This window comes from Lepisosteus platostomus, chromosome 3 (assembly GCF_059453375.1).
Source record: "Lepisosteus platostomus isolate fLepPlt1 chromosome 3, fLepPlt1.hap1, whole genome shotgun sequence".
Lineage (NCBI taxonomy): Eukaryota > Metazoa > Chordata > Actinopteri > Semionotiformes > Lepisosteidae > Lepisosteus > Lepisosteus platostomus.
Window position 1 is genome coordinate 5277088 of NC_142613.1, and position 135605 is coordinate 5412692.

At 40.7% G+C, this 135605-nt stretch overlaps 3 protein-coding genes and 1 long non-coding RNA gene across 9 annotated transcripts; all 4 read right to left on the reverse strand.

Moving 5' to 3' along the window:
* Nucleotides 1-9235: 9235 nt before the first annotated feature.
* On the reverse strand, nucleotides 9236-19455 carry LOC148674167 (uncharacterized). Of its 6 annotated transcripts, none has more exons than XM_088624029.1 (12): nucleotides 19183-19455; nucleotides 19025-19089; nucleotides 18801-18891; nucleotides 18461-18555; nucleotides 17246-17399; nucleotides 16196-16316; nucleotides 15498-15601; nucleotides 15061-15158; nucleotides 14014-14134; nucleotides 12565-12721; nucleotides 10612-10930; nucleotides 9236-10281 (listed from the first exon to the last, which is right to left on the reverse strand). In XM_088624029.1, exons 1-12 carry the CDS (start codon nucleotides 19235-19237, stop codon nucleotides 9922-9924), a joined length of 1740 nt encoding a protein of 579 aa, XP_088480155.1. In that variant the 5' UTR covers nucleotides 19238-19455; the 3' UTR covers nucleotides 9236-9921. The 6 variants fall into 6 exon arrangements, 4 of the variants coding, with proteins under 4 accessions (XP_088480155.1, XP_088480156.1, XP_088480154.1 ...); XM_088624030.1 differs by having other exon boundaries at nucleotides 10621-10930; nucleotides 19183-19454; XR_015935128.1 differs by having other exon boundaries at nucleotides 10144-10281; nucleotides 14014-14121.
* A 1210-nt stretch (nucleotides 19456-20665) lies between these two features.
* atp6v1b2 (ATPase H+ transporting V1 subunit B2) lies at nucleotides 20666-37027 on the reverse strand. Its single transcript, XM_088624037.1, has 14 exons — nucleotides 36808-37027; nucleotides 32902-32957; nucleotides 32456-32554; nucleotides 31274-31367; nucleotides 30098-30175; nucleotides 28292-28431; nucleotides 27793-27894; nucleotides 27174-27271; nucleotides 26588-26711; nucleotides 25444-25594; nucleotides 24923-25005; nucleotides 23989-24093; nucleotides 23333-23462; nucleotides 20666-23007 (listed from the first exon to the last, which is right to left on the reverse strand). Exons 1-14 carry the CDS (start codon nucleotides 36944-36946, stop codon nucleotides 22871-22873), a joined length of 1536 nt encoding a protein of 511 aa, XP_088480163.1. The 5' UTR covers nucleotides 36947-37027; the 3' UTR covers nucleotides 20666-22870.
* A 4993-nt stretch (nucleotides 37028-42020) lies between these two features.
* LOC148674169 (bone morphogenetic protein 1-like) lies at nucleotides 42021-121278 on the reverse strand. Its single transcript, XM_088624039.1, has 20 exons — nucleotides 120790-121278; nucleotides 83314-83424; nucleotides 79838-79981; nucleotides 74137-74254; nucleotides 72590-72768; nucleotides 71743-71848; nucleotides 62887-63011; nucleotides 56923-57038; nucleotides 55384-55486; nucleotides 53784-53900; nucleotides 53347-53492; nucleotides 52138-52333; nucleotides 50941-51066; nucleotides 49847-50007; nucleotides 49214-49394; nucleotides 48041-48166; nucleotides 47788-47915; nucleotides 46888-47101; nucleotides 45935-46185; nucleotides 42021-45320 (listed from the first exon to the last, which is right to left on the reverse strand). The coding sequence occupies exons 1-20, from the start codon at nucleotides 120932-120934 to the stop codon at nucleotides 45186-45188; spliced, it is 2928 nt and encodes a 975-aa protein (XP_088480165.1). The 5' UTR covers nucleotides 120935-121278; the 3' UTR covers nucleotides 42021-45185.
* Nucleotides 121279-130882: 9604 nt separating this feature from the next.
* LOC148674170 (uncharacterized) lies at nucleotides 130883-131411 on the reverse strand. The gene is made up of 2 exons (XR_015935576.1): nucleotides 131216-131411; nucleotides 130883-131014 (listed from the first exon to the last, which is right to left on the reverse strand). It is a non-coding gene; the product is annotated as an uncharacterized LOC148674170 (long non-coding RNA).
* Nucleotides 131412-135605: the final 4194 nt, after the last annotated feature.

The window sequence follows — 135605 nt, forward strand, 5'->3', positions numbered from 1 at the left end:
CTGATATTTCTCAGACGGCCCAGCTCAGAGAGAAACGGCTGTGCGTTATCAACACATTTTGGTATTTTAATTAGTTGTGCAAACGAACTTAATGCACTGGGAGCTGCTGCTTAATGGATCACACTGTATAAAAGGTATTGTAATGATTTATTCAACTAAACAAACAGATTCTGATGGCCGTGATGCCCATAGAGAACAGAGGAAAAGTCCCCTCCATCCTTGATAACATGTATTGCTGAGAAGGGGGAATACATTAGCACACTGTCTCTCTAGGAAGGTAAGGGCATCCACAGATGCCATTAAAGCTTCAGTTTTGACACATAAAAGAAAGGTCTTCTCATCTTTCATCTTTTCCACAGGATGAGGGTTTTATCAGGGTGTATCAGTTAAACGTGCTCTCTGTGGATATTTTGCTACTGCTGCAGTTATCTTCACGAGGAACTTCAAATCAGGTGGAAATTGCCCCTTGAATTCTCAAAGGCAGCTTGGCAAAAAAATAAAATTTAGAAAAGACACATTAAGGAGTCCTTCAACAGTATTGCATCTACCTCTGAAAATATGGCTGCATGCAATCTATCCACCTGAGAGGTACTAAATAATTGTTTTGCTGTTATTTTCTTGTGCTTTTCTTTGGGGTATTGTAGCTGGGAATAATTAAAATTCCATTCCCCATCTTAATTAGCTGCTGTGTCCTTTTGCGTGACTGTTGGCTGTTTCTGAACTTCTTTTTAATAAGATTCCTGTCCTTTTCAGAAACACACCACTGGGTAGAAAGTGAGAAGACCTAGAGTTACCCAGGATTAACCCAGACGACCCTGCGTCCTTTTCTGTATAACATACAATGCACTGCTCTGCTTCACCAACATGCTCTCAGTACAGGTTATTATTAAGACCTTTAGTAGAACATTGATTGTGATTCCATACATAAATTCATACATAAGTCATTAAACAAAGTCAAATATTGATTCCTGCGTGCAGCAGGTGCCTAAAGACTGCAGCTACGAGGACAAGTGCACGCTTTCAGCGTACTGGAAGGAAACAGGATCTTTTCCAAACCGATTGGCGCCCCCTTTTGGCATGCCTGTTGCAGTACGACCAGCTGCCCTCGGGATGGAAGTAAACACACGTGTAACCCAGGCTCGTGAAAACCGTGCACAGACTTACAGTACAACCATCCGCTGCGCTAGATCAGAATCTGAAATACGGACGTATAAAAAGGGAAACTTTGTCGCTCGGCTGCAACATGGCTCTCTCGACAGCTAGGTGAGCGAGAAAAGATGTGCCTTGGAGCAAGACAGCTTGAAAACGATCGTGGATAAAAGTTTCGGCCGCCAAAATATTTCAGTGTGGCTGTACATTAGGAGCTACCAAACAAGAACCCCTATAGAGATGCAGAACCTACTTTTCTTGTTGATAAATGGACTGCTGAATCCACTACTCCTATTTTCATTAATTCAGTGACGCGCCTTCTATCGCAAATCGTCTGCAGTAAAGAGATTAAATGACAGATATTACAGTGATTACACTGGAAATCAACATCAGATATTTGACTAATAATAATTAGACGTACTACAGTACATTTCCGCAGCAGCAAATGAGTGTCATGTTCTAATACCACGGTCTGCTTGCCTCGAGTGGGGAATGGCAATTAACCGACACAGCCAGGCTTTACAAAAGCAGTATGAAACGGTTTGAAATACAGTATTCTGCTGTGCAGAGGTTCCCACAACCTCCGCGTTCTTGAAGATGCATTTAACGGCGGTTTAAAAAAAAAACAGATTGGATGCCTTTGCATTTCGGAAACAATGACAATACTAGCATAATCATAGAGTCGGAATCTGCTGATCTGCGTGTTCTCTCGGGGTTCCCATGCAGTGCTGTTGATGAGTTATTTCGACAACAGCTGCGGACAGCGATAAAGCAAAAATACACCCACGGTGCCCGTTATATGCCGTGTGCGCCCGGGATGGACCATAAAGGCACATTATGAGTCCATCTGAGTGCACCATTAATGCAATCAGCCAGCAGGAGGCCTGGTCGTGGAGTATATCTAGCGACATTCCTGCAGGAGTTCGCTGGAATAATGACTACAGTCATTCTCATCAGTGTAGTGAGCATCCCTCCCTCGTCATCCCATCAAGTATTTTAACTGCGCTTTTAGGAAGTTGCCCTTTATTGTCAGCTGTCAGTTGCCTGCGCGCACACACCAAGTGTGCAGCTTTTAACACGAAGTTAAAATCAGTGGATCCATCTGTCCCGCCAACATCAACTGTGAGCTCCAATATGCGGAAATTCTGGGTGCTTGAGCAAACTGTACTTGGCACTACTTAAGGAAGAGGAGAGATGACCAGTATTAGGAAATAAAACATTACAGTCATCAAAAATCCCCCAAGGGAAACGTTTTCCATTGTAAAATGTATCTAGCGCATCGCTTTTCCTTCCTGCGAAGAGGCAAAAAAAAAATTGAGGTTCAGCTTTCAAATCACGTTACTCGAACTTTCCTTTTATAAAACAATGTTTGTTGCTGCAAGAAAAGGAAAAAAAAGGGACTGAAGCACGGGGAGCCGCCACTGCAGTCCCTGCCGTCTCTGCATTTATTTTGTTGAATGCTGATAACGCATTATAAAACGCGGACAAAGTCAGCGAGCGAGTGACCCCCGTGCCACGGGCCTTAACACGCGTGTCCCCAGGGAGGCTGCCCGTGTCCCGGGTGCCGTGGAGGTCGGCAGATATTTTGTAGCAGTATGATATTCATATCCGAACGACTTTAAATAAAACCACCTCACTAAGACCCCGTCAGCACAATTTCGCGAATGCCACTGGCGTTTCTGCTCAAATTGCAAATTTAGGCCAGCGCATACATTTGACGGCGACAGCAGGGTTTTGTGTGTGTGTGTGTGTTAAAAATATAATCCTCTTTTTTTTTTTGAGGGAACCTAATTGTGTTTTCAGAAAAAGGGTCTATCTCCCTTACCGAGGCGGTGCTGGAATCAGTTTGACAACCACGGGCATCGGAGAAGGGCTTTACTCAGCCTCCGAAAATTGACATTTGTAAAAAAAGATTAGATTTTATGCCGCTTTTATTATATCAGGATTATTTATGTTTTAAATGGAAAATGGTGTGTTCAGATTCAGTATAATAAATGTCTCTTATTAAGCTACCTCTCACATGAATTTCCCCCTTGGGGGATGAATGAAGTATTTGGAATTGAATTACATCAGGAGTTCACTACTGAGCCGAACATCCCCCTATAGTTCATCATTTGGACTCTTCGAGACAGCATTAAGTATCACTTCCAAAGATGTCAGTATAGGAAGTTACCATGCTAAGTCAACTCAGGGGTGCCAACTAGGAAAAGCTTATGACCTGGCGGAGACATATCTTGGTTCAACCACGCTGAGCCAAATTCAGCCCCCACAGTATCAGAATCAGGGTCATTTATATTTGCAATGGTGCAGCTCATCGAAATCAAGAGGATCAAAGAGAACAGGTTTCCTTTTTATTCTCCTCTCCCCTTTGTTTTAGTGTTTGTGCGAAGTTTAACGATGAAAATCTCAGGTATTACAAGATAAGAAGCAAGTTCCAAAACTACACTCACTCCTTTATATCTATATGTCTACAGTAGTAGTGCTACTGGTAGGTGAATGGTCTGTTTTTGCCTAAGCTTAAAACAATGTTTTCCTAACGGTATAACCTTCCCCCCCATTCGTTTTCTGCCAGTTTTAGGTGTGTCAGCGACATCTTGTGGTCAAATTCCGAATCGCACCAGACAGTTTTCTACAGAGTGCCCCCAAAGGAACACGTTGTTTGAAAATTTAAGAAATTAATGACCGTAAAAAGAGCAAACGTGTAGGATGGTTGTGTATAGCATTTGAAATGTCAACTAATCTTTGCACACAATGTTTTTGTGAAAATATTGGCCTTTCTTCACAAAAGAGCTTATATGTGCTGTTAACGTTAATTACAGTGCAGCGCCTCATTATACATTATAAAGCAGTCAGAATTTAGCTCTACGCAATGATAAATAAATTTAATAATAAATCATTCATGATTGGTGTCCTAATGGTTGAATTCCGTGCAACAGTAAGGAGGTGTTAATAAAAATCCACGAGCTGTTGAAGTTAAACTAACCAAAAGGTATTGATTATCTTTGAAGGGGTAAATGTGTTCTTGTAAAAAGACAAGTGGTACTTATTCATCTTGTTGAGGTTCTGACAGTACAGACTGGATTTATGGATTTAACTCACTACAGTGCATTTTTCAGAATCAATGTTACTGGCAAATGAAGATACATTGACAACACATAACTTTCTTGAGTACCCACTTTAAAAGAGGTGTAGATATATGAATTAAAATGTCCAGAAACTTGGTCTATGGGTGCCAGCAGCCATATCACCCTGCAGCTCTCAACTGGCTATCTACTGAAGCTAAGCAGGTGTGAGCCTGGTCAGTACCTCCTGGCACCCTGTCCAGAGTGTACCCTGCCTCGCACTCGTTGCTTGCTGGGTAGTCTCCGGCTTCTCGCAATACTGTATGGTATAAAGTGGTTAGGTAAATAACATGACATGACATGGTCTACAACACTGCAACACCAATTCCACTAGTCTGTGAAGACACTAGCTTCCACATGTCTGTGAAGACATGGAACGACTCATCTAACAGACCCTCATGCAATTCTTTTTTTTTAATTCCACCAAGGCTTTGTGAACCCCCTGGAGCTGTCTGAATGGATGCATTAGCCAGGTCTGCTGTTGCTTTCAACAATGAATCAATGTCACTAGCCATCTTCCCATACCACAGCATTTTGAAAAAAAGGCTCTGATACAGTTATCAGGAATCAATCTGCACTTTTCATACCATTAAATCCCAAACTGCTTAATGACACACAGATACCATTATGCACCAGTATTATGCAACAAACCAGGTGCATACATGAGAAATTGTTTCACTAGTTGAATAAAGGGGGCATTCAAGAGGTTAGATTGTAGCCCAAAGTGGAATTTAGCTGACACAATGGAGTCAAGACACTAACCTATGAACAGTGCCATGGAATCTTTAATGATCATGTAGTCCTCACCTCAGTTTAACATTTAATCTCAAGGATATATAATTTAACATTCCATGTGAAACAAAATAGTCCAGTCATTCCTACACTGTCAGAATCCGTCAGTCATTAAAGCTGGACAAACGCAGCTACAGTTCATTTCAGTATAATGGAGATGGCGATACAAATCTTTCTTCTAACAGTGCAACATGTAAATTAACGTCGTTAAATTTGTCGAAGAATGACATTTCGGTGTTACGTGTACAGCTCTGATTTGCAACGGTGTCATTTCCTTACATTTGATCAATCACGTACTTGATATAGTATTTGATCTTACCCTGCGACGTTCGTAGCTTTAAGAGAATGAAGTGCGAGCTTGTAATATAACAAAATGTAATCTTCTGCGAAATATTTCCATACGTTTGTCTAATAACTTTGTCGATGTTTTCCAGCAAGAGACTCCCTTACTACTCAAAGGGAGCTGGGCAGTTAAACGTAAAGTCACCGTAATACTGTATTTGGATGATCTCAAGCATTTTAGTTTGTAGAAATGCGTAGGCTTTGCTAATAAGAATAGGTTAGATCGAAATGGCCTTTTCGAGAGATTTATAAAAAAACAATTTCGTACCGTGCAGATTATATTGTGTTGGAATACTGTACGTATCCCAAAACGCCTTACACGCTATAATTAAAAAACGAAAATTTTACTTTTGGACGAAACGAAAAGCATACATGATTTACATAGTCGTTTGCACATCAATATGTACAGTATAGTGCCCAATCCACGGTAGTGGTTTGAGAAAATATGCAATAAATTATTTTGTGTCCAAGAATAAACCATTATCTGGTGTATTACAGTCCTTATTCAGGACCAATGAATTAGCGTTTCGAGAGAAACCACGTGTGTTCCTTGTTTATCACCGGTAAATGAAATTTTCAACTTAAATCAAACGGATTTTGAACGGATTTTGTGCCACTTCCAAAACTGATGTATCCCCAGGCAAACTGATTTAGATTCCCAGCTTTCGATGCTTCTTTAAAATGTTCTTTCAGCGTTGAGAAGAGTCTGAAATTTGGTTGAGCTGAAAGGTCAGCGAAAAACACGAACACCGTTTGTGAGAAGCGTCTGATGCGTAATTCGCCCCTGTGTCTGATCCTCATAAACTGATCACCCGTTAAAATCGTCTTAAGTCAGAAAAAGGGGAGCTATTTTTAATCATTAATTTGAGAAGAGTCTGTATAAAGTTCCATGTTCTAGTGTGCTCAAGTTGTTTCATATACTTTGACTAGGCAATTTTGAAACCAAGAACAGTGCAAAAAAAATCTAAACAAGCAAGCTTATCAATTACAGTACATGCATCAATTAGCACTAGGGATTAAGGGTCCTGTTGGAGTGTAAACCAGCAGAATCGGAGGTAAAGGACCTATTTGAAGTCATTTTGAATTGGCCGGCTGTTCCATTGGTTGAAACTAGTAGCAAATGATTTACAATTCTTAAACAGAAGCATCTTTTTGCATTTAAGGATTGATGAGAATCATAGTTCTTTAGTCTAAGGACACCGTTTAAATGATTGTATAGTGTTCTTAAAGAACATACCATTAGTAATTGAGCTTTCTTGCAATTTGGGACCAAGATGCTATAGCACACACCTGCTGGATAGCTACTGTACGGTTCCTCTCACATACAGATTAGTTTAATACTCCATGCTATTATATTATCACTCCACACTTAGCCCTCTATTCTTCTATTGCAGATCACCCTAGCTTTTTTTAATTCATCCATACCACGATGATTACTTGATAAAGGTAATGTCCTGGAATTTACAAGGTCTATGAAAACTGAGATGAAACCACTTCGAAACTGGACTATTTGTACACTCCATTAACTTGAGGTCGCCTGTGTATACTTTGGAATGAGACACCGCTATGCGTGTTCATCAGCGCTCCTAGTAATCCACTATCACACAAACCATGAACAGGAGATCATCCATCTTCTAATCTGCTTATCCAGTGGAGGCCAGGGCCGGATTTCCCATTAGGGAGTGTAAGCACAGTGCCTAGGCAGGCTGACGTGACTAATGAAAAACGAGTTGAAACAACATGCCTGCGATCGACTCTAGGTGCTCCAAATCAATCATACGCTATCCAGCAGCTGTTCTAGAAACTAGAACTCACTCCATCAATCACGTGGTTTTGCATTAGAATAGTTTAAAGTGCATCGTGTCACCCGAGGCAATTCAATTTGCGTTTTCCCCTCTTTTTGCACACTTAGGAGTGAAAGTGCCTTGGGCCTACAGACACCAAAATCATGGCCTGGTGGTGGGTTGCAAGGGAAACTGGAGAACTGGAGCCTTACCAGGCAAGCAATGGGCACTAGCAATAGGTAAAACTGCACCCAAGCCCAGATCTAAGGGGGGCAAGTTGCTAACTCAAATTACAGCTTTTTTTTTTGGAGAAAAGACCATCCGTAAAATAAATGAACGAAAGTTCATAGGTCAGGGGCGGGGAACGCAGTGTATTCTCAATATCAGTCTGGCATATTTTAAAATAAAACAACGATCGATGGGGAAAACACGGCTGTGCGGATGATTTGCAATTGGTCATTGGCGCATTCACTCCAAAAGATGTAGAATTGGATGACGTGACCTGTTCCCCTGCAAGACTAAGCAACAGACAAGCTTACACTGAGCTAAGAAAAGTTCGTTAGTGTGTAACATGAAAGCGGGTAGCGAGAAACGCAAACAGAAAAGACCATTGGAAAACGTTTCCAAACACAGTGGTTGCATGTCAAGTGTTTTTAACAAGTCCAGTTGCGGTCGCCAGTGCTGGACGCTCATTTAACAAACTGAATTTGATCAAAAAAGGTCCACCCTGTCACAGAAAAGACTGTCGGCTCCAGCTTTGCCATCTATAGAGAACAGCACTGCAGGGCAGGTGGATTTCAGGGATATCGTTGCCAAGTTTGCTGCTACGAGTCAAGTTGTGAGGTAGGCCCATGTTTTTCCACTTTTAAATAAGTTACCAAGTATCAAGTTCAATATGTTAGTCCATTGTAATTCTGCTCTCTTGCTCCGTGTGCACTGGCGGAGGGAGAAGGAAGCCGGGGAAGGGGGGAGGCTTTTGTATTTACTTGCACCCGGGCCCAAGTATGGGTTGTGCCTGCCCTGCCTACCAGCATGTTTTCAGTCTTGCAGAGCACCTGGAGGACAACCATGCAAAAACCAGGAGAACATCTCCTTAAATCTTCACTCCTGAGCCATGGTGACAAGAGATCTTTAAAAGATGAGGACATCCGTTTCAAGCCCACTTAGGGAACATCGATGTGGTAGAAATCATTAACACATGGCTCATTCATTTTTATTTCTGACAAAATACCATCCCTGGATCTTTTCCTTTCCTTTACCCGGCTACACATTGCACATTTCCATGTCTCCAGCAGGCCATCTAGAGGCGGTGGTACCATTTCAACAAGTTCTACTACAATAACCTTTTTGCAAGGCTCATCAGTTTGTCCTTCTCAGTTTGCTAATGCACCTTCTTTTTACACTACATTAACCTTAATGGGAAGTTTACTGGGCAGACGTAATTGACATTTGAGCAATGAGCTTTATATACCAATAATCTGTTCAGCAAGGAAATGCCACTTAGCTTTTAATCACCCATTTTTTATCCTGTTTATCCAATACAGGGTCACAGGGGAGACGGAGCCTCCCAGTAACCAACGGGCACAAAGCAGAACACACTCTGGACAAGACACCAGTCCATCACAGGGCACACACTCACTCACACCAGGCCCCATTTTCCAGGAAGCCAAATAGCCTACCAATTATGTCTTTGGACGGTGGGAGCACCCAGAGGAAATGCATACAAACACAGGGAGAACATACAAACTCCACACAGATAGCACCCCAGAAATGAACCCAGTGCCCCAGCACTGTGAAGCAGCAATGCAATTTATCCAAGTAATGTCTAGACTGCGTGTACAGAAAGGCCACAGGGGTGTGTAGAATCTGGGCAGATTTAAACCCCAAACTGAAAATGAAACAAGGCTTCACTGACCAATTCTTGAATGAGTTGCTGCTCTTGTACCAGCGTCAAGATTTATTATAGCGCATTTCATATTACATTTAGAACTTATCCTTAACCAACACCTCACTAGGTTATACCCGAGACACAAACAGGAAACATGATTTAGTTAACTGAATATTTATTCTCACACCCTTCTGTAAACATTTATGCAGCAAAAATCATTTTACTTGTTAAATTATTCCCATGGCTATACTCATGTCACATACAAAAAGTAAAATATTTTTGAAAAGTGCACTTTTCAAGTCACACTTCAAAAATAACTGTACATGCTGTGAAAAGACTAAAGCATGCAATGCAAGTTGTATATCTCCAAAGGTCATCCACACTGCCAGAGAAACAAGTTTTTTAAAATTCTAAATGACCTAGTTTTTTAGTCAAATCAAGTACTTTAAATTGAGAAGAGAAATGTTCCATCATGCTCTACATTTAGTACATGATCACTGTTCATACTGATTTGACAGGATCACTAATTTACCATACATTTTAGGTCTACGTTCTCTGTGCTTATGTTACACAATTTATTCATTTCACAACAATATCAACAATTTCAAATAACGCCTCATTTAATATTTTATTCAAAGCAAACTTGTCAATTAAAACCGCAAATGCACCAAGGAAAACATACTTCCATGAAACTGAATACTGGATTAAAAAAACTGAAGGTTTCCAACCCTCTCTATTTAATAAAACAAAATATGCTGAACAATGCAATCAAAAGTAAAATACAATGGCCAATTTATGCACTACATAGGTCAACATAGATCAATTACAAACTCTGACAGGATCCTTAGCAAAAGAACACAGGTATGTCCGAGTCAGTGGAATCTCTCTCATCTTCAAGAGCTGGAAGGAGATCAGTGCCTGGCAGATAACAGTGAGGTGAGTCACATGGTCTCTTCACATTCTGGATTTTCACATGAGCAGGAAGGGTGGTTTGCTGAGGAGAACCCACATCTCCTTGACCTACAACAAAGCCGGCCCTTTCTTTAAGAGGCTGGTGATCTCTGGGCACCAGGCTTGCTTCTTGTGCACTATCTACACTCTCCTCTAGGAAGTCTCCTTTCAATACCTTTGCAGTGTCAGAAGAGATACAACCTTGATCATGCTGTCCACTAGATCGTGCTGGAGGAGCCATCAGTGCACCATTCTGTAAGAGAAAAGGGGTGATGTGTTTATCTAGGTCTACTAGATCAGCTTCCTTCAAAGACACCACATCTCCATCTTCTAAAGCCTTTGGAAGGGTTTGCTTGGCGTCTTCCACACTGATTTCATTTAATACATCTAGTTGACCATTGTTCTGGTTGTTTTTGATATTATGGCATTCAAGGTGTTCATCAGGGTCTACTGTTTTCCTAAAGCAAAGGTCGGATCTGGATATAAGCACCGCTTCCAGGTTCACATCAGTCCATTCTTCCTCATTCATGTCTTGTGGTTCTTGGCTTTGCTCAGGAAGTTCTGGAGACACATGGGGATTTGCCTTACTTACAGTATCCGTGTCATCCTGATCCTTTAAAGCAGTCCCATCGTCTGAAAGATCCTGGTTCTTCAAGGCAGTCATCAAATCGCTAAGAATCGCTCCAAGGATGACATGATCCTCTGTCTCAGGGTCCATATTACTGGGGTCCATTGAAGCCACATCTTCGAACCATGGTTCAGCATGGCCTTCTGGATCAGGAGGACAGGAGAGATCATCCACTTGACCAACGTCCAGTGGAGATGTGACAGGGAGGGTGCTGCTGGTGCTGCCCTCATCTCCAGCCTCACTGTTGGATTCAAGATGCTTTCCCACCGATTCCCTGCAAAGATCAACACCAGCACTTACACCAGGGATCTCAAACAATCCCTGGAGATTCTACAGTCGTCTGGTTTTTGTTTTAGTCACGTTTGTTCTAGTTGTATTTATTTATTCTCAGTTACATAGCTACTCTAAATATTTAATTAGCTGCATAACTATAATGCTTTTAACTAGGCACCAAGGTGAATAGGTAACCATAACATTAACCAACTGCACAACTTGTATGATCAACTGTAAAAGTCGAGAGAACAATCTTATATGTCAACCTAATTTTCCAAATTAAATCACATTGGAACAGAACCAGAATACAAAAGGACGTCCGGGAATGGCGTGCAAGACCCCCCGATTTACAGGGATAAAAGACCTGATACTCAAACACCAAACTTGTGTATGGTTGTGGTCCTAGTTATGAACCATAGTTCTACCAGAAATACAAAACATTCATCAGAGAATATCAGATGTCATGCAGTTCTCAGAACAAAGTATCTAACACTGCTTTGAAGTACAGCTGTAGGAGACCGGCTACAGCTATAAACCGCTAGGGGGATGCAGAGATAAAGAGTGGCATCAGGATTTATTTTACCATTATATGGCTCTGACATCTATAGGCACATAAATTCTCTTGGCTAAATTAAACTAACATATAAATAACAGTGATTTCAGTTTTCTCTTTGCTTGTTGGCGACACTGTAGAATTTGACAAAAATAAAGCTACCGTGATGGCCAAGGCAGTGCAGCACTCCCTGAAGTGGAGAACACAATCTATGGGCTGCTGGAAATGGGAAAATTCACTAACTCTGCATCCTTTTTTGCTATTATCACTCTAAAAAAGGCTATATTCTGCCAAAATAAAAGATCCAACAGCTAATATTCCATTTAATCTCTGGCTTTTCTTTGGAGCTGGAGGGGTGAATGCTGATCCTATGCAAGTAAATTTCAAAAGATCATCCTTATTGCTTTAAAAAGTGCAGCTAGGCTAGCTCGCTTTCTGTAACTGGCAGATTCTGTGCTAGTGTATGAAAAGCAGACTCTTTTGATTCATCTGTAAAGATTAATCATCCATCCTTTGGTTGAGATGTTAAACTGAAGTGAGGAGTACTTGATCATTCAAAATCCAAAGCCACTCTTAGCAAGAACAGACGTGTCTGCTGGACTGCAAATTTAGCCCCCAAATGAATCCCCAATTAAACTAGCCTGGCAAATTCACACTTTTCTTTCTGATCTGTTGGAACAAAATAGCTGCTATGAATTAAACAAGTAGATGCTACACTGATGGACAAAGTTGTTTTGTATTCTTTGGGATGAAAAATGCTATGTATAGGAACTGGTCTAGAGGTAATTGGAGAATTAATGTCTGTTCTAAATGCCTAGGCCAAGAAGCATGCTTCTTACATAGTGACTACCCCAATTATACAGATAAACAAAAGCTCCATCAGTGATCAAGTCCACAACATATCACAAGCTACATGCAGATGTAGACAATATTGCTGCCCCACTTCTTGCATTTCATACCTGCAACATTTTGCAACTCAGAATTCAATATCATTTTGAAGGGAATTAAGTGCATGATCCCAGACATCTGTAGCTCATGTAACAGGCTGGGATAGTGAGCCTTATGTTCAACACTGTTCTTACCTCCACGAGTTCCCATGTTCCTGGCTCTCCGCCTGATCCTGGCAGACGTAGCCAGGGTTCTCTTTTCCAGGATTCTTCCTGACTTGGGAGCTATTGGCCGGCATGTCCAGCCTGTGCTGACCGGTGTCCTCTGCAGAATCCTCTTCAAAAGAGCCATCTGCCCATAAATCAGTATGCTAATGAGGACGGTGACTTTCAAAGCGGCAACACTGCAGCAAGACCGACTGTTCAAAAGAAAGTCTCACCAATTTTAACACTGAAACACACCAAGGGGCATAAAAGAACTATGAAGTGTTTCAAAAAGAATAGAAAGCATATCCTTAAGCAAGGAGTTGTGGGTGCATGCAAAAGGACATCCAGCCATGTTTCTGATTCCCTGGCTTCTGTCAAGAAACACCTGAATGAGATCCTTGGATCAATTAGCTCCTAGCTTCCAAATGAACAGCATTCTCTGGCATGTCACCTCTTACATACCCTAAAGTAACACTACTGCAGGTCTTCCATTCAAACAAAGAGGATGTTTAAAGAAGTAATGGTTTCAAACCTTTTTAAAAAAGTATTTAGATTCTAAAAAATTTGACACTTTCCAATCGCAAACTGTAACACCAAATCCAGTTTCTGATGATGGCTTTCCATTGGTTTTGGGCAAAAAAATCTCTCGAAAGCTGCTAGCAAAGGAAAACAGGAAAATGCCATCAAATGCATAGGTTTGGTCTTAGCTGTTGATAGGAGGGTGTAAATTCTGGTTTAATTTGAGCCTCAAAGTCAGATTAGGCTACATTAACACACAGGCATCTTTAGCAGACTAAACAATAAGCTCATCTCTCTAATAGTATCATCCAGACAATGGCACCCATAACATCACAACATGAGGTATGGTTATGTTACAATACAGTTTTCACGCATCTTACATCCACTCACTTAAGTTTCTTCAATTTAATCCACAGCAACTAATGCTGTTTCGTAAGGGGAGATTAATGAGGGTTTGCAGACATGCTTCTACAGGTCCTTCATGTGCCCCTGCCATGACACCAGCCACACATCCTTACAGGAAGCCCAGCACAGCCCTCATCAAGACCTGACAAGTCATAGGAGCTGCTGTTTTGCCAAGGGACCTAGCTAACTAAAACCCGCTGCTGACAGTGACAGCCTGCCCATTGTGCGCCACATGGGGAATCCCAGTCTCAGTCGGCTAGTGACCCAGCGCTAAGACACTTGGGGGCCCGCAATCTGAGTGGAGGAGAAGGGGAACTGAGCTCCAGCCATGCAAAAGAAAAATCTGGAATTCTGGCAATTCGAAGGCTGACCAAGACCAAGTTAGAAACACAATGAAAATAAAAAGAGTAAAAGAATGAAGAACAATTGACGCCCTAAACACACAGACTGAATTTTGGGATAGCAACACCAACATGGTCTTCTTAAATCACAGTAAATCAATCTCAAATTTACCTGAGATAAAGTGATCCACACTTTCTTTTCTCCTTTTAAGGATGGTTTCAAGTTCAGGCTCTGCGGAGCTGCTGCTGACTTCCAGCTGCTCCTCTTGGTCACAGACGTCTTTGAAAGTCCCCTCAAAAATGGCACAAAGAGAGAGGTAAGGTCATTGCAGGCCCCAGGCAACAAGTTAAATGGCTCCCAGTCCCTTTTCATTTTCTTTAAGCAGACATCAAGCCAATATAAAAGCACAGAGCCAAATGAACACAGAAGTGGTTTTTTAGCATCCCTGCCAACAATGCCCAAGACTAGCTTCAAATGAAAATCTAGCACAGAATGTCCTCATTGGGCAATCCGCCAACCGAGCACCAGGCAGTTACAAAACAGCTGGGGCTCAGTATGCCTCTCCTCGGCTCTTGCAAATTTGAGTTGGTAAATTCATCGCATTTAAAAAAGTAGCCAGTTAACTGGATGAATACTGAATCTCACAATATTCTCCTGCTACCATCTCCTAAAGCAAAGCAACCCTAGTTTTACTGGAGGGGAAAAAAATGCAGATGTTTTGGTCAGGTGCACATCTTTAAGGCCCCAGGGCTCTACATTTATGCAACTTGATTAAAACAAATTCGGAGCAGGAAAGGCACGTTGCTCTACATCATAAGGTCAATGTCTTTTGGTTAAGAAGATAAAGTTATCTGGCTCACAACCAATACAGCATCAGAGCTTTGGAAAATCCTGGGCAGTAGATTTTTGGATGGGGATGGGAGATTGGATCTCAATGGCATTTAAAAAGCTGGGATCAGCTACTTTCAATAAAAATGGGTATAACCTATATTTTAAGACTGGCATTTCAGAAAGTACACAAAATACAGGCCTCTACTGGTAGATAGGAGTACTGCATACATCCCAGTCCGTATACAGTATGATCAGCACTGCCTACTGATCTTCTAAAGGGCATTTTCCTTTTATAAAAGTAGCATGCCAGCTTTATAAAGGTGCCACTATGAAGCTGCATGAACACAAATGTGAAAAATATTCACATAATTCATGATTTGGTCTTACCTTTTGTACCTGTATAACACGTCTTAAGGAAACCCCATTTCTGATCATTTCCAGGACCTCGTTCATGCCAGGGCATTGATGGTTGGTAGAGACGTCATCTACAAGAGAACAGCCAGATCATCTGGGTTTATAGTAAAACTCGGACTTCAGATTTTAATGCTTTTAATATGAAAAAGTGTTTTTTACTTTGAAGAGAATGGGTTCACTGGCTCTATTCAGGACAAAGCTAAGATGTACTGTAGTCACTCAGGTGACTGTTTATAAAACATCAGTAAATCTATGAATCAGAAAAGTTCTAAAATGTACACAGCCAAAATGGCAGATGAAATCTACCTATTTAAAAGTAGCATTTCACATTTTTGTCTACAACAAGATTTCAAAGTGATAACATTTCATCAAACAGATCTTGACACTGAGATATCCAGCTGTTTACACACTTGTAGCTCTTTCAGGCGAGGCTGGTGAGTAGTTTTCTTGCTGTGTGCAAGATGGGTCTTGCTCTTTAGAGTCCTTCTTTTTTTGGATGATTGACAATAAGGATCTGCAACAGACAAAAGTACTTAAGGAATTGAGCATTTCAGCACCACAGTCACAAGTGAAGCAGACAAGCTTCACCATTTTTTTAAAAAGAAAAGTTACTTCAAGTCTGTCTAGAAAAACAAAACTTCACTCTTTATGCGAAATTCTGACTTCTGACAGTCCTCACTGTTTAAACTTTTATGGTAAATTACTCTGTATAAGTGGAACAAAGGGGTGGCTGTATTGAAACTAACAAAAGGCACTTTACACAAAGGGATGTGGGAGTTTGGAACAGCCACAAGGAAATGCCAACAAACAGCTGGATAAGATTTTCAGATCAATTAGCTAGTAGTAAGCAAATAAACCAAATGGGGCAAATTGGTCTTTTGTGCATACACATGTTTTGTGACAGACACAATCCAGTTGTCCAGACGAACTCAAAATCTTCATAGTTTTAATTTACCAAGCAGCAGCCTGCATTATACAAAAGTGGTGAGTGACAGAAATGATGTGTGAATGTTACCTGGAGACTGTAACATTCTTTACAAAAGGACACCTGTCAGGAGGAGAGTTTTCCCCAAGCTCTGGGTTTATGACCCAGTCAAAGCTGTCTCACCTGAGGGGGTGGAGAAGAGGAGGAGAAGGAGTGGGCAGAGGGGGTGGGGTGGGCGGTCTGGGAGGCGACAGGGTGTGTGGTGGGTTCTCCACCAGCTGGAGACGTTTCTGTAAAACAGCAACTAAAAGGAGAGAATGGCAAGCTTGAGTGACACAGCCAGAGAGCAGACTGTAGCTTCAAAAACACGACACTATGGAAGGTCTCCATGGAAAGGTGCCGTGGCGGGGGCAGTTGGGCATTAGGGCAGCACAGTGGTGCAGGGGTTCAGATTGCTGCCTCACAGCATTGGGGCCTGAGCGCCCCAGGAACTGATCCCTTCTGTTTTCCCCGTGTCTATGTGTGCTTCCTCCAGTTCTCTGGTTTGTTCCTACAGTCCAAAGGCATGCTGGTATTTTCATTGGCTTCTGGGAACTGTATGTGTCTGCGTGTCTGCCCAGGTGTACCCCGTCTTGCGCCCACTGCCTGCCAGGATAGGCTCCGGCACCCTTGTGACCCCGAACTGGATAAAGCAGTTAGTAAAGGGATGAATGGATGGAGGAAGGGGGGCGGGGTGTTAATATTGTTTTAAAAAAACTCAGTGATATGATCTAGACTAACAGGATGACCATATTTATATTCAGGCCCCTCTTTTGACTGACTGCATAGTTCCAGTAGTCACAATTTCAGGCCCCACCTGGTACATGTCCTTACGGGCGCTAGGGATGAAAAAGAGACAAAGGAGGTACTGTAGGAAAGTGTATTCTAGAGACAGTCCTGAGGAATTTTATTTGTTCTAGTTTGCATCATGCATGTAGTGAAAGCACTGTAACTGCAAACAAGTCATTAGCTTAAACAAGAATCATTCAAGATTAAAAGTTTTAGACTTCTAGACAGTTTAATAGCACAGCCAGAACAAAAGGGTGGGAGAGTGTCCCTTTCGTAGTGTCAGGAGATACTGCACTTGGGAGGGTTTAATATCTGATCGTTTGCCGACGATTCATTTAATTCCAGGGTTATGTCCTAGAATGTGGGTCTGAAGCCCCTCATCATAAAAAAAAAAAAAAAACTTACCCTCGTGTTTGAGGTCCCGGACACTCTGGTTAGCCTGGTGCACCTGTTTTTCCAGCTCGCGTTTCTCCCTCTCTGCCACTGCCAGCTGCTGTTTGATCAGCCTGTAGCCTCGGTTTTCTTCTGAGCTGAGCACTGCTGGTCCAGCTGCGCCGCTCTGCAGAGGAAGAGAGGGTGGAAAGAGACGCCTTTCAGAATGTCACATAGTCCTTTGTCCCCTCTGCAATAAAACTACTCAATGAAGGTATTAAAATGTATTCCTCCCCCATCTATCCATCCAACTATTTACACATCACATACTGTTGTTGTGATTTCATGTGACCCCAATATTTTGCTTGAATGTTTTGTACTTCTGTGGGAGAAGCCAAAGACAAATTTCCACAGCAGTGGACAATAAAGTATCAATCTACAGCTGAGCGTCCCAGGGCCTTCCCCCTCAGCCACCTGAAAAACAGCTCCACTCAAAATCATCTGAAACCCTACCAGTGTCAAGTCCAGCCAAACCTTTCCTACATCAAAAAGCCGTTAAACATGAAGATGGTTTTGAGCTGGTCAGTATGCAGTGTATTCAAGGGGGAAGATGTTCACTACATCAGCTTTAGTTCAAACTTTAGGTGCCTCCTTGTACGAACAGCAGGGATTCCAAAAACTGGGGACCCACAAGCCTCCTGGCTTTCCCTCTTACATAGTTCGCCCTTAACTAACCTAATAGGATTAACTGGAAGTGTTTAATCAAAATAGCTCTGTAATGATACAGCAGGGGGGTGTCTGTTCCGCACAGCATTTCCCATTTGAAAATTCCTTATTTGTAAAACGAAAGCATACAGAGCTGATCACAGGCACAGAAAAGGCGTAGTATTGTATGAAGGTGTGACGCTTTGCAGTCAGCAGGGTTTTTTCCACGAGTTACTGGCGTTACATGGAAAACCTTCAAACACACCAAGTGCAGTACATCAAGAGTGATGTACTGTGCACATACCACCTGCATGGCCTTTACTTTGAAATCGCATATTTGCCTTTACACAGTACAGAAGATCACAGCTTTTGAACACATCCTTCAGAAGAAAAAGATGAGCAAGGTTATCTCTGCCCAGGGTGGGATGCCTGTTTCACACTATAAACTGCTCTTTTGCCTAGTTCTAGGATTCTGCAAACTCACAGGGAAAAAAAAGCGTGTGAAGGAGCTGGACTCATACTGGAGCCCCAGAACACCTTTACCTGTCCCGGGAAACCCAGCACCCCTCGCTCTCCAGCCTCGCTCACGGCCACTTCATCCTGTTGGTGTTCGGTGGACTCCAGACGCCCTCGCGAATCTAAAAAAAAAAACAATAAGGCGTCAAAGGAGAGAACAATCCTGCGTTATTGATGTAGGTTAAAATTCAAAAGGTTTATAACTTTTTAAACAAACGGAGGGGCGGTGGGATATGGAACCGAAGCCCTCGATGCCTGTTTAAACTGATCGTCGATGGCGTCGACATTAAACCACTTTTGCGAACGCGTTAAGTATTAAATGTGAAAGAATCAGTAACGCAATGGCACACCACTGCAGGACGGCTACCTTCTTGGCTAGACAAGCTTTCCTTCTGATCAAACACCGCGGACAGATAGCCAATATTCACGTGCGCAACTTGATGAACAACCGGATCGCGCTGAAAAGGGAGAAAAAAAGAGAGAGAAATCTTCTCTGACTCGGAAAGCTCTCTTTATGGCCACACGCAATATTTGACTTGGCATTGGTAAAAACATCTCTGATTCAGAACACATTGGAAGATTCAGCCTTACTTCAGTATTCTCGACCTTTCGTAGCGTTTCGTTGTTTTTCTTTCCCACCGCCTGCTGTTGGCCATCTGGGGAGGTTTGCAAAAGGCCTTGGATAAGCAAATATGAGAGCAAAACAACAGGACATAAAATATATGTCGAATTAAATTTACAATCCAAACCTTTGTCCTGGCCTTTCTGACAGCAACACAAAGCCGTCCAAATGTTTCCGGACATGCCGAGACGCACACCTTACCTAACTCTGTACGACTGAACCTGATCAACAGCTATTTAAAAACTCTCACAATCGCAAGTATCAATTAACTCGCTCAATCAGCCTGTCGGTACCCAAGCGCCTGTTCCAGTCTTAAAAGAAATTTGTCTTTCAAAGCGCATGCAAAATTTCGAACGCGCTGGAACGAACTTATCTCGGTGTCCCGTGGCTCATGTGAGCATGACAGCACGGAGTTTTTTTTAGGACTAATTTAATTCCTGTTTTTTTTTTTATTCCAATAATGAGCAACTTAAAAAAAAAAACAGCTCACCAAACAAGCCCTAAAAGGGTCAAGAGTTGTTAAGCGTCGGTTCAACTCAGAACCCCATCAGATTCAGTCAGGATTTTCACAAATGCGCTGGGAACACATTTCGTTTTGGTTGACACAAAGTGACCCGCTTCATTCACACAGCCGGGCTGCTGGTGACAACTAGAACCGGGCATGAAGACGAGAGCAGCTGTTCATAGAGAAAATAGTGTGATGGCTAGAACTATGGAAAATGCCTAAAGTTTTGTCTTTGAAAAGTGTCGTAATTCGTGTTTAAAATTTCTCTAGGTCTAAGTACTTGGCGAACCTTAACGGTTTCTATTGAAGACCGCTATATTCGCGCCAGATCTTTATTGGTTAACTGAAGTAAAACCTGAAAATTAAAGGTCTGTGCAGTCATCAGTTCTAATTTATCCACCTTCCAGCTACAGACTGACAACTGTGTTCTAACCAAACTTGAATGCTATCAGAATAGGTTCCCTTATAATAATGTCCCGGTTTAGCAGAAACATTGTTAATACGGTAAGAAGCAACAAGACCACTTTGCGCTAGAGATGACCTGTTAGTCGCGTAGTACTGTTGTAATAACGTACTGAAGCACAGGTTGTTCAGTGCAGGCAAATAAGTAATCTGTGACTAATAAGTGCCTTAATAATGTAATATGTAGGATGTTTATTAGCTACAAAAGGTTAAAAAAAACAGCTAGCTATCCTTTATACTGTGGTTGATCAGACTTTCATACTATCTCATTCATAAACGAACACCTTGTATTTCCAATATTGTCAATGTGGAATTAATTTTGTTCATGTCCAGTGCATGACTGATTTTTACTCCAGCCGCACATAGACCTAACTAATCGTGAAAATACCTGTATTCCAAGGTTGAACACATTATTGCAAAGTTATCGACTCTTTATCATGTGGACCAAAGTGATAGAGGATGGCATATTCCAGCTAATAAAAACCAATCTGATAATCATTGTGTGGCAGTTAAACTGATTGATGTATGTAAGCCAAAACCACTTGACTGTGCTCTTTTGTATTACCAGCTTTGTAAAAAGTGAGACAATTAATTTGTATATATACTTATGATATGTTGGGGAACACAAAATGAAAAAACAACATTTTTTAACAGTAACTATATTTATTCACCAAATCTATTCCAAGTACAGATGACAGTTTTATAGACAAATTGAATTACATGCGTTATTGCAACAGTGGGGCAAATATTAAATAAATATATAAGTTCATATATATATATCTGGAAGTCTCATGGAATGCACTGGTGACCAAATAAAACATACCGTAACAGCACCTAATGCTAATACAATGTTCAGACTTACCAATGGCAACAATGAATTGAAATACAACACACTTAGCAAAAAAACCTAAAATAGTTTATCAAAATTCCAACAAAAAAAGCCATGTCTGCGTTTTTGTATAGCACAGAAGAGTTTTATCAGAGTGTGTTATTCAGGGATCACAGTCAACTGTTAACAGATATGCTAAAAGACATGTTTTTGTCTAAAATTAACAAAGTTTAAAATATCCATTCTTTCTCTTACTGTGTATATATAAATGTACTGGCTTCAAAGTACATTCCTTTGATGCATAGAAAATAATTATAGATCACTAGCAATATAGTATTGGTTTCAGTGAGTGTATTGAGGACTATCCATTTTACAGTACTAAATGTAGATTAATCCATCTTTGTATATCTGAATAGATTATCATTATAAAGCAGATGCAGTGAATATACAGTATAATATCCAAAGGGACAGGTAATGGTATTATTCCATGCAGAAAATAAAAGAAAGGAAACACAACGTTTTCACTGTGAAGCCTTCTCTTTTCTTTTCAGCATGGAATAAACCTGTTACCTGTTCCTTTGCAGCCTACTGTATGCATGCTGACGCAGCTCCCTACTTGAACTACTACAGCATAATATACTGTATATTGTACTTACGTAGCTGCAATGATACTAAAAACAAAGAAATCAAAATTGTGTTTAATACCACACCAGTTAAACTAAACAATTGTAATGCCTTGTAGGAATACGGAACTCCACATTCAACAGCATCCAGTTTCTTGGGCAGGAGGTCAGAAGTAATGAGAACATGCCGTCATGTCTGGGTTAAGTAACAGAAGCAGCAATATTATAATGCTAAAAACAATGTTCTTTACAAAACTGATCATTTCTTGAATTACCTCAACCAATTTGTACTAACAACAACATAAGATTCACACAGACGAGAACATTCAGCTTGTTGCTAGCTGTCCACCTAAGACTTCTTGGTTTTAAGTAATCTTGAGATGTGAATTTCAAGCCCAGAGTAATATTTCTCAAAATAGTTGAAAGAAACTTTAGGACAATATTTCATTCAGAAAAATGGATTTGCTGAAAAAGTACGCTTCACTGAATTACAGTCCTGGTGAACTCTTGTATAATTACTTACTGAAAAGCATTCTGAAATATCTAAGGCTTTCATAAATGTCCCACAGTGCACTGCATTCAGAAAGTTCTGAATGTCCATTCAGAAACACCTCCTCAGCTGAAACCACAGAAACATATCCAGAAATTGACTGTGCGGAATGGTACAGTAGCAATTGAGACTGTAGTGTATTGAACACAAAATAATTTAATCTATTCCCAGAAAGACACAAAAGATAACCAAAAAATGCAGACAAGCTCCACCTGAAAAATAACTTATTGAGCTGTAAAGCAAAGTGGAAAACTACAAATGGCACTACCCTTTGAGCGCTCCCAATAACATCCACTCAGATTTGTAATTTTAGAGAGAATTTAGCACTAGCATGTCTAACGTTTTTTTTGGCATTTTTAAATGACTAAGATGCACATTACCTAAACAAGATATGTGATGGCCTACTTTAATATCATTGTTTGGCACTATACGTGGCTTTGTTGATATCCCTAGAAGATTTTCCAATTCCATTACTGTATGTCCATATTGTACCAAATCTCTTTGTACCAGATAAAGTGAAAGACCGGTCATTGTAGTGGCACTGCAATCATGGATACAGAAAGGTGTCCAATAGCAGCATGATGAAGTCATTTGCCTTTGTTGCGCCAGTACCTAATTATTTTATTCTACAGGAAATGGCTATACTTTCCAATCATTTAACTCACAAGCCCCGACTTCCAAAAGGGTTGTAGATATTTTAAACTCTGTAAGGTGTAATTATACAGCAACACTGAAGCTTCCACAATATGTTCATCTGGCTTAAATAACGAGCAACAGACAACAGCACAAACAGAAAGAGGGGAGGACACGGCAGGAGATTGATCTGCGAGGGGAAGTCGAACGGAGCTAGTGTTTGGAGTCTCTGGGGTAGAACTCGGCCAGAGTGCTCTGCGGGATTCTCTTCAGCATCTCCTTGGGGAAGATTCGCATCAGCTGCCAGCCAATGTCCAGGGTTTCATAAACACTGCGGTTCTCATAGGCACCTGCAGACACGAGGCATTGGAAGAAATTCAGACAGCAGCTTGGGTGGTGGGGCGCTATTACAAATGGCCACAAGGTGGCGCCCGCAGCATTGTCAAAGATCATGAGGATATTTTAGGAATTGAGGAGCCTTCTGCACATGGGCCAAAACGTCTCAGAATTCAAGTCAATTTTATTGCTTATAGCGCCGTTCACGGCAAGCTGTCACACTGCGCTTTCACAGACTACACAAACAGATGTGTGCAATATAATCAATTGTATTAAAGGGCAATTTGTGTAACTGAAAGTAGTATATCATCAGACACGATCAGAAGTCAGCATTCTTACCCTGAGAAATAAAGTTCTTTTCAAACTTCTGCAGGAACTCCAGATACAGCAAGTCATCTGCGGTCAGAGCCTCCTCACCCACTACCGCCCTCATAGCCTGGACATCTTTGCCTATGGCGTAGCAAGCGTACTGCAGGGAAGAGAGTGGGCTTTAAAATAGCATCGGAATCCCCAGTCATGAATAGTTCTTTCAGCACTTACAGGTATAGGAAAAAGGGATTCTACTTTCTAAAGCCTTTTTGTGCTTTTTCCCCCTGGTGCTATGAATCAGACACAAAGCCTTGACCTAAAAAAATGAAACAAAATCCTATACAAAGAGAAGCCTGAAAACTGGCACACTGACAACGGCATCAAAATAAATTCCCTTGTCCCAAATCTACTGTCTTGATAGCTGTTCAAGCCATCTGAAAGCTTTGAAAACCATCCTGTGTGAGAGTTATGGCTCACTAAAAGCCAATAAAAAAAAAAGTCAGTAGCACTTAAGTGAATTGAAATGACTTTTCTGATTGTGAAGCTTTTTTTTCCCAAGCCAGCAAGGCATTTAGGAGAACCTTTGTGTGTTCGCACATGAAACTTTGCTGGTTGGGGTCACAAGGTATGAAATCAGGTGATGGACATGTACGCAGCATCTGGAGATTAGACCACTCAGTACTGACCAGCTGATTGGACACATCCGCGTGGTCCTTCCGAGTCATTCCCTCTCCGATGGCGGATTTCATCAGTCGGGACAGGGAGGGCAGTACGTTGATCGGGGGGTAGATCTGCAGGGAGACGAGAGTATCAGCTGCTCGTCTGTTCTCACTGTCTCATTCTGTCAGACCACTTCAACTGAACGATATGGAATGACGGCTTTTGATAATCACAGGGTTAACAGCAAGGGCAGGTTTAATAAATGCATTCATTATGTAGCGGGAATGGTATGCCTTTCATCCAGATTTGTTTTACCAAACAATAGTGGAAAATCTGTGAAATATGGAGGCATTTTGGCTGCTTAACCGCGTTTCAATAAGGTACAGGCGGTTCAAAAAGGTAGGACTTTGTAGCCTCCTTGGCCATATTTCCTCATTCTTGAACTTCAGGGTTTTCCTATGAATAAATCGATCAGCTTTGGCTTTTTGTTTCACTCTTCCATTTGTCTTCATTTTTTAAATCACGTCTGGGTTTTAATTAAGTCATAAAACACCCGAGGAAGTGAAAAATGAAGCTCGAGTTTAGCTTTCAAGTTACACGTCTGCCAAACAAAGCCCATTTCTAGAATATTATCATGGAAAGACTAAAAATATACCAGATCACAGTTCTGGTAGAATGAAAGGTAAAGACCCTTCATTTTGACCTTTATCTCAAACAATATTGGGTATGAAAAAATGGGAGGGGATAACATCATAAACTTTAATTCCATGGTGTCAAAAATTAGACACCAAGCCCTGACCTAACAAATCAAAGAAGTGAATGCAGGTCATTAACTCTATATAGTTATCAATATTAAAATTAACACAGCTGTATTGCCATAAACACTCGAACAAGAACTTAATGAACATGCCTTGAAACAGAACCTCCAAGCTGCACATCACTGTGACCACATCCACTCACCTGCCTATTATGCAGTTGTCTGTCTACATAGATCTGACCCTCTGTGATGTAGCCAGTCAAGTCAGGGATAGGATGAGTAATATCTGAAAAAGAAAAGCTGCATATGAAACCACGAACAGGAGGGCCCTATGAGCACAATCATTAGATACTTTTTAAAAAGGGCCTTACTTTAATGCAAGTAGTCAGGGCCCTGATTTAATGTGTCAACTTCTACAGCACAATGTCTCTGGTCACCTCACTGGGACTGGAAATTGTGATCCAAAGAGAAGAGTGTCTCCTACTAGTTCAGCAATACCATTTGTAGCAGATAGCGGGTTTTTCAAAGTGGTCTCCATCTACGTCTTTAAATTTGTAACACTGCTGCCACACAAGTTAACATGCGGCTCTATTCATCAGATTGTGTCATTTTAAAAAGGTGTTTTAGTTGCGACTTCCACAACAGTTGTCCTTCCTGTCCACACGGCCCCCGGACAACCGAATCGAACGGTGGTTCTGCGCGGTTGAAACGGCCCAGCGCTTACCGTCATTGGGCATGGTGAGAATGGGGATCTGCGTGATGGACCCATTCCTGCCTTCCACTCGGCCAGCTCTCTCGTAAATGGTGGCCAAGTCTGTGTACATGTATCCAGGGAAACCCCGCCGGCCAGGCACCTCCTCTCTGGCCGCAGACACCTGGGAACGACAACAGCAAAACCTCAAGCCACGCTGGGAGCTCCTGATGAATCAAACAAGAAACGTATTCAATTTAGAGAACGGAGGTCCTTCAGGGATGAAGATTACTTAGATTTTAGTCCTAAATACCCAGCAGCAATACCACCCTACTACTCACAACTGGCAGCCCACTGAAGCTCAGGAGGTGGGAGCCTGGTCAGGACCTGGATGGGAGACCTCCTGGGAAAAACCAAGGTTGCTGCTGGAACCTAACGTTGCAGTAAAGTGATGGGGACACTATACTGTAAAAAGGCGCTGTCCTTCGGATGAGATGTTAAACCGAAGTCCTGACTCTCTGTGGTCGTTAGAAATCCCAGGGTGTTTCTCGAAAAGAGTAGGGGGTGTTACCCCAGTGTCCCGGCCAAATTTCCCCTTGCCCTTTACCTGGGGAGACCTGGCCGGGACACTGGCCTCCTAATAATCCCCATCCATGAACTGGATTCATCACTGAGAGCTGGTGTAGGGGAGCATACTGGTGCACTATGGCTGCCGTCACATCATCCAGGTGGGGCTACACATTGGTAGTGGTGGAGGCGATCCCCAATACCTGTAGCGCTTTGAGTGGAGTGTCCAGAAAAGTGCTATATAAGTGTAAAGAAGTATTATTATAAATTATCTCTAAATTGTTCAGGTGATCACTGATCACAGCAGAACTGCTCCATGTCTTTAGAAACTGGGGTGGCCTAATGGTGACCTGCTGGATTGCGGCTCTCCAGGACCAGATCTGGTGATCTCTGCTGTAGTAGATTCCAAATTCCCCTAACTAAAGGTGTAACAGTATCAGATCGATGGATTTCTAAAAAAAACAGTCCCGAGAACCCGGCTTACCACTTCCATCATTTAACAGGCATCTTCGCATTTTCCTAAATTTTACAATGAGATGGAAGGCCTCTGTTATGTATTACTTTGGCATAGGTGCTAAAATGTAAAAAAACGGCGAGTCAGACGAAATACCTCTCTCAGAGCTTCAGCGTAGGAGCTCATGTCCGTCAGGATGACCAGCACGTGTTTCTCACATTGGTAGGCCAGGAATTCGGCTGTGGTCAGAGCCAACCGTGGAGTGATGATGCGCTCAATTCTATAAGGACGCCGGACCAAGCGATTAATCAAAACCCCAAAAACACATGAACTGCAACAATCCTCTTTCTCCTGTTATGACATTTTAATTCTCTGCACCTAAATATTTTTAGATACACATTATACATTCAGGTTTGTATAGTAAAATTATCCAAAACTGTCTTAAATGAGAAAATAAAACAATGTCCGTCATGAATTCAGCAGCTACACTACGACCTAGACATTGTTTGGCCCAATTTGCTGATCCATTAATAATGAGTTTTATTTTATACCTGATGTTGAATGAATTTGCTATAGTTTTCAGATACAGTAGGTATAACATTGAGTGGGCAAAAAAAAGAGATTTGCTTGTCTTATTCTTATCAATGACATCTTACGCTGCATACTAATCAGACCACACCAATAAATATTAATCTCCCTCAAACTTTCCTAAACAGACAACAGAAAGCAAGGAGAGACATACGTGGGATCATTAGCCAAGTTCAGGAAGAGACACACGTTGTCCATAGAGCCATTCTCTTCAAAGTCCGATTTGAAGAACCTTGCGGTTTCCATATTCACCTGAGGTAACAACATTTCAACATCATCAATATGTACTAAGTTTTGCGTGAAAAATCCACATAGTTATTTTTTTTAAACCAAGTTTACGTAAGCATAATTTAAAAGTACATTGTCTGAAATGTTTTTAATCATCCTAAATTAGCATTTCACATGCACGACACTCATGGCATTATGGGAAAAACGAAGTGAAAATATATATTATTCCAAAGACACAGTGTGCAAGTGGAACATTGTGGTACCACTATATATTTTTATCAACATATTCAAATGACAAAGAATCCCCTGCACCACAAACCCTAACAGAAAAATCTGCATAAATAGTAATAGAACATTACTAGTCCTCCATGCTGTTTGAATCATGCACTTTTTTCTCTTTTAAAAAATGATCTGGGGCACCTATAAAATTCCTAGCATGGTTTAATTAATTAAACCAAACCAAAGAGAACTTTAATAATAAAAAAAAAAGATTAATTAAAAAGAAATTAACTGAGTGAAGATAAATACGAAGATAAAATGCTTACACCCATGGCCGCAAAAACAATGGCAAAGTTTTCTTCACTGTAATCCATCACATCTTTGGACTTCTTGACGAGACCAGCTTGGCGGCAGATCTGGGCAGCAATCTGAATCAAGAGTCAAGTTAGCAAAGGTCTTCAGTCTTTTGTGCACAAGACACCTCACTGCATTGGAAACCAACAGGCTGCTTAAAATTTGCTGTACTGGTCAAGCATGCTCAGTTTAGTAGTTCAGGTGGGGAGCTGCGTCAGCACGTGTAGGCTGCAAAGGAACAAGTAATAGGTTTATTCCATGCTGAAAAAAAGAAGAAAGAAAACGTTTCAGCTGTGGAGCCTTCTTCAGGTGTGAGGTTCCTCACACCTGCTGTGGAGCCTGCTGTGGAGGTTCCTCACACCTGAAGAAGGCTCCACGGCTGAAACGTTGTGTTTTCTTTCTTCTTTTTTTCAGCATGGAATAAACCTATTACTTGTTCCCATGTTCAGTTTAGGTCAGGTTTTTCCCCACCTCGTTGTGTGGCAAGCCAGCAGCGGAGAAGATGGGGATCTTCTGGCCTCTGGCTATGCTGTTCATCCCATCGATGGCAGAGATGCCAGTCTGGATCATCTCCTCAGGGTAGATACGGCACTGGGGGTTAATGGGCTGGCCTGCAACACATCATCGGGGCAACTTAGAGGGCCTGATATGAGCGCACCTATTTGGAATGAAGGTATTATGGATTATTGAAAATGGTAAAAAAGACAGTGGTGATAGGGAGGTCATAAATATATTCTTATCTTTACAAAAGGAAATGATAACTTTTTCATATTTATTTTAATAACATGTTTAGTGTACATCCCATTCACTGTTGACCCCCTAACAATGGATTTTGCGATACACAGGCAAAATAAAACCAAAATACTGATAGTAGGGTTGTACTGTAAATGACTTGTATCATTACCCTTTTCTGTTAAATTTGATCAAAACACTGTGCCTAAACACAGAGGAAAGCATAGAGTGCGTGGTAATTTAAGAGTCTTGTATTCATTTCTTTTCAATATTTCTGAAGTCTGTAACAATGTACAGTATTAAAAGTCATTCTAAGCATGCTGTCCAGCTTTCACACCAGACTAGAACATTAGAATGGTTACATAACAGAACATAAAAGGGGAGCCCATTCGGTCTACATAGTCTGGTAATTAGTAGCTAATTGATGCAAGGATTGTCGCATCCAACTGATTCCGATATTGGGTACTGGCTCCTACATCATAGCTGGGTAGCTTTTTCCACACTTCTACAACCCTTTGCATACAGAAATGTACTCACTTTTAATCACACTTAAGCAGTTTCTATTGGTACTCTCTCTCACCTTTCACAGACCCCGATGTCTTATCCCACCCCAAAAAGTCTAGCCTGCATCTGATTTGTCACACTGTGATCTGCTTCTTTGTAACTGGCACGGCCAGGCAGCAATGAGGATCACACGGTTGCATTTTGTACTAACAGGAAACTGTTCATGCAGTTATCTAGATAATAAAATGCATAAAATAATCCAATATCATTCATCTATAGTCAATTCAGCAAATTATTCATCTAAGGTTTAACTGAATTATGCATTTCTAAAACACGGGGCGCTTAAAATGGGACTAGCTGTATGTGACGCAATTAACCAATTCATTTAATTAAGCAATATTCAATGAAGTATGGTCAACTGTACTTTCCAGTGCTGCCCTTTTCCAGTTTCAGTTGCCATAAGAGGGGCGGCACAGTGGCACAGTGGTTAGCATTGCTACCTCGCAGCACTAGGGCCCTGGGTTCAATTCCTGAAGTGCTGTGTTCATGGGGTTGGCCAATGTTTTGCTTGGCTTTGCTCTGGGTGCTCCAGTTTCCTCCCACAGTCCATAGACATACCGGTAGGTTAATTGGCTCTGGTGTGTGCATGCTCAGCGGCGATGGACTGGGGTCCCATCCAGGGTGTACCCTGCCTTGCACCCAGTATTTTTGCCAAGATGGGCTCCGGCTGTCCCGTGACCATGAATTTGACAAAGTTGTTACAAAATAGATGGGTGGCTGGAGATGCCACAGGAACTCTTCTTTGAAGCCATGTTGTCAGGATATGTTAAGCGTGCACAGTTTGTAACTTGGGAACCGATGTGTGTAGTGCAAAACACATACGGTAATATATCAGTAAGAACAAGTAAACAACTACCCTTCCTGCACACCGCAATTCAACCAGAGACTCAGAGACAGGAGTCCGGCACACTTGTAAGCCTCAGCTCATACAGGCCGTTCACCTGTACGTGGCATTTCTGTCTGACAGAGCTCAGACCATACCCATAATGTCCAGATAGTCTTCTGCCATTACGGTGGGGCCTCTGTCAATTGGTTTTCCTGATCCGTTGAAAACACGCCCTAGAAAGAAAACAAGATTCCCGTTCAGTATGGAAACACATAATCAAAATGAAGTTCCTCAACTCATAAAATACTCCACGCAAAGGAGTTTATACCACTGTATTATCAATTAGAACATAAAAAAGGTCACAAATGAGAAAAGATCATTTAGCCCATCGAGCTTGTTTGCTCTTTAGTATCCAATTGATCCGAGGACCTAATCCTTCTTTCTCTTCTCGAGTGCCAACTTCAAGAGCACAGCTGGGTACCTTGTTCTGTATCACATTATAAAAGAGCTTCTCCGGTTCTCAGGTTTAAAAGCGCTTCCCAGTAGTTTCCTTTGTGGTCTCTGGTTCGTGTTTCACTGTTGATTCTGAGGCGACTTTGTTTATGTCTTTGAGGAATCTGAACCTTGCAATCTGGTCCCTTTATAGTCTCTTCTCTGTTCAAGACTAAAGCAAATTGGTTCTTTTAGCCTGGAAGTAATGTCCTACACGTACATTAGGAATGTATCTGGTTGTTCATCTCAGGAATGATTCCAGATCAGCAATATATTTTTTGCATTATAGTGACCAAAATTGCACAGAATATTCTAGAGGTCTTACTATTGTATTGTTAAATTTGAGCATAACAGTCTGTGATTTGAATTCTACTCCTTTAACTCTATATCCCATCTGTCTCCCTTTTGGATCGCTTTCCTAAAATGACTAGAAGATGAAAATTTTATTTATCCTCTTATTGCACTGAGCTAAGCGGACAAAAGCAGTGTTGACTCAGAACCTGTACTGTTATATTAGGCCCTATGCAGAGCTCACTTTACATCTGGAGAATTTCTGTCTAGTGTATCAGTGGTAAAAAAAAACAACATTTTTTTGATGCTGTAACAATGTAATCTATAAAGATTTCAGTGTGTAAGGACAGATCATGTCTTGAAATACAAAAAACAAAACTTTCCTGTAATGTATGGTTAGGACAATAGTGTCCAACTATGAAAATGTGATTGTGTGCTCTTGATTCAAATATGTCCTAAATAATGTTCTGTAAATAATACACTTTGAAACTTTGCCTTATTTAGCCTGGCAACACGGTATCAAATGTACTTCATGCATGTGTACATACCCAGCATGTCTTCTGACACAGGTGTGCGCAGAATATCTCCTGTAAATTCACAGCTCGTCTTTTTGGCATCAATCCCAGACGTCCCTTCAAACACCTGGGAGTACAAATTCAATTCCATATTGTTATATAGTCCCCTTCACAGCAATCGGTCACAGAGCGCTTTCACAGTTATTTACACAGACTATGCAGACAGGGTTGTACAGTTCAATAAATTAAAAGGAAACTTGAGTAAGTGGATGTAAAGTAGTTTAGTGTATCATCGGGTATCACTGTAATCATCAGGCATGGAGGAAAGACAAAACAAAAACTCCAAAAAGGGAAGAGGAAATCTCTGGGGGTCCAAGGTCTAATAGTTTTTCGCCTCTCCAGGCACGAGCTGTGTGTAGGGAGGCAGTACATGTGTGCACAAGTTCTTGTAGTACAGGAACAGACTTCATTCACTACACTATAATAACAAAAAGGTGAAGCATTTTGTTAATTCTATGCCTTAAGCTGCTATTAACAAAATCATGCTGTTCATCTGCCCTATTCTTAACTGAACATAAAAATTAAAAGTAGCAGTGAATTTCAACTGTCCTTTAATTGACAATGTTTGCTTGTGAGAATCAACCACTACCCAGAATTAGACTGTCCTGGGCAGACATGATTCTTATTAAAACCTGCAGACTATTACAAGTGGATTTCTGCATACCTGGTAAAAGTGATGTTTTACTGTTTAGCTACCACCCAAATTTCAGCAGAACCAATTTAAATAACTTCCATCTACTTATATCTAGCATTTCTGTCTGCTTTATTAATTAATTGACCATAAAGGCGAATGACATAACTTCATGTTAAATTTGCCACCTACATTGGCAATGAATGTTCAGACTATGCACTGCAGCTTAGGGGCTTCGCTGTTCGTCAAGCACTCTTGTTCACATCTTTGCTCTGCCATAACGCTTAATACTCAAGTGTGCTGCTCTAGAACCCTGCATGTTGTTGCCCATGATTTATTCTGTGTGGTATTTTTGCTTCACTGTGTAAGTCACTAGATCTGTAGCTTGATGATACATCTTGTAAAACGCAAGACCATTCAACTTACCACACTTCTTCATGACAGCTGCAGTATCTGCAAGTCACATTATGCAACACAAACAGTACATTCCAACAGATAAAGGAGCTATCCAAGAGTAATCTGACCTGCACGACTGCTTTAGATCCACTGACTTCCAGCACTTGTCCACTTCTTCTGGTGCCATCAGGAAGAGTCAGATGCACAATCTCTGCATACCGTGGAAACTGGAAAAGAGAGGAATAATACACTGTATTTACATCTACAGTGTTTATCCTGCTACTTCTACACCACCTCGTTTTATTCAGTGTTCTGGACTGCTTGACTGCATAATATTAATGTGGACAATTATAATTAGTAACACAACACTACCACATTGACAGCTGTATTACTGGAAGTCAAGCATGGTCACTAAGCTTGAGACACCCTGTGAAATTAAAGCATTCTATTAAAGTGAAAACTCAGAAAGCCAAGTGTGCCACAACTAGATCAAAAGTTAGAACCTGAAGTCACAATGAAAAACATGTTTTTGTTGAGTTTTAAGAAAACTATCTTTGTAGAAACCTTTTCTTACCTTCACCTGATCCAAAATGACCAGAGGTCCATTGACTCCAGACACAGTTTTATAAGCTGTTGAGAAATCAAAAGGCATCAGCTATGATATATACAGTATAGTGTTCTATAATGGTCCCTGCCATATAAATCAGCTCAGAATTATTTCAAACACACATTTACCTTTACAGGCACAAATTGTTTGAAACAGTGTATCAGATATAAGTTGTTTAAAATCTGGGCATTGATTGCAATTCTAGGCTATTTGGTTTCGTGTGTCATGATTTTCCTTGAGGCTGATATGACTAAAGGTTCCCATTTGTCATGAAATGTCATGTGCCGTTTTGGGATTAAAGCTAATTTTAATTGCAAAGGAGTATCAGGTATGGGATCTGCTTGAGCTTCACTCAAGCAGTCTGACTGATTTAAACGTAAAGCCATTTAGACACAGACACAGAAGGCAATATATTGGCCAGAAGGATAGATCATCATTGGTTTACTTTAAAAACACACTATGTTTTTTTTTTGTCCATGTGACCAACTTGTTTCAGTCTTGCATGATTGAGACCATTGAGACCGACAGAGCATGTGAGACAGAACAGACTTTTATGGCACCAAACACAGAACTAGTCGTTCATTCTGCGAGTGCTCTGGGGCTCAAGCACCTCCTGGGAAACCACAAGGAAAACAGAAAAATGTACAAGGCTCTGTGGTTAATGATTGACTAAAAGTGTTTCTGAAGTATTGCCTAAGCGCATGCAGTACAATTCAAGGTTTATGGGTACAGCCCAACTTACAGTACATATAGTTTATCGTTTATACTCTGCTAACTCTCTCGTATTGTTTTCTCTCTGGACAGCACCTTCTTAAAATTTAGAAGTGTGTTTTTTCCTCTCTTTGGACTTTCTACTCACTAACTCTTCCACCATGAGCCACACAAAGCACCCATGGCAACCACCAATCGCACCTACTTCCTTTCTGGTTCCCTGTCTGGAATTCCACTCCATGTTAAAAGACACGCACTGTTCCTTTAAATCCGCTGTGAACTCAGATGAATCCTGGCATTGTATTGTAACAAGTAATCTGCAGTGTGGAAGTGTGAAATGCCTTGCTTACCATACTTGAGGGAGCAGTACAGCAGTACAAATTAAGCACCCCATCCCAGAACAGTCACGCACCAGGAGCACAGTCAGAAAGCTCCGAGTTCCCCTTTCCAGTCTCTCAGGAAGCTGACTAGAGAATGATGGTGACCAGGTCACAAGACAGAAAGGGGACTTTTTCGGGACATTTTTCCATGGTAGCAGAAGATAAAAATTCTTGTGGCCTTCTTGGGCCACTGCTCCTATAGCCAGGGTTCCTAGTGCTGGCCCTGGAGACATCAACACCTGCCAGGTTTCATTCCAGCTGAGCACAATAACCCCTCGTGAAGCTTTAACAGAGCTAACAAGCTGCTTGATTGGAATATTTCTGAGTTTTGATTTTTTCTACTCAAAGTACTTATGAAACGCAACAGTTAAAAGGTGACCTCCAACAGGTTTAAACGCTGAAAATGGTGAAACAGTTCAAATCAGTCCTACTATGTAGTCAGTTAAAGATTCAATTGTGTAACTCAAAGCCCTCCAGAATCAGCACTGCGAACCCCTGTTCTAGAGCACAAATATTTTTAAAAATCTAAATAAAAAGGCGATTAAATCATCTTGGCAATTCTTCAATTCTTCAATTATTTTGAATAACACAAACGACTTCAGAGTTTTTACTTTTTCCTTAAGGTATGAATTACCTACGAACTACTTATTGTCATCAATCTATCTATATAACAGTACCACTCCAAATCAGGTTTTTCAAATTGCAGACTCTTGGACATAAGCCATAAGGCACCAGATATTTAAATCATTATGTTATATTGGGACAATATTGATTTACAAATGTTAAGAGATAATACATGCTTGCTTTTGTTCCTCATCAGGAACAAAACGGATCAGATGGATCAAAATACTGTGCAATCGACTCATCTCCCCAATGCGGACATTTCTCTCTAAAATATGAATTTCTGTCAGTGTTTGCATTAACAATTGTGAAGAAAATAGCACATCTCTGTTCAACTGGCATGCAGTTATACTCGGCACTCTCTAGTGCCAAGCAAAACCTAGGCCTTAATCATTCTCAGGTGGTGTCACGTGTTGTCCTGCTAGTCAGAAATCAGTGTTTCCTTTAGATCGCAGCACAATATCTTCCGTGAGACAGTGCCATCTTACAGTCTGTGACTCAGATCCATGTCTGGCAGGCGGAGGAGAAAATTAGAAATCAGGTTTTCCCCAAAACACGGGCTGTGAACTGAAGTACGCTACTCTTGTAGATATACTGTTGGCAGGCATTTTAGATATCACAGTTTCACATAACAGGCTGAAAACAAACCATTATGAGAAGACTAATAAGACTGAATTTGGAGTACAAGGCTCATTTTCCTTACAGCTTGTATTTATACATTTCTAATAATGTTACCAGTATAAAATACCTCTCTCCTCAGTATTCACTGCAGCCTTTAAGACTATAGTTAACAATGCTGGTGCTGATTTTAAGTTACCATGCTGCAAATTGAAATATATACCTACTGTATACCTACCGCAAAACAAAGCACTTCATGGTCAAAATCCTTTTCAGCACTAGCACAAAGGATAAGAGGAATCCAGATAAAACATCATGTGAAATTTAGCTTCCAATCGGGTTATTACTGATGGGTAGAAACTCAAACAGTAGTGAGACTGGAAATATTTGTTGTTGCTATATATATCCATATATATGAAATACTTGTTGTGATTTGCAATGTTTTCCTGTGGGAAACATGTCTGCAGTTATGCAACTCGCGCCTGTTTCAGACATTGCAATTCATACAAAATGAAACCTTTCCTTCTAAACTAACTTCGCTAGGGGTGTTGTAATCATCCATTCAGTGCCTCTGAAAAATTTGCCTGCTCCATTGTAAATACATGGGGCATATACTGTACCACAGTAGAAAACATCTGCTGCTCAAACTGATACAGTACCAGTTCTTAAAAAGCAAACCCTATCACTTTAATCTGACCTCCAGCTTCAGGCATCCCTTGCAACGCACACTAATGTTAAAATGTTAAATTAAGGGTGCTTCTATTCTCTCTGGCAAGGCCAAATGCATGAACACATCCTTTGACGTACATTTGTAACGCGTTTGATTTCAAAGGTGTCTGGGCCATCTTGAGAAAACAGAACAGGGAAACGATTCGGGCAAAAAAAAAACAACGCAAAACGTCTAATCTGCCTGAACACGGGCATTAGTATTGGTGTTAGAGAATACGTAACATTATCTAAGGTCATAATAACAAATTTGCTCCAACACATCGAAAATATATATTTTTTTATCTCGTCACTTCTTTCAGACGGGAATCGACTTGCAAAAAAAAAACCTGCCTTATAAAAGCCAGCAGCAAGTAGGTATTTTACCACAAAAAAAGGCAGATGTCATTTTGATCAGCTGATTGTCCCTCGCTCCGTCTGTATACTGGACCTCCAGCACGTTTCTACTTCTAAATCGAGCATAAAGATTCCTGCTGCTGAACTGCACGCAATTAATTTCGGAAGAGCTGAAAAGAGACGTTTTACAAAAGATGTTAACACGACAGGTCACAAAAAGTCGTGCCTCGGGAACGTCATTCATTCTCAAACTGCACTGCGCATCACTGATCACAGCCCGCACAGCCATGCAATCCGAAATCTTCAAAGCCTATCCATAACAAGGAAAAAACAATGAAAATGACATCCATGTCAAGAACACCGCGTACTACCTGCACGACGTTGAATACGACAGAAATGCGACAATCAAAGACATTTTTGCCCCCAAGTGCTGTAGGTGCCCGATGTTACACAAGAAAGCCAGACTGCGACTGTTACTCACTAAGCCGCGGCTGGGAGATGTAGTCCCGGGTCACAGCCTGTACGTGTTCGCGGGCCCCGGCAGCTTTGGTCCCGCTGACGGTGGAGGACAGCTCGTTCATGGCCCCGTTCACCATCCCTCTGATCGCCTTCAGCGCCATCTTTCACGACCACTGCGAAAACCTGCCACAGCACTCGCTATAACGGGAGCGAGAAGTCCCACTGCGCATGCGCGGGGGGCCCTCCGCTCCCCCGCGTCATCGATGACGTCGGCAAGCAGCTCCCTGGCGGATCTGGCGCAAGGACGCGGCTGAGGCCGAGGCGCTGGCCTAGGTGCTGATTGTGAGAGCCTGTCACGTCATTCCAGGCAGTCCTGTCCCGCAGGGTTTTTCACGAAATACCTCACAGCTCGAACTGATCAAAAAACTAAATCAAACTCAGATCGTCAACGCTGTAATTGTGCAAATGATGGCGCTCTTGATCATAAAATGTAAAAAGCCGAACAGCAGGTCTTCAGATTCCCCACTAACACTGTCGGATCAGAGGCTTTTATCTTGGGAAGGGGGGAGAGTTAGTTGTTTCTGAGACTTGGATCAGTTCGAATAATGTAGACTTGAGACATCTGCTCAGTTTTGAATACTATCTAAATGTTTTGGAATTTTGCAGCTTGTGTTGGTTAATCCTCCAATCTGGTATATCTCTGAATTTCACTATTTTACCAACTATACCACAATCCCCAGTTGATCCCCAATTAGAAAGAGCAGTGACGTTTCTTGATAAAAGCCTTTTAATTTTCACGTTTTCAATTTTTATCCTCTGGTTCGTGTTTCTGGGTTTATTCTGAAGAAATCCACTGAGACGACTTTGTCTATGCCTCCGAGGAATTTGAATACTTGTTTCCACGTAGTTTTATGGAAAGTGTCTTGTTAGAGTGCTATACAATTTAACATACAGTACCAGCCCTTGATTTGTATTCTACACTTTTGACTACATATCCTAAAATTTCGCCTTTTCATTTGCTTCCACAATTTAATAATAATAATGTTGTTGTTGTTGTTGTTATTATTATTATTATTCATTTCACTTACATAGGAGTTTTCTGGACACTCCACTTAATGCGCTTTACAGGTAACGGGGACTCTCCTCCACCACCACCAGTGCTCCCAGCTGGATGATGCTACGGCAGCCATAGTGCTCCAGTTCTCTCCCCACACCCACGCTCTGAGTGGGGAGGAGAGCAGAGTGATGGAGCCAGCTCATAGATGGGGATTATTAGGAGGCCATGATTGGTAAAGTTCATGGGGAAATTTGGTCAGAACAGTGGGGTTACACCCCTATTCTTTCCGAGGGACACCCGGGGATTTTTAATGACCACGGAGAGTCAGGACCTCGGTTTTATGTCTCATCCGAAGGACGGCACCTTTTTACAGTATAGTGTCCCATCACTATACTGGGGCATTAGGACCCACACAGGCCGCAGGGTGAGCACCCCCTATTGGCTCCACCAACCCATCCAGGTACTGGCCAGGCTCACACTTGCTGAGCTTCAGTGGGATGTCGTGAATTTGTCTAGAGGATGTAAATGATGAGTTAACACAAAAACCTGTCTCTGTCATAGGCAGCCTCCTCTAGCTCAGCATTTCCCCTTTTTGTAGTTATAGTTGATGGTTGTACTACTTGCATTCACATCCTCGCTTTCATGTGCATTTAAAAGTCATCTGCAGGCATTTTTGCAATATGGATTTTTATCTAAATCGTTTTAAATGTAATTGACTGAACTATAGTGTTTGGCTGATCCTTCTATTTTTGTATCATCTGTAGTTTACTGACTTCACCTGAATCATGAATCAGAAAAGCAATAGTTCAAGTACAGAGCCCAGCTAGATTACATCACACTTTATTTCTATTTAATTTATTTCTATTTCTAAAGACCCTATGCAGACGACACAATCCGGAAGGGAGTGAACACACGCAGGGAAGAGACGAGGAACAGGGCTGATACGAACTGGGGGGGTCAGGGCAAACAGTCCAAAAGGGAGTCCAAAGGGAAATCCGTGGTGAAGCAGATGTCCAGAGCCGGGTGATCAATCCAAGACGAACAAGACAAAGTTAAAAGCCTGAGCGGAATCCGGCGAAGGGTTGGGAAGGGGGACGGGACCAGGCGCTCCAGGTCCCGGACTCGGCTGGTTCAGGAAGCCAATGTCGAGCCCGGAACAGAGTGAGCGTCTGGCTTTTGTAGGGAGGCAAGAACAGGGAACAGGTGCACAAAATCAACTGAAAAGTGAACGAGCCGGAGTGCCCTTAAGGGGCAGGGACTGCAATTGTGACACACTTGTGTGTCCCTGAATGAATACTGCCTGTAATTTGAGGAACTTACAAAAAAATGTTCTAAAAATAAATATCATATGTTCTGCTTTAGTGCATTTACAATATTATTTGTTATAAAATAAAAACTTAGTTAACCAAGATTTACTTTATCTAAATCCATCTATATTATCCCCTAGAAAATTACTGACATATAGTCTTACAGTTAATTCCAATTAAATTTCCATAATCTAACAAGAAATAGAACTAAGACTTCCTAGAAAATAGACAATTTTCCCTACCAAGAGTGACTGTTTGAAGAGTTTTGCAAACAACCTATAAATATTATCTCTAGATTTCTAAAATAAAACAGGTAGAATAACCATAAAAGAGATGTTTTATCATATGTGCGTCTAGTACTTCGTTTTTATATGTGAATATTATTTAATACAGAATTCTAGAATTTTTGTCTTTGCTGAGCCTGTGGCTGATTTCTTCAATAGAAAATGCCTGTGTGAAATATTCAGTCAAATTATAGTCAAACTAAATAAATTACACGCTACTGTTTAAAGCTCATAAAGAAATCTGTATGAACTGTAGTGTGTGAAGCTGTGTAAACCCAGAGCTCTGACAATCACTTTGGCTGTCATTCCAAAGTTTCTCAGGTGCTGTGTTTGGGTTGGCCATGTCTGTAGAAAGCAAAGAAGCCAGTGCTTTTAATGGAAACATAAAATAACAATGCTTTGGTTTTTCTAAACAAACATCACCTTGATGCCTCTGCACTTTGCCAGAAAACAAGTGAAATGTTACAAGGTATGTATTTATTTATTAGTTAAAGTATTCTGCATACAGTATATATGGTAAAGGGATGTGCTATACTATATACTTTAATATATAGTAAGAAGGTAAGAAGGATTGCTCATCTTAAGAAGCAGCCAACATTTAATCCTTTAAACACAGTGATAGAGCCATCACCCACAATGTAACAATCTATTGTAATGTGTATTTTAAAAAATGCAGTTTACACAAAGCCATATACAACAGAATCAAACAAACAGATATCATCTCAGTTGTTCATTCAAAATAAAATTCATGAGCAGGTGCGAAATGAGTTTTTCTAACCCACATAGTGTAATTTTTCTTGCTCATATACAAAACAAGCGTTATATTTTGACAGAACGAATTTCCTTTTTTAACCGTGGGTTGTACATCTTCTTTCAAATGAGTTATTCTTCATTAAAAATGAGTAATGTTTTTTTAAGGCCAGCGGTGCTAGACAACCAAGATGATCTGTACAGAAGGTACATTATTACAGTGTGTACTTCTTAAAAAGGAAGTCCTGGACGTGGTCCACTCTAAGCAAGAGGAACCAGGCTCGGACTGTGGTCACTGTAAACAGGAAGAGGAGGACAAGTCTGTGGAGTCAGTCCACATTAAACAGGCATAAGAACTGGCGTCTATGGCCAAGTCCCAGCACCCACACTCGCAGTCTTATGGTCTTCGTATGCACGTTCTCGCTCAAGTCTCAGGGCTCAGGGTGTCTCGTTTCTAAATGTGATGTTTCACAGGGGTGCTCACAACCGTCCCCAATGACCCCTTCTCTGGACTCTGCAAGGAACTACCCACAATTCTTTGCGGAATGATGATGTTTCATGTTGTAGCCTATCAAAGCAAAGAGAAGTTGTTTTTTTTTTTACAGTATTATAACTCGTTATTTAAAAATAGAATTGTGTGTGGCTACTTTAGTTTCATACTGTATGTATTCTAGGTGCGAAGTTTTGACATGAAGCTTTTATTTCGTCACCCCATTTCAACTGGTGAGTATTTTGTACCTGCGGTGTATTTTATACATGGAATATTTAGTAATATAAAGCTTTGAGGTATTTAATGTTCCTCATACTATGATTTTTGTACTGGGACAGACAATATGAAATGTGTTTAGTAATACAAAGCTCTGAATAAACAGAGAGAGATATAGCCAAGTTCTCCTTAGTTTACTTCGCCCATTTTGAGAAGAGCCTGCTCAACATAAATGAACACGACGCGTCCCTACGTGTCTGTGCAGGGATAGACGAGATGACATTCAATTTCATCAAACTGAAAGTGGAGCATGAAAAATTCTTTAAAAAAAAATATCTGCCGACCTGCACTTAGCCACTGGAAAAGAAGCATCAACAACAGAAGTTTCACCGCGAGCTGTGTAACCAGCAAGACATGACATCATGCAAAGTGTCCCGATTCCCTTTTTATTCGCCCTTGAATACTCACGCAGATAAAGTCCACAGGTGCTCCACGTCACAGAAGTGTGGACTTGGAGGAAGGGCTTAGGGCACAGAGCGAGAACTGGGAAATGGCCTATATGATGATCTTGGACATGATATCAGCCTGCACCAAAGTCCAGGCGGGATATTCCTTTACCGGTCACAGAAGTGACCTCTGAACTCTCTGTGTAGAGATACATTCAGCAACAAACTAGAGGGTTGGAAATCACCACTGTATTGAGTGTGGGGGATGAATTTGATGTATTGAGAAGCCTCAGAAAGGGGAGAAATAGAGCCTTAAAAACTCTTTTGAACCTGGCGACTTCCCACTTCAATCAAATCAACTAATCCGACAGGGGCATTGCTCTATTGTAGGAATTCAAACAGCCCCTCGTAATCCACCTATAAACTCAATTTTTGCTTTTTAAAAACTATCACTGTGGGATCACACAGTATTGCAGAAGGAACAGAAAACACCAGCCACTCTGTTAAAGGGTCCAACCCAAGAAGGGTGCTGGCAAAATATTTTAAAAGAAGAAACACAGGAGGCCTGAGCTTGTTGAAATGGAAAAATAATTTCACAACACTGCTCTCACAATGGCAATATTAGACCTACACAAACAAGACTGGAGCTTGCAGACAGAGAGAAAAAAAGCAGTGGACACAGTCGACAAGTCAGCATCATTTATTGAATAACAAAATACAATTCACCACAAGGAAAATGCTACTAGTAGGTAAAGGGGTGAAGGCCTTGGTAATATATCTGTGGTTTACTGAAATGCCCCAGTCACACTGTGGTTTATAATGGCAAATAGTTATCTAGATCGACATGACAAGGCATGCCTTATAATGTGTGGGCAGGTCATGTTATCAGCTTGTCCCTGGACTGTTACATGTACTTTTACTTTGTTCCCTGTTTTGTTGTGGACATTAGACTGAAAATGACTGCTTACAGGCTGTGGAGGCAAAAAAAACAAACAGTTGTTATTTGCTATTGCTTGAGAGAAAGGGATGTAGCAGGATTTCAGACATGGATAGCAGTTTAACTATCTTACCACTGTTTTCCTGGATGAAGGAACCTGATGTTTATACCAGTCTTGTTCCCTTCACGTGGAAACTGGCCAGATTGGCTCAGCAAAACAAAAACGCTAATGGTCCAAGCTAAAATCTGAAGACTAGCATTCCAAAATATGGGATAAGATGTTGGAATGTTTGCAAGTTCAGGATATGTAATATACTTAGTGAGTGTGGAAGATATTGTTTCTCTTTGTGCGTTACTAATCTGAATCACTTTGTCAATTATTCTTAAAGGCGACCAAATAAGCAGAGGAATTGACAACAAAACAAGGGATAACTGTTGTGTATCTCAAGGATTCCCTGGAATGTCTGAAAAGTGTTTGCGCCCTTCATCCAAAACTGTGATGTAACTTTCATTTTGTTGCTTTGTGAAAGCAACCTCTCATCTCAACACCTGTGCTCTTAGATTAGAAGTAAAACCAAATGTGCCCTCTCCTACCAAACTCTCCTATTGTCTCCATAACGCAACACAAAGACTGATAAAGTGTCTGTAAAACAAAGCAAGCTCACTCAAAGAAGCTTTGAAATGTAAGGAAAGTAACAGTTTAAGTGGCCGAGCTGAAGACTTTACTCAATGAAAGTCATGTCAATGGGGAGACTTGTAGCAACAGACTAGGTCACCCTGGAAGGAAGAAAATATTAAATAAGTACTGCAGCACAGAGGGCAAAAGTGTTTGATGATGAATGCAGATGCACAGGACTAATTCATAGACCTTGCTGATATAAAAAGCCAATCGCCAGAATGATCAACCTTATAGAAAAAGTATCACAGGCAGTATTGCAGGTATTTAGGATAGAGATGTATTTTCACCATCGATAGGATACTTTGATAATACTTTGCATTTCTAAAGGGTGTACCTTTTGCGAGATATTGAAATGATTTTTTTAATGTCACGTTATAATATAATGGGAAGACTGGCTTCGGTTTCAAAATTTCTGCTTTCATCTCGCAAGGAGAAATGACAAAAGCAGGGAAAGAGATAAGACTCCTGTTGCAGGGCAAAAAAATCATATATTTCATTCGGGAGTTTCATGAACTGCAGGATCCTGTCCAAGTTGTATCACTGAAGCAGGTAGGCAGACATATTTAATACTGTTAACACACTTGTCTGAGCAGTTCAACTGAAAAGAATCATAGTGTTTTGGATCATTAACCTTTTCCATTTCTGTAAAATATAATTAATACCAACATATTGCCATTTCCTTGCATTGATCTAGCAAAGCCAAAGGTTTGCACATGTCCTTGCATGTGCTTTTGAGTATATAATTTGTATCCATAACTTTAACCCAAAATGGGAAACAGGATAGGAAAATTTGTAAACTGTACTGGGTCCCACCGATACCAGCCTCAGGATTCACTGTTTCATGGCATATTCCCAGACTGCCAGAGAACACACACAGTCCTATTGGCCCCTGTGGATGACTACAGCCTGTGAGCAAAACAAACTGAATTAGAACCTACAATCACCGGGATGCAGGACACTGCTTATCTGGTTAAAGCCTTCAATCCAGTTGTTAACCCAGGTGGCAGATTATCACAAGGGAATCTTGTTGTTCAACCTGGAAAGAGAATTAGCAGAGGCCTGGCATGCAGTTCTGGGTTTAAGACCTAGATTTAAATTAGGATTCACATTTAATTATGTAAAAAGATGCAAAGCATTCCTATTTAAATAAAAATGTCCTACTGCCCATATCCCACCAGGAAAGGATTTTACTCCTGTAAAGTATTTCAGAGAAAAAGAGTTCTAGCTGGAGAGAACTATTCAGTTACGGCAGTAGAATAAGGTAGACACACAAAAAACAAAAAGATGAAACAATATATAACAGACGAAGTCTTGGTTCAAGTATGATTCAAACTGGATAAGATCTTACATTCACCACTGATGCCTGACCAGTTGTAGGCAGGGAGGATTTGCAAAGCAGACCCCTGGTAATGAAATTAAAACTGCTGAAACATATTTGATCTTAACGCCGACACGGACTTAAAAACTCTTCGGGAGGTAAGCAATTAATGACCAGCAAACTTGGGCCACATTTTCTTATTAGTCCTTTAATAAGACAACTGCTCTTTTTATTTATTTGCCTCTTTAAGGGTAATAAAAATGTTTTATTATGAATAATAACCCAGGACTGGAAGCCAGGACGATGCTAATTACAAATGCTAATACTGCAGCTGTACGGTTCCGTGCTTGTTCCTGTGATCACATGGAACTGTCTGACAAACTATGTCAAAAGCACAAATCCAATCAGCTTATTTGTCCGTTTAACGACGAGGAAGAGAGAGTGACAAGCAAGGACTATCCCAGAGAAACAGGATTGGGTGCAGATTCTCTGCCGCTTCGTCCCTGCGATGTGGTAGTCCGACAAAGGCAGGTATCCGATCATCCGATCCCTGCTCTTTCACAGATCCTGAGAAGTCTTCATGGTTTAAAAAAAAATCCAAGGTCAGATATTTCCCCAGAAGTCCTCTTAGCCATTAAACACATACCCCTCTCCCCCCTCCCCCCACCATAACCGTTATTTAAAAAAAATCAAACAAATTCAAAAAGGTAAAAACAAGGTCTGCTAACGGATGGCTTTAATCCTCACAGTCAGGGGCCGAGCCCCTGTGCCTCTGTGTGCCGAGGTTAGGTTGTGTTTGCTGTCGTTGTTCGTGGTCTTAAGCTTTGCGACTAAGGGGTCTTCGGAGGCTGGCCTGCTGGCGCTTCTCCGCGAACCCCCTCCGCCTCCCCCTCTGCCCCGCCCGGCCCCTCAGGGGTCACTTCCGAGAGTGCAGTGTGTCCTGAAATTTGGTGCTGGTGTAGCGAACGTGAAAGCCCTTCTTATTGATGGTGTCGTCCGAGTGGAACTTGATGACGACCGAGTCGCCAGAGGAGTAGATCTCTTCTGGGGGCTGAAGGAGCAGACCGAAAAAGATAAGTATACAATCCTGAAACGCAATACAATCAATACAAAAACACAATCCCGCTGTGACTCAAGGCACTGCGCAACATTATTGTTGTCGTTTGAAAGACAATTCATTTTCTATGGTTATCCTGGAAACTGGAGCCCAGGCGCATTAATAACAAGACAAATTAATTAAGGGCACATAAAAAAAACATAATTGGCTTCTGTAACACAAATTTATGTCCCCCCCCCCCATCGTGAAAGTATAATGAAAATGATCTGTTCAAGCACATAACGTATCACATTGCATGCATCTACTAATTAAATCATTTTGTTATAATTTTGTTGCCAAAAATAGAACATTACCGGCCAAATAATGCAAATTTATGGCCACATCTTTTTTGGCACAAGACTTTTGGGAAAGCAGCAACAGTTTTGGCTCAAAAGAGCAGGACATTGTTCTCACCGAACAATTAAACATCTTAATTTAACCAAGTTTACCAAGATCAATTTTATCCCCCAAGGTCCTCGCTCTTAAAAATACGGCTTTAAGAGCCAAACCTATAGTCCTTTAGAAAGCCAGAGCCAGAAGGCCCAAGCCTGCAGTGGCCAGCTCCTTACCCCAGAGCCGCAGTAACGCCCCAGTCTGGGTGCCTTGCTGTCGTTGCCATTGAAGAGCTCCACGTAGTCATATCCACAATCGGCCTCCTCTTCAATCTCGAAGGTCTGGAAGATCAGCTCCACTCCGTAGCCCTTCTCTGCTGAGATGACCCACTGGCAGTCAGAGCCTCCGGGGTAGTTATTGTCCCCGAACTGGGCGTGGGAATACAGGTCTTTTGTCTTGACTTCTGCCCTCAGACGTCCTCCGCACTCTGCCACAGGTGAATAAGAACACGGCTCCAAATGAAAAACCTAGGCCTCAGAAACACCAGGTAACAATCCACAACCTACAACCCAGTATTACTGCCAACTTCAAGTCATCATTGCTGCTATGCTCCAATGTCTTTCTTAATATTGCCTATATATCAGGCTAAAAAATAAACAAGGAAACTATGTTACTATTTTTGAAACAATTGTGGAAAACCCATCAAGTTTCAGGGTCATTTGGTACCCCTCCTCTCTATTGAAGGAGCTCCGTGATCTATAAAGATGCAAACATATCCATCTCCACAACTATGTGATGAGTAGAATCGTTCTTGATGACATGAATACATCAGCATCATTTCCAGCAACAGAACTCATTCTGGAAATTACTGACGCAATCAGAGAAGATACTAAAGCTGACTACGGCTTCTGGAATCCAGTTAAATAACCATCTTAACCTCATTCATTCTTACATGTCACTGTCCGATCTCTTTATTTCTTGGAGTTTGACAATGGTCAGGTCGCAACCCTAAGTTCTGTTCTAGTTTGTTCCACAATACATAAAGCAGCACAATGTGGAAATTATGATCTTCTGGAAGCATTACTGAGAACAACACTTGACATCTTCAGTTTTTCTTAAGGAAAGCTCTTATAAACAAAACCCTGATTGGCGGTGGAGTTTTTTTCAAAGCATGATTTCACGACTGTACCTGGGGTGTGGGAAGCCTCAAATCCCTTCTTCTGCACCGAGTTGTCTGAGAAGAACTTGATAAATATCTTGTTTCCGCTGGAGATGACTGGAGGGGGTTTCTTGGTGCCACAGAATCGTCCGAGGCTGGGCGCCTTGGCATCTCGCCCATCGAAGACTTCCACATGGTCATAAGCACATTCCATGTGAGCTTCCATGTCAATCTCATTGAAAGCCTGCAAGACAGAAAAAACTTTTGCTACTGCCACTGCTGGGAAATACAATGATGAGTCCCAGTGGCCAAACCTGTAAAAACCTCCACCTGGTGTACAGGTCAGGCTCTAGAGATCACAGGATTGTGCTTGGACCATGTCCCAGGTTGACTATGATGGAGATTCCCCCCAAAAAAACCAAATGCATTGGTCGGTTGCCATCATGTGTTATGTGGACCTCTTCTGTTTGGCTCATGTTATCAACCCATACAGCTCATTGGGTGCCCGTTACTAAGCAGAATTACTATCTGAGCCTCCTTCTGATGATTTGGTGCTGCAGTGGAAAAGAGAAAGAACTGATTTCATGGAGGACCTATACATCTTTCTGGAGCCACGAGGGCATGAAGTAGGCAGCTGATTAAAAGTTGGTAACTCAGAAGTTTGAGGTAGAAAATTGAGAAATTGTTGGCCACTGTAAATTACCCAAAGAAATTGCTGTGCCCAAGATGTATTGCAATAACCTTAAGAAAAGTCACCATGCACTTGAAGAAAAAGAGATATGATGATAACCAATATAATACTATGCAGCAGAATCAATCATTATTTTCTGCAAGATTGAAAGCACAAATAATGTAAGAGGAATAAGGTACATCATCTTAGGCAATGCCACTGAGGCCTCACGCAGAGCAGAAAAACCGGGAATAACTTACGATTTTGATGCGATGCCCTGGAGTGATGGCGATGGCCCAGGTGCATGCCTTCTTGCTGGGGTACTTGTCGGGCCAGTTGGGGCTTGTAATGGTACCGGATACACTGGTCACCTTGTGGTCGCAGCCAGCTGCAGAAGAAACAGCAGGCGGTCAGGACCCCACCCAGCTCCTTGATCTGGTGTCAACGTCAAAGTTGGCGGGAAAAAGGCTGACCGCGGAGAGCTCAGGCCTCCCTCGGCGCACGCGAGCGTACCTTCCTTGCAGTCGTGCTTGTTGTCGTGGAGCACGAACCCGCTGCGGCACTGGCAGGTGTAGCTCCCGAACGTGTTGACGCACTCGTGCTGGCAGCCACCGTTCTCCTTGGAGCACTCGTCCTTGTCTGCCAAAAAAACACAAAGAAGACACCCCCCCCGATGAGGCTACCTGAAGGGCTTTCAAGAGATTCTCCACTGAGAGGGTGGTCTTGGACAGCAAACACAGTCTGGTCTGGACTCTGTGCTGACACTAGCCAGCAGCTATATCGCCCTGCAACTCACACCTGGCAGCTCACTGCAGCTCACCTCATGGGAGACTCCTGGGAAAACTAAGGTTGCTTCTGGAAGAGGTGTTAGTGGAGCCAGCAGGGGGCGCTCACCCTGCAGTCTGTTTGGGTATTCTGAGTGACCCACACACAGTATACTGACGGGGTCACTAGAAATCCCAGGGCGTTTCTCGAGAAGAAAGGTGTTACCCTGCTGTCCTGGCCAAATTAAACAGATCTTGCCTCCTAATAATCACCATCCAACTGGCTTCATCACTCTGCTCTCCTCCTCACTGATAGCTGGTGTGGGGGGAGCGTACTGGAGCAATCTGGCTGCAGTCGCATCATTCAGGTGGGGGCTACAAATCGGTGGTGGTGGAGGGGATCCCCATTACCTGTAAAACGCTTTGTGTGGAGTGTCCAGAAAAGCGCTATTTAAGTATAAGGATTTATTATTAATTATAACGAACCAGAACAACAAATTTAAACTGTGGGGTCTCTTCCAAAAGAGATGTGTGCAGGAGATCTCCCAATTAAAATGATTCATGAAAACCTGTTCGTTCATATAGGATGAAGACGTTCCTCCAAAACGCTAATCAATAAATAATTTATTTGGTTCGATGTAAAAATTCATTGCAGCAAGTAAAATCCAATTTAGATCACTAAAGTCATATTTAGGACAAAATTCAAGTCATTTTAATCACCAGAAGAAATGAAGCCTAACATCTTCCTATACTGTATATTTCTTTCCAAACAGGACTTTGATAAAGAAGGAAAAGTGCTGTATAATTATGATAATATAGCATTGTGATGTATAGTTTAAAAACAAAACTGGACTTGGTCCTGTGACTCCGTTTCCTCCAGAGAGCAGAATGCTACAGTGTCCCAGTCTTCCACTCGACTTACCAGAGAAGAAATGTGCCTTGAAGCCCTTTTTGGAGACAGTGTTGTCCGACTTGAACTCAATGCGCATGTTGTTGTACTGAGAAGTAATGGGCTCGGGCTTCTCCGCGCCACAGAATTTTCCATGGAGCTTGGAGTCGGCCGACAGTCCACTGCGCACCTCGACGTAGTCGTACTTACACACCTGAGGAGCAGAGCCAGGAAACCAGCAGAGCGCATGAAGGCTAAAGTATCAAACTCCATGTTCTGAGAGCAGGAAGGAAAATAAGACCAGCCGTGTAAAAGAAACGCACAGCGTCAGGATCCACGATAGCTGTCAACTGTGAAAAATATTCATGACCCAAAACAAGTAAAGCACCTTTCACAAGGACAGCAGTGAGGAGCAGTGGTCAGAGTTCTGGGTTCATAACTTGAAGGTTATAGGCTCAAATCTCAGATGAGACACTGCTGATGAACCCTTGAGCGAATCAACCAGTCTGCTTCAGTAAAAGCACTCAGCTGTATGAACGAGTGCAGATGTATCTTGTATTGGATTTAGAAGTGTCAGGCAGGTACAGTAAGTGAGTACATTATTGATGTTCTGAGAGGAGGGAGAAACGAGCTGGATGATGTTGGCGTTTTGGACGTCACACTCACATCGTTGCCCTCGGTCTCGAAGGCGTCAAACTGCAGGGTGATGCGGTACTGTGTGGGCGCCACCAGCTGCCAGATGCAGTTCTTGTTGGGAGGATATTCCCGGGGCCAGCCTGGGCTGGTGATGGAGCCGTTGAGTTTGGTGATGAAGCCTCCACAGGCAGCTGTGCTCAGAAGGACACACGGCACATTACAAACAGGACCAACACGTTTCACTGCCCCTTCTCTGGTAATATCAGTATTTCAGGAATGTCTCATTACTACGCTCCCTCCTTTAGATTTTAGTCTTATCTTTTCTAATTTGTTTTTCACCTTCAGGCTCTGCATTGTGCTGTAATTCTAAAACTCAGACTGTAAAAAATAACTGTTCCGATTCAAAAAAGTCAATTAAAATAATTAAGATAAATAAAAAGGCATCTAAAATCAGGGGTGGCATGTTGAGTGCCAGAGAAGAAGCAATGCCAGGCATCACACTGGCTTTTCCCCAGCAGTGACAGTGTTCCAGAGAGTACAGAGATAAATGCTTTGATTTTTCAGCACAAGAGAGACACAAAAGCAAGTCATTTTTGGCTCGGATAACCCCTTTCTCTAATGCAATAACACAAATTCACCACTAGATGGGATCAAAGGCAATGTTTTCATGAACAGCAGTGCCAAGTAAGAAAAACAGGCAAGAAATGCAAACAATCGGAAAGATCAGGCTGGCAGTAAAACAGGTTTTTGGTCAGCTACAGATTATTATGTTGAAATGTCTTTTATACTACACGAAGAATATTTAGCCTTAGTCCTAGACTTTTTATCGTAAAATATCTCCATTGTCCTGGCATCTAACACAAGTACCACAGCACCCTACCCCCCTTTCTCAAAGCATGCAAGTGAAGCCTCAGGGATGAAAAATGTAAAACTGTATAAATCACAAAAAAAGATACCTGGAAATTACTGTTACTTTTAAATGTACCATAACGTATAAAGACACAGGTTCTAGTGGTGCCACTGGACTGCATGTTGGAGAGTAGTAGGTTCTCATTCTGCACGCAGCACTTGTTACACTGGAGAGAGAGGTGCTTGAATCCTGCAAACCCTGTCCACTCACTTACCCTCACAACTTCGTTTGTCAGAGGCCAGCTCGTATCCAGGATCGCAGGCACACTTGTAGCTGCCCAGCGTGTTGACGCAGCGCTGCTCGCAGCGTCCGTTATCGGGCTTCGAGCACTCGTCCATCTCTGAAGCGAGAAGGAGAGCATCGTCTCTGTGACCCATCTCAGAGGAAAGTCTTTGCAGACACGCAGACAGGCTTGTAAGGACATATGAGGCCTCTCGGCCTGTCGAGCTCATTTTGTAGTTCGTAACTAATTGACCCCAGGATCTCATCCAGCCATTTCTTGAAAGAAACCGGGGTATGCGCTGGGTAGCTTGTTCCACGCTGCCACCTGCCCTGCCCCTGTGAAACGGTGCCTTCACCCACTCTCGTGGACTTTTCGCTCCAAACCTTTGAAGTCCAAGGTGATGGCTAGACGAATTACACAAAAATTTAAAACCTCAGGCCTTCACCACCTGTTGGCAACTCTACATATCCTTCAAAAAAAGGACTATTTTTGTCTGAATACAACAGAATTTTGTACTTTACTTTCTATTGTACTGTAAAATCACATGTTTTCTGGTTATTTTGAAACTCTTCCCTATGTTTAAGTCACAAAGTTTAAAACAAGTATTGGGTTTTGTATACAATTTAACTCCTTGGATATTTGCAGGATTTGTGAAGCTGCAGGACAATTAAAAAAGGAAACATCAGTAATGATCTTGCCTAGACCAGGGACACAAGTGGACATTATGTCACTCTAGCTGTTCTGGAGAACTGTCTTTTTCTTTGATGATATATGTGAAAAATTACCTCCAATCAACAGCATAGGAAGGAAAATCAAATCACCTGTAAATACCAATGCATTTAGAACATTAGTGTCCCTGAATTTTGATGAAATTATTGAAGGGTTTGTAAGACAGTTGTTTTTCAGTTATTGCATAATTTCTGTGTCACACTTTTTCCTCCTCATTAATACCACAACCAATTCAAATTCACAGTATATTCAAGCTACCCCCCCTTCTTGAGCACCATTTATAATTCCAGCTTGGAGCATGAAATGTGCTAAAAGACAATACTGCAATATTCATATGAAACTGTATTATAATAACACAAATATCTTCTGTTTGCCCAGGGCCCACCAAATGAGCTACTCTGGCTCTACTCAACTCCCAAGCTCCATCGTATCTTGACGCCGTTATCGCCACCCTCTTACCTTTGAAGAAGTTGGCAGCAAAGCCAGCCTTGTTGACAGAGCCGTCCGAGACGAACTTCATCCACAGCTGGTTGGAGCTGGTCTTGATGTCGTCGGGCTTGTCGTAGCCACAGAATCGCCCCAGCAAGGGGCTGTTCTCCGTGTTCCCATCGCGAACCTCCAGGTAGTCGTAGGCACAGCTGTCGTGCCTCTCGATCTGCAAGCGCACAGAAGCACTCTCTGATTACTCAGCGATATTTTAGCAGATAAGCAGATTCTGCCAAAATCAGAAGTCACCTGGGTTTGGTTTCCTGGTTGCTCTGTTTGTAGAGGCCAATAACAGCTGATAACACAATCTTATACTTATACTTTTGAAAACTAATATAGCTCTAAAAATACCTCTAAGAACTGTTGACCAAAAGTCGATTTTGGATGTTAAATGCAGTCAAACCTGATTTTTGACATAACTGGATCAATTTTATAATATTTTTGTTAGGCCAGTGTTGACATAGACACGTAGTCTGGGTTTCAAATTGCCTTCTCCTTCTCAAGTAGTGATTGAGCTGGCTAGATGGTTCAAGAGGGCTTCTGAGGACTTGTATGTGCCCAACACTTCATTCTTCTATAAAGGGTATAAGCAGTGCACTTCTGATCAATAAGACTTAGCCTGGCACACATTCTGACTGCTCTCCATTGCAGAAGAATTTGACACTTGATAGTGTAACGCATACGGCCACCATTGCAGGTTGTGAGAGCCTGCTTACCAGAGCGGTGACATCACCGCCCTTCCCTGTGAATAGCAGGGACCACAGCCGCCGGGCTGACGGGAGATTTCGCTTTGGCTCAAGCGGCTGGGTCCCTGTTGAGTGATGTCGGAGACTCGGGTTCGAGTCCCAGATGGTGAAGGGCCGACCTGGGGCGGCAGTGGCGAGGGGCGCGTACACACGTGAACCCCGGAGCGTTACAATATGAAGGAGTGTCTAGAAGCCAGCTCTGTTAAGGAACATTATTCAATTCACCCAGGGGAGGAAGGCCTGGGTAGTATTATGTAGGGAAAGTGGGAAAATGGCGACAGGGTTTGAGACACAGCTGTAAGCTTTATTATTCCTTCAAACGACTTCATGAAAAGGGAGTTTTTTGTTTCTGTGCAAGATAAAACTCGTCGGCACCTCAGAACAGCACTAGCTCTGGAAGAAAAAAAGAAAAACCAAGACTGACGACGAGTTTTACCTCGAACGACTGGAAGGTGAGGCCCACGTGGAAGCCCTGGGCCACGGTGATCTTCCACACGCACACCTTGTTGGGCCGGTAGTCGTCGGGGTAGTTGGGCGACTGGATTTGCCCGTTGTCTCTCTTCACTTCACCACCGCAAATCGCTGTGAGATGGAACCAAAGACACACCCTCAGCCACATGCTATTGTGAACGTCTCCAGAAGAACGCTCAGCCATCAGCCTCACTTAACCACACAGCCAAAATAAACCTAGGCAGAAAAGGACAAATACTTTGAAAAATGCCTGGAAGCAGCCAAGGAGAGCAGTATACTGAATGATGTCGGCTGTATTACACTCCTGATAAGCCATAGGCCTAGAGGGCTCTATTTATGTATATACAAATGTACTGTGCTTATAGGCTTTCCTCACAAGGTCCGGGGGAACAGAGACTCTACCTTCGTACACTGCGGAGAAACCCTTTCCAACCCAGTTGCTACTGCTGCGGAACTCAATCCAGAGTCTGCTGTCGGTGGAGATGATGGGTTCGGGGAGTTTATCACCGCAAAACCGGCCTGAAACAAGAGATTCACCAATCCTTATTCACGCTAACGGTGTCTAAACCACCATATTACACATATCAAAATCTTCCCTTTTATAACCTGCTCATCCCGTCTCTGAAATGATTTATACCCAATAACCCTTAATAAGAAAACAAGTAAATATTCCTTTTACAAGGCATGGGGAGTAACTCTCTCACATTACAGGAGTTCTGTTCATTTCAAGATACTTTTGTTAAGTAAGAAATCAATTAATTGACTGATGAAGAAGTAATTGGGAGATTTCATTTGGGGAAAACAGGCAAAAAGAGTTACTGTTTAAAAAACTACAGGAGGCACAAAGCAATTCACATGCTAACTCCTCCTGTGCGTCACTTGATGCCGGAAATCTCTAACTGGAGAAAAGAACAGGAAATTTAACAGTCATCTCTTTGACGGTCCTGATTTCCATTAAAATATAACAGCAGGTATACGAGAAAATTAAAGGAAGCTGGGTGAGGCAAATTGCGCAACAAAGCCGTAACAGAGGAAGAAAAAAAAAAAGGAAAGGAAACCGCAGCTGTTGTTTAAAATTCTCAGTTACTGGATCCCATTCCAGTTTGACAATTCAGCATTGCTAGGACTTGAAAAGATGAACATTTCACCTGTTTGTACAAAAACACCATATTTCTTCACTTGTGCATTTAATTGCTTTTTGATCGTTATTCTGCAATTCCTTAACTGCTGCAACTAGTAAGTGTGGCACTTGTCCAACTGGAAGATGTGTGGCTATCAGCCCCACTACATAGCACAACATGGGGGAAAACTGCTTCACCAATTGAATTAAGGGGGGGTCGACATGGTATTGTAACGCTGCGGGGGCTCAGGCGGGCGCCCTTGCCGCATTAGGTCGGCCCCTGCACCGTCCGGGGCTCGAACCCGGGACTTCCGCGTCTCTCTGCAGCGACCTAGCCCCGTGAGCTAAAGAGAGATCTCTCTACAGCCCAGTAGCTGTGGTCCTGCTATCACAGGGAAGGGCGGTGACGTCACCCGCTCTGGTACGCCGGCTCTTACACAGCGCCTGTCGGCCGTAAGCGTTACACTCTCCCCCGCTTAAATCGCCGTCCCCGGCGAAGGGCTATCCCGCCCCGCTCTGACACCAATGTAACGCAGCGGGGACTCAGGCGGGCGCCCTTGCCGCATCTGGTCGGCCCCTGCACCCTCCGGGGCTCGAACCCAGGACTTCCGCGTCTCTCTGCAGCGACCTAGCCCCGTGAGCCAAAGAGAGATCTCTCTACAGCCCAGTAGCTGTGGTCCTGCTATCACAGGGAAGGGCGGTGACGTCACCCGCTCTGGTACGCCGGCTCTTACACAGCGCCTGTCGGCCGTAAGCGTTACAGTATTTATCCAGGACCACAAAGGCTGACACCTCTACATTTCAGATATTAACAGTTTACATTAAGACTTGCCACTAAAGACTAAAGAGTGGTCAACCATCAGATGAAAGTACTGTACCTACCTTTCAAAGGAGCTTTCCGCCAGTAACCATCTCTAATCTCCACATGGTCATACCAGCAAAGGTGACTGCGGTACAGATCCATAGAGGTGAAGTTCAGAATGATCTTAAAACAAGAGACTTGATTAATTGCGATGAAGTGAATGAAATTTAGAAACCTGCCTTCCTTCTCCGCTTGTCTGAAATTCTTTCAAGAGCTGCTTAGTTACCAGGACATCAAATTCAACATGGAGGCCAGTGCCAGGGGACACTAGAGGAGATGATAAATTGTTATAATCAGATTTGAGAACAAGAGGCACTTTGTGACACACAAGCAGTCATAGAATTAAAATTTTATTTTCTGGATGCTCTTTTAACAGTACAAAAATTAACCATCACAAAAGATTAGACAAGAAGAACATAATGCTCTCCTTGGAAGCTTTGCTTATGTTCATACAGTCTTCACATACACCTGCTCAAGCAAAGAAGTAAAATGCGTCTGGTTCTCCAGCAGTTTTCAGAAAGACATGTTCCAGAAAGAAGGGTCCAAAAAGTGTGTCAAGTAGTGTACAGCATGCAAATTAAGCCAGAAAGGCAAAATACAGGGAAGGAGAGTAATGATATCATATATTAATACTACATTGTTCTAAGTATTATTTATTCTCAATGCTTAATATTAAAAAATAGCATACTCCTCTTTTTCATAAAATAACTTATTCACCAATGGATAATCATAAAACAACAAACACTCTCGGTCTTTTGAAATGAGATCAGGAAGGGTTTAGAAACAAAGCAGTCACCATGTCTGCAAAGTAAAGCACAGATCATCATCTGAAAGTATTATTTTTACATCTTCAGATCATGGTGTTTGCAACATTAGCACAATGAAAAATGCACAGCAGGGTGAATGATGCCTTATTCTTTTCTAAGTTAGGCAACAGGAGAACTACATACTGTATCCCACAGTAACATAAAAGGCAATACGGTATGTACTGGTAGGTATTAAACTATTGAGATGTTGTACAATTCAACAGGCCAGGTATTTATATATACTGTACCGTAAATAGCACACCCACCTTTCATCTCATTTTATAAAACCTCACGATCTTCTGTCTAAATGTCCCATTTGAAGGGAGGGAAGTACACAACAGCCCCTGATCTGCATTTAGTAAACACCTTTTTGACATGGGTGTGAAGACTCTGGTGTAACTCAGCAGTCGAGTACTGCTACTTGCAAAAATGCACCTTGCCCAGACCTCTCCACGGTGTACATTTATTCCACACATGGGTGATCTCTTAAGTGTAATTATGGAAAACACCAAAACCATACACCACAAAATGTCAAGGAGCAAGGAGAAAGTCTGCATCATTTGGGTTCCATAAATGGGTTCCATTTTTCCAACTCACATTTTCCCTCAAAGTTCAGTGTTTCACTTGGTCAAGGCCAACTATAAACTCATCTGCCAGACTCTCAAAACTTGAGCAACAAGAGTCGTTCCCCAAAAGGCTGTGGAATGGCCAATACGGTGTATATCGTAGTTACAGTTCTCATGGGTGGCTAACCTTCTCTCCAGGCGTGACGGATATCCTCCAGATGCAGTGCATGTAGGCTCCATATCCATTGGGAAACCCAGGCGAGGAGAAATTCCCACTGCTGTCCTGCAGGCTGTCCCCACAAGCTACAGAAACATAGGCCAGCCAGAACATTGGTCAGTGGGAACATGGACAAGACAGGCCATTGTTCAGGCAGGTCTGTCATGCTCAACGTACAATTCTTTAGCAACTTCAGCAGCACAGCCATGAATAGCATGAACTATCCACCCACAATTTCCCCAACTGGAGGTGTCCAGACCCTAGTCCATATCTCTTTTACCCCCCCTCATACTCAGACTCATCATCAAGAGTAAGACAGACCAAAAAAAAGGTGTTTAAAAGAGATATGAGAAAGTAAACCAAACCAAAAGGGTTAAAGAAAAAGCCAAAAAGGTTTAGTCATTTCTACTGAGGACTTTCAGGACAGGATGGTCCAGTCTCCAGCCCTGTGCATCCAGGTTGTGAAAAGCTCCAGAGACAAAACAGGGTTGTGGGAGCGTGGAACAAGTTACCCAGCCATGCTGCTGAAGCTGATACCTTGACTTCTATTAAAGAAGCAGCTGAATGAGAACCTTATATCAATTAACCACTAAGTACCAAACGGGCCAGATAAACGGGCTCGTTGACACATCGACACCAAAGGAGAATAACAGAAAACTGCAAAAACAGAACTATCACTTTCTTGCCTGCTGCAGCCCCTGCAAACTAAATTCCTTTTGTACTTTTTGTTTTTTCTGTTCTATGAACGGTCCTATGAATTTGACTCAGCATTACAGTTGACTTTCCCTGTTAACCGGAATGTTTTAATTATTGTTCAAAGCCACAGCTGTTGATGCATTTAGATTCTCTGATGATAACGTAGATCAGCAGTGTGAGTGAGAGGGAGAAAAAAAAGAGAATAAGCACTTGACTTGACAAAAAGTACAATGAACTGCCTGTAGGAGGAAAAAGTAGCACTCGCGTGTAAAGCATGCAATTTATGTCACAGGTGTCAGATGAGGAGTGTTCCAGGGAAACGAAAGAATAAGTAAATCACAGAATTGACAGGAAACCAGAAATCTGAACTGAACTGGTGGGTGGAATGAATACTTTCAAAGAACATTTTATCAAGAAAATTATAAGACATGAAGTGACTATCGAATTGAAAAGCATTTATAATCAGGCACTCAGTGCTGCATGTATTCTGTTCATGTAATCTTTTGAACTGAAAAGAATGACACAAAAAGGGACTTAACAGTATTTAGCACAAAACCGAAAAGGATATTGGCTATAGACAGGAATAAGATTGGATGCAAATCCATCAAGTACTTGAGTGAGTAGAGTGCATCTTTTCTTACAAAGCACATCTAAAAATAATTTCTCTGTTTCTTTACAAATGATTACCCAGCATACAAGGTTGTAGGGGGATGCCTACGAATTTTGGCTGGGGTTCTATGCAAGATCGATTAGCAAGAGATCTGGAACACAGAAGGCTGACATCACTTTTTTGGAATGTTCAGGGAGAGGAATGACATTATATTTTACAGCCAGATTTTCAGAATCAGCTGTGCACCCCAACGACTCTCCACACACACCCCCACCTCCACTGAATGCCACATCATCCTCCTCCATCTGGCCTGCAGGCCAAAAACAGGCACACTTTTCACTTCAAACATCTAGAGAGAGATTTATCATCCCTGAGCTCTGCGCTTCAGCTCCACAAAAGTCAAAATTATAATACAGTGCATTAACAGCCAAAGTGGCTGAGCTGAACCATCAACCCATTTTGAAGCTGCTGATCTTCTTTGCTGAAAGGTTTGCAAGGCACCCTTAGTTCATAGCTGTTCTACCATTGCTTAGGACATACAAAGAGTCTTGCTGGAGTATTCAGAAGCAGAAGCATACTGTAACAATTTTCCTTGTTTCATTGCTTACTTGCTAAACTTCTTATGAGGCATGTTTTGAGTTATCTTATTTATGTTTTTATCTCAGTTTTGATCTTGGGCTAAGCTCTTTGGAAAAAAGTATTATAAATCTTCAGAAAAGATTACAGACTGGCTTAAATGTCCCAAGGGAACCTTGTAAAATATATAATCTCCATTTCCTCTTCCATTTTTAGAGAGATTCATTTGTGAATTAGTAAAAGATTCAAAATTGTGATTCAAACTGTGAGTCTTGCATCAAGGTTTCTGAAGTGAGGGTGTCCACTGTGTGCAATAGTTGATGTAAAACAGAGGAAAATGCATTACAACACAAAAGGATCCGTTTTTTTAAGCATAAACGAGTAGCTTGTTGATAGAATTGCTGTTATGAAATATAAGAAACAATGATGAGAAACAGCTGTTCAAAATACTCCTTCTCATCAACATTATTGAGGAGTTCTAGCATTACAGACATAGAGAGTGGGGCAGATTAAAACTAATATATTACTATATTAGACACGACTGTATTTTCACAGCTGTACCTGAGGAAATAAGAGATATTATGTACAGACCTTTAATCAAGAAGGCTCAACTGTCACTAAGAATGGGGGCTGTGCTAACAGATGGTGAATTGCAAATTTAACAACATTTTATTACAAAGGGAAAAAAACTGAACCAGAAAACCAGAGTCTTACTTCTGTTACTGGTAAAACCAGTTTGGAACAGAAATAATAGATTGCATAAATAATGGCACTTTAAGAGATGATCAACATGGATTTTGAAAAGTAAGGTCTCATTCAACTGTACTTTATTTCTTAAGCTTATAACATAATGCACTATATCTCCAGAAAGAATTTGATAAGATCCCTCACAAAAGGTCAGCTTTAAGACTAAATACTGTAGGAATCCAAGACAATACACAAACTAAAATTAACAAAAAGGAAAAAAGGGACATAACCTCTAACTGAGCAAATATAAGCAGTGGTGTACTCCAGGGATCCATTTTTGGGACTTTGGTTTTCCATATCTATAGCAATGATTTAAATGATTGAATAGTTAGCAATTTAGTTAAATTAGAAAAGAGCAAGCACTGAAAAAGCAGCCAGTGGTTTGCCAAAAAGGGAAAATGTAGGCAAAACCATGGACTAAGCCTTTGACAAATGAAAAGTGACCCACACAGGATGTAGTAAGATGCACTTTCTTTTTTACGTTGCTTTGTTTTACACTGCTGAGCAATTGTAGTACAGCACAGATACACTGCTTGTTTTTGTTTTCATTTTCAGAAATAGTTCTTGTTAACCTCAGCCAGTAGAAAGAACAGCGATTCCTTTAAAACCTGCCGAAGCAACTCTACACTGCCCAAGTTTATGAAGCCAAAACGATGAAGCTCAGAGATAATGGTCAGAATTTTTAAATTGGCTGCCTTCAAGGCAAGAGAAAAGTACAGAGTCAGCATTGAAATGAGTACACAGAGTCACAATTATAAAATAAAAGGGGATTAATTTAGGAGGCTAAATAATGAAAATAAGAATAATTGCTTTACACACAGAGATGCTGGCTAACTCTGGACACCTTCATGAGGCAACTGGATAAAAATATAGATTCACTTAGGTACTTAAATACCAAATAAACATGACAGACTGAATGACTCCCTCTCATCTGGGAGATCCCTCTCATGCCTTTCTTATATTGTAATTTAATACAGCTGCAGTAAGCAGTGCAATCAAAAAGCAAAAAGGGACCTGATACAGGGACGGTCACTTCGAAGACCTACTGTAGTGGATGCAGGAATGCTGGTAATTTTAAACTTTGTTTCACTAAAATGGCACAATGGCATAGGCTTAATGGATGAAAGCACATGATCAAATCGCTCAACTCATCTCATCACAACAATAAAGTAATAAAGCACTTGGACCCTGTTTTTTTTTAACTTCACAATTTAAGAGAAAAGGTGTAGAGAGGTTCAGGAAAAGAAAATATTCAGTGCTGTCATTTTTAGCAGTATATTTTACAAAAGAACAAACTGGTAACGTTTTCATGTATGTATATATTCCACCCATGCACACCAATTAAATTATCAATCTGCTATCACACCAAGGCTGAACAGCATCTCCCTTAAGTCTGGAACTAAGTTTGAGTCTAAACATTCACTGTCTCCATGGCAGATGGAAGCTCGCACTTCCCTCCACAGGCTGTCGAAACGTCTGTAACCATATGTTTAATTAGATTAAAGGCAGGCAGTTACATTGGACGCAAGAGCTCAGCACGATGGAAACCAGGAGGTGAGAAGGAAAATAACAGCGAAAGAAGTCTGGATGGGAAAAAAATGTGTTGCTGCACAATAAAATCCACAAGTTCTTCTTGCCCCTCAATAGGTTGTCCAAAAAAAAATGTCCAGTGTGATGCTCAAAAGGACCCCACTATGAAAATATTCTTGTTGCAATTCCTTTTATGTGTGATAAAAGGTAATAAGTACTGTATTAAATATATTACAGACGAAGACACCAAAGCTACTACTGTTCTGGATAACACTGGTGTAAAGGTAGACACAAACATTATTTAGGAAACTGAAATACTTAAAGTTCCAAGTCCCTGGAACATGACATGGCCATGACATGGCTGTGTGCACCAAATTAAAGGAGGCAACTATAGGGTAAATTATAAGGTGCCATAATTCAAGTATTCAAAATCCTTGAAGGTATTGACAAGGTCAATTCCATGAATGTCTTCAGCTTGGACAGTGAAGCATGAGAACGAGGACAGTGGGAAATGAGGGGTAGTCCAGACTGAGAACAGGAGGCACGTCTTTACACAAATGCTGCTGGAACAAGGACTTCCTTTAGACTGTCATCCTGTTAACAAACAAACAGCAACAAACGATAATCTCCCCAAAAAAGTTTCTGATGTTAGAGAAACAGATCATGGGGTCAAATGACAATTTTGTTTTTCCTGAGTCTGTGACATGGAGTGCGTCGACTGTGGTGCAATCAGCATTCACAGGCACTGTCACCAGTGACAGGAAAAGATTTGCTCCCAGCTCCTGCACTTCCCACAATCAGCCCTCCATGGCGTAACTTGGAAGAAAAGGGAGAGGAGCGATCCTTCACTCGTCCAAGGGCAAGCTATTAATTTGCCTGCTTCTGAGAAAGCACTGGTAAACTTCCTGTCACAGTGCACTATTTACATTCTCTCATGTATCCAGGGGGACACGGATACTGTTACCGGGGAAACGGTGTCTCATCACCGCCAGCTGCTGCCACTTTCCTGCTATCAGCTCTTACAAAACAACGGGTTTAAAGCAGGGGGTGGAAAGTTGGTTGATGGATATGTATTTCCACTGTACAAACTCCACTCTAATTCCACCCCTGGCAAGCAACCATAAGTTTCAGACAGAAGTCTTGTTTACCCTCAAAAAAACAGCCCTGAAAGGGAGGCTTCTTCTCCAGAGACTAAGGGAATCCTATGTTTGATTTAAATGTCCGCAATCCTCTTTGGGAGAAAAAAGATGTTTTCAGAGTCATTCTCCGATGCCAGGAAACGTGACATTATGGCAGAAAAAAAAAAAACGCAGGGAAATCCATTCTAAGATGTACTGTATGCCACACTAGTTGTATGCCATACTGTACATACAGTTATGGACAACTGTCAAGAAATGACTAATGTTATTTTTAGATTCTTTACAGGCAAAAAAAAAAATATGGTGACTTTTTTCAGATTTCTTTAACCTTTTTCCTTTCTGGAAAAATATATTCCTTTTCAGAGTTGTGCACAGTGCTGACAAAGTCAGGACTGAATTCCATACTTACACCTCCAAGATAGCAAGCTACAGTTCAGGATGATTCAGAACAGGCAGACGGCATCACAGCTTGGCAAATAAGAACAGTTACACTTCTAGACGGTTGGCCATTCAGGCCATTAAGCCCATTAAAATGCACAGTAAGTTAGGTATTCTCAGGTTCCAAGAACACAAGGCAGATTCTTTCTTTACTGGAGCAATTGTGAATTTTCTCTGGGAAACAGCAGTCACCCTTACCTGAACACTTGTACAGCTTCCGTGCCTGTGCAATGTCGCCTTTACTGAGCCTTGTCCTCTGACCAATGGGAGGCCGCACTCCATTCACATCGTATCGAGGCAGTATGGTGTCTAAGAAGATCCCTCTAAGTCACAGAAGAAGAAAACCATAAGGAAAAGTCAACAATGGGGGAAAAGCGGCAAAATGAAACGGAGAGAGAGACCTGGGATTATCTTTCAGTACATTCCAACAGCGGCTGACAACCTCCCCAGAACTACACAATCTGGTGGGTAAATATAGACTGTCTCAAGTCTCGAGGACAAGACTGTTGGGATTCCCCTCCCCTCCTATTAGGCAGAAAGAGCCAAAAAAAGACCTTTAGGAAGGTATACAGTAGTATACCATTTTTATACATTTTTTATATGAGGTTTATGGGCTACATCCTCTCTCTCAAACTATTTCCATTTTCGGTAGAGCTATGATTTGAGCAACCATGGTGTTTCTTAAAGCACACAGAACCCAAAACTACACACGCACTCTTTGACCCCAGCTCTCCCAGGTGCGCTTCAGTAGGCCGAGCTGTGACTAGTTTAATTCTGAGTGCGCAAGACATCTGCCAAAGCAAACCAGTGCCAGAGAATAACACCTGTGGAGACATTCAGAGTAACAGGGTTGGGAGATTTGTTTGTTTGATGAGATTAAGCCGATTTTATTCAGATCTTCAACTTAGTGTGCCAAAAGGTACACAAAAACAAAGACCATATTTTGGAGTCAGTTTCTTTTTTTTCCCCAGAAAAATCCATCTCTAGCACTGTGATATGTTATCTATTACAGAGGAAACCTGAGATCAAAGAAGCCAACCCATTAACACCACCTTCCTTCAGTCCTTTAAGAAACAATAATTCTCCTTTCTGTAAAACAATGCCATTCCCCAAATGGAATTCCGACAGTGAATGTATATTCCATGGACAGAAATTCGATCTACAATAACACTCCCTTAAGGACTATAAATTGTCATTGCATATGCTGATCCAAATGATATTCCAAAGGTGCCGGACCACTCATAGATGTGGAGTCACCAGTTCTCTTATAGGAACAACTCAAGCCAGGTTCTCAATGAAGGACCTAGGTGGTCCTATAAGCTTCGAATTTGCCTGTTTCGCAAAGGAACCAGCTGAAGCTTGAAGAAGCCCAGAATTCAGTTTGGCATGGGCAAGGTTGGGAAAGGATCTGGGGAGCTGGAGCTCTAAAAGGAATGTGTACTACACAAGAAAACAAGGACCAGAAGGCTCTGGTCTTTTCACTTGCTGTTCCAGCTTGACATTTTGATACTTTGTAGTCTTTTTTTTGCCAGGCTGAGCGAGGGTCTGATCCCACTCAGTTCCCATGGCGACATGCTCATCAACTCCAGGCATGTGCAAACAGTGGGGCCTCTGAGCTAACAGTTTAAACAGTTCCTGCTGGCTCTCAGAAACAGCCCATTGGCTGATGGTGAACACGGCACTCCAATTGGTTTCAGGAGAGACAAAGACACTTTGGCAGATCTTTATTTGACTTGGCCCTGCTCTGCTCACAGGCCAAAAACTATCCAAAACAGTTCAGGATGTGTGGAAGACGGAGACAAGAGGACCTGTTTCTGTTGTTGAGGAGCCACTTCGACTCATCACCGCCATCCATGAAATCTTTAAAACAACAGCCAACACCATATGAGGGCTTCCCACAGAGACGATCAATTCAAAGCTAATTAAGCAAAACCCTAAAAGCAGATATAAACAAAAGCCTGACAAACCTTTTAAAATATGAAGATGCCATATAATCATGTCAAACAATATCCCCATTTACAATGCTGGTTAATGAATGTTGTAAAGAGGCACAGATCCATGAAATTCCTCAAAAGTATAATGCCAGACACTATGTACTGGGCTAGGAGCGAGAAAATGAAACAAGAGGAAAACCCTAGTTTAATCTGATCCCTGGTGGAAGTTCCAGATCATGACCCGCAAAAGGAAAGATTACCATGGAACACTGAAGATAACAGAGCAGGACATTGCATGTCAGACACCTCAAATGTGCTTCAAACAGATTGCTTAGGAATGTAAACTAAGCAAGATGCCCACAACCCCCCTCACTTCATTCAAGATGCTTGATAGTGAAGTGCGAAGCATTTCTCCTTGAAACTTTACAATGTTTCTTTTAGTGCTGCCAGAATCTGGACGCTGTTGTTCTCTCCCCTAACAGATAAAACGGTGAATTAGGTTAAATGGCGCACTTAATAGAGGTGTCACAGCAAAACAATCAATGTGATGTATGACTGGGCTGCTCTGAGAAGAGAAGGAGAAAGCTCTCAGAGGCTGAGATGCTCGTGAAAAAGGTTTTGCGTTTAATCACAATGATTAGTTGTTGCACATAGCACTATTTAAGGGTGTGTCCTGCTGATTAGGTAGAGCAGAGACTTTAATACAGTCATGCTCGATTCTCAGTTATAATCTTTTGGTAATGACGAGAGCTGCCGGGACAAACGAAGGACATAACAGCAGTAAGAGTAAATAGTCTGGACAAGGCCTCCTGGCACTAAGCCCCAGTTAGTGCAAAACAGCCTGTAGCTACAGAAACTGTCTGTGGAGTCTACAGAACATGCAAATGAATCCACTCAAGGATTTAAAAGATATATAAAAAAGGAAATCTCAAAAGGATAACAACACATAAACGTTACTTCAGCTCGGGTCAGTCAATGATATGGTTAAATTTCCAAAAACTGTGGATCCTCTAAACAACGGAAAGGATTCCAAGTGTCTTTTCCAAAGCCCACATGCAGCTGTTTCTGGAAGGACTGTACTGAACCAGCATCTCCAATGAGGTTCAGTCCAAATCCTTCTAGATTGGCCAATTTTTCCACAAACCCTCTGCACTCGCTGGATCACACACTATCCTGTTTTCAGTCTGCTCTCTGCGAGCTCTGCACAATCCAGCTCAGACAGCCTCCAGCGTGAAACTGCGAGCGCGATGGAGAGAAAAAAAAAACTCCCTCCACACAGCTGGTTCTCATATTACAAGAAACCCGTAATCATCACAAGCTGGCTAGTCATTCTCTGTGCTTGTGTGTACAGTCAGCCTGTGTTGTCCCAAACATGTGGGAAAAGGCAAGGAAAACAGCTTGGGAAAACTGGGCAACAGACTACAATCCAGGAAGGAACATTGACATTCCTGATCGTATTTGGTGGTGCTTTAAACATTTCCTTAAAGACAGCATGATTCTTATTCATCTTCTCTGTAAGAACTGTATGCAGCCAAAACTCAAAGTCTTGACCAACTCTTGTCGGCATTCTGAAGACACTGAACAAATGTCATCTTACAAACACTGGCAGTTAACCATTTTAAACTTCTCTTCATGTTAATCTTTTACTGGGTCTTTGCTGTCTTTTTCTGGAGTTTCAGGTGTGGTCCAGACTACATGAGCATGAATATGTTAAAAAAAGGCCTTCACTTGAATCCCATAAAACCAATTTATTCAGAAGACACCGACCTGGGGTGATATAAGTATAAGATAAGATCACTTTATTAGCCATATACAATTTCTTGCATTAGGAATTACTTTTTTCACCCCTGGAGCAGTTGGGGTTAAGGGCCTTGCTCAGGGGCCCAACGGAGTAGGACCCCTCTGCCGGCCGCGGGATTTGAACCAGCAACAGCTCCGCCACCAAGTCTTCATAACTAGATGAATTTCAAGTAGGTGGCAGTGTCAGTATGCATGGGCTGCAAAGGAGCAGGTTAAGGTTTATTCCATGCTGAAAGGAAAAGAAAAGAGAGACAACGTTTAGGCACACCCGAGGAAGGCTCCACAGCCAAAACATTGTTTCTTTTCTTTTCCTTTCAGCATGGAATAAACCTTAACCTGCTCCTTAACTAGATGAATGCAGCTTGAGTGTAATTAGAGGATAGCTCTCATATTGGCGACATCACTTAAAAAATAATTGGGGAGGGGCACAGGCAGAAAAAAGAAAAGTAACGCTTTGCACAGCCCAAATCAAAGACATATGCAAGTGAGAAGTTGCTGTTGTAGCTGCTCTGACCATTACAAACCTCAATCACCCAATTAAATGTCTCCTCTGTCCTAAACAATAGCTGGTGAGATGTGATATATAGCAGAGTAAGTAATGGGCTCTCCAGCCAGTCCATTAATTACACAATACAAAAAATATATATATTTGGAGAGACTTCAATAAAAGCAGATTGCCTATTGTCATAATATCTGAAACATATGTGAAATATTGAAGAAAGGAATAAAATAAAGGCCCAGCGTTTCGACTGTTTAAGTCTTCTCCTGGTGTGAAAGTACTTTTCGGTGCAGGATCAGCCTCTGCTTGGTCTTTTGCAGCCAAGGCAAATTGAAGCACCTCCCCTGTCTGAATTCTTTTTGTTCTGTTCAATGCAAAACCTCTTCAGCAAAAGTCACCAAAAAAAGCTATTTGTCAACATGCTTTTAGGAGGAACCAGCCACCATTTGTCTGGCTTGGGATAAATGAGACACTTGTGATGAAACCTCCTTCTTTTTTCATACCACACGGTGCCTGCTTACCAGTGGGACTTCTGAGCAAGTCTCTGGCTTGCTCTCAAAGTTCTGCGGCGCTTATAATTATGCGTTTCACGTTTTAAACGAATCAAGGAATCCGCAAATTATCACTTGGTCCGGAACAAATGATAGACACATTTGACACCCACAGCATGAGTAATTTGATTAAAGCAGTCTGATGGCTACTGCCATGTTACTGAGGAAGTAACCAATACAATGTTGCTTGGAAATTAAAAAAAAAATCTTAAAATAAAAATGTGCCACCACCAATACAGTATGCCATATTTATTTTGAAAACCAAGAATGTGGTAAAACATTATGCAAAATATAATATTGCTTTGAAATGTACAGAGCTCAGTCTAAATCATGTCAGTCACAGCAATGTATTGGCTACAGTATATTGCAAGTGTTTAAACAGCTATGTTACAATACCTACAGTTTGATTTTTGTAGGCAAGTGTCATCAAATATTTGACACTGGCAAATGCTTTTAACATGCATGTGTCAAATGGCTGAGATTCAGAGTTTCAGTAGCTAACATCCAACAGCAGATCTCTAATTATCTTTGCCATGTTGTCCTGTTCAGTGTGGTCTACATGTATATGCCAGGCAGAAGATGCATGCTGTTCTTTTCTTTAACATTTCATTAAACATTTAAAGCAATATGAGACAACACACAAGAAAATGGGAACTCACACATAAAAGTAGGCTGATTAAACAAGAAACGTTGACTTTGATGCCACAGTCTGTGTGGTAGCCAAACGTGATGTGGCCATACCTCTATCAATTAAAACTATTTCTGGAAACCAATGCAATCGAGTGAGATTTAAGGATATCTCAGTCTCCACCCAGCTTGTGAAATAAAATCCATCCTCTTCTATTGAAATCATGCTGCAAAGTTAGGCCAATATTAAATGTACAGTACACTTTGTAAATGGCTTGGTGTGAACAGGACTATACCCACACACAATCTGCTCCTCACAAGCAGGGAAGGATTAAGTGAATGAGACTGGCATCTTAAAGGGGGCCTTTTTGTACATTAAATTGCTTAAACTGATCCTCCAGGTGAGGACAAATGTCACAAAAGAGAGTAACATCAGAGTGCCAGAGCAGCCAACTGGCCAGTTTCCAACCTCATGGGTCACTTTCCCCAGCATGCATGCCAGTTCCTGAGTGAAGAATTTAATCTGGCATTTTTTTAAAAACATGTTGGAGGTCAGGTACAGGTTATGATGACGCTACGTGAAGATGCATAATGTTCCTACACCATGTTTCTATCCACACATTTTGCAGTAAATTGTTGCAACAGCATGAGCACTGGCCCAAGCCCTGCTGCAGAGTAATAACTGCTGAAAATAATAACAAATGCAGCCACAGTCATAGTAGCACCTGGGCCACAGCCACCATTATCATTTATAATAAAAATATTAAAAAAGTATCATCCAAACACCAAGAAACGTCCAATTATATACAACATTAATTCTATCAAAATATAAAGTCGTTTAAGGTATGTGCAGTATGTGGCTACTTTTGCAGTTCAAAAGTAGCCACTCTGTACAGCTTCATTACGAAAAGTTAGCTCATCAGCGAAGACTACTAAAAAAAAAAGTGAAACCGGTTTCAAACTTTTTATTTATAAAAGATTGCCACAATGTTAACTATGGAAAGGACTTATTGGTATGCCACTTAACACACCTCAGCTATAGGTGGATATATACTATATATTTTTTTCGCTGCTTTTTAAAAGATGTACTGTCGTTCTTCCTCAGTGGGCTTGAATGCTTCTTGCAACACTAATTTCCTTCCCCCCTAAACACTCCTTGGTCCCAAGTCTTTTCATGAGCAATATTCCACCTGGGCAGGCACTTGACATTTGTTCACCATAGAATAACCCAACCCAAAGAAGAATAGAAAAAAAGGTCAAACATGAGAGAGCCCACAAAGATTAGGTAACTAAACAACAACGTAATGCCAAGGATATAAGCTGCTCCTTTCAAGACCGCACATAGGGTTCCAGTGAAAATGGAAAGTCAATTAAAAGATCGTACAAGTCTGTAATAAATCAGATATCAGTAAAAGGAATTTGGAAAGGAAGTTTTGAAAAGCTCGGGTAGGATCATATGCTGCTCTGCAGCAGACACAGTAATAACTCAGTCACTGAAGTATGCTGCAGCAGGCCGTGCTGGGAGGGACCTGAGAAGAGCTCATGGAAAAGAGCTGAGTGAGATAAGGAGCCTTGAAGACTGTAAACATTCTTTTCCAGGACACCTAACCACCCCAGCCTGTTCTCCCTTCCCCTGAAACGCCTTCAACTCGGTTCTTAAACGGAGGAGGCCGGTGGGACGTTACTGCGAATTTGGCTCCACATAATCGAATATTTCAGGCCAAGGCCATCGTCTCCAATTTCAGATTTGCTGATGAATGTAGGTATTTTCAGGAAATGGCAAACGGTCTTTAAAAGATGGGACAAAAGTTCGTCCTCGGGCGACACCAGGCTGACTGTGGGGGAGATGGCAAAACCAGGAGCACGGGCAGGAAAGCTCGCTTGTGGATCTTTATGCATATCATCAGACTTTCCAATTATTAATAACTTCCTGATACTTCAGAATTAACTCATTTCAAACTTAACCGAAATTGATTCAGCTTACAGTTCACTTATGATAGTTTAACACCACATTTGTTCTGCATTTTACATTAATGCACATTTCTAGATTTCCTGGGCTTTAAGGCACTACACTAGGGCTACTCAAACTTCAACAGAAGCAAGAATTAAGGATCAATTCAGTAACTGCTATGTTTTCCAGGTTATTTCCAAGTTCCTTGCAACCTGTACTACATCAGCTATATTAAGAGTGTCACTGAGCTGTTTATAATGAACTCCCCTAACGATTACCTGCATATTATTCACAAAAAAAAACAATTATTCACAGCACTCTGCAAAGGTATAATTCAGTACAAATGTGTTTCTTATTGGAAATGAGTGTATTTTTCAAAATCTAATTAAACAACTTACCAATAAACTCAGACGTTTTCTCTAGTCAGATATCTGATGACAAGGGGAAAATGTCAGCCAAAATTATAACGGCAAAAACCAGAGACCATACCTGCTGGCCAACAAAAACTGCTGTTGCCTCGTCAGGGTGCTCTGTAGTGTTGTAGTGTTGTCCAACAAAATCATTATGGTTTAAAGGCACTAGGCACTAGGTTTTCTAGTTGCCATAAATACATTTTTCTTATTATATCCCGGTCTTCAAGAACAACAATCCTGTGAGTATGTGGGAGTTTTTTTGCCAGAAACTCTGGACCCAATTTGAAAGCTTACATTAGTGCTAATTACATCAGTTTATTCCTTTTTATTAAGTCTAAAGATGCTGTTGATTTGAGGAGACAAGGACCTGTGGCCCCTGACTTACTTCTTTAAGTAGTTTGAGAAGCTGAAATACAAGACCTATAAGGACGATGCAATGAGTAGTTTGAAAATTCCCATTAGAAACTGTTCAGCAGAGTTAACAATTTGACAAACATAAGGAGGAACAATAGCACAGCAGCAGTGGATAATTGAATAAATGCCCAAGCAGAAACAATTGAATACTGTACATTTGGAGACGAGCCCTGGTTCACATGAAGCGTTCAAATTCTGCTGCTGGCCTAAGGCAATGAATGACAAACAGGCCTTTATTCTAACTACTGTATATGCCAAATGCTGAGAAAAGACTAAAGCGCTACATGTTCTCTTACAATTTAATATAGTCTCAATGTTCTTTAAATATCTAAAAAAGTGCTATTATCATGATTCCTTTTTTAATGTATTAACATTATTTCTACAAAGGTCTCTCTTTTACCAAAAGTCTTCAATTCTTCAAGGTAACCATTTAGGATCACATTTAGTTTCCTGTTATCGAACCGCTTGCTATAAAAAAACTGTACTTAAACTAATCTAATCAGTAATCAGCAGTAATGAAACATATCATTTATGCAGGATTCTCTGAACCTGTCGCTCATTGCATAGATAACCTATGTTGTGACACCAATACATACACCAGCTCTGCTATACTTTATCCTGTATAAAGTCATCACAATGTACACTGTTTTAAACACAATGTATATACAAGAAACTTCTAAAAAAGGCCACGATAGTTAAAGAATGTTTAGGTCACAGACCTATGTGGCGATGTTCTGGAGTTACAAATGTGTGGGGGTCATCAAGGTCCCTCTTTAACACATGATTACCATGATATGCTGCTGGTTCCTTTTCTAGAATTTGCCAGAGAGTACAGCTTTCCACATCTGGGATGCTGGACACCTACCGGGAGAATGTGTTCCTGGCATAGTGCATAATGCTGTCAAAATCATAGGTTTCTCCTAAGGAATCCACTTCCTCCGGCTCCATCTTCAAGAAGTTATACTCCTGGCCTGTCAGAGGACAAGAAAATGTAGAAAACCATACTGCACTCAGATGAAAAGATTATAAAGCCAGCAGAACACACGGACATATGATTCAATTATTATGAACTTATTTGGCTTATTTTTGGAACATTATGTATCTCTTCAGTTATCATGCTATGAAAAAGCATTGTGGTGGACTGAATGTGAACTATTGTACCGAGAAAAGTTCCAAGAATATAATATCCTTGATTTGTTTTGGGATTTAAAAAAAAACCACAACACGGAAACAGGAACAGAGGAGGCCGAAGTTTCCGGCTTGAGAAAGAGAAGTGTTTCCTTACACAGACAGCCACAGGCCCTGGACAAAATGCTATAGTCTTTCATTGCATTGCTACCAATCTCACTTAGATACAGATACCATAACTGGCAAACAATATAGTGATACATTTATACACTTAACATGCACTGCCATAGGCCAAGGATTCTGCTTTTTATTTTACCTATATTATATATTGATTTGGCTGTGGCTTTGACACAAAGCAGAAATCACCTATGCAGCTGGGGAGTAGAACAATTCAGGTGATGTAACTTGTTTAAAAGGTACAACAGCAGTATCTTACCCAAGATTTGAACCCAGAGCCCTAACCACGGCTCCACATTCGCTTCTCTATTCATCTAACACACCGTTAAAAAAGGAATGTGTTCACAAGTGACTCCATCCCGTACCCACTCCGCACCTCAGCCCGCAGGAGGAGTCACCATGGTTACCTGGCTGGATGTTCTCCCGAATGATGCTGACGTGCTCGTCTCGATCGGGCCGGGTGTGCTCGTGCCAGAACCCGATGACGTGGCCCAGCTCGTGCACCACGATGCCAAACTTGTCGCAGTTCTTCCCGATGGAGATGGCCTGGGGGCCACCCCCTCTCCTGCCCACATAGGAGCAGCATCTGCAGGAGGGAAGAGGCAAGGGGACTCACTCAGCTCGTTGGGAAGAGAATGGCGGCCTCAGTGAAGGATGATACGGAAGATTTCCAAAATCTGATCCCCCCCCAGAATCCCCCCCAACTTCCATCTGGGCCCTCAATGACTTAATGCAACCCTTCAGGGAACGGTTACATTTGTGGAATCAGATCTTCACCATTTTGCAGTCTCTTACACAGCTACAGCAGGGGGCGTCCAATCCTTGCTCTGGTTGAGGGCCAATGAGTCTGGGAGCTTTCATTCCAGCGCAGCTCTTAACAAGTTCATCAGCTGGTTAGTGGCTTAGCTCGATCAATGGAACAGTTTTCCCCTGCCCCTCAGGTCCTGCCGCCGAAACGAGACCTCGAAATCCTGTAGACACAGCGGCCTTCCAGGAATGGGGCTGGAGCACCCTGAGCTACACGGATTTCAGGCTGGCAGCTCAGCCAGTCTCTCTTTAAGAGGAAGGGCACTTTAGGACACTAATAAAATCATTTTGAGGAATGTCAAACAGCAGCTATGAGCGCTCAAACCAACTCCAGTGCTACTGTGTCAAGATTTTTGACAAGCACTTGGAATACACCCAAAAGACAGAGAGAAAAGGCAAAGACAATTAGAACAGTATGGTGACTTTGCCTATGGACTAAGGGACGTTATGGACTAACGCTCTGTCCCACGGCACACTGCTGTGACAGTTAACACATGTTCCACCCTTCAGCAAAGGGAGCCTACTCTCTAATTTACTGTTAACGTGACGTGGCCAAGCCATGAACTCCGAAGGCTTTCCTTTGATTTTATTAAAGTGGAAAATACGCAGTGGTACTACTGAAATTACCAACTCCCACTGTTTTGTATGCAGAATATTTGAGTCTGAGTCGCAGTGAAACACAATTCCTTTTTCCTTCTACTCTGCATCGCTGTGAAAAAGTTAAAGTAATGGAAAATACTGACAACAAAAACAGACTGCATACATTTATAGTTCCAAAGCCATATACTGTAATTTACACAAGGGATTCCTTTCTAGAATTCTCTGTTCAGCTCCTTAGAAAATGTGCAAAGACTCCAGACCAGCAACCACACTAATTCCAGCAAAGATGGGCCTGGCATTTTTCAGCACTGACCAGCAGACTCTCTGGAGAGACTTACTTCAAAACAGAAGAAATCCACAACAATAAATTGAGGACTGAATAAGGAGGGAGTAGGGTACGGGGAAAATAAGGGAATATTGTGGTTAATGACTCAATGAAGTCAGCAGCTGGAGATCAGATACGATGGATGATCACATCCAATGGTAACCTTTCTCATGCTCTGGCCCTTTTGGAATCCTGCGCCAGAGGAAATGACCGCAGACTCACCCACACGGGCGGTAGGTGAAGACTATGTAGCTCTCCTCCAGCGTTCTCTCGATAAATGTCACGCATGTGTGTTTCTCCCAGTGGCGCATCGCCTGTCGGAATATTGCTCGCTGGCTGCCTGAACGAAAAGAAAAGCAGAAAAAACGAGGTAAGAAATTAAGAGTCGAATTCCAAAGTGCTTTCCTGACCTGGTTGGTACGTTCCTGTCGCTGCTCGCAGTGTTTCTGCAAAGTAAACAAAGCACATCCCAGATATCAAGGTAGGTAGTTAGTAACATTCACTTTTTCTTAGCGTTTAACTTCTTATTCCGCTACATGTCCCAATACAGGCAGCAGTGACTAATGTGCCCCAGGGTTTCCCATAATGTTATAACAGCCAAAAAATGACTAACCGCTCATTTTGTACCAAGAACAATAATCTCTCTTTGCATTTATATAGTTCTTTTCATCCCAAAGGATCTGCAAGTACTTTACATATAATGAAGCAGAACCACTTCACCCAGCACTGAAGAGTAGCTTCCATTCTCCCAGGGTGATGAACAACAGCCATTCTGCATCTGCAGCAGCATTCTCACAGCAAGCAAGAAATCGCTTCAATTCCTCAATTAAGAGAGAGCTTTAGGAAGGCTAGTCTGCAATTAGCCATTACTCCAGGATTAACTCCCTTGCGCTTTCAAAAAGTGCCAAGGGATAAAGGCCAAGTAGCCAGGGCCTGGGTTTAATATTTAACAGCGTCCCTGGTCACCATAAAAGGCTATCATTTTCTGAATTACTGGGCTGGAGGCAAAAGCGCCACCTATTGGGCTATTAATACCACATCTAGCAGGGATCTGGTTCTCCTTATGAGATCTCTCAGAGAGCAGGCTCAGCCTGACCTAGCTTCTGAAATCTCAAGACACAGTTTTTAAAATGATGGTCGTATTTTGAGGGGTATAATAAAATGCATACAATTTGATAATAACAACCTTTGAGAACTTTACACTACACACTCCTGGTGCATATAGTGGAATTCGATCTTTGTCATGTTGTCACAGTTTTGTACACCGTGTTCTCCTCTACAATTTGCTTTCATCTCGGAATAGTTCCCAGAAAGCTGGAAAATGCCCAACAGTTAAACAAAATGCTCATGGATTCTATGCAATTCATGGTTATCTAGCACAAATCACAAACCACTGAATTCTGGTCAATCCGCTTTGTCATTTTATATGTTTAAATGTCTATTTTCTGCCTCAGATGAAAGTAGTTTTAAGGTTAACTTGCAACTAAATGAAGTATTTGTGATTCATAAAGGTCTTATGGACACCCTTTTACAAAATAATAAATGGCATTAGGTTTACTTTCATTTTATATCCAAGTTGCCCACAAAAAGTTCTGACTTCCAGAAAACAAAGATTTTATTACCTAATTCGTAAAAATTCAGATGGATGTTCCTAGGTCTTAAAAAGTACATTCTATGCAATGTTGCTACTGGGAGTTACCCATCTTACACTAAACTCCCTGGAAATGTCCCTTGAGCTCTGTCCCTCCCTAACAAGCCACACAGATGCATGGATGTAACACACTAGCAGCCTTCAAAAACCACTTAGATACTATATTTGGAATTCTTAGGTTTCGGGACAGCTCTGATGGTCTCAGTTCCCATCAAAGGTTCTTATTATAGAGCAGACCACTTAGTTCTCAACAGTAGGCAGCTCCACCACAGTGAAGACCTCTTCCCTTTCAGCTTTCAGGAAACTTTAATAAAAGGTGACTGACATTTAGTTTTATCCTAATCTAGCAAGTCTTTAATTATATTAGTTTTTCTTCAGCAGGCACGGCTGACACAGCATGGGTGTAGAAATGAAGCCACTGGATATTTATTTCACAACCCAGACTTGCAATAACAGTCAAAATATTTTTTTCTTAATAAAATGTGTATTTGACTCATTAATTTATTGTTACATCCAGATAAAAATGTTCTAGATGAAGCTTATGGATAGAGTTTAAGAACACTTACATTATATGTTAAGTGTATCATGTATGACCCTGGACTTATAGTAAAGGTGTTTACAAAATATGTTCTGATGTTCACATTTTAAATCTTACATAACACTTGTAAGGCATTTCTGCAAGTTGAACTCATTTGTGACACTTGTTTCTTTATAAGTCTTCACAGTTATATTTTCTGTTATAGTTCTTTGTCTTTTGAGGTTGGTTTATACTCCAAGAGGACAGATTTTGAAAGTAAAGTATTCAGAATACTGAGACAAATAAAACCCTAATTTTCTCTTGTTATCCCATTGACTTGTTCTCGTGCCTTTTTCTGAGCTGAAAAGTGATGATGAACCTCTTTGCTGGGATGCACCTTCATTCCAAACCAGGGCACACTTCAGTGGTTAATTAGTCCACGCAGGAATCTCGTTAACAAGACAGCAGGGCTTGGCCACCATGCTTTCATGAGATTCATGACTCTCATGATCTTGGCTGGAAAGAAACATTTTCAGTACAGCTTCTTAATCACAAACACTTAACTAGTGCTGGCCTAAAAAGAAAGTACTATTTTCTTGTCTGACTGCAGTGTAATTAGTCTATGCGGTCACTTTTTTTTGCTACAAAAGGATTATACAGGCCTTTCCTAATTATAAGCAGTGAATATCAAAGCAGACCTCTTAAGTTTTGCATATTTATTTTCCTCCAAGCATTTCTGCTAAAACTGCTACATTTCCTTTTACAGTAATATCGTAAGGATGATGAGAGAGAAAGTGTAATAGGCAGGTCAAAAGTAGGCACATTTACACATCTGAGAAAAGAAACGTGATTAATACATATTAGGGAAGATATAAAGACTTAATATTAAGGCATGCATGACTGAAAACCTCTTATATCAGTGGCTTTTTAAATTTTCTTAAATAATTTAAGTAATAATAACTAGTAACTAGTAATTTACTTTTCTTAAGAATTATAGTAGCATTTAAGTAATATAATGAAAATGTACAACATATTCTGTTCAGTTTCTCTGTTTTTAATAATTTAGCACCATATTATATAGGATTTTTATTGCTTCTGGTGAGTAACACCTCCTGTTTGGAGTACATTTTGGATGCTGGCACAACTGTTGTTTGAGTGTTTAAGAAAGAAGTCTAATCCTTATTTTTTGTTATTTTCACCTAAATGAAGAATTCCTTTAGCTGCCCCTGTTGGAAGCTCTTTGTGATAAACGCTAAATTAACTTTAAAAAGAGGGGATCTATATGTATCCATTTGCTATAACACATAAGCTACTGTACATTAAATGAATAAGGGAGTATGCCCAATTTGAACTCTGATAAGTTTCATGAACTTAATAAGGAACCACATTTTGAAACATGACTAAATCTCCTGAGACATCATTTGAGGTAAACAGAAGCTTGTGATTCCCACTCAAGATGGAGTCACTAATCGTGGTGAAGCATTCTGTCCAACCTGTGGTGCGTGGTTTCAAGTCATTAAAACTGATGGGAGAGAATTAAATTGATGTTATTATCTGGAGGTGGTGGAGTAATAGACATTCTTTAGATACTGTCTAGAAAACAAGGCAGCAAAGATCGACAGTTTCATACAGCATTTACAAAACTGTTGTATAAATATATCAAACTGAACAGGTTTGACAGCTTCAAACTGATTAGAAAGATTCAAAGATTCGTTGTTTTTTTATTTTCTTGACTCAGGACACAAGCGGTGAATATTTGCCAGACCAAGAACACAAAGATGTTAACAGGCTCTTTAAAGAGTCATGGTCATGTTCTTGATGAGGAACACAAAAGACATACTTTCACAATTTATGAATTTCATACAATACATGAAAACTGGACAGCATTATTGCATTGGGGAATGCTGCCCATTTTAATGTTTTAGGGCTGGGTACACTTCCTTGTTTCTTAGACAGTATGTAGAGAATGTCTGTTACTTCTCTATCCCGAGATAATAACATGAATTTAATACTACCCTATCAGTTTTAATACTTCAAAATATTAATTTAAATAAGTGTGCCTTTTGCAATAGGTCTCTATGGTGTCATAAAAATGGTTTATTCTAGAGCTCAATTCTCTATGCCATTTCATTTCTCCAGTGTGAAGCATGGAATACCATGTCTGGATTATAGCTATAGATAATGGTGAAATCATGGAAAATTACACACTGAATGAATTCATCTGGTAGTTTGTGTCACTGATCAAGATACTCCCTGTAAATCTCATTGAGCTTTAGTATAGCATTAATTCAATATTTATGATTAAAACCTGAATTCAATATTTAACACTTGCATACAGCTTACAATTTCATACCATCTTTCCATCTCTAATTGTCCTGTCAGTTCAATGATTTCAGTCAATAAACTGATTGGTCTATTTAAGAATTGATCATTCAACAATTCTTTTTCTGAGCCAATGATCACCATCCTTCACAGGAAATGCTGTATCTTGCAAAACCCCATCAGCAATGGTTTAAAATGTTTTTGGGACCAGTTTACACCTTAACTACCTTCACTGCCTGTAGACCGTAACCACACACAACCTCACCTCAGCTGGCAGCAGGAATGACCAACAGCTGAGTCACAACATGAGAAACCTTGCAAGAATGTTATGCTCTACCCATCACTTTTCTCAGCAACAAGCTGGGTCTGAAGCTTTTTCCTGGGACTAGCAGCTGGCCCAGCAAAAACCATCTGTTCAGAACGAACAACCGTCACAGAAAATATCTTAGAACAAGAGAGACAAACTGATTGGGTACTGCATTAAAACTCTTCTCTTTCATTAATTTATTACTTACATTTGTTAGTAGCAATTAATAAGTACAATTTTAGGTTATTATAGCTGTTGAAATACAGGTGTCTTTAGAGCGATTTTAGACCTTACCCCAGTAGTCTGATTATCATTGCAGTCCATTGCAGTCATTTTTTTCAGTTGCTAAAAATGTGTATATTTCATTTTTACTACAATCTTTACAACTAACTTGAAAATGATAACTTCTATAAAACCCAAAAATGATTTAAAATTACTGAGTCAATTCATTCACTTAACGGTTTGTAAATTGCCACAACCTCAGAAGGCTATAGGGTCCTTAGGATCTGATTCTAAGCTACCTTTGCTTTAAACTTCAAGTGTCCTAGACTTGCAAATATACATTTTCACTTGGTGTTACAGGACTAGCAATAAGCAAACCATTAGACTCATAACTATATATTCATACACAGGATTTACAGTTGATTACACAAGACTTTCACTTCCTTAAAGGTGTACAGTCACCTATTAATCACTCAGAGCCTGGTTAGAAGTATTATGATACCAATCCCTCTGGAACTGCGTTACGACCCCTGTTCTGACACCACTCTCACAAGTGACAAGCAGATACACGGCCATAACACTCCACTGACTATAAGGCTGTCAAAGGACATTTGTGCTGGATTAAGCTCCTGAGCACTCTCATGTTAACATACAATATCTGTGATACAATATCAGAATATCGGTCGATCCAGCATAAAAGCAACTCTAGCAGCCCGACCGATGCCCTGCTGATTTCGAGATACTCTAGTGCGGCTCAGGTGCAGTCATGCAAAACACGCATTTTCAACAGACAGGAACATTTGGAATGGGGGAGTGCTTTGCATTTCAAGCTCAACCAGACAGAAGGAGAAATGGGAGATTTGGACAGCGTGCAGGGCCACAAAAAGGTCTGGAAAGGGCTCACCACTGAAATTGCCACTGATGACATAGGGAATGACCCCCTCTGGCCACACCCTCTCCGGCCTCGAGGTCGCCGCCCTCCTGCCCCGCCTCCTCGCCCGCCTCCTCAGCCGCCTGGTGTCCCCCTTGGTTTCGTCCGCTGGAGCCCCTGTGCGCGATGGAGAGAGTACAGCTCATTACACCCGAAAGCTGCTGTATAGTTACCGCATGGCCACAATTTGAAGAAAAAATCCCACCACCAAACCAGCTGCTCTGTTTGCATCTGCTCTTTTTTTGCGCCTGCTGTTGAGTCACAGACACTTTATGTCTATGGGAAGGCCCTTCATTTTCATTTGGCAAAGCTCTCTATTTGTTTTGTCTTTATTTATATATAATGGTTTTACTGGGAGATAGGCCAGCTCCAACAGTTCAGTTTCCTCCTTATAGTCCTCTGACAGACAGCAAAATAGCGAAAAGAGCACAAGTCGATTAACTGTACAAAATGCACCAAAGATCGCAAGCATATTTCTGGCTTCACCTCCCGTTACTGTCCATATTTTTTCATTTCTGTTGGTTGTAATACTTCCCACTATTGAGTGTTCAGCTTCAGGTTCATATTTACAACGTGATGTAAATGCCCTGTAAACATGTATTCCAAGAGCGTGACTTTTCCATTAACACCACTGTGAATGAAACATATTTATCCGTGACATGACTGTGTTCAATAAATGAATAAACATTCATTCACTTTGGATAACAACCAGTACCACTGCCTGAAACGGTGTGAACAAAAAAATAAATAACCATAAATAACCATCTGATAATATGTGCTTTATTATTATTATATTTGACTAAGTATTTAAATTCTTTCAAGCATTGAAATGTAATGATTTAGAATTCTGGGCAGCATTACAGTGCAGTCTTTAGCATTGCTGCCTTGCAATGCAGGGGCCCTGGGTTCAATTCCAGACTGGGGGTGCTGTCTGTGTGGAGTTTGTATGTTCTCCCTGCATTTGCATGGGTTTGGTCTGGGTGCTCCAGTTTCCAGGTCATAAAACATAGTGGTGGGTTAACTGGCTTCTGAGAAAACTGCCCTGGTGTGAGTGTCGGTGTTTGTGTCTGTGCCCTGCAGTGGACTGGCACCTGGTCCAAGGTGTAGCCTTGCACCCGCTGCTTGATGAGACCCTGAATTGGATGAAGAAGTCAGAAAATGGATGGATGGATTTTAAAAAAACAAAAAGGACAATGAAGAGTTTGTAACTGTGCAACTTTGTGAGCTAACTGCCAAAACACAACATCCTTCTCAGAAACCACAGCCAAGCCACAATCAATCAAGATAAGGCAACATGCTCAGTATTTCCTTAAATAACACAAAACAGAGGTGGAAACAAAGAAAAATACCTCTGCCCCAGGGGACTCAAATTTCCTAGCGATATTGCAGTGTCTTTTTTGGGGGTGAGGCTGACACGGCCATTAGCTGCAGAGGAAAGAGCTTAATCAAAACTGATACAAGAGGTAGACAAAACAGCACTGCTACAGGCCCTGCGAGCGTGCAGCCCTGCACTTCAGCTCAGATAAACGGAGCTCGGGTGACACCAGCCTTGAAAGAGGAAAAGCTGGCAGGTTTCCGAAAAGCCACGTGCTTCCTGAAACCCCCCTGCACCGCTGGAGTAGGGCAGCAGTCACAGGCCAAACTCAGACAGGAGTTACTGCATTATAATTACCTGCTCAACTGTGCTTTGACAGACTTTGTCCACTCAGCACTGCAGAGACAGTCACAAGAGCTACAGAGCCTGGAGGACCAAACTATATGTTTCAGTGTTGGTGAGGCAGAGCTGATTGCAGTAGAAGCACTCTGCAGCATCTGACTTAATCTGTGGATCAATTTCCTATAGTTTTCATGTCAGGCTTTAGAGAGGAGCAAGAAGAAATGAATTCCACAATGAAAAATAAAGAATAAAATATGATGTTTCTGACTTTCAAGTCTTCTTTAGGACCAGAAGACTCCATGACCAAAATGTCATTTGACTTTTCATACTTATTTTTCAATGCAGAAAACTGTCACAGTGCCATAGAGGAGAACAGGCTGCTCAATTCCAGGAAGAACAGGCTCAATTCGTGTGGCAGAGACAGAAGGTATTTAACCCTCTTCAGTCAATTCTAATGGTGTGCATTAGGAACAGTTATGTGATCCAGGGATATGGTGTACAGTATGAATCAGAATTTGATTTTATAAGATAGTGGCTACAAGTGGAATACAGGAGCAGGATGCCTGAAATTTCACTAACCTAAGAATCATTTCTAACAGCGGTCTAACGAAATACCCAATTGAGTCAAGTCAAATTAATCTTTAGCACTTGAATGCAGCTTACAGAACTTACAAGCACTTAGAATATTCTTTGTAACATCAGAGAATCTCAAGATAATAAATCTGGGAAGGGCTCACTGCAGCATTAAAGCATCAGTTTGAGCATTTTAATCAATGTGATCAATTTAACCTGGTACACTTCACACAAATTCAGAGCCCAGTGGACACAGGCCAGAAACAACCCATTTGCAGCAGCTGGCTTGAGTGGGAAGCACTGACAAGCAACAAGTAGGGGGTGGTGGGCAGACTCCGATGGGGAGGGAAAGCAGCCACATAGTACCAGGGTACAAAACAAGGTAAGGAACTCTGATGTGGGGATAAAACTGCTGAATGTTTTTCAAATCTTTCCCCTTAGACTTGCTGTCAACAAATCTTAGAACATCTCTGAGACAGCACACCACCACAATCCAACATATCCCTTGGAAGTATAGCGATCATAAGGCATACCTATTGAACAAGTAGTCAAATCAGCTCCTTTAATTCCATGCTTTTAGTTATTACCTCTTGTATTATTTATTAATTCCATTCTGATGGTGGTTCTCCATGAAAGAGAGCCCACCAACAGTTCGATACTGACAGGGAAAACATCCAAACAACCAGGTGCTACTGCATCATGTAGGTGGGGCTGCACATTGGTGGTGGTGGTGAAGGGGAGTCTTTATTACCTGCGTAAAGCGCTTGGGTGAAGTGTCCAGAAAAAGCATATTAAAGTGTAAGTTATTATTACTATCTGTCTTCTGTTTTTGGTACAGTATCATTCAAATACCATCTTTTTCAGAAAGTGTCTGAAAACCTTTCTTTTTTGCTAATCTCCTGTCAGTGTTGTAGAGATACAAACATGTCACACAGTGCTGTGAAACCCATTAGGCCAAACATTATACCGAGATCCTCTCCTCCCTTCTTCCTCAGACTCCGGAAGTCTTTGCATTGCTCTGTTTGCACTGGAATAGCAAAGCAAACAAAAAGCAGAAATACTAACAGGGATCAATGAGAACTGTCAACACAGAACGCAAATCTTTTGACAGCTGACTCAGACATTTCCCCTGTGGTAACTTTGTCAGGACAAGAGGACATGTTGAAGATAGGTGGTATCCAGGCAGCCACAGCTGACACGACTTACTGACAAGACTCACCTGTGGTGTCATTTACTTTTGTGATGGTGTGGCGAGTCATGTCCACAATCCGGTCCACCTTGAACATGCGGAGGTCTTCCTCATCAAGGGCTATGTCTCCCAGAAAGGCAGCTGCACAGAGCAAGAAGAAAACCAATGAGTTATCCGGCCAAATGAGTTCAGTCTGGCACCAAAACAATTCTCACACACCAAAGTGAATTCCCCTGTATGGGGCAAAAGTGGAAGAGATGAGACTCCCACTGCATAGCAAATCAATCCACCACACATTTTATAAGTTGCTCAAGCAAATCAGAAAAGCATCTATCTGTGGATGTTTACTCAACATTTGGCAACAAACAGGAAACATTCAGCATCTGGTTCTGCCTTTCACATTAGAGTCTGCAGCTTGCAACAAAATTTATGCCGTTGATTGTTATATTTTAAAGATGTGAGTTAAAGCACAATTTAATTGGGATACATATGCTCAAATGAATTACTGCTGAATGAATCATGTTTTTAAAATATCTCACTGGGCAAGACAGAGTGTCTGCAAAAAATAACTGAAGCGGGTCTGCAGGAAAAAAAATCAAGATCACAGTTTGAAGAAGTTAAAGTAACAGAGAAATCAACAGGGAATTAACACATTTGTAACTGGCTACTCTGCAAAACAATACCAAGCAGCAAAAAGTAAAGCACATGATAAAAATGATCATTTTTATTTATACAGCACCTTTTGAAAACCCAAGCACACTATACATAATGAAAAAAATCCTGAAAAATAAAAATACAAACTGTAAGACATTCAAGCATAGGCCAGTATAGTAAGAGTTTATTATGGCCTATTAAGTGAGTATTAAGTTTAGATTTAAAACTAGTCAATCTGTCTCTCAAAGGGTCACAGGAAAGCATAAAAATGGAGCAGCTACAGAGAAGTCATGGTCATCAGTAATGTGGCATGGAATTCCAGGTACAATGGGCAATCCTACAGGAAGGAGTGTGCACATGGAGGAATTTAGAGATGTATGATGGAACCAAATATTTCAAAGCCTTGCAAGTCAGTAACTTACTGAGGAGAGTTTTAGGAGTGATACAATACTACTTTGATGAAGACATCCTTGTTTTAATGGCTTGTGGTAGGTTACATTGGCTGAGAAAAAGCAAATGTTTTGGAAAAGATAAGGCAGAGTGTGCAAAAAGAGGAGAATGCTTCAAGCTATTAACCCAGTATGACTGCAAACTGGTTCCAGTTTCCAGTGAGATGGAAGTTGTATGGCTTGTTACACCCTGGAACCTTAGAACTCAATGCAAGAGGCTGTTGAGCACAGACTATAATACCAAATAGAGACATGCAAATAGCCAAGAACTTGTTTGATAGGAAAAGCCTGAGCACAAAAGCCATTCAATGACAAGTTTATCATTTCCCTCCCACGCTGAGCCTGTCTGGACACTGCATTCACCAGACTGTGACCAGTCAATTACTGTTTCGGCTTTCATTTAAGAAGAAGATGCACCACTTTTCCTTGTAATAAGTAAGTAAATTCCTTCAGTGGTTTTTCTGCTTGAGTGCCATTTGTGTCTGTCATTTAGTCAGATTTAATCCTATAGCAAAGGGTTTTCAGCACGGCACATAGAAATTTCAATTAATTTCCACGCTCCACCTTATGTGTGTTTTGATTTTAAGATCTGTTCAATGGTCATCATTTTAATTTTTTTTAAGCGTCTTGTACACGTTTTGTTTCGTTCTTTGCTGGGGAGAATCTAATCAGCACTTGGCTGAAAAGAACAATGGGACTTAAGAGTTGCTATGGCAGTGTGCTTCAAGAAAAAAGAAATGTCCACTCAGAGGACTGTCGATGCTGCTTTCCTGCTCCCCGCATGCCAAGATACTGCTGGCTTGCAGAAGTAAGAGGACATTTGCTCCATGTGCATACTGTTACATTGACAACATTTTAACAAGCGTTTTACGTGAGCCAGCACACAAATTAGCTGTGATTTGCTTTTGTCTTAATTTTGCAGTTGATGAGTGACCTAGTGTGTGTGTGTGTGCAAGTGGCAGCAACATTTTAGTATAGGGGTTGCACTGACACTTTAGAAATGCACAAGCTAGCTATCCATATCGGAGACTCCAGTAATAATGCATTTACATTTAAGAACATTCTGGCTTTTGTGCATAAATGTTTGTTTCAAAAATGTTGTTCCATTTGTTGATTAGGGTTGGCATGGTGACATTTAGGCTGGCATTGCTGCACCACAGCTCCAAAGACCAGGGTTCAACTCCTTACTCAAGCGTCTGTCTGTATGGAGTTTGTATGTTCAGTCCAGTTCCCTCCTATCTCACCTGTCTCATAAGAGATAATTGTTAGGGTTGACTGGTTGTTCTAAATTGTCTCCTCTTCTGTAACACTATGACGGACAAGAGTAATATGCTGTAAGTCCCATCTTGCATCATGTGCTTTCAGGATAGGCAATTTTCTGCAATGATAACCAGGATATGTGGCTTATTAATAACAGATGGATGTATGTAAAGTCATTTATTTTTGGATAAAGGACAATAAGATAGAACTCAGTCACCAAAATTAATTCCAATACCATACATCTTTGTGTACAGTGCCTCTGAAATCTTTCCAGACTTGAGTGGTAAAAACATATGTTTGTAATGATGCTGGAGATTGACACCAAGACATGAAATGTAAAGAAGCAGTTTTGCAGAATAACAATTTGGAAACTAACAAAGTGAACCAATAACAGAAGTAACGTATCCTGATGCTATCAACCATCCATAGCATAACATATCACAGTGTCCATGATCGTTCACAGAGGCATATCACTGCACAACATTTTTGGACTGCTCTGAAAATGTGAGTGCTGGCTTCAAGTTTATATAGGGCAGCGTGAGAAATGCACAGTGATTTGTGTTTCACTCATGATCAAAGGGTAAAAACACAGAATAGACACCCTTAATGTCACAACGCAAAACCACTCTCCAAAAATAAAGTTAGCACAATAACTCCTTGCATTTATATAGCGCTTTTCACCTCAAAAGATCCCAAAATGCCTTTTGCATTAGAGTAAATGTGCAATCCAGCCCACACCTGGGTGACTCGCTGTACCCATTCTGTGTTTTGAATGAGAACTATTTTATCAGTTGGACTAAAGGGGAACATTAGGCAGGCTAGACTGTACAAGTACTGACAGGGATTAATCCTAGAAACAAAGTTTAACATCCTTGCTCTTATTAACCACCACCATTGGCAAGGGCGGAGCAGTGGCTCTCTTGCTAAGGATCTGCGCCTGTGGCTGGAAGGTTCCCGGTTCAAATCCCACAGCTAGCAGAGGAATCCTACTCCGTTGGGCTCCTGAGCAAGGCCCTTAAGCCCAACTGCTCCAGGGGCGCTGTACAATGGCTGATCCTGCACTCTAACCCCTAGCTTCTCTCTCCCCACCTGTGTCTCTCATGGAGAGCAAGCTGGGGTATGCGAAAAGACATATTCCTAATGCAAGAAACTGTATATGGCCAATAAAGTTATCTTATCTTATTGGTCTAGCATTTCATTCAAGAAATTCTGGCCTAGAAGGAAAAGCACCACCTACTGGTCCACAACAGAAATTGCAGCAGCAACCTGGATCATTTCTATGGAGGTCCCTAATCCCCAATACTGACCACATCCTGCCTTGCTTGCAATGGCTGAGATCTGGTGAGACCAGAAGGTGGCGCCACTGCTGCTCAAAAAAAACATTACCTGCACAGTATGTCCTAGTTACCTTCTTTTTGACGTTTGTGTGTCAGCTCTTGTTTTCTACTGCACACATTTTGGTTATTAAGGTTTAATACATTTCAGGGTGTTCATTTATCTATAAACAAAGCAATGCCAGAGCAAATAGAACAAAGATAAAAATATTTATTAATTTATCTAAAGACACTTAAATTTGTATCCATTCATAGAGATAGACATTTTTACTGAAACAATCTGAGCACACTACCTTGTCCAAGGGTACAACAGCAGTGTCCCACCCTCGCATTTAACCCACACCTTTAGACAAAATTAGTGTGCTGGTGTAAGTTTGATCTTGTTTCCCATGGTAACTCCTCCAAAAACGCTTCTCAAAACAGATGGCTGGAAAGCATACAGCAAAAATAAACTGGTATAAGCAGTGCATTGAACATTGAAAAGGTATAGAACAGCTCCTAGTGTATGGGAAAAAACACACTGCCCGCTATTACCGTCTACTGTGCTGTATGGACCCCCGAACTTTTAGATCAAACCTAATTGCAATACATTTAACATTTAGATTTGTATAGCCTAAGCTTGTAAAAGATCAAAAAGGTGATAAAAACAGATAAAAATAATTGCTTATTTCCATTGTGACCCATGAATCCACACTTTAGGATTAAATTGCACTTTCAGAATGTGGGTTACAAAAAACATCACCTTACTTAAACACCTGACGTACAGTACGACTCCTGACATGCTGGAAACTGCAACATCGCTAAAGCAATCCCGAAATGTGCTCTTATTAATTTCTAATATTACTAATTGACTTGTGCTTTTATCCAATGCAACTTACACTGTATGCATGCATAAAATGGAGTATTTTACCGGAACTTTTCAGGTGTACCAAAGGTCCCTGACATCGAATCCAAAGCCCTTGCTGTCTGCAGAAGTATGTATAGTACTCAGCCCTATATGCCTTCACCTCCACTCTGCCCCCACACTGCTCCTCTCTTCCAGATCCCTGTCATCACCTTCCTCACTGCTCGCCTACCAACACAGCACCTTCACACAGACATCTGCACCTTTTCACTTCCCAGTTCTGACAGCACAAGTGAAACCTGTGAGTAACAACAATAATAATCATCATCATCCTTACACTTATATACAATTTACAGCTTGGTGGAATCTACATGATTCCTTACACTTATGCAGCGCTAACCTGGACACTCCACTCAATGTGTTTTACAGGTAAAGGAGACTCCCCTCCACCTCCGCCAATGTACAGCCCCCACCTGGATGATGCAACTGCAGCCATAGTGCGCCAGTACGCTTCCCCACACACCAGCCATCAGTGAGAACAGGGTGACGAACCAAGGTCATAGATGGGATTATTAGGAGGCCATGATTGGTAAAGGCCAATGGGAAATGTGGCCATGGAAACCAGGGTTACAACCATATTCTTTTAGAAAAAACGCCCTGGGATTATTAATGACCACTGAGAGTCAGTGGGCCTCACACCAATGAGAACCCTAACCCACAGAGTGATATACAACCATCTTATGCTTCATTCATGTTTTAGCAGCAATCTTCTACAGGGTGCTGGGACTTTTTTCAGGGGCTAACACTTGCAGTGTTAGGAAATGTTTGAAACAAATACCTGTTCCCCCACCCCTTACAACATGAGCATGCACACAAACCAATATATATATATACACACATTCTGGGATTTAGCATTTATCCAACAGTGGATGAGAGTCAAAACCAGGGCACTAAATTAGAGAAATGCAAACGGATTACAAATATGGAATTTTGCAAGTGACAGAAAAAAGGAAATGGCCTTTCAGAAGGGCCTCTAGAATGACATCTTTATATCTATAAATGACTTAATATCACCCTCCAGAAAGTCAATGTTTAGAAAGGAACCAAATCAGAAGCAGACAACACTGAAACAAAAAAAAAACATTTTGGCCATGGCGGATTTAAAATTGCAGAAAGTCAGGAATGCTACTGATATTTAGTACATTCAGATGGCAACAATTATTTCAAGCCCTCATCTGCTTTGAGCTGGTTTAAACAAAGAAAAGAAAAATAATTCAGCAAACCCTGCTTCTTTTCCAGTCTTTACCCAAACAATGGCCATGAAATGGACAAGTATAGACTAGAAAAGCTGCATTCAATTAATTACTGTACCACGAAGAGGGACTCCAACCTAAGCATCAAGTAAAAGGGTAATGTTGCTATAATTAAGTAAACAGATATTTCTATCAGCCATTAAGAGATCTCATGTATCAGTATAACTGCGGTCCTACAGTGCCACAGAACAGCAGTTACACCCCTTGGTCTAAAGGCAGCCATAGACAAAATGTAACTACTAAAATAAGAAACCATCATCATCTCAAGCCACAGAGAATCATGCAGGAGCTGATGCAGAGTCATCCAGAAAATTGACATAATTTAACATTGAACAGTTTCCAGCGTCCAATTCACAGTGATGCACCCTGACATACAGCAGTGCAATGTATTAGTTAACAGGTGTGAATAATTCAAATTCATATTCTGGTGTCAAGCTTCCTATCCCATAAATTCGGGAACCAGAGGCCAAGTGTGTTGTAAATCTGGAGAAAGGAGCAGGTGAGATGGCATTTCTCCTTGACACCTCAAAAAGGCTGCACTGACTCAGGAACAGGTAAAGGTTTATTCCATGCAAAAAGGAAAAGTAGAGATATGACATTTCAGCTGTGGAGCCTTCTTCTGGTGTCAAATGAAGAAGGCTCCACAGCCAAAATGTTGTGAGTCTTTTCTTTTCCTTTCAGCGTGGAATAAACCTGTACCTGTTTTTTTGCAGGCTACGCGTGCTGACGCAGTTAAAGTACCAACCCGCACTCACTCGGTACCGCTTCAAGAGACCTGAGTGGGAAAGAGGTGTGAAATGTGAGGAAGTGCGCTATCCTGTAGTATTAGCATTGCAGTGCCAGCTATGGGAGGCAAGACATTCCCACAAGTAGCTCGTTATTGGCAGTACTGTCCGAGCGCTTCACAAATGGCTGAGAACATTGCTTCTGACTGCAGCTTGCATTTGTCAATTTATCCTAAATACACCAGCTACTCCAGGCATCTAAATGGCCTCCAGAGTTCTCCATACTTAGATTAATTCCATCCACACTCGGTGCCCAGAAAAAGGTGAATCCAAATTGTTTCCTACTTGTTTTTCCAAAATTAATGTTGCTTAATGGTAGATTTAATGGATAATTACAGGAGAAACACCCACTGTTTTTAAACTGCTAATGGAATTAGTCTTGGCTGAAAAAGGGGAAGGAAGTTCTTAGATGCAAGTCTGCAAAATGGGCGTTTTGGGGCTTCTGAAACTTTTGATTGAAATGGAGGCAAGATAATTTAGGAGAGAAGCTGATGTAGCTTTAGAGGGAGACATCAGATTTAATCCATTAGAGGCATCCTTGCAAAGGTTTGCAACAAAGCTCTTTCATCCCTGCGAAGCTTTCCATACTTTCCTGGACGAACAAAACATCACAAAATCCAAGAAAAATAAATAAATGAGCATTTTGCAACACTTAACAGTGCAGGCCTGTCTTTAACAAAGAAAAAAACAAAAACAAAAAAAAGGATCTGAACACTGCACAGAGGTCAATTTTCCCACTGTATGCTCCACTGTGTTCAGAAGATTTTGCGAGATTCAAGATGCTAAAAAACCCTTTACTGTGGACAGATAAAAAAAAATGTCTGATCCAAAAACCATTTCAATTTGGATAGGGACAGAGAAAAATACTTGGCCTCCACCCTCTGTCATGGATCATCTTCAATGCTTTTTGTCAAGCACATTTGGTCTAACGCACTTTTGTTTGGGTTCAGAAACATCATATTGGCTCTGCTGAGAAATATATTACATTCTGTATTAAGGAGGATTTAATTGTCATTGAAAACCCAGTACGTCTAACATATTATATAGTAGATGCTCTCAAAAGACACACATCAATGCCAAGTGTATGACTTCATGTGTCCTTTAAGGAAACGTTCTCTCACAAGGTATCACCCACTCTAAGGAGATGTATTTAGGTGGTTTTGTACTTATAGTGTCATTATAAAGAGCACCCCACTTCTAGAGTGTGAGAAGGTCATGTCCTTATTAAAGCTTAGTTCTTCACAGTTTATTTTTGGATGCTCTGCCTCTAATTGAAGGTAATGAAACTTTAATTACAGTTCAGTGATTTAAGTAGCTCATCACATGTGGTAAATTGGAATCTGATGGGTAATATCCAGGTAACGACTTTACTAATTCTCCAAAAGACATGAAAATATCAGTTATTCAGTGTTTTTTTTGTGAATTTTCAGTGCACGTCTGTGATGATCACCTTTCTTTTTTGCCTTTCGGTTAGGTAATACTGTATATCACTGTAATATAAGCACTATCTCAGCTTCTCTTTTATGCAACTACTTTAAGCCTATACAGAAATCAAAAGCAGAGGAATTTAGATACATATCCTGTCCTTCTTCTTGCAGATATGTTTTTGGCATATACAGTATTTAGAAAATGTTTTTTTCAGAAGTGGTTACTGACTAGATATTGAAATAATAAACAAAGTTGACATGTAAAACAGTGAAAAAAGATAGGATATTGCCTCAGAACACATCGTAACAAGCAAAGGAAGGAGAAACAAACTCTTCCTTTTAGCAAGGAATCAACAAGACTTCAGTTCAAATTCTAAAAACTTTCTGTGGTAAAAAAGCAGTTGGTTTTCTCTCAAATTAAATTCAAACATTAGGTAAACAGAACTATTTGCTGCAAGATTCTCCTCCCAACACTAAATAGCAAGTCTTAGTGAAAGAATGCTGTACAAAGGTGGAGGGCACCTCTCAGTACTGAAAACAGATTAGGAACTAATGAAAGCAATAAGAAAGGTGTAAATCTCAAACACAAGAAGAGGCAAGCCATATTCACAGGCATGAAAAACCAGAAAGTTCACTTATCTCATCTCCCATAACACAGCCATGAATAAAAAATCTGCACACATTTCAAGATCTTTCACTGTCATAAAACAGCCAAGAGAATGCATAGACACACAGTAAGAAGGTGAGTATTCTAATGACAGAAGCTGAAGCTTTTTCAGGGCTGTATCCCTGCTGTGTCACCACATTGCATGTTCATGTACGCTCCAGAGCTCATGGAAAGTAACAGAAGGATTTCAGATTATGGCACGTAGCGTACAAACAGCATTTCCCAATTCATTTCTGTTCATCAAATAAAAGGCAAAAACAAACTTTACATCTGATATTAGTGTAGGTTGTGATATCAGTAAGATTTATGGCTGGCTCTACAAGCCTTGAACGCAGGAGCAGACCTCCAGATGCCTTTCTGAAAACTTTAATGATTTTTAAATTAAACGTCTTCTAATTTAGGATTTGTTTTTCTGTTTCTAACAATAAATAAAACTCTAGTGAAATAATCAGTAACAACACTTTATGACCTTTTGCGATGCAGCTTTCTTATTCTGATTTGTCTTACTTGAAAAGCTTGCTAACAAAAAATCACGCAAGTCATCCATCCATCCACCCATTCTTCATCAGTCCAATTTCCTAGCCATGCCAGCATGTCGGAGAGCTTTCCCCGTAACAGATTCCAGGCCCTCCTGGAGGATTCCCATCAGTTCCCAAGCCAAATGGAGGATATTGTCCTGAAAATGTCCTCTGGGCCAGCCTCGAGGTGTTCAGCCAGTGGGCCATGTCCCATATGGCTCCAATGGAAGTCTTCCAAAGGTGATCTATATCAGGTGCCCAAACCACCTTAGCTAGCCCCCTTTCAATCCCTGTAGGAATAGCCCCTGTCCTCTGAGGCACTTTTGGATAGCTGATCTCCTTATTCTGTCATAATAAGTAAGCCCAGCAAGCTTACTTTCACTGCTTGCGCTCTCAGTTTTATCCTTTCAGGCATTTCCCTAAAATTCAGGACCTATTTATGACCGTTCATGGGCGAGGATGAGCACAGAGATCAACTTGCAAACCCGAAGCTTTATCTGAGAACATCTCAGCTCCTGCTGCACCACTGACAGATCAGCACACTGCCTGGAACAGTGCAGGCACCACACCAACCTGCTGATCTCCCACTCCTATTATGCACGGCTCATGAAGAATATCCTGAGGTACTCCAACTTCTCTAGCCATGGCAGGTGCTCGCCCACCTCCCGGAGAAAGCAATCCATTGCTATTTTCTGGAGACAGCCCTGACGGATTAGATTAGACACACCCAGCAGAGTAGAAAGTAATTATTTCCATCCCAGTTGCTTCACATGTAACGTTGGAATGTGTGTCGGAGTTCACAGTCAGGACAAAGGAAGAAGCACATCATCATCTGCAAACAGCACAGACGCTAACTCGAATCTACCAAGTATCACACTGGATACTTTCAGGGCCTCATCTGCACCTTGGCATCCTGTTCTTGAAAATCACTAACAGGAACAAGGACAGGAGATGCCCCTTAGAGGAGTTCAAAGCTCACCTTGAACAAACTCAATAATGCCATTCAGCTCTCACTCCAAAAAAAAAAAAAAAAAAGAACCAGACAGCAAGCAGAAGCAGTGCTGGAAACCAATAGTCCCACAACACCTCCCACAAGACCCCTGAAAGAATTTGCCTTCTCTAGGTCACCGTACTCTCCTACAGTCAAGACTGAATCTGTAGTCTATACATATTTATCCTGAATCCAGAAGCTCTATCATCACAGTAGGCTTGGCCAGCTGATCCGTCTCAAATAAGTAGACAAATGTGTGAGTATTGCTCAAAATTGCTTTCCTCTTTAATTTGACAGGTGTCCTTATCACTGGTGTCCACTATAGTGTCCTAGGCTTGCCATCAGGCAACAGATTTCCATAGCTGCCAAAAACCTGAGGGTCTGAACACAAACCACTCTGACTCAGTCTCTAAAACTTAACCTGGAATAGGAGCAGTTATTTTTAAGGTGCAGAAATCTTTCCAGATGGAGCCATCTAACAGCCATTCCCAAATGAAAAACACTGATATACCCATGTGTCAATTCCAACACATTGCCAAGTGGTGTTCAGTTGACAGCCCTGACCCTCTCTTTACCTGAGTGTCCAGAACATACGACCATACAAGAACACGATGGTCCATAATGGTACACCAGCCTTGCATATAACCCTGCTTCGTTAAAGTGAGCTTCAGCAGAAAAGTTAGCTTATAATTGATGTATAGGTATAGGCAAGACTAAAAGTATGTTAATAGCATGTAATAGAACAGCCCCTGGTCTTGACAAAAAAACAGACAAATCAGAATTTGGTTCTAGTTATCAGGGCCCCAATTAAGTTATTTAAAACAATTCCTACAAACAGGTTATGTATTAGAGAGCATCCTTTACTAACTGTGCAGATCAGATGCTGCTATGTTACAGTGTTCAGTGTTCAGAGTTCTCCTATGACTTCTCATTCCACCTTATACTATATAAATATTACAATATACTATATAAAGTCAGAAAATTTCTTCTTGATGCTTCAAGTGGCAGATGGAAGCTCTTGCCCATCCCATCTGGAACTTATCTGCAGTAAAGTTACAAAAAGTTTAACAGCCATGTTTGCTCATCTATGCAACACAGTTTTAACCAAACTTTTAAACAATTTGATTTAGGCTTAGCAATAACCATGCATGATATAACAGCTGTTACCTTATGCAATATTTTAGGCTCATACAGTATATGACAGCAAAAACTCTTCACAGTGCCGTCTGACTGACTGGAGAAGTATGTGCAGTCTGCAGGTAAGTTGATCTTAAAGAAACTCAGTGTGTGCCACTTCTAGAACCAAGAAAGCACTGAAATGTTCAGACACTGCAGTGAAATGGACTAGACTCCCTGTTCCATGAGCTGCAGGCTTCCCTATAAAATTATGCTAGAACATAACAAAAAGCAATCTGTTAAATGCTACTTTAACTACAGGTTTCTGTAGGTGTAATTTCATTTGAAAAATAAAGTCATTAGCTTAAAATCTCCCATCATTGCCATTTCTATATGACCCACCTGTGTAATACAACTCATGATCTATATAAAAACAGATAAAAAATCCTGGCTGAAAAGGTAAAAGAAGACTTTCTTCTAATGGCATGAAAAGTCACTCAATGAGGGGCCAATACTATCCCTAAGCTTCACACTAACAGGTTATGGATAATTATCAGAGTCAAAACTCCCACAGACATTACAGGCTGCAGAAGGCACCATCTTGTAACTTCCTTGTTCAAGGACAAAAAGGAAATGCTCAATTAGCGCCGCATTCAGAAACTTTAAATTTGTGCATTATACGAAAAATACTAAAATCTCTTGGAATTCTGTCCGAGCACACTACTTAAACTGATTTGTATTGACAAAAAAGGACCAAATCAGCATCTATTAGCACAAAAAAAGAAAGTCCCTATAATAACAGCAAAGACGTGAATAAATGAATAAATGTAATGAACAAGACCAGGAAATGAGACTGAGTCACACACAGCATGTCCATCCTTACCCAAGAGTACACCACCCCAACAGAGCATGCATCATTTACGAAATGTCATCCAGTTTTACAGCCAGGAGTATGTCCTAGGAATTCTAACCCTCCAAGCACAGCAGATCAGACTGAGATCTTAATTTACGGGTGATTTATAACCCAAGGGCTTTCCAACTCTTTGCCATTTTGCAGATGTTCGACTTTGAATTCCCAAATGGTGCTGATGGCGACTGTAAAAGAAAGCTAGTGAAGTTGGGATGGAATGCTTTGAGCCAACGATTTATGCGTGAATGGGGTGGCAGCTGTGTTTCAAATGGATAGCAAGAAAAAGTACAAAATTAAATACATACATATTGCAGAATTTTATGTTTAATAAAAGTTGAATCACTAGTCATTTTCCTTTGCTTTACACCCACCCTTAACCCGACTGACCGAAGCAACACCCACAACAGCTTGGGAGAGATAAAGACGGCACATGTTTTCATCACACATGTTTATTTTCATACGGCACCTCCCATGTCAAACATTCTGCACTCCAGAGCACCATACAATACTACACAGGAAAAAAAGAAAGTGCAAATGCAAAACAAACCCCAGTTGCAAACAGCTACACAAAGCCACACTGAAAAAACTGCTGGATTCAGTGTTCCAGGGAAATGGAACGCAGCAGCTGAAAGTTTAACGCCTCAGAACAACAATGTAATAAGTTACATTCTCAAGTTTCGAAAACTCAAGCCCATAAAGGACTTTATAAGCTATTGCAGATGCATTAAAAATTTAGGCACTGGAGTAATAGGTAAGCACGCCAACAATCTAGTTTATGTACATGCTGAAGCCTGTTAAGAGTCACCTCTGTATCCTTGCCATCAGCAACACAGTCAGGAATTTAAATTCAAATTTAGGTGTTTTCTCAGATGATGGGAATGCTGCTCAAATTAAAGACCTGGGGCATACACCAAAGAAGAGTCCAGCATCACACCCAAACGCTTCACCACTGAGTGCTCATGTCCAGGAGAAACCAATCAACACCTCTGACATGCTTCTCCACAGTGTGGACACTCACAATTAGTCCCAAGAAAAAAAATCTATTTTGCCAAAGCAGCAAGATGTGACAAGAAAGAAACAAATATACGCAAGGTATGATTTCTTCCAGACCGGTCTGCTTTCCATAACAAGGTAAGTGGATATCTGTTCAAGACATTAACACTGCATGCATATTGTAGAAAATTATAGCGTATGGATTTTGGATATTGATTAGATTTTTGGCATCATTTTGATTAATTGCTCATTCATGACTGACCACAATACTCATTAGAGAAGGAATTGATTGAGCACAGACGATAAAGTGACAATCCAATGATTGGATGAATGTCAAGGCTGAGGTAAATTGTTTTAAAAAACTGCAAAAAAGAATCAATGCTCCCAACTTATCGAGAGGACAAGGCTCTTAAAGCACCAGTATTTTAAGGGCAAGACTAAGTCTGCTCACAGCCAGCAATTTCAATCTCCTGGCTAGACGCTACAGACAAACAGTCCGCCAATGACAGACCACAATGTCGCAGATACACAACTTGCATGACTTTTATCGGTGAGCGAACAAACTACCAGTCTGTGACCTTCAAATAGAGCCCATAGCAGCCAGTAACCCCACTACAAGAAAGATAATCATTTTCCTGATAATAACTTTGTGAATTTGTTGCAGTTTTAAGTGTTCAGTTTATTTTGACGGTTGGTATAAACAGTGTGTAAATTAATTGCCGCAGAGGATGCATCAGTGGTAATTTGAAGAAAGATTTTCATTGTGAAGAATTTAACCTAATTTCACAACTGACACATTTCTTGTTTCTTGAAAAGAAATTAGCAGATGAGCCAGATTGAACAGATCTTTGTTTTTACTCAACATTACCTATACGTGTGCACAAAACAAATCTAAAAAATAATACAACAAAATTGTCTGGACACAGATATTACATCAACTTTGCCTTCAAGTGCTCAACACATAATAAAAAAACAGTAGCTTCAAATTAGTGCATTCTTTTTGTTCACATATAAAGCTGAACACGGTTCTTAAATACTGTACATGCACACTGCCCCTGTTTAGCAGTCAAAGTGGTTCCTGCCCTGGGGATACCTACATATAATAGAACAGTTACACCTGGTGCATAAGACCTTTTCCTCCTAACTAAGGTATTTTTGCACTTCTTTATACAAAACCCTAAAGGGGGCTTTGTGGTCCCTGGTTTAGACTCTAATTTGATCATAATGTGATAGTAGTGAAGAATAACCTCAGGGATAAGACAGAACAGTGGGATATTTTGGCAAACTCTCACTGTCACATATTTTGCAACAGATTCCTAAATTATTATTGAATGTTGCCTGAAATCAGACTCAGAACAGCCTCAAGTGACCCATTTTCACTTTTACAATGCACAGCAACAACCAAGTTACAACAGAATGTGCAACACGAAAGCAACACAAGGGATTTAACTCCTCCAGCTGGGAGATCCCAGCTAGCTGCCTTGTTGCTGATCAGACTCCTTCACCTCAGTCTCTCGCCCTCGGATGTGAATCATGCCACATCAGGAGAAGTGTCTCTCTGTGATTAAAGCTAAATAAACTGACCGTGCTGCACATGGATTCCTTGCTCTTGAATCACCCTATCATTAGTGCGTCCTTGACCTTAGAAGAAGGAGAACGGAAAATTTCATAACAAGTATTTTCTCACTGCAGAAGTATGGCACTAGGGCATGCACACCTCCAAAACTCTGCAGTAACACAGACTCCATACTACTCAGATATTTAACTGAACTAGTGCAGAGCACATGTGGGTCATTGCCATTTATTTTGCTTTAGCAATTGAAGACCATCTTTATTTTGTTTGCTTTAGCAAAGTTGTTTTAAAAAATGCATGGGAACTTATATTTCCCTAATCAGTGCAAGTAACACCCTTTTGTTTACTGAATTTGTGTTGAAACACAAATTGTGGGAAATGTCCGATGCACCTAAAGGTAGATCATAAATGTCTAGGACAAAAATCCAAAGTGCTTCTGCTTCATGTTATGCCTCGGCAATGTTATCTTAAACAGCAGAATGGGTGCCAAGTGTTTCTCATGTCTTTTTTCAATTTGGGAAATTACTCAGTTCTTATTATAAAACTTCTTCAGTAATTTGTTTACAAAAAAAATCCACACTATTAATAATACAGCAGATCAGTGAAACAGAGCTACATAACATAAGAAAGGTCACAGACGAGAGCCAGCTATTGAAAGTAGCCAAGGAGGAGGCCATGATTGGCTTCAGCGAAATGGCCGGGTACGTTGTTTCAGGCTCTCTTGATCTTCTGGGTGACAAAGTGCCTCCTGCTCTCGGTTTGAAATGCACTTCCAAGCAGTTTCCACTTGTGTCCCCTGGTTTGCTTGTCACTGTTCACTCTGAAGGAGTCCACTGGGTTGACTTTGTCACTGATTCTAAATAGTTCGATCAGGTCCGCTTGTGGTCTTCCCTATTCAAGGCTAAAAAGGTTCATTTCCCTCAGCCTGTCGGTGGAGGACGTTTCCTTAAGCTCTGGAATGTACCTGGTTGCCATCCCCTGAACTGTTTTCCAGAACGGCAATATCTTTCTGTAACACAGTGACAAAATTATACACACTATTCTAAATAAGGGCTTACATCTGTATTATACAATTTGCACATAACACCCCTTGACTTAAATTCTACGGCTGTCTGCTTTTTGTTTTCCCACATTATCTAGAAGATTTGAGAGAGGTGTCAACATTAACACATCTTTTTCAGAAGCCGTTCGATCTCAGGGTCGCCCATTTTGTATTTACAGTTTGTTTTTTTCTACCCGCATACAAAATCCTGCCCTTGTCTATATTAAACACCTGGTCCTCCGCCAGGTGTTTGTGAAGTCTTGAATTGTATCTTTCTGAATTTCATTTACTGCTTTGTCTGCTATTTTGACTTTTTTTCTGCCCGTATCTAGAGTGTTGAGCTATCCCTTTATGGATGGTGGGAACAGGAGTCTAAAATGTTCATCTGGTCAAAATTAAAATGTAGGCCTGTGCAATTACGAAAAAAGAGTAAATAACCCTTCCTGGAGCCCTACCATGACAGTTCTTTAGGATGAGCCTATACGTTGTACTGTTTGAAGTCAATGGTGAAGTTGAGCAGTGGTTTCTGGGTAACAGACCTGCATTCACAAACCTGCTGGAGTCCGATTGGCTGCCGAAAGACCTGCAGCTGGTTCATTTACCTCAAAGGTACACTTACCCCCACTCACCCTTCTCAAAGCAGAATTTATGTACAGTACACTCGCTTTAAGGCAGGTAAGAAAAAGCATGTGATTATAGGAATAAGTCATTTGTAGTTCAGTACAATCCTAAGCTCACAGAGTCAACCAAATTAAGATAAAATCAGTAAAGTTTGTTCTTGTCAATTAAATGTTATTTGCATTTCTCAGGGAGGATGCTTTCACAGTGATTGATAAGATTGTTACTTGTAGTGCAATTTTAAATCTTGTGGAAAAATCTTTTGACTCGTGTTAAACTAAAAGGCAGGGTTGATGGAATTTCATATGAGCGTGTAAAAGCTTGTGGGTATTTTGAAAATTTAAGCCTAAAGAAATGCAAATGTGCCTGTTTGCCCCCCAGAAGAACCATGATGCTTATCTCCTGAGTTATGCGGTACCACACAGTTTGACTGAATTCCAAATGCGATTAACTTCAAATCGACTGGTCTACCCTTCAGCTGCTGTTCTCATTTTAACTGCTTAATTGAGCACAAGACGAGTAATTCAAATATTGTTTTGAAAACATTCAAAGGGGCAGCTGACTAGTGGTAAATGTAACAAAACCAAATTAACCTTTAAGTTATTTCTAAATAATTCCAGAAATAATGCCTTTTGATTCCACATTGGTATTTATCTAGGTTCCATCAAAATAGAAACATAAGCATAATATAGATGACTTACAACTGTCCAATGTCTAAGATTTCCATGTATGTCTTGATGATTTCAAGCTTTACTAGCTAGTAACTGAAGCATGTAATACTGACATTATATGAAGAAACGATATAAGCAGGAATTAAACCACCAAGTGGAGGGGTGGAGTGGTGGCACTTTGGCTAAGGATCTGCACCTGTGGCTGCAAGGTTGTCGGTTCAAATCCAGCAGAGGAATCCTACTCTATTGGGCCCCTGAGCAAGGCCCTTAACCCCAGCTGCTCCAGGGGTGCCATATAAATGGCTGACCCTGTGCTCTGACCCCAAGTGTCTCTCCCTGTCTGTGTGTCTCATGGAGAGCAAGCTGGGGTATTCGAAAAGACAAATTCCTGATGCAAGAAATTATACATGGTCAATAAAGTGATCTTATCTTATGATGCAATGGCAGCCAAAGTGCGCCGGTCCACTCACCACACATCAGCTATCAGTGGGGAGGAGAACAGAGTGATGAAACCAGTTCAGAGATGGAAATTATGAGGAGGCCATGATTGGTAAAAGCCAGGAGGAAATTTGGCCAGGACACTGAGTTAACACCCCTATTCCTTTCAAGAAACACCCTGAGACTTTTAATGTGCTACTCTTGTTTTGGATATGTGCAAGAAAGTTTCCAACAACTCCAGACAAACCCAATGCTATGTGAATTGGTGAGGAGCTTTTTGGTACAGGTTGGTACTCACTCACACGGCTGAGGGGACAAGCCTAAAACGATGAGAATGAATAACACGAGGCAAAGAAAGCAGTGATGTAAACTGGGAGAGCTTAAGGGTTAGTTTTCCATTTCAATCTGTCATTTTACAACTCCAAAACACTGAATTAGACACATTCAAGACTACATTCAAAGTGAACAAAAATACTGTACATTTCCCTCAGATCTGACAAGGCTGTTTTCTCTAAAATGTATCACAGATTGTTTTACTGTCAATCATTTATGTTGTGGAAATATAATTCTTGAGAGCCTTTTAAAAGGCCATGCAGGATTTCTTCAGTTCTTTCACAATGGGCACCACAAGGCACAAGACACTTATTCTTACATTATAGCCTGCTGCCACCATGGCTCCTGGTGCTGCTGTACTGTACATGCCATTGTGTGTCTCTGTGTTGGCCCACCAGGTAGATACATCTGTTCAGACCAAATTCTCCTATTCTCCTCCCCACATGTCCGGATGGCGCCCGGGCTGGGCACCATCTGAGTTGGATGCTGCATCACTGCAATGGATCCAAGAGGGACATTGTGGATATAGTTATCGTTTAGGAGGATTTTGCTGGTCTACAGAGATCTGCATGGAGGACTGACATACAGAAGACATGATGGATGTATTAACACCCTCATTCATTTGTTCCTTTTTTTAATTGTATAATGTTAGTATGCCCAAAGGGGTTGAGCAGCCAGTTGACCTTGGACCCCTAGAGGTTTGTTTTCTCCCTGCTAAGGAGTTTTTGGTTCCTCTCCTCCATTGTCTTCTGGTCTTTTCTGTTCTGTATTCACAACATGTATGGCCACTTGCTTTATTAAGCGCCTAGGGGCAACCTTGTTGTGAAAGGCGATATATAAAAAAAAAATTGAACTGAATTATTCCAAAAAAAAACAACAAAGACCCCGTTTTCACTCCCATCCAATGATGCCTGTTTGGTTGTGTTAAATTACAAATAGATACATGCCATTTTAAAGTGAACATTATGAATCAGAACTTGCCCAGACTGAATGTGTTTGTGTAAAAAGTTAAATGTCAGCAAAAAACTGCAAAACAAAAATCCAAAATATAAAATGTATGAATGGCATAAGTATTCACCACCTTTGCAGCAGCAAATCTAAATTATATGAAGTGCTCATAATTACTTTATCACATCACACAATTTTTAAATGGCCTGCAATCTGTGTGCAATAATAAGAAGTTCTCGTGATTTCAGAATACATTCACCTGCCTCTGTAAGGTCCCTCAGGCAGGTAGAGCTTTCAGGACAAGACAGGGATCAAGTTTTACAAAGGCACCGGTCAGAATAAAAGAAACAGACAAGGATTACAGATAAAAGGATACAATTCTTTAGCAGCTCTTTTTCTTAATAGTGGCACAACAAAAATGTTTCTTTTCCATAAAGAGCAAAAATTTCAACTTTCTCTTCAGATTTTTAATTTGAAACAAGACAAAAATACAAATAAACAGACACAAAAATAGTCACCAAGAAGGAGGTGTGTACTGATCTTGCACCAGTTCGCTTGGTGATTCCAATTAAGAAATATTTTTTAAAAAAATATCCACCCAGTTTGGAAAATAGGTCTCTTGGTATTACACATTCCAAAGAAAAGACTGTAATAAAAACAATATGCCCTCTAGCAAGACTGACCCATTGAACTTGTGGTGTGTTAATTTAAAACCCAGTTATACTGCTCTGCTCTTTACTGAAAGCAGCAATGGACACAGGACTTGCCCAGTACAACACTGTGATCCATTTAAAGTTTAAAAAAATGAATCGGGGACCATAGATGCTAATTGCACTTGTCAGTCACAGTGTCCTGAAATTTTGGGGCCAGGTGGCCATCTTAGCCCTGCCTAGTGATGATGTCACTGAAGTAAACAAAGCAAAGCACGCGAAGATCTGGCTCCTCAAATGAAGGCTCCCAAGACAGGCTTAAACATCCCCTCAGAATGTGCACTGCCTTGACCAGCTGGCAAAGGCCCCAGTCTTTGGACCTTGACACTGGTCCAGCTGTGATCTCCCCTGGCAAGCAGTGAATGACCTACAGTCTCTAGTACCGAGTGCCAAAGAACGACAGGAAAGTTACCTCGCCAGCGGACACAGGAGAGGGTTGGGGGAGGGCTGTGCGAGCCCATGACTGGGTCAAGTTCGTTTCTGACACAGTGGCTCCCTTCAGGATACCTAACACTCAAAGAGAAACTCCCTCTGCTTTGAAAATCCCCACCATCACACAGCCCAGCCTGGGCAGTTACCATCAATTCGGGAATATCAGTCACATGAGAAGCTTCAGTTTTGCCAATATATCAAGGTTTGACTTCATTTTCTTGTCACGTTGGAAGCATAAATATTTAATAATAGTTACATAAAATGGCCCTGGCTAGATTCACAATACATATGTTTTTGATAAGGAATAACCTGTGCATTACAACTGATTTTAAAAGCCTGTCCCTATTTGTGCACATATACTATAGCAGCCATGGCCTCAAGAGACATCTGACTTCCACTCGACAGACTCTTTTAATTGAAGAAGTGTGCCTGTGCTGTAATGAAATGCATTTTATACTGACAATTTACAAGTAATGATGAAGTCTCATAGTCAGAAGCTGGACATACAGCATGAAATGCTGAGAAACAGTACAAGAGACTAAAGATTGAGGTACCAGAGTCTGGTCATCATCAGTGATGATGGAATGCATGTGATCGAAGCAGAGGGAATGGCTCTATGTTCTGATGACTGCTGCAGAATTCGAATGCTGTACACCACTGTTAAATATTTAATGTCCTTTACATACAGTTGGCAAAGGACAATTCCATATGCTATGGAAAGATCTCCAAGACTTTGCTAGCCCCAGAGGAACTGTTGATCCTTTTTACTGCTGTACTACTGTACCGTGAACATCAACAAAGGAGAAAAGATTTAGATATTTTTTGCGTAAGATGTTTGCTCAGGTTATTCCTACTTTTTCCTAGGACTATAGTTTGATGCCACATGATAGAAACTGGATGTATACCTATATATTATAATTATATAATATATAATTATATTATATATTATATATTATATAATATATAATTATATATAATCATCATTATCCATAATCGAACTGTGCACACAGTAGCACAGTTGGATGTCTTATTCAACAACTGGAAAAAAAATGTGTGTAACCATATTACATATCAATTGGTGAACTGTAAGGTTGGCATGCAAAATACATGGGCTCTGAGATTAGTGATCACTGTCAGTACCAAATTGTCTGGGGGACTGATGAGACAGAACACTCTGTCACTGTGATGCTAGGGAAGAGAAGGTCATCTGGTTTTTAATCAGCAGATGAGGTTTTATAACTGGAAAACGAAATCAGACACAGGTGAGTTTAAAGGGATATTGTGTGGCAAAAATGGAATATGGACAATACAAAACACTATAAGCAAGTAATAGTATTCTCAAGAGTCCAATACTATCATCAATGCACACAGGGAAAAGTTTTTTTGTGATAATACTGTATTAAATGTAGGTTTTGTGCAATTTAGAAAGGTTATAAAATTGTGTTTTAGAAAATCAGAACATTTGAAAAGTAAAGATTTTTATAAGACTTAATTTACTTTTTATTTTCAAGTGCCACATACAGAAGAGCATTTAGAAGACATTGGAAAATCAGTTTTGACTTCTAAATTCTTTTCTCAGTTTCCAGCTTCTAAATTAAACTGAAATAAAGTAGCCTGCTAAATACTACATCTCTTAACACTCTTTTACAAATCAGATTGATAGGGCTTTTAAAATATCTAGTTTCTGCGCATGTCTAAGTCTTTCTGCCCTTTGGACATTTTTGTGATAAATGAGGGTTTTAATTTTCTCTGGACATTTTGGGGAAAAAAAAGATATCTCTTAGGAGGGGTTGATGTCAACAGCTACTGCTTGAAGAGTTCAAGTTCAGGTTGCACAATCTGTCCAGAATAATCTTGAATGATAAGAAAAAAACCTTTCACAGGCAAAACGTTAAATTATTGCACGTTACAAAAGGACTGTACCTTCCAGACTTAAAGCAAATACCACACTTGGCAACGCTTGAAGAAGGCTCAATATCAGAATGGATGAGTCGCTCTCTTCTACTTTTCAGGGCGGAATTAACCTTTACTTGCTCCTGTAAGATGGAAAACGAATTTAAATTTGCAGAATCTGTGTAGGATGGCTGAAGACTTGAAGTGGGTGGCACAATTCTTTGGAGGTTTTCACCCAGCAGTTGAGCTATAACGACTAAAGAAGATAAATTGAGCACAGTTTTTGAAAAAAAAAGGAAGAGAGGATCAATTGGAATAAGAAGCTTTGATAAAATGGTTAATAATGGAAGACTGCTACCACTGACTTAAGAGGCTTGACGCGATTCCTCATGTCAAGTATGTGATATGTGAGCCAGGATTAATTCGAAACTTTGACTCACCCACAAACCACAAACTCCCCAGAGCGACACATTATGGTGGTTTTCCAGTTAGAAGATGTAAGAAGCCTCTGGCACACAAAGTCATCACTGATAAAATGTACTGGTGTGAACGGAATTTGTTATTAGCATATGGGTGGACCTTTTGACTTAATCTGGGCCTGAAATCAGGATTTTTCTTCATATAGGTCTTTAACTTTGCACTCTCTTGTCCAGCGCTCTATGGCCCAGTCTCAAGAGGATTTTTTATCTAGGTTAAACAAAAGCTGGTCAAATAAAAGCTACAAAATGAGGTCATAATATAAACAGAAAAAATCCAGGCCAATAACAAGGGAACAAGCAGCTCTAGCATTACTCCAGTTGATCTGCAAGGCCAAAAAACAGTTCCTGCAGCCGACCAGTCAAGACGACCATGACAAAAAGCATCTTGTTGCAAAAGCTCATCAACAACAGAGAGGACATGCAAACTCCAAAGAGAAAGATCTCAGACTTGTGAGGGAGCAACATTAGCTTCGGAGTCATAGTGCCATCCTAGATTACAATAATTCAATTTAGCAGCTAGGAAATGTTCTTTTTCTTCTGTGGCATAGCTATACAGCACAGATGTTTATCTCACAATTATCATACTAATAATCAATTTTAGCATGCCAGTTGCTCTGTTGAGTTTATCAAAAAGCAGTGAGGTATAAAATCTGTTGTCTGTGTACCTATGGTGAGCCTCCAGACAAGGTGAAACTGTCAGGCTACTGTTAAAAGTCTTACCACTACTGCCTTCAGAGAAAATACAGTTATAAAGTTCTGACTTTAGCCATACAATGCGGAATCACGTGGGGCTGAGTAAAGGAGCAGATGTACTGAGCGGTCTCTCTTCTGCTCAAAGACAGCAATACCAACTGGGTCACCATTCTGGGAATTGAGCAACACAGGCAAAGTCCCAGTCAAAATCCACAGGAAGATTGGCTGAAACCATACATATGGACTTTTGTTATTACAAAGTTACACTAAGAACTACACAGACATTTCATGTGATTGTAGTATTTGACCACTTCACTGCATTTAACTTGAATATAACCAACTCTTCATAGTGGTTTCAAATTTTAAACCACATCGAACTCCATTTATGTACGCTATTAGCATAAAACTACTAATATATACTGTATTGGATGTTAATTACAAATAAAAGTATACTAATAATAAAAACGTGGCTAGAGTAAGCTGCTTTGCAAATATAAATGCTGCAACAGTTATGTAAGCACTGAAATAATTATATAACAGTAATAGTATTATTTATTAATTGAAGTTACAGGTGTCTACAAAATAACAAAATACACTTTGTTGTCTTGGAACACAGTTAGATTATGTAATTAACAATGGAACCATAGTACAGACTTATTTGGCCTCCAAATTCACACACAAGAATATCAATATCAATGGTGTAGACTTGTAGATGAAAAAGATTAACATGCCAATGTCTTAGGCTATAAAACGTTTTAGGCCGATTACACATTCATTATTTACAATATGATTGACTCATTATTGAGAGATACTTTATGTGATAATCACGTGATAGCACAATTGTCCTTCAATACCTACATTATCGTTACCTGACTTTCAGTTTTAAGCGGTGGAGTCGATTTCACGGTAGAGTCTATCTTGTTTAAGGGTACGTCTGAGTCTCCTCATTCTTAGAATAATATCGTTCACATTAGCTAAGATTCCATTATGACTAAATCCCAGTCGTTGGACAGGTTCACGAACACTATCGGCAGCTTCTAGGTGCTGTCATTGCACAATGGAATACATTGTCCATACACTCAAACAATCAATTGTACGATGACCACGACAGAATTGTCATGAAGATACGAGATCATGATCTCTTAAATAATAATTATCAAGTAATTATGAGATATATACATTTCTTTCTTGATTGCAGCACTGCTCTTCCGTATTAATCTCAACATTTCTTGACAACACGTCGATAACGCTTCAAAGACCCACCGCATTCCGTCAGAACCGGCTCCTGCTGTAAGTCTGAGGTGACTTTGTCTGTGAGCAACCTGGATCACTAAACATTTATAGATACAGGTGGTTAACAAACCTTTCAGGATTGACCCCTGCAAGGAAAGAATCCACAACAAAAACCCCTACGATGAGAAATTAATTTTGAGGTGTTGGGGGGTGCCTTCTAGTATACTAAACATGACAAAAGCCAGTGAAACTAAAAGAGACGTTTTTAACAACTAACCACAGTTTCTTCATACACTACTAACCTCTTATATAAGATACAAAAAAAACCTTGAAGCAGAAAGCAAATTAAATCCAGGACAGAAAGAGCCTTCCTTGTGGATTATTAAATGCCTGCATGCAACAGAGATGTGATTTGGAACATGGAGGCAAGTGATTAAAAAGAAATGCTTGATTTAAACATCACAGCGCAGACATGGCAGACATCTGTGGAGCAGATGAACAGCAAAGGCACGACGCACTGCTCAGTCCTTACACAAAACTCAATGTGTGATAAACCAAAGACACACACACACACACACACACACACACACACACACACACACACACAGGGTGGAAGGTTTGGAATTACAGAATATATAGTATTTCTGTTTGCTTTTTCCTAGGAAGGAGAAAACAGAATGAAAGTATGCAGAGAGTGAATTACACAAGAACTTGGGTTTGTATGTATTGGATAAGCAAACATGGTTACATAATCTTATAAACTCTCGCACAACTGCCAAAAATATTGAAGATGTGTTTAAATATTTTAGGTGAACATATTAGGCCTGATTGTAATAGACCTCTTCCGTTTCTATTCTGAATTTAAATGCAATGCAGCATGCACTGCAAATAACTTGCAACTGCCTAGAATTATGCAATTGCCAATTTCCTTGGCAGTATTTGGAAGCTCCACACAGGGGCTAGTAAGTCTGAGTGTCCTCACACCAAAGGCTAAGCTAACAGACACGAACAATAGCACAAGCCGGCTGATCCAAAAAGGGAAAGAAATTCAGTAGAATTCAATATTGCAGAATTAGCAATACACAATGAATCAATTGTTTATGGAAAAATCAAGTAATGAAATCCACCACTCAGAATTGACATAAATACACAATCTGGCATAACGAGATACAGTAAAAGTATTCATGATCTGTGCCAGATAGGTGCAGTATCCAGCAGTAGAATCTGTACATCATCCTTCAGCACAGAGCACAGGTGTTCATCAGTGCAGCATCTCTGCACAACTCCGCATCTGGCTGGTCAAGAAACATTATAATATACATGATTCATGTATATCATTCACATACTCGTGCTCTTATCCATTCTCTTTTCCTGTAAAAGTTCATACGATATGTTTGTCTCAGTAGCTCCAGCAGTGGTTAGTGTGTTTTGGTAGGCTGTATGCGTTACACTCACATGTACGGTCATCATCTACATTTATTATTATTGGTAGGATGGATGTCTGTCATTCAATATGATGTGAGATACCATGAACCAGCTCAAACTTCTCCGACCAAAGGAAAGCCTGCAAAGAGGCAAAGAGGAGGCCGATGATAAGCAACGTAGACTGCACATTGTGAAGTGAGATCAGAGTGTGCTGAGAAACCCTCGAAATGCCCCATACATATGAGAAAGCCCTGCAACATAGTTTCATTGATAGTTTCATTGGTGATTTTATACTGAAAATGACATGCAGCTGGAACCTACTGTGAGACTGGCTTTGCAATGTGCTGTCAAAACTCCTGAGAAAATGGGGCCTTTCATCCCCGAGTCATCAAGTTGGATGTCCTGCTACATGAGACCAGCAAACCCTATGTTGATGGAATTTCATCTTAAACATTCATGCATACAGCAGCAGAACCAAGAAATGGGCGATTCAAGTTGAATGGTGAGTGAACAGTGTGTGCAAATGTACCAGGTGACTCGCTTAAGTGTATAATATACAATCAGAACAATTCAAAGAATGGTGTCACAAAAACCTTTTCTTCATATCTGAACTGCTTAACATGTGATGATCATAACTTAGCATAACAGCAATGTTGTCAGATGCAAAAACTGTTGATGCCTGTGTGTCAACATGGGTGATGAAAAATGCTCAGCTTGCCTACACTGAGACAGTGGGGGAGCTACTGTGGCTCTGTGCCCAGGTGAAAGTGAATTACTCAGGAGAATCATAGCTGCAGATGGAAAGAAGTCATTATTTTTACCGCGTGTCATCTTCAGTATGGAAGCACAAAAACAGATTCACATTTCACCCGATGGTCAGACCTCTCTTATTGTGTTCTGAGGGCTATCTGACTACTGTGTGAACAACACTGCGAAATCTGAAAACAAAATAGGAATTCATGAATGTGCACCACATCAAAGTAACAAACAGGAATTTGATAGGAATATCTCCTCAGCCTGTAACGTGACACTCCTGTACTGATCACAAGAAGACGCTGTGCAACAACGAGGTCAGAGTTATTTAAAAGACAAAATATGGAGATAATGTTTGAGTTATTCTGAAAGGTCTTCAATGGATTATATTTAATGCAAGGGCCTGTGGGTTAATCGTGCATTTAAGATATTTCCCTATTTCCTAAAGAGCTTAGAAGCTTTAACAAATACTGGTCCCAACTCACATCTCATCTCTTTCCAAAAAAAAAATCTCAGAACTCTCTGCAATTGTCCTCTGAAAGCTTAAGAAATTCATGGAGTACATGTTTTTTTTTTTCCCCCAATAGTATGAAGCAACTAAGAAACTACATAAGATGGTTGTGTAAAAATAAACTGACCCACTGGGGTTAAGGCTCTTAGGGGGTTATGTTGCTGCCTTTAGGACTTTAGGGAGTTCACGAAGGTCAAACTCCAGTTCTTTTGTACCCTTGGGGGTGGAGAATGCCGAAAGTAAGGCGTCAACTCCTTAAAATTACTTTAATGGATTCCAAAATGTCATTATATACATCAAGCCCAGTCTAGTTCAATTTTTTCCAGTGTCCAGCATTGTGCTAACAAGAAGTAAATATGCCTATTTCGCAACAATTCATCCTCCATTCCTTGCCCACAGCACGCAGTATGATCAGCTTAAAGACAATGCGCTTGTTACTTTATCAGAAACAAACATTTCACATTTCAGGTAACAGAAGAGGTCTGCAAGGGCTCTTCTTCTGGAAAACCTGATTTAAGCTTTTGTTTATTTCTCCCATGTGCAACATTTTATTTCTAAGGATTTAAAATGGAACAGAGTAAAACACTTTGACTTGAGATTAATTCCAGCTGAGCTCTTAATTATTTAGGTGAATTGATCCCTTCTTACTTAATTAGATGTTTTAGCCTGTTTCTGCAAGAAATCTTTGGTTTCAACAATACATTGCTGTAAGTGTATTGTTGTAAAGACATTTAACATACAGAATCCTCATCTCTTTCTCTTTAGCTTGTCAGCTGCTTTATGTATTTGTAAACGAAACATTCAAAAGGAAAATCAATGAGCTAATGAAGGTCTGTATGAAACTTTGAAATGTCTGAACAATTATGACCAAGCATTTGAAGAGAATGTAGAATATTTCATCACAAAGCATCCTTTGGAGACTAAATGAAACTGTCCCTGTTGTTTCTTTTCCAGCCCACAGAATCACAAGGACCCCCACTGAGGTGTTAACCAAGGTCACAAGGCTGAAGCACAGACTAAACCCTACAGCCCAGGTATGCTTGATTCAAGACTTGGATAAGATATTATTTGCTAAATTCCAGAGCAGATTAGTTTGAGCTAGCTCAGGAATCTTTGGCTATCTATGGAAAAGTCAGAGATGCATCTCTTCCGTAACATAAGTGAATTCTAAAGACTGTCATCTGACTACAAATGTCAGATTGCTCAGAATTTCAGGGAAAGTCGTATTTGTAGCGGTGTTAGAATGGAATAACAGAAGAAAGTTGAAAACGGAAAGAGGCCACCCTCATCATGTAAGTTTAGTTACTCAGCAGCTTTGTGGCCTAAATGATTTGCTGTTTTCCCCACTGAGTCAGCTTCAATATGTTTTGCCAGCTTGTAACAGACATTCACAATCTTTTGTGTGAAAAAGTGCGTCTTGATAGCCTAAATACTGTTCATGACATTCAGCTGTGTCCTTGTTTTCCTGCTGTACATAAAGTAACCCAATGGATCAACTCTGTTAATATCAGTAGAATTTGGAATACTTGAATCCAGTACTTGTTAAACTCCCCTCTTCAAGATTGAAGACATTCAGATCCTTTACCCTGTGTATGACCTTGCCTTTAGACCTGGATATATTCTGGTTGCTCTTCGTGGAACTTCTTCTTGCCAGGCAATGACTTTTTTTTTAAAAAAGGTGTGTTCAATAGAAACTACAAAATACTCCAAGTGCGGTCCAACTAACATATTATAGAACATTATTTCCTTTAGTTATATATTCCATTTACCTCTATATACCCTAACATTGAGTAGGGTACATTTTTAACAAAAAATATGAAATTGTATTTTTTTGTCTGAGATCACACTACGCAGAACCTAAGTAACAACAAATAATTCTCTGCTCAGGCCTCACTGAAAAATAGTGCCATAACATTGATGCCGTTACTCTTAAAGGGATGGTTTTAAATTAACATTACGTGTACTTCAGGTGTGACACCTGAAGAAGGCTCTACAGCCAAAACTTTGGTCTCTTTTGTGTTCCTTTTAGCATGAAATAAATATTTTCTTGTTCCTATGCGCACTATCATTACTGCTCATGGAATGATTGCAAAACACACACCTCGGGTTAGGAAATAGGCGATTTACGTAATCTCGGTTTTACGCAAATGAATCTAAAAGGCCAGCAGTAAAAATCCCGAGTTATGAACATTTTGCGTTACCCGTCTACGTCACCACTGCTGCCGCCTAGTGGTGAGCCTCCGCAAGTTACCCAGCGAGCACGTGGTGTGCTCCCTCTCTCTCCCTCAGCCTTCAGTCTTGCTTTGTACCTGCTACTGGTCAGTTGCTAAAGGAATTCATGTAATCATGACTGGAAAGAGGCAAAGAGACGCTAAGCGTGCACTATCCGTGCGGAATCGCAGGAAAATTGATTTGGAGATGAGAATGAAAATGATAAAGAAATGTGAAGGTGGACAAAACCTATCGGCAATAGCACGTGAACTCGGTCTCTCAGTGTCAGCAGTGAGTACACTTTTAAAGGATGCTGCCCGTATCAAAGAGCATGTGAAAGGATCTGTCCCTTTAAAGTCAACAATAATAACGAACCAGCGTTCTGGTACTACTGCATGTGACCGAACGCACAACGTAACAACCGACCACTTCACAGCCCTCCCTGTCGCACGAGTCGTGCGCTGCCTCAGCTGTTGACGAAGCTGATGTCGATCCTGATGATGATAATAATAATAATAATTAATAATTGCTTACACTTATATAGCGCTTTTCTGGACACTCCACTCAAAGCACTTTACAGGTAATGGGGACTCCCCTCCACCACCACCAATGTGCAGCCCCACCTGGATGATGCGATGGCAGCCATAGTGCGCCAGAACGCTCACCACACATCAGCTATCAGTGGGGAGGAGAGCAGAGTAATGTAGCCAGTTCATAGAGGGGGATTATTAGGAGGCCAATTGGAAATTTTGGCCAGGACACCGGGGTTACACCCCTACTCTTTTCGAGAAGCGCCCTGGGATTTTTAAATGACCACAGAGAGTCAGGACCTCGGTTTTACGTCTCATCCGAAGGACGTGTCGGCCTCTTGCAGCATCTCCTTCTTCTTCATCGAGCAACTAAGTCTTTTGTCACCCACAACTAAAACGCTGCCTACAGTGAGCAACAATGATACAAAATATTTTGTCTAAATACTTTTTCAATTTTTTTTTATTTATATTACATTACGTTATTAAGTACAGAGCTTAGTTTTCTGTGTGTGCATCATATGAAAAAACAGAAATAACCTCTAAAACATGTTCATTGACGTAACGATGTACTATCAAGTACTGTAAATTAAATATATTTTTGTTAAAATAGTTTTTTTCTATTTTTTCTATTTATACAACACTGCATTAATAATTATTGAACTTAATTTTCTATGTGTGCTCCACATGAAAGAAACTGACAGAAATAACATCTTCAACATGTTCCCTGACATTTCAATGTACTATACAGTACTGTACACATGTATGCATAGTCTGTGGGCTGTGATTAACGGGTGTTTCGACTTATGTAAATTTCTAGTTACCTAAGGGTTTCCAGAACTGACCTTGTACGTAACCCGAGGTTTGTCTATACAGCTAAAAGATGGTTTTAAATCCAGTTGCTACCAACTATTTTAATATACACCACATGAATATTGCTTTGAACATCTGGATCTTCAGATTTAAAGTGTATATGTAGAAATAACAGAACAATGACCACAGCTGCTTGTCAAGGCAATACTCCATTGTGGGTGAGAAAGTAGCATTATCACTCCATGAAAGGCAAAAGCATGACTGTACTGAAGCTGAGATGCAGCAAATGTCATCATCTTCACAGACTCAACCATTATCTGTGACTCATTAGGAAGAGTTTCCAAAAAGCACACTGACGCTAAAGCACTGCAATATAAAACACCACACACTGATGAGGGGTTTTGCTCTGTTTCCATATCAATCTCAGCCTAAGTGCTATGGTCAGCTCACCGTCTCTGAACTCTGAACTGTTCTGCCAGACAGGAAGCATAGCTCTAGCGAAGTCCTTGATCATTTTACTTTCAAATGCTTCTAGATAACCGTCTGCAAGATAAGCACAGACTTCCGAGGAAGTGAGTAGCAAACCTAAGGCATATATTCCACATATTGTACCGAAGACCAAATTTAAATTTATTCCGTATACAAACTACATTTATGTGAGACTCAATTTATGTCCATTTAATTTGAATCCCAACTTTCCTGTCAGATTCGAATTCTAGGGAAACTGACATCACATTTTCAGACCTTTAAGACCTGTTCAAAGTCAGAGAGGAACAAAAACTTCAAACTTAAGTTTGAACTGGAATTTTAACCGAGTACTTATTGTAATTACATCAGATCATAGACATGCCTTCCACTGATATTATGAACTTAAGAGGGAGACCACTGAGGGTAGTACAAACAAGCCAGGGGAAGAACTTTTCTACTTTGCTAAGAAATTCTTGGCCAGACTGCAGTTATTATAGTCAGTCATTTGCCTTCATTAGCACAAAACTGAAATTGAATTGGAGGGGAGGCGTGTATTCAAGCCAGACAGATTGTCAACTATTAGAGAGAAGTTTGCAAGTCAAAGTGTTGTTGGGGGGAGCTGAAAAGGTGATAATTGCAGGCAGGAAAGCTGACAGCATTTAACCAGTTGTAGATAAACAGCTCATCTGTTTCTCTTCTGCAAACACAAAGTTCTCCCTTTGTTTGGAGAAGAAACCCTAAACTGGCAAAGAAACAGGGACAAACTAACAGAGAGATCTTGGTCCCAGGTGGTAAAAAAAATTCAACAAGTTATCCAAACAACACAAGCCAACATTGGCAAATACATTTGTTCTTCTTCAGGTCCTGGAATCAGATATGGGAGCTCATGAAAGCAGCTCACAGGAAACCTCTATCGCTGACCTGAAATCTCAAACGCTGAACTCAGATCTCAGCTACAATTACTGCCGGTAATCTGCACCAGAGACCATGAGACGACAGCTTGCCTTCTCCCTGGAGGTAAAGTGTCAAGAGTCATAAAGCTTAGTTTCCTAGCTAAGCAGCCAACAACCAAAGTTGTTGTTGTCCAATGTGGCACAAGGGACATTGGTACAAATGGCACACTTTCCATCTGTACCAAATGTGGGCAGCTTGGTCACAAACTGAAGAAACTCAAGACTTCTGGGCAGCACTAGGCAAAGGTGAATCATAACACATAAAGGAGGTCATGGTGAGCAGAAGAATGCATCAGCTTTCTGGGCCACTGGAAATCTTGTCAGGGCAAAGGAGATCTGAACAGACGTGATGGATTACACCTAAACGAGATGGCTCCAGTCATCTTTGCACAAGAATCACAAAATTAGAATGGGGGGGGGGGGGGGTTTACACCAAAAAAACTAGTGGAAGATACATGGGGAGCAAAGAACTGAAGGAAAAACTGAGGAGAAAAACAAAACAAGGCACAGGTTAATTACAGCCTTGTAGCTAAATGCCGAGTATTCTACACAAATAACATAATACAGAAGTGTGAGAAGGTACCACATTAGCAGGCAATTACGATGATATTGGAAACACAGAAATGCAGCTCACTGCAAACATTGGAGAAGAATAGAACATTAGTTCTAAAGCAAACAGGTGAGAAAAGCATTAAGAAACTGTGATCATGATGTCCTATGCTTTCCTGCATATTTTGAAACTGAACAGGTTCAGTGCGAAAGCAAAAGTTTACCATTTCTGGAAAGCAGATTTTGAGGGAAAGACAGCATTCAACAGAATTAAAATGGGATATAAATATGAAACAGCAGCAGTTTCAATTGGTCAATCAATTCTGAAAAATATAAGGCAAAAGAAAGCACTCTCTAAAACAATTCAAAACAACAGGATCAAGTTAAACATGAAGTACACTGAATTACTAGCACAGGTTAAAAGGAATATTGACAAGAGTAGAGAGAAACTGAAAGAAATATTGCAATAGAGGCTAAAATAAATAAGTTCTCTAAGGATGAAGTAAAATTTATCTTGGACAACAATGGCAAATTTCGAGACAATGAAAGTGAAATGGCTGATGTACTGAAATGATTAGTACTAAATGATGTACTAAAATGACTTCAGGAAGAAGTCACCAGCATGCCCCAGTGAAGGAAGGACAGCAGTCCTGTAGTATAGAGTATTAGCATAGAAGGGGCAAGAGTACTAGGTAAATATTGTTACATTAATTGTGAAATGACAGGGACTGGATACATTGGTTAGGACTTCATACAGACAAGTAAAGGTATCAAAAACAAACTATAAAATGGGAAACCAATATAGAAGAGTCTACTTATGAAATGACTTAGGTGTTTATGTTCACACAGTTTCTACACAATTTGAGAAAGCAAATAAAAACACAATATATTGTATACCAATTTGCTCACCACGTTCCAGAAAAGACATTACCTCTTTGGAAACAGTCAACACAACAGTAACTGACTTAAGGGCTTAGGAAGTGTTTTATAATAATAGCCTGAAGGATTTTTTCTAGTGTAAAATAGAGAAGTCTATTACTTAAGTTAATTGAAGTACTCAAAACCCTCAAATATATTGTCAAGATGAGCCCAACAGACTTCTTTAGAGAAGTGGAACAAATGGAAATTGTGGATATTTATCTAAAAACTGAGAACAGCTGGCACCTTTTTATCCTATATGTTGTGAAAATATGGAACAGACTGCCCACCAACAGTATGTGACTGAATCCAGCACCCTGACTTTGTTTAAAAATGGCTGGCAGTGATTCCTGGATCAATCAGCTACTAACTACCAAACAAGCCAGATGAACTGAATGGCCTGTCTTTTGTAACTGGACTTATTTCATTTGCTGCTGTGATTCAATGGCTATTACTGCTTGACTAGGACGTGTTAATGGAAAATTCAAACAATTTTGTGCGATTTACATTTGGATGGTACCTTTCTACAGGACCCTCACAAATGATATCACACAGGTGACCAGGGGAAAAAAAATAAAGCACTTTTTGTTCTCCAATGTATAATGTTCAAAATAATCTTTCAATATAAGATATAGTAAATCATTTTAAAAAATCAATACTTTACAAAGAAACTAGTTAATGTGTTAGTTGGGGTCTTTAATGTAGCAGGTTTTTCACAGTTGCTTGGAAATGTACAATTTGTTAGATGGTAAAACACTTAAGATGGTTAAAATGGGATAATCAGCTGATTTCAATCTGACTACTCATATACAGTAACAGTATTTTGAACATTTGTGACTATCGTGCAAGCAGAAAAGTAATGTTAAAAAGGTACACAACATATTGTAGTATTTTAGTCTGGAATTCTGTGTATCATAGTTTAAGGTTAAGGACATACATGATGCCTAACCTCTCCATTAGAAACTAAAATACTGGAAGTGTTAAAATAGTTCCTCTTACAGTCGAAAAAGAATAAAAATGACTGCTTCATTTAAAAATACTTTTTACCACATTCACTGAATTATTACTTAATGAAATGAAAGATTAACCCAGGTTTCTGATCTAAAGGCTTCAGGAAAAATTGCCTTCACTATACTTACATGCAGCAAATTAACCATGTGTGGGTAGTATGTGTAGGTAGTATGTATACTGTATGTGTATACAGTGTCTTACAAAAGACTTCTCCACTCTGAAAAGTTTCCAAATACTGTTGTTGTCTGAGCTCACAATCATGACACTTTCAAACAGGACTTTATATTTGTGATCTACTCTTCTTCAAACTAATAAAGCTAAATATGCTGATAGTACGTCAATTCCGCTTGCAAAGTAAATGAGAAGACCCACAATTGAATAACTATTGTAGCCCTGTGCTATAGCAACTCCAATCTGATCAGGTGTTAAAGACCGGTCTGTGCGTAATCAAAGTAGATTAACCTGACTTCAGAAGGCATGTGTCTATCTCTGTTGGTTCCCTCTGACAGAATTTGAGTTTTAATTCACATGAAGACCATGGAGTTTTTGAAACAATGGTAGAGAGGCAACAGAGAGGTAGAGAGGTAGGTCACTGCATACAGTGACTTGTGTTATTAAGTGGAATGTGCATTGGAACACCCAGACAATACCTCGATCAAACCATATTTCCAAACTAAGCAGATAGACAAGCAGGAAACAGGTTAGAAATGCCACTGTGAAGCCAATAGTGAAAGATTTATAAAGCGTTATGCCTGAACTGGGAGTCACTGTTCATACACTGTGGCACACAAAGTGGCAGGACTGAAAGACTAATCTTAAAGCTTATATGGGATACACAGCCTAGATATCAGACATGCGAATGAAACATTTATGATTGGCTGAGACCAGAATTGAACTTTCTCGTCTAAATGCCAAGTGCAACATCTGGCACAAACCCAGCACAGCACAGCACAGCACAGCACAGCACAGCACAGCACACAGTCACCACAATGCCAGCTGTCAAGTGTGATGGTGGCAGCATTGTGTTTTGATGTTAATCCCCATCACCATAGACTAGTAAACATATCAGGATGAACAAACTGAATGGTTCACAAAGCAGTCACTAACCTTGAGGAAAACCTGCTCAAGTCACCCAAGAATCTAAAACACAATTCACCAGGGCAGCAGGGCCCTGCAGGGCCTGGTTTTGAGTGGCCCAGTCCAAGTTCTTGCATGATCCCAATTACATAACAAAATGCATGGTGAGGCTTGACAACTGCATTCCATCACTTATTCCCAACCAACTACATTCAAGAGAATGGAGAGAATTACACCATCCCTCTGTGCAAAGCTGGACAGCTAGCCAAATAGAAGCACTTTTGGCAGCATTCACTGCTGCTTGGCTATCAAGTACTGATTTAGGAGCTGGAAAACAAGAATTATGCAAGCAGTACACTTTGTATTTCGTCTATGCAGATTTTGATCATATTCAGCCTCCTTCACATATATTAGTGCTTACTTTGATTATTCCAGTTTTTAATCAAAAAGTTTCATTTTAAAAAAGATAAATCACTCTTAATATTCATATAAAAATACTAATGCTACTTGCAGGAACTGTAAACATTTGCAAGGCACTATATATACAGAGCAGCTGCGTGGAGCTTTCTCTCTCTATAGATAAAGAAATCGATTTCTATGCATAACAAATAGCTGTTATGGAAAAACATAGGAGTGTCTCACAGTTCTGTGCAATGCGGTTGATATGATAACCCTGACTGACATTATGGTGATTGAAAGGGATTTAAGTACACTCACTACTGAGGTACGTTTCGTTTTCTGAAATGTTTGTTTTGTCGTACTTGAACAGTCAGAAGCAGAGCAATCCGTTCTTGTTTTTTTAACAGGCTGAATTTCACCCGCTTAAAAAAGCATGACACTCTTCTTCACACAGTAAACTGTTCGTAACAATTGCATCAAGTTGGAGCCTGCATTTTTTTGTGGGGGAAAAAAAAAGCATGTCGCCTTTTCATTGGCTGTTGAAGCACATGCTCTGTGTTCGGAAGGCGGACAGTAAGGATTTAATTACTTTAACCATACTCAATTAGTCTCAAGAGCTCTACGCCGCCGGGAGCCAGAGTTCAGTACAGAGCGAAACCAGAACTGTCACATTACGGTTCCTTTAACAGTTACTCAGTGTGTATTAAGTATTGAGAGAAAATACGTGGTCGTTCACGGCAGTAAATCGTACAACCATAGCTGTTACGAAATAAACATTCATTCACACTTTTTTTAATTACCACGACGAAAAGCCTACGCGAAACGCGATTTGAATTGCCTAAAGCACCTCGGTTGTACTCTGACGTTCCTATTTTCATTTCGATATTCATTCTTCGTCTAGTGAACGTTTGAACGAGTTCTGAAAAAAAAAATATTTCCAATTTTGTAAACGCCACGTACCTCAATAAAAACCGAAATGGTATTAAATTGGAACGACGCTTTACGCGCGTCGAAGATTTCGGGTTACACCAAGCACAGAAGATTGCTTCTCTTGACAGCTACTTAACTCCAGAAACCAAAACGGACAAAACAAAGATAGGTTTTCGTCGGCCAGTACTGGGATGTTTTGACAGCTGGAGCTCCACGCTCCCAAAAAAAAAAAGCTTTATATAGACAACAAAGGACTTCAAACTTCGTGTCTCTGCTATCAACACTCAACACTAAGGAAGGCTTTGCAATACTCTGCTGTAGTTTTTGACTGCCTGGTAAGGGATTTACTTCATCTGACTGGTTGCATACCCAAACTTTACTTCTTTTTTTAAAAAAAATCTCGAGGTAACTTTTTGTAACGAAGACTCCGAAACAAATGTATCAACGTCGTAACATCAAGATCTATATGATGCACTGCATATTGTTTTTCTATGGCATCGGCCAACGTAGCATACTGGATATATCCCACTCTTATTCCTTCCCTGTTTTTTTTTTAAAGCTGCGGGTTCCAACATCATATATGATTTTCGGCAAAGGTATCGTGAGGATCACAAAAAAGGGGCTTCTTTCTGCTTACCAGCTTTGCAGGGATCCTTGTAATCGATCACATCTGAAGTGTCAGTGAGTTCCACATCGTAGCTCGGCTCCTCCGTGTCCGCATCGTTCGCCAATAACACGGGGAAGACGGAGAGCAGAAACAACCATCTCGCCATGAGACCCATGGTTAAGAAGTAAGGAGGGGGAACACTTAGGAAAGAGAAGAAACGTAGAGGAAAAGAAGAGAGGAATGAGAGAGAAAGAAAAAATGGGAGGTTTTGGGGGAAATGAGATCTCTCCGGAGGGCGGGTTTTAAAACGTGAGCTCTGCCCCTTCAGAATGCCTCGATTCTGGGGCAGTGATTCGCTCGCATACCCGGGCTCCGGGCCAGCACGGCAGCCTGCAAAGTTTGCAAAAGAAGATCATGGTTTGCGCACAATATTCATTCTTTTTTTGTCCGCCCCCGATTGAACGATGTGTGGAAAATGACAGTGGACTCCCCAGAGAGAATGAAAATATGGCAATCTGAATTCATTCGTCTACAGCCAGCGTTTTCTGAAGACGCGACCTAACCATCCATAAAAATAAATGCGCAAAATGCTTGGAATTGACCTCGTTATTTCCAAGTGTTTTTAGACTGCTGTGTATTTGGAGTTTTTAATATATTAGATTTATCACGCACGACATTATCGGAATGCAATAGTTCCCCCCCAGAATAATTCGGACAAAACTATCTTTTTGCCGTCTTCAGGCAACACAAAGCACTTTGGTGGTGTCAATTAGTCTTTAGTACAAACAGCTGTGCAATGTGGATACTGCTGATCTGAAAGGGGGTGGGGAGTCTGGAGTGGGCTGGCGAGGAATTTCTGCCACCGCAGCACTTTTTAAATTCCTTGTCTTAGGTCAGTAATGGCAAACTCACATGTATATCCTCGTCGATTGAGTTTCTGTGTTCCCGAATGTTGTGCACAACATGTAAACTAGACGAGAGCACGCCGAGTCCTAAAAATGCTCCTTAGTAGTAGCAGCAGCAGCAGCAGATCAACGTACTGTATACATTAACAATTTTCTTTAATTTGCGAGGTGAATTAGATGAAAGGGGATAGATTGCTATGGTCCGACTGTAATTTTGGACTGAGCTAAATGGTTGTTTCTTTAAGATCTCAAAGAAATCTTTTCTTTCCCTTTTGCTTGTGATGTGCACAGGACTAAAATGTTAATTACAAGCAAATCACGGCGCTAGTCTGTTGTCTTTGTAAACACCTCTCATCGCCGATACATTGCCCGTACTTTGCTCAGGTAAGTATGTGAAAAACCGCTTTGGCGGGTGGTAATTGAACCTGCTCTCGGCGGGAGCCGGCGTGTTCTGGACGGAAGATGTCAATTGGCTTTTCGGTTTATCTCGGGCTAATATCTACGGTATCTGCTTCCCTGTAACCAAACCACGTCCGAGTGTTCTGCTTCTCCGCAAAGCGAAGGAGCATTCTAAGCTTCTTTTATCGGTCTCTTAAGAACCTGCACAGAGAACAGAGATTAGAGAAGACACACAACAGAATGGGCAAAGAAACGGCAAACAAAGGGATAACGCGGGAGGGAGGTGTTAGCTACCCCTTTTACAACAGGCATGTACTTGTGAATTGCTTTGAACGCTCCAGCAGTGTTTGGGGAATCTCCCACTCCCTATTCATTTTTTTCCCCTCCATAATCCTGTCTTGTTTGCAGCCCCTGGAGATGGAGAAGATAAACGGTGAAACGCAAGGGGGAACTTTGGGGAAGAGCATTGAAAACTGGAAACCAAAGCACTTCTTTACGCAAAGGGTTGTGGGAGTGTGGCGCAAGCTCCCCAGCCGTGTAGAGGAAGCTATCACCTTGGCGTCCTTCGAGAAACAGCAGGATGAGATCCTTGGATTAATTAATTATCAAACATGGACCAAATAAACTCCTTCTTTGTAAACTGTCTTTTGTGGAGGTTGAGAAATCTGAGAGGCGTTTGTGAACTAGGTGTAACTGCCATACAGCTGTCCTGGCAGACTGTCCTTCTCTCTCTGTACACAAGAACAAAGTTTTCAGCAAAACTTTCCTCTGAAATCCACGGTCTGATCACTGCCCTTGTGTCAAGTCAGAAAAAACCGGTATAGGCCACCAATGGCATAGTCTGGAGACCTCAAATCTCCAATTAACCATACAATTTGCATACATTCCAATTAGCATGTCTTCACTGACATTCATTAAGATCCGTAGGACCTGTTGTGGACATTCAACCTGCTAGCCACTGTATCACAGGAGATGATGAGCTAACGGGCTGAAAACAACAAGCTATAAAACAATTAACCCTTATTTATTTGTAGTGTTCCCTGTTACAAGTTAGACCCTTTTGGCAAAATACTTTCAGCTATTGGCTGTTTTTCCCTAAAGAGTGAATACTTCCCAAAATGAAAATGTCCTGGGCCAACCAAAATTTAGGCCACCTTTTTGATAAGGCCCAAGACTAAGGTCAGCCCTGCGATGCTTTTTCCTGTCATATCGACCAGTGAAGAATAAGGTTGAAAACTCGGAAGGTAAACAGGACTTTGGGTTGACAAAGTCAACATGTCTGTTTTAATAAGGGTGAAACATTTAGTTTGTCTGCAAAATCTAAGTTTTAATTGCAGACATCCATATGTTGTATTTAGCAGTATCCGTAATTCGTTTTAAGGAATGTACAAATTCTCAATTCGTTCATTTCTGCAACAGGAACACACCATGATATATAGTATGTAGTACTAACTACAGACAGATACAAAACTTTCACTTAACGGATAGTGGTAGTCGGAAAATTGTGTTTCAAATGAATAGAAATGCTGTCCTGTTATAGAGGGCTGCATGAAAGGTTTCCTGTAAACCTGCTGGTGATCTCTCCTGCAGATTGTGGGTGTTTCGGTTTTCCAAAATTAAATTGTGAAGCTTGTGTAACCGCTTGTGACGGTACTTGTGCCTGTGATCATCAGCCGGCGCCTGCGCCTTTATTTCTGAGATGTATCACACAGGAAGAAACACGTGTTCCAATTTTCCATGTAGCTGGCTGCCGCAGTTAATACTAGATCAGTAATTGAGCGTCTTTATAAAATTCATATACAGCGTTGCAACTATACGTAACAGTATTGTTGCGTATGCATTACAGTATTTTGCTTTATACAAGCCAGTGTGCGAACAAGATAAAAATCCTTTGTCTCAGGCATATATAGTTAGAGGCTAAGCCTATGTAATAAAGTGACATAGAGGTAACTGTAAAACATAAACCTGTCATTCAGCACAGCGCATAATAAAACTAAAATGGGCACATAGCATTTTGATACAAATCATCACAGCGTTTGGTTTGTTCTTTGTGACGGTCCGTGAACCCCATTTAAAAAAAAAACATCATAAAGTAATTCTATTTTAATAGGTTTGTGCCGAATTCTGGAAACAAGAACTACAGAAACGTTTAAAGGGGGAGTGACGAGCAGGCCAAAGCAGTTAACCTAGAGCCTTGTCAAAAGACGCTAATAAAATGCTTTCTAAGGAGCAGTAGTTCTATATGACGTGGAGTATTAAGAATGTTACAAGGAATCGTGTCGTTTACGGTACGGCAGCTCTTCACTTCATTTCACCCTTCGATATTTTCTTGTTTACGTTTACGAAATAAATTGGGAAAAGCCAGTTTGAAGGCTTTTTTTTTTTAGTCACGAGTGTCAACGCACGAGGACGCCTTAAATCTCGAGTGTGAATCGGGGATCGGACACGATGCCAGGCGAAACCTGAGGCGGGCCCGGATATGTTTAACAAGCAACGGGTCTTTAGTTCAGAAGTAGTTTCAAGGAGCGTGGCAAAGGCGGGATCTCAGATTCATTTAGGATGTAACTGCTGCGACACGGTGGCCAAGATCTGGCCCTTTTACCTCAGGGTTGCTCAAGCAAAAGTTAGCAAACGTTTTTTTTTTTTACAGTACCGTGCGAAAATTCAGTTTACAGTGAGAGAGTCTTTTTACTCTCGGTTTTCTAAAGATTCTGAAAAACGAAATAGGTTGTGTTGTCTATCGTATCTTCCCAAGAGTAAACGTATACCTTGAGACCTTTTAATACACTAACCCTATGGAACACAAATTGTTTGTTGGCTGTGTAGGAATTAATTGACACCTTGTCAGAAATTACTCAGAAGGCTTAAAGCTCCTACAGAAAGAATACACTGTGCTTCTTGAAATTCTTTAATCCGCATGGGCAAAACTGCCGTAAGCTTTGTAGATAGTCAACAGTAGCCAGAGCTTTTAGCATCCGGACATAAGAGCTTGAAAAATGTCTGAACCACACAGTGAAAAGTGTGGATGTTTGCTGAGATCTAAAAAGCCAGAAGCCAATGACCGCTGGTGGCACAGCAAACAGAGCATGGATTATTCAATTTTCTTAGTTCACACCTCAATACCCTATTAATGACAACTATTGAGTTACCTCAATACCCTTCTGAAACCATATAACTGTCATTTCATAATATTGTTGGAGACTTCTAAATACAAGTACAATATATAATTTTTCTCTTTATTTCCTTCTAGTTGGACAGCCACGTTCTTTGAGCCATTTGTGAGTTTCCTTTTTATGCCTGTGCTTATTCCAGTACGGTTTGCTTCTGGAAATCTTTCTTGAATCCCGATGACTGGATAAGTGCTGTGGAATCACATATCAATTCCAGTTCTCTGAATCTCATCGATGACTCATTGCAAGCAGAGCTGTACATTTCTTGCGTTTTCCCCTGAATACTTTCCTTCAGGAGCACATTTAAGAGCTGTTTAAACCATTTATTTCGGTGTTGACTGAGGCGTGCCAGATTCCTCATCTCTTGTTGGAGAGTGCTAAGTAATTTGTAATTCCTGCAGCTGGGATTGGTCCTCACTTGTATTTCTCAATGCAAGACTATACTTCCTCCATAACACAGCACTGATGACAGGGGCTGCAGACTGGAATTGCTGTTCCAGAGGTTCACCAACGGCACTTCCACTAACAACGTGAACAGCGAGGTGTTTACCACTCTATCATTGCATGTTGTTTGTAGAAATTAAAATATTAAGTATTTCTGGTGTCATTTCTATTAATCGGCACTCATAGCTGATGAACTTGAATGCCTCTTACTTGCTTATAAGCACTAAATCACCTCATTTGCAAGAGAGTTGATGGAGTTGATGGAGCATTTTGGAGGCTGAAATAAGTCATCTCATATATGCCTGCAGCCATATCACCCTGCAACTCACATCTGACAATCCACTGAAGCCCAGCAGGTGTGAGCCTGGTCAGTACCTAGATGAGAGACCTCCTGGGAAAAACTAAGGTTGGTGCTGGAAGTGGTGTTAATGGGGTCAGTAGGGGGCACTCACTCCTTGGTCTGTGTGGGTCCTAATACAAAAAGGCACTGTCCTTTGGATGAGATGTAAAACCAAGGTCCTGGCTCTCTGTGGTCATTAAAAATCCCAGGGCATTTCTTGAAGAGCAGGAGTTTTACCCCTGGCATCCTGGCAAAATTGTCTATTGGCCTTTACCACTTGAGGCCTACCAATGAAGCAGTGAAATGGCTTCATCCCTCTGTTCTCCTCCCCACTGATAGCGGGTGTGTGGTGAGCAAACTGGCACACTATAGCTGCCGTCGCAACATCCAGGTGGGGTGGAGGAGAGTCCCCATTACCTGTAAATCGCTTTGAGTGGAGTGTCCAGAAAAGCACTATATAAGTGTAAGGAATCATGTAGACTCCGCCAAGTTGTAAGTTGTAAAGCCAGGTTTATTTAGGGAAGAATCAAGGTTTTTAGCACAACACCCCCAAGGAACATCAGCAAGTGTGGTGCAGCTAAACATTATGATAAATGTTGTGCCAAACAGACCTATGAATGTTGAAAACTCATTGGTATGGTTTGGACAGGAGTGTGTAGTTGCTCAAGAACTCCTCAAGTGGTGATTGATAGCAATCTGACTGATAGGCAATCATTGATCAAACCCGGGGAGCAGACCTGTGACCTTCCACTGATGGCTCCTTCTGACCTGACAATATTTCAGCATGACAATGCCCTCATGTTGCTTGTGAAACAGTCACTTTTTTGTGAAGGGGTACAGTACATGACAGTTAAACTGTGGATGCCTACTAACCAGATGTGAGTCCCTTGGAACACTTGTGAAGCAATTTGGGGATAGCATAGACTATTTTTAAGCACTCTGACAAGTTACCAAGCACTTTGAGGATCTGCTTTTAAAGGGACCATATAAAATAAAGTTTATTATTACTGTCATTATTACTATAGGTGAATGCAATGCCAGTGCACCTAGTGTAGTTTTTTTATTATTTTCTTTATTATAACTTTGTGAATTTCTTGTGGTTATAAGCAATTTGACACTCAGTAGTGTAATCCGAACTCAAGCAATTTAATTAAAAATGGAGCTACCATATTTCCCATTGTGTGGCATGCAAATGTTCCTTTTTCTTCTTTTTGGCAGCTCTAGAACTTTTTTTTCTTAATGCTAATCGTGGGCGAAGTTACTCATTTTGCAGGAGTTGTATCACAAATTGAGTGGTAAACACTGTAACCAAGCAACACAGTTCTGTCTGTCCAAGAAGCATCACTTTTAAAGTGCAACTTCCATTAGACAGCACCACAAATGCCATTATTCATCCTTAAAATTGTGTAATTCCTTCACTGTTAGTATTTTACCTAACAGTGTAAAATAGACAGCACCCCCCTAATGGCATTTCTGCAAAAAAAATCTGGACACTTGTTTTTTTTTTACAAATTGTACAGTAGACCACACCTTGTGGATTCAACAGTACGCTGAACTTGAGGTCAGACAAGCCTAATGCGTCTTAACATGTCTTGCCTTAAAACTATAGTAGTATAAAATGATATGGATTAGTGAAGAATAGTCAAAACTAGTGTATAGCATTACTAAAATATATTTTTCCTGCAAAACATCTAAATATAATTCTTCTCTGGAATATGACGATATATTGTTTGCAGTAAATCCACTCCTGGATAAGGTGATGTTTTCTCAATCTCAGGTGAGACTCTAGTAATGTTTAGTGATAAGGGGCTGACTGCCCCTTCTCTTGTGGTTGAGAAAGAACCTTAACTGCTTACGTAATATGATAGAGAAGCAGGATGCCTAAAGAATCCATCTATTATCAGAAAGCTGCTTATTCCTGGTAAGATTTGGGGAAACCAGGAGCCTATTTCAGAAGCAAATGGCAGAGAGCAGAGGACAGGTATAGCAGTTTCTAGTATTTTGAAGGACTTTTCTTTAACCTGCATTTATCCAAAAGTAACTTACAATTGAACATATGGATAGGGATCCTTTACTTTATTAAACATCTTAGGAAGCCATCAGAGCTGAATTTCTCCAGCAGAGTGTGCTGCCCCCAAACACATGAATTTTTCTATTTTCTATTACTGTATTGTACATGCTTTTTTCCTGCCACATTAATATCTTTAGCTCTTTTTTGTTTAAAAAGAGCCTCGAATGACAAAATTAAAAAAAAATGCATTACCCCACTACTAAGTTCTAAACACACTACTAACATAAAATATTTTGATGACACTTCACTTCAGAAACATGATATCACGCTGCAACTTTTCCTTCTAGAATGGAGGAGGGTTAACAGATTTTAACCCTGTTTAACAACTAAAGTAGTGGACAAAATTAGGATGGACATCTGTTTATAACCTGTATTTTGAATTAGTTCATGACACAGGGCTTAACATCTCTGCTTTAGAATTGTTTTTTCTTTTACAAATTCTAAACTACAAAATATCAGAGTTTTTAGTGGATGTCAAATAAATGTGTTCTTTGTAACGGATGATGGTGTATTCTCTCACTAAGTCAGGCAAGTAGAACCCGACTTTCTGTGGTAAAAGAAGAACCCGATTGGTTTCAGTCACTCGGCCATCGGACATTATCGGAACTCTCTGGACTAATTTCAGGGACTGCTGTGCTTGGGCATAAAACTCCCGCCTTCTCTGTGGCTGGTTCAAAGCTGGCGGGGAGAGTGTAAATACTCAGACGTGCTTATCTTGCTGGTTCATTCTTTGTGGTTTGTGGCAAAGGTATCTTACTGGACTCACAGAGGATTTATTAGTATCGGTGTGGTCAGTTATCTCTTTGTTTACTTCCAAATCAAGTTGCCTGCAAGGAGTCGAGGCTTGTTTAGAGGAGCACTGTGGCCAACATAGCAGCTGTAAAACATTAAAACACTGAGAGTCAGCAACGCAGAGCTGGCATCTGCCTGGAAAAGAGGGGGCAAAGTTTCAGGTTTGGTAGTAAACGCAGTGCGGCAATTTGAACATTTTGTTGCCCGTGTGCACTGGTCATGAGTCTGCATGGTACTTTCTGGAGCAGAGCACAAAAACCATGAGCAACGAACACCTTCCCCACCCCCACATGCTACAGCTTTTCAGGAATTCTACCCATTCATTATTCGCTCTACAGCGGACCCTCAGAAAACGTTTTACAGTGCTCACTGGCCCTTGTTTGTGCTGTTGAACACTGGGAGTGACAGTCGTCAGTCTGAGAAATACACAGAAATTGCTCAAGAACAGGGGGAAATAGCTTTTTTCTCAAAATACTATGCCTGGATAAATAGCTATATAATTTTAAATGTCTTAAGTTCTTAGTATATTGTTCTATATTTTCATATATTTTTTTAAGAGGCTTGACAAAAGCAGCACAGTGGCATGCAGATATCAGTTAATATATTTCGAAATGTCTCAACGAAACAGAAATATCCGTATCTCCTATTCATACTTTAAGTAAATATTGAATTACTGACACGAAACAATGCTTTCAGTTTTACATTTCTTTAAATTACATTTCCGTATGGCTTGGTTTAAAGAAACCAAAGTCTGTTTTGTTCTCCGATAAACATCACTTTTACTTCGGGATCTCATTTGCCTGTACATAGGAAGTAATGATAACAATCTTCATTTTATATGGTGCCTTTCATGATACATCATTCCAAGGCACTTAAATCACCTCTGTTCCAATTACATCTAAACATAAGGTTAACAGGATGTCTGTTCATTACAAATAGTATATTTTGTACTGTGTTCTGTTTTCTGAAGTGCACTTAAAGGAAAGCCACATGAAAGAATGGTATTAAAAGATCAAAAAGATGTCTAATATTAAATTTACTAATGCATAGATGTAAAAGTTCAGAGAGCATTACTTGAATCACATAGCCTCTTGTGTAAGGAGAAGACTCATTTATAGAATAAGGGACTACAGAAAGAGTGACAGCAATCATCTGGCAGCTATCTCCATTTAAAATCTGCAATTCATTACAAACATGGCAGGACTCTTCTTCTCTCCATATTTGTAAAACTTTTTCAATGTGAATTAAAAGCAGGCACACTTCAAGATTGAATTCATTTGCTTATTTCCATTTTTAATACATCCCCTCTTTCTCCGTTAAGAGAAGGTGAATCCATTTTGGTTAGTTGGTTATTAAGAATCTCTCTCAAGACACCTTCAATATCCTCAAGAAAAAGTACTCTAGAGTAAAAGTGAATTTCCTTGGTGAATTTAAAGAGACAGAAGGAAGATAGTTCACAGTCTGCAACCCACTAAGTGAAGCCTGATTTGCCCAGGAAACAAATTTCCTGCTAGAAATTAGGACAATGCTGTGTTTGCAGATATGACTTTGTTACTTAACTGTGTTTTCAGGAAGTACTGTAAGCTTTCAAGTCGTTCTAATACACGCTGGCTTGCATCACACCGATACGGACTGCCAAATGCCGCTGCTACAAAACAGCAACCTCCCTACACAGTGTCCTTGTTCCTCAAACATTTACGCATTCATATATGAGGCAATAGTTGCAAGAAAAGAACAACAAAATTAACAGATTGAAGGAATACCCCTGCACTTATGGAACACACTGTTGGATCATATTTTTCCCAAACTGTTATATTTCTGAAATGCTTTTGTGGATCTAATAAACCACTGTCGGTCAAAAGGGTGAGGACAACTGGCCCTGCACTTCTGTTCATAAATCCTTTAGAATGCATAAGATGAACTGAGCAGTAATAGACTTGTAACAGAGCAGTAACTGATCCCATTAGTAATGATTGATAATGTTTAATAAAAAAAGCACAGGTTGTTCTCATAAAATCGTCTTATTAATCTTGTTTTAATAACTGATTATATTCTCAAGGGCAGTGCTTTCAGGGACAGCTCAACTGTCTTTTTTTTTTTTGTCCAGAACATTTTGCCTGTAGATAAGCGAAAGCTGGAAGGCAATAGTGAAAAAATAAATAAACGTTTAGAATTTTGGCACATGTGAAGATAAAAACGTGACGAAAGTCCAGTTATATTATCGGTCGGTAAGATGAGATAATTTCGTGCCCTCATCGAAGTCATTTTTATCTTTACTTAATGCTTAAAGTCTGACGCCGGTTCGGAGAACCTCAGACCTGAATGTTTAGCTTACGTAGCGCAATAGCTCCAGTAAAGTGGCAGAGAAACAGCGTGGAAGACAGGCTCCGCGTGACCCTGAGGCCATTGCGTCTTCCACGCAGATACAGTAGTCGAGGGCGGCACGTTCTGTTCTGAAAACGCAAACGCAAATGCAAACAGAGAAGCCTCACAGTTCCCGAGGGAGGAGAGACGCAGTTGTGTGGCTCGTCTTTTCTTCCAGGAACACAAACACCGGAAGCAATCATGTAGATTCCCCCAAAATAAACTGAGCACATTACATCAGAGTCGGCTCCGAATTATTTGACCCCTGAGCCTTTGACCTAAGGCTAATCTTGGGGGGTTCCATGTTAAAAATCCTTGCCCAGAAACCGAGCCCACCATGTGATTTTTAAAAACGTTACCGTCCAAAGACCAGTAGTTTGAGGACGTGTTGCACATTTTTGTCAATAGTGACATTTGACTCTTTTAGCATTTAGCAATTTGCTTAGATTTTCTATTCACCGTGTAATTTTGATATCGACTGGGGTCATGTAAAAAAAAAATCTGTGTCCCTTTTCACATATGTTCCTGTGTAACAAATGTCAATTTATTGCCTAAGTGCTGAAAATAATACATTTCTTTCAGATATGTCATTGTATAGTTCCCAGACTGCTTCTCAGTGTCTTTTGACCTAACTGAATAGTAATAAGAATTAATACCAGTTGTCAGTGTAGGCTCTCAACTGGAAGGAAAGTCACAGGAGCTGCTAGTTTGCTGGCCATCTAATCTTGTATCATCAGCTTGAATACAGTGACCTCCGCTCCACCTCATTTCCTGGTAACATGATTTAAAGATTAATTCATTCTGTACCACCTCTGGAAAGGTACACTAATGTTCACAGGGCCAGTGGAGTATGCACTTTCATTAATGACTGCAGTACTGTAAAAATGCTCAAATGTTGCCCATTTGGTTTGCTTAGACATACCCACCGCTCATACTCTGTATACTCTGTGCTGAATTCTTGTGACGTTTGTTAAAAGTTAAAATCAGCAGCAGACGAAACATCAGAAAAGATGAGCACTTGACTGAACATTTTCTGTACATTCTTGAATGCAGAACCCTCATCTACAGTGACCACTAATCCAGCAAACATTTGAGTGGAAATACAGATGCATAAACTGTATTCAGGGAATTCGGGGATACAGCTCTCATACTACATTTATAACCAAAATATCTAGCTCTGCACTGGGGTACCAGAAATCATTGGCCTATTTTCTATACTTGTTGGACATTTCATTACTTAATTGTTACTTAACACTTTTGACTTTTCATGCCGATGGCATAGTTTTAGGGCTGTGAACAAGAAACAGGAAGACATCTATTTCTGTGGGAGTGGTGGTACAACAGTGCAGTTGCTACCATTCCTACCATACTAGTGACTTTGGATTAAATCCTTGGCTGCTGTCTGTGTGGAGTTTGCATGTTCCCGTGGGTTTCCTCCAGCTCCTCGGTTTTCCTTCCACAGGCCAAAGACATAGGGAAAGCAGGGTAAGTAGCTGGTGTGAATGTGTTTGTGTCTGTCTCATGGATTGGTGTCCTGGCCAGGGTGTACCCCTGCAAACCTGTACTGAATAGAGCAGTTAGAAAATATCAGACTTCCTCTATTCCTTTAAAAAAGTGTATGTTTTGAGTTGTTGTCTTTATCCTTATGAAATGTTAACATTAGTACATTCATGTGTTATGGCAAAGCCAAAACTAAATCATATTTTATTAAGTGTACAGAACTACTGATCTGTTTTTGCTATTGAACATTCACATACTTTGCTGTCAAGGGGTTAAAAAGCCGCGGTGTGCTTTTAAGTGCTGTTGACGCTGTGTTGTAAAGACATAATTAAATGATGTGTGAATTAGCGGAACTCTTTAAATAGATCAGTACAGTGTTTATGCAAAATATCCATTAGGCTGTGCATTAGCTAGGCTAATATTCTTTACATCCCACCCTTCAGTTTCAATAGTGGCTCATGACAGTATGTTCTGAAATTGTGCTCTAAAATATTAGAATTAATTATAATGCACATTAAATCAGCTCAAGTGTTTTGTTGAAGTATCCTACTCAGTTTCACATATTCCTCTAAGTAAACTGTTCCCACTAGTGGTCAAACCATGTACTGCTATAATGTTCCTAATGAGCAGAGCTGACACCTTTAATTGATCTGCCTGCATTTCACATATCACTCTACTTTATGGGTATGGTTTCCAATAACTTTAACAGTTACAGACCTTGAAAAAGGCTCTTCTCAACTTGCTTTTAAGAGTTTGCTCCCTTAATTCTGATTAAACAACTCCTGACACGTGATTAATTCCTGGTGGACTGATATACCTGGGAATAACAAGTTATAAGGAGAAGAAGAAACACTCATGAGTCCAATTCGTGACATTTAAGGTAGTGCACCTGAATGAGGGCAGGTCAAAAGCTCAGAAAATGGCACAAATCGATTAACCTGTGATTACGAAATGAAATATGAAGCTGAAGATATATTCTATCGAATGTCAGTCGTCTATATACCAGCAGTTCCAGAACCAAAATTCAAACAGAAAAAAGTGCAATCTCTTATAACACTGTGGCAATGTCACTAAAAATGCATCTCACATACAGAAAATCTATATTTGAAAAGTATATACATATAGTTTAGTACTGGGTTCAGTTCCTGGGGTGCCATCTGTATGGCATACAGTGTGTTTGTTCTCAAGTTTTCATTGGTTTGCTCCAGGTACTCTGGTTTCCTCACACAGGCCAATAACTTTTAGGTTGTTTCACAACCCAGAGGTCCAGGAATGGACTCTAAGTGGGTTCCAAGGTCAGGGTCAAGAGGTGAGCGAAGGTATGAAGCCGGAAGACAAGTTTAATATCAAGCGCCAGAAACACAATCCAAAAGCCAAGGTCAGGAAACAGGCCAAAGTCCAGAATTCAGGCAAGGAGTCCAGGAAGAATTCAGCACAGGCTAGATCAAGAGCTCTAGGAGTTGAAAACAATACTGAACACGGCTTGAACAAAGAGCAGGGTTTAAATAGGTTTTGGGAGGGGAGGCGTAGTGATGTAGGCACACTGGGCAAGCAGGTATTGGCTACGGCTGCTGTCTGCTTGATCTGCTCCTCTGCCACACAGAAGAAGTAGGCCCTACAGGTTGAGGTGCCCTCTGGTGGCTGGATGCTGGGACTGTAACAATACCAAATAGATGTGTGCTTGTCTGTGCGTGTCTTTGTATCCCCTGCGACCCTCTATTGGATAAAGTGGATGGATGGATATACTGTAACTTAATAATAAATTGTTATGGTTTCTTGTGTATGTGTGAATGTCATACTGGATTGTGGTTTCTTTTGTTTTTGAAATATTTGGATAAATGAGTGGGACTCCTGGGCACCGACAACATGCTGCTGTTCATTCCACACCACAAAAAATAAAAATTAAAATGCTGAAGCACATCACTCATTCGGGAGCTCTGCGTGCTTATCACAGCTCTGCTTCAGGCAAAGATAGACGTGCTGTTTGAAATTGCTAATAAATCACTAAGAAAAGAGGGATAGTGAGATCAATATTGTTTTTCATCTCTCATCTTAGAGAGCAGGTATTGCTGTTTCAGTGCCTTAGCCTATAACATTTCACTTATTCAACACCCTGACCAGTCCGTTTTTCTAACAGTTTTGTTTTCACTGTCCTTTTGAATTAAAGAGAGTCTCTTTAATGTAAACACATAATTAGGTCTGCCAGCTGTGCATTTAGTGCTCATTACTTAGAAACAAGAATATATTACTTGTACGAAAGAAGAGTTTCTTTAATGCAGCTCTTATCATTATTTAGTTACAAGGTGTGTCAATTAAGGTGTGAACGTGAAACAGGTACCACTATACCTGTTCTGGGCTGGAGCCAGACTGAAAACAGCACTCAGAATTCAGGAAGGGGTCAATAGTAATGTGCAGTCTCAGCTCACTTCTGGGAACAATAATTTCTTTAAGTTCTTGCCTGGTGTGTGCATTCAAGCCCTATCTCCTCTGTCTACCATTCCCAGGTCTCAGTCGTCCTATCTCTGACTTTCAGCTTGAAGAGAGCCCTGTCATCTTTAAGAATTACTGCCAGAACTGGATCCATGCAGGGCGCCACTGTTTTGATTGACTTTTAAAAATATATATATACACAGGCCATAAAATTCATTTCTCACAGCTGACTGAATTCTTCTCAAACAGTTTGCCTCTGTAGCCAGATGAAAACTGTTCTGGAAGAACAGAAGGTGGCTAGACAGCAGAGTTTCAGACTCTTGTGGAATACTAAACTCATCCCGGTAACTGATCTTTCTGCTCACAGAGGTGTGCTCGATGGAGGATTCTAATGATTTGGCCAGCAAGTGTACAAAACACTGCATGCAAAT

What these genes read in the sequence shown, in the direction of transcription:
- LOC148674167 (XM_088624028.1), bottom strand. Translation starts at nt 19,237, where the DNA reads ATGTCCGGAAACATTTGGACGGCTTTGTGTTGCTGTCAGAAAGGCCAG. An exon ending in CCTCTTCTCCACCCCCTCAG is followed by an intron (nt 15,602 to 16,195) that starts GTGAGACAGCTT and finishes TGTCTGTTGCAG; the next exon opens with ATCCTTATTGTCAATCATCC. An exon ending in CTCGCCTGAAAGAGCTACAA is followed by an intron (nt 15,159 to 15,497) that starts GTGTGTAAACAG and finishes GTTCTCTTGTAG; the next exon opens with ATGACGTCTCTACCAACCAT.
- LOC148674169 (XM_088624039.1), bottom strand. Translation starts at nt 120,934, where the DNA reads ATGGGTCTCATGGCGAGATGGTTGTTTCTGCTCTCCGTCTTCCCCGTG. An exon ending in CATCAGTGGCAATTTCAGTG is followed by an intron (nt 74,255 to 79,837) that starts GTGAGCCCTTTC and finishes CTTTTCGTTCAG; the next exon opens with GCAGCCAGCGAGCAATATTC. An exon ending in TGACAAACGAAGTTGTGAGG is followed by an intron (nt 50,008 to 50,940) that starts GTAAGTGAGTGG and finishes TTCTGAGCACAG; the next exon opens with CTGCCTGTGGAGGCTTCATC.
- atp6v1b2 (XM_088624037.1), bottom strand. Translation starts at nt 36,946, where the DNA reads ATGGCGCTGAAGGCGATCAGAGGGATGGTGAACGGGGCCATGAACGAG. An exon ending in CATCTCCCAGCCGCGGCTTA is followed by an intron (nt 32,958 to 36,807) that starts GTGAGTAACAGT and finishes ATTTCTCAACAG; the next exon opens with CTTATAAAACTGTGTCTGGA. An exon ending in CTGGCTTGCCACACAACGAG is followed by an intron (nt 27,895 to 28,291) that starts GTGGGGAAAAAC and finishes CTCTTGATTCAG; the next exon opens with ATTGCTGCCCAGATCTGCCG.